This window comes from Rutidosis leptorrhynchoides, chromosome 4 (assembly GCF_046630445.1).
Source record: "Rutidosis leptorrhynchoides isolate AG116_Rl617_1_P2 chromosome 4, CSIRO_AGI_Rlap_v1, whole genome shotgun sequence".
Classification (NCBI taxonomy): Eukaryota; Viridiplantae; Streptophyta; class Magnoliopsida; order Asterales; family Asteraceae; genus Rutidosis; species Rutidosis leptorrhynchoides.
Genome location: NC_092336.1, coordinates 77145063 through 77289241, shown reverse-complemented (window position 1 = coordinate 77289241; position 144179 = coordinate 77145063). Strand labels below are relative to the sequence as shown.

At 34.1% G+C, this 144179-nt stretch overlaps 3 protein-coding genes across 3 annotated transcripts; 1 reads left to right on the top strand and 2 right to left on the bottom strand.

Annotated features, from left to right (window-relative positions):
- Positions 1 to 18328: 18328 nt before the first annotated feature.
- LOC139839797 (kirola-like) lies at positions 18329 to 20581 on the top strand. Its single transcript, XM_071829956.1, has 2 exons — positions 18329 to 18582; positions 20020 to 20581. Exons 1-2 carry the CDS (start codon positions 18393 to 18395, stop codon positions 20283 to 20285), a joined length of 456 nt encoding a protein of 151 aa, XP_071686057.1. The 5' UTR covers positions 18329 to 18392; the 3' UTR covers positions 20286 to 20581.
- An 18680-nt stretch (positions 20582 to 39261) lies between these two features.
- LOC139843646 (uncharacterized) lies at positions 39262 to 43218 on the bottom strand. Its single transcript, XM_071833757.1, has 6 exons — positions 42982 to 43218; positions 41372 to 41515; positions 41090 to 41157; positions 40945 to 40995; positions 40667 to 40726; positions 39262 to 39675 (listed from the first exon to the last, which is right to left on the bottom strand). Exons 1-6 carry the CDS (start codon positions 43109 to 43111, stop codon positions 39367 to 39369), a joined length of 762 nt encoding a protein of 253 aa, XP_071689858.1. The 5' UTR covers positions 43112 to 43218; the 3' UTR covers positions 39262 to 39366.
- An 18515-nt stretch (positions 43219 to 61733) lies between these two features.
- LOC139840742 (uncharacterized) lies at positions 61734 to 93875 on the bottom strand. The gene is made up of 2 exons (XM_071830991.1): positions 92855 to 93875; positions 61734 to 62389 (listed from the first exon to the last, which is right to left on the bottom strand). The coding sequence occupies exons 1-2, from the start codon at positions 93873 to 93875 to the stop codon at positions 61734 to 61736; spliced, it is 1677 nt and encodes a 558-aa protein (XP_071687092.1).
- Between the last annotated feature and the right edge of the window lie 50304 nt (positions 93876 to 144179).

Genomic DNA, 144179 nt, shown 5'->3' with positions numbered 1-144179 from the left:
CTATTTATAATAGATTTTTGAATTATTAAAGTGAATTATTAAAGTATGAATTATTAAAGTGAATTATTAAAGTATGCATTATTAAAGTGAATTATTAAAGTATGAATTATTAAAGTGAATTATTAAAGTTAAAGTAAAGTAAAAGTAAAGTAAAAGTAAAAGTAAAGTAAAGGTAAAGTTAAAGTATAGTAAAAGTATAAAACTATGTACGTATAATACGCGTATAAATATATTTAATATTAATTTAAATCGTTATATCATAAAATATTTTAGAAAAGTAGAATTATATATATTCATAATAGGTTTCAAGTTTTTAACTTACAGTCTGTTGGTGAAGCATGGGATAAAGTCCAAAGGTTTAATAAACGTATGAAATCATCTTAATGAAAAATGTCGAGCTACTTAACTTGTCGATATCCAACATCTAAGTTATTTACACTCCACGTTCTTACTTATAGATCACTTTACCATTTTCTGAATATTGTCAAAAGAATAGATTTCTTAAATCACAGTGGACCTCATAACATTGGCTCGTAATCATATCATAATGTATCTGATAATTCAATCATTTGATATTATCTCTTAATTCTGTCGATAAATATATCGAAAAAAATACGTTCATGTAAAGTATCATATATCTAATACTTTGTTAATGTTTTCAGTTAATATTATATATTATATATACATATCTATATACACATAATTGTTCGTGAATCGTCGAACACGGTCAAAGGGTAATTGATTACATGAATGTAGTTCCAAACTTTTTGAGATTCAAGATTACAAATTCTGCTTATCGTGTCGGAAACATATAAAGGTTAGGTTTAAATTTGGTCGGAAATTTCCGGGTCGTCACAGTACCTAACCGTTAAAGAAATTTCGTCCCGAAATTTGATCGAGGTCGTCATGGCTAACCATAAAAATGTTTTCATGTCGGATATGTGTTGATAGATAGGATTTTATTACCATAGAGTAATATGGATAAAATGATCCGATTACTCGAAGCGTATGAGTGAAGCTATCACAAAATAGTGGAATGAGGAAAATAAGTTTCGTCATAATTTTTAACGTAGTCATGGTTGAATTCCGGAATTCAAGGGATTCAAAAAAAAAAAATCTTGAAAATCTATAAGATCTGTTTCTTCGAGATTTAAGAAAATTAGGATCACTTTAATTAATTGCGATGATCTGTCCCGATTACTACGTCTGATATTTCCCTTATATATTTACCTTTTCCATTCCATTAGTTTTTACCACTTCTATACTCAATTCCAATTTCAAAAGATTGCGAAAATGCTTAATCCAGTTCTAATCCTTGTCCTTATCCTTACTATCGTAACAATCATTCTCCTTTTCCAACTTCCACCGGAGGAATCTGTTTTCTTCGACTTCGCCCTTGGGGTTATAGTGTTTTTAATTCTCCCGTGTCTTTATGTTCTGATAAACATTGATATACACGGTTTGTAATTTATGTGTTGTTATTGGACTTTATATTCTCCCTTACATTTCGGAGTTTCATACTTTTGTTGTCTCTTCCCGGCTTTAAGTCAAGCGAATAATGGTCCAGAATTAGTAGGTATGGAGTTTTGGATGAACATAGTTAATGTTCTAAGAAGAAAATCGTAATGGTACGATCTTGATTTGGCAAATTACCAGAATATCCGGAAAGATAGAACTATCAAGAAGATATGTTCTTAATATGTTTGGAGATTTAGTAGAATGTAAGAGTCGTGTAAATGGCACATGATGACGGTATGTTCTGTGAATCATCACGTTCCATTAGAAACTCAGCATGAATTACTGTAATATAATCACGTTGATCAAGTGTCATTATATTATACTAACTCATGCTTCAGTTCCCAACACTACTTCAAAACATTCATATTTGAATTTTTTCAAAATTTAGAAACCAACACAGTTTCTTTTATGTTGCAGATATTATGGAGAGATAAATGATCTCAGATAAGAATAGTTGTGAAAATATCTCCAGAAATATGGAGAATATGTATAATGAGAGATACGAAGATATCTTATAATATTTAAGATAAGATGATGATGAAGAATAAGGTCCGCAAAGGTTTAGAGTCAGGAGCAAGGTATTCGTTAATGACTTCGTCAGAAACAGAATCATCAAGATTCTTTAAATACAGACTTTGGTCCTTGTATTTGTCCTTGGTCTCCTTTACGGTCTGCTCAATCCATTGTTCAGTACCAACTTTTCTCTTTTTCTGGGCTTTACCAACACATTATTCTTTGTCATCAAACTTTTGACTGTTAAAGTCGTTTACAGTTTCTGCTGCTTCATTAGCATTTCGACAACTAATTCACAGTTTGAGATGTTTTTCAGAAACTTCACATTCGAAGTGTGTAAGTTTAGGAGATAGACGTTATATGTAGTGACCCGAACTTTTGCATGTTTATATATATTAATTGAGAGTGATATTTACATGATTAAATGTTTCCAACATGTTAAGCAATCAAACTTGTTACGACTTAATTAATTGAAATATGTTTCATATAGACAATTGACCACCCAAGTTGACCGGTGATTCACGAACGTTAAAACTTGTAAAAACTATACGATGACATATATATGGTTATATATATAGTAAACATGTTTTTATTATAAGTATGTATCTCATTAGGTATTTTAACAATGAGTTATATACATAAAAATGAGACTATTAATTTAAGAAACTCGAAAACGATATATATAACGATTATCGTTATAACAACGTCTTACTAGGTACATATGAATCATATTAAGATATTAATACACTTGGTTAATTATGTTAAATGATAAGTAAATATATTATTAAGTGTATTAACAATGAAATACATATGTAAAAATAAGACTACTAACTTAATGATTTCGAAACGAGACATATATGTAACGATTATCGTTGTAATGACATTTAACTGTATATACATCATACTGAGATATATTATATATCATAATATCATGATAATATAACAATTTAACATCTCAATTGTTATAATAAACAATGGGTTAACAACATTCAACAAGATCATTAACCTAAAGGTTTCAAAACAACATTTACATGTAACGACTAACGATGACTTAACGACTCAGTTAAAATGTATATACATGTAGTGTTTTAATATGTATTCATACACTTTTGAAAGACTTTAAGACACTTATCAAAATACTTCTACTTAACAAAAATGCTTACAATTACATCCTCGTTCAGTTTCATCAACAATTCTACTCGTATGCACCCGTATTCGTACTCGTACAATACACAACTTTTAGATGTATGTACTATTGGTATATACACTCCAATGATCAGCTCTTAGCAGCCCATGTGAGTCACCTAACACATGTGGGAACCATCATTTGGAAACTAGCATGAAATATCTCATAAAATTACAAAAATATGAGTAATCATTCATGACTTATTTACATGAAAACAAAATTACATATCCTTTATATCTAATCCATACACCAACGACCAAAAACACCTACAAACACTTTCATTCTTCAATTTTCTTCATCTAATTGATCTCTCTCAAGTTCTATCTTCAAGTTCTAAGTGTTCTTCATATATTTTACAAGTTCTAGTTACATAAAATCAAGAATACTTTCAAGTTTGCTAGCTCACTTCCAATCTTGTAAGGTGATCATCCAACCTCAAGAAATCTTTGTTTCTTACAGTAGGTTATCATTCTAATACAAGGTAATAATCATATTCAAACTTTGGTTCAATTTCTATAACTATAACAATCTTATTTCAAGTGATGATCTTACTTGAACTTGTTTTCGTGTCATGATTCTGCTTCAAGAACTTCGAGCCATCCAAGGATCCGTTGAAGCTAGATCCATTTTTCACTTTTCCAGTAGGTTTATCCAAGGAACTTAAGGTAGTAATGATGTTCATAACATCATTCGATTCATACATATAAAGCTATCTTATTCGAAGGTTTAAACTCGTAATCACTAGAACATAGTTTAGTTAATTCTAAACTTGTTCGCAAACAAAAGTTAATCCTTCTAACTTGACTTTTAAAATTAACTACACACATGTTCTATATCTATATGATATGCTAACTTAATGATTTAAAACCTGGAAACACGAAAAATACCGTAAAATCGGATTTACGCCGTCATAGTAACACCGCGGGCTGTTTTGGGTTAGTTAATTAAAAACTATGATAAACTTTGATTTTAAAGTTGTTATTCTGAGAAAATGATTTTTATTATTAACATGAAACTATATCCAAAAATTATGGTTAAACTCAAAGTGGAAGTATGTTTTCTAAAATGGTCATCTAGACGTCGTTCTTTCGACTGAAATGACTACCTTTACAAAAACGACTTGTAACTTATTTTTCCGACTATAAACCTATACTTTTCTGTTTATATTCATAAAATAGAGTTCAATATGAAACCATAGCAATTTGATTCACTCAAAACGGATTTAAAATGAAGAAGTTATGGGTAAAACAAGATTGGATAATTTTTCTCATTTTAGCTACGTGAAAATTGGTAACAAATCTATTCCAACCATAACTTAATCAACTTGTATTGTATATTATGTAATCTTGAGATACCATAGACACGTATACAATGTTTCGACCTATCATGTCGACACATCTATATATATTTCGGAACAACCATAGACACTCTATATGTGAATGTTGGAGTTAGCTATACAGGGTTGAGGTTGATTCCAAAATATATATAGTTTGAGTTGTGATCAATACTGAGATACGTATACACTGGGTCGTGGATTGATTCAAGATAATATTTATCTATTTATTTCTGTACATCTAACTGTGGACAACTAGTTGTAGGTTACTAACGAGGACAGCTGACTTAATAAACTTAAAACATCAAAATATATTAAAAGTGTTGTAAATATATTTTGAACATACTTTGATATATATGTATATATTGTTATAGGTTCGTGAATCAACCAGTGGCCAAGTCTTACTTCCCGACGAAGTAAAAATCTGTGAAAGTGAGTTATAGTCCCACTTTTAAAATCTAATATTTTTGGGATGAGAATACATGCAGGTTTTATAAATGATTTACAAAATAGACACAAGTATGTGAAACTACATTCTATGGTTGAATTATCAAAATCGAATATGCCCCTTTTTATTAAGTCTGGTAATCTAAGAATTAGGGAACAGACACCCTAATTGACGCGAATCCTAAAGATAGATCTATTGGGCCTAACAAACCCCATCCAAAGAACCGGATGCTTTAGTACTTCAAAATTTATATCATATCCGAAGGGTGTCCCGGAATGATGGGGATATTCTTATATATGCATCTTGTTAATGTCGGTTACCAGGTGTTCACCATATGAATGATTTTTATCTCTATGTATGGGATGTGTATTGAAATATGAAATCTTGTGGTCTATTATTATGATTTGATATATATAGGTTAAACCTATAACTCACCAACATTTTTGTTGACGTTTTAAGCATGTTTATTCTCAGGTGATTATTAAGAGCTTCCGCTGTCGCATACTTAAATAAGGACGAGATTTGGAGTCCATGCTTGTATGATATTGTGTAAAAACTGCATTCAAGAAACTTATTTTGTTGTAACGTATTTGTATTGTAAACCATTATGTAATGGTCGTGTATAAACAGGATATTTTAGATTATCATTATTTGATAATCTACGTAAAGCTTTTTAAAACCTTTATCTATGAAATAAAGGTTATGGTTTGTTTTAAAAATGAATGCAGTCTTTGAAAAACGTCTCATATAGAGGTCAAAGCCTCGCAACGAAATCAATTAATATGGAACATTTTTTAATCAATAAGAACGGGACATTTCAGTTGGTATCCGAGCGTTGGTCTTAGAGAACCAGAAAATTTGCATTAGTGTGTCTTATCGAGTTTGTTAGGATGCATTAGTGAGTCTGGACTTCGACCGTGTTTTCTTTAAAAATGATTGCTTAACATTTTTGTTGGAAACTATATATTTTTAACATATGAATATTATGTGATATATTAATCTCTTAACGTGTTTGATATTATGTGATAGATGTCTACCTCTAGAACAAGTCCCATTGACTCACCTAATAATAATGAAGAGTCAAATGTAAATTGGAATGATTCGTGGACTGATTCACAAGTTCCCGAAGAGGAACCGGAAGAAGAGTCGGAACCGGAAGAAGAATCGGAACCGGAAGAAGAATCGGAACCGGAAGAAGAATCGGAACCGGTGGGGGAAATAATAAAACGGTTAAGTAAAAGAGAATCCTCAACCAACCGACCAAGGTTAATTATGGTCAATGGTGTTTCCGCCAAGGAAGCAAAATATTGGGAGAATTACCAATTCTCCGATGAATCGGATTCCGACGAGAATTCCAATGATGTTATAGAAATTACCCCAACTGAATTTAAAAAGGCAAAAGAAAATAATAAGGGAAAGGGCATAAAAATAGAGAAATCTAATTCCAACCCCGATGAACTTTATATGTATCGTCAACCCCCGAAGTCCTTAACTTGTAACAATGACCCGGGAACCTCTAAACCACCAGGTTTTTCTAAACCAATGTGGACAACGACGGCTCGTATTAGGGGAACATCATATATCCCTAGAAACTTGGCAAAACGAACCAAAACCGAAGAAGAAGAAACGAGCGAGTCGGAATAAGATAGTTGTATTCGTGTGGTGTAATATATGTAATATAGTGTTCTTATGCTTTATGTTATATGTAAAAGTTGCTTGTATTAATAAGTATTTTTTTATGAATCTAACTCTTGTCTATTTTACAGTTTAAAAACACAAAATGGATAGACAACCCAAAATTTTAAGAGACCTACCCGGAGACATGATTGATGAAATCTTGTCTAGAGTCGGCCTGAATTCCTCAGCACAACTATTTAAGGCGAGATCAGTTTGTAAGACATTCAAAGAACGTTCCAAGAATGTCTTGGTTTATAAGAGACTTTCGTTTGAAAGATGGGGGATATCACATTGGGAAACCCATAAGTTACGATGTGTTTACTTTGACGCATATATTGCGGGGAACCCAAATGCTATTTTACGCAACGGGTTAAGAAATTATTTTGATTCAATATATCCGAATATTGGACTTCGTGATTTAGAAAAAGCGGCTAACATGCAACATAAAGAAGCATGTTATGCTTACGGATTAGTAATGTTCGCTTCTCACCAAAGTGAGAACAAGAACATCGGGCTACAACTATTAAACAAAACGTTTCCACAAGTGACGGAGTCGGTAATTGGGGTAAGAAATGAGGTTTTTAGATTATTACGGGACTGTTGGACATTACGTAACCCTCGTCCCTTTGACGACGTTACAACACGCTGTCTTATCAATGGCCATAACGGTTATGTTCCACAAGACCAAGGATGGAAAGTAGTCCTAATAAAACCAGAATGCATGACTTGTTTCTGGACGTATGAATTACGTGTCTTTATTGCCTTTGCTGAACGACTTGTGTACTAGCTAGAATTATCTTCACAACTATCTTGTATCAAAGTTATTGTGTGCTATATTTCATGCTTTATGTAAAATAAGCGGTATTGTAAGTTTGTAAAATATTGTATAAAAGTTTGAACGCGAAATATTATTATAATCAGTTTTTCATATAGAATTGTAGTAGTTGAATTGTATATTAGCTACTAAGTATGAACTTAACGGGTAGGTACTACCCGAATTTAAACTTATAAAACGCTAATATGAAGAAAAAGCTTTTATAAATGAGTTCATATTATGCTACGAAATACTATTAACTACTCTTAATATTCTGTATGATTAACTTGTTCCATTTGACTATTTTGAAGGAAATGGCACCGACTACTCGACACACCGTGAATATGAATGAAGAGAAATTCCGTACTTTTCTAGCTTCAAACATAGCCGCAGTACAGGCTGCGCTACATACCAACAATAACCTTGGATCTATCAGTACAGGAAATCGTGTAGGATGCACCTACAAAGAATTCACTGCCTGCAAACCTTTGGAATTTGATGGAACCGAAGGACCGATCGGATTGAAACGGTGGACCGAGAAGGTCGAATCGGTGTTTGCCATAAGTAAGTGTACTGAAGAGGACAAAGTGAAGTATGCTACGCATACCTTCATAGGTTCTGCGTTAAGATGGTGGAATACCTATCTAGAGCAAGTGGGACAAGACGATGCGTACGCACTACCGTGGTCAGCATTCAAGCACTTGATGAACGAGAAGTACCGTCCCAGAACCGAGGTCAATAAGCTCAAGACAGAACTTAGAGGGTTACGAACCCAAGGATTTGATATTACCACGTACGAAAGACGATTCACAGAATTGTGCCTATTGTGTCCGGGAGCATTCGAAGATAAGGAAGAGAAGATCGACGCATTTGTGAAAGGATTACCGGAAAGAATCCAAGAAGATATAAGTTCACACGAGCCCACCTCTATACAACAGGCATGTAGAATGGCTCACAAACTAGTGAACCAGATTGAAGAAAGAATTAAAGAACAGACTGTTGAAGAGGCCAATGTGAAGCAAGTCAAAAGAAAGTGGGAGGAAAATGGTGATAAGAATCACCAATACAACAACAACAGCAATTACAACAATAATCGCAACAATTATCCCAACAATCGCAACATCAATCGCAACTACAACAAACGGCCCAACTACAACAACAACAACAACAACAGCAACAGCAACTACAACAATCATCCCAACAACAATAATAACCGCAACAACAACAACAATCAGAAGCAGCTATGCCAAAGGTGTGAAAAGTATCACTCGGGGTTCTGCACCAAATTTTGCAACAAGTGTAAAAGAAATGGTCATAGCGTGGCGAAGTGTGAGGTCTACGGACCAGGGGTTAATAGAACGAAAGGAACAAATGGAGTCGGAACGAGTAATGGCGGAGCAAGTAGTGTACGAGCAAGTTATGCCAATGTAGTTTGTTATAAATGTGGAAAACCGGGCCACATTATTAGAAATTGCCCGAACCAGGAGAACACGAATGGACAAGGCCGCGGAAGAGTTTTCAATATTAATGCGGCAGAGGCACAGGAAGACCCGGAGCTTGTTACGGGTACGTTTATTATTGACAATAAATCTGCTTACGTTTTATTTGATTCGGGTGCGGATAGAAGCTATATGAGTAGAGATTTTTGTGCTAAATTAAGTTGTCCATTGACGCCTTTGGATAGTAAATTTTTACTCGAATTAGCAAATGGTAAATTAATTTCAGCAGATAATATATGTCGGAATCGAGAAATTAAACTGGTTAGCGAAACATTTAAGATTGATTTGATACCAGTAGAGTTAGGGAGTTTTGATGTGATAATCGGTATGGACTGGTTGAAAGAAGTGAAAGCAGAGATCGTCTATTACAAAAATGCAATTCGCATTATACGAGAAAAAGGAAAACCCTTAATGGTGTACGGAGAAAAGGGCAACACGAAGCTACATCTTATTAGTAATTTGAAGGCACAAAAACTAATAAGAAAAGGTTGCTATGCTGTTCTAGCACACGTCGAGAAAGTACAAACTGAAGAAAAGAACATCAATGATGTTCCCATTGCAAAAGAATTTCCCGATGTATTTCTGAAAGAATTACCGGGATTACCCCCACATCGATCCGTTGAATTTCAAATAGATCTTGTACCAGGAGCTGCACCAATAGCTCGTGCTCCTTACAGACTCGCACCCAGCGAGATGAAAGAACTGCAAAGCCAATTACAAGAACTTTTAGAGCGTCGTTTCATTCGACCAAGCACATCACCGTGGGAAGCTCCTGTTTTGTTTGTCAAGAAGAAAGATGGTACATTCAGGTTGTGTATCGACTACCGAGAGTTGAACAAACTTACCATCAAGAACCGCTACCCACTACCGAGAATCGACGACTTATTTGATCAACTACAAGGCTCGTCTGTTTATTCAAAGATTGACTTACGTTCCGGGTATCATCAAATGCGGGTGAAAGAAGATGATATTCCAAAGACTGCTTTCAGAACACGTTACGGTCATTACGAGTTTATGGTCATGCCGTTTGGTTTAACTAATGCACCAGCTGTGTTCATGGAACTTATGAACCGAGTGTGTGGACCATACCTTGACAAGTTTGTCATTGTTTTCATTGATGACATACTTATTTACTCAAAGAATGACCAAGAACACGGTGAACATTTGAGAAAAGTGTTAGAAGTATTGAGGAAGGAAGAATTGTACGCTAAGTTTTCAAAGTGTGCATTTTGGTTGGAAGAAGTTCAATTCCTCGGTCACATAGTGAACAAAGAAGGTATTAAGGTGGATCCGGCAAAGATAGAAACTGTTGAAAAGTGGGAAACCCCGAAAACTCCGAAACACATACGCCAGTTTTTAGGACTAGCTGGTTACTACAGAAGGTTCATCCAAGACTTTTCCAGAATAGCAAAACCCTTGACTGCATTAACGCATAAAGGGAAGAAATTTGAATGGAATGATGAACAAGAGAAAGCGTTTCAGTTATTGAAGAAAAAGCTAACTACGGCACCTATATTGTCATTGCCTGAAGGGAATGATGATTTTGTGATTTATTGTGACGCATCAAAGCAAGGTCTCGGTTGTGTATTAATGCAACGAACGAAGGTGATTGCTTATGCGTCTAGACAATTGAAGATTCACGAACAAAATTATACGACGCATGATTTGGAATTAGGCGCGGTTGTTTTTGCATTAAATACTTGGAGGTACTACTTATATGGGGTCAAAAGTATTATATATACCGACCACAAAAGTCTTCAACACATATTTAATCAGAAACAACTGAATATGAGGCAGCGTAGGTGGATTGAATTGTTGAATGATTACGACTTTGAGATTCGTTACCACCCGGGGAAGGCAAATGTGGTAGCCGATGCCTTGAGCAGGAAGGACAGAGAACCCATTCGAGTAAAATCTATGAATATAATGATTCATAATAACCTTACTACTCAAATAAAGGAGGCGCAACAAGGAGTTTTAAAAGAGGGAAATTTAAAGGATGAAATACCCAAAGGATCGGAGAAGCATCTTAATATTCGGGAAGACGGAACCCGGTATAGGGCTGAAAGGATTTGGGTACCAAAATTTGGAGATATGAGAGAAATGGCACTTAGAGAAGCTCATAAAACCAGATACTCAATACATCCTGGAACGGGGAAGATGTACAAGGATCTCAGGAAATATTTTTGGTGGCCGGGTATGAAAGCCGATGTTGCTAAATACGTAGGAGAATGTTTGACGTGTTCTAAGGTCAAAGCTGAGCATCAGAAACCATCAGGTCTACTTCAACAACCCGAAATCCCAGAATGGAAATGGGAAAACATTACCATGGATTTCATCACTAAATTGCCAAGGGCTGCAAGTGGTTTTGATACTATTTGGGTAATAGTTGATCGTCTCACCAAATCAGCACACTTCCTGCCAATAAGAGAAGATGACAAGATGGAGAAGTTAGCACGACTGTATTTGAAGGAAGTCGTATCCAGACATGGAATACCAATCTCTATTATCTCTGATAGGGATGGCAGATTTATTTCAAGATTCTGGCAGACATTACAGCAAGCATTAGGAACTCGTCTAGACATGAGTACTGCCTATCATCCACAAACTGATGGGCAGAGCGAAAGGACGATACAAATGCTTGAAGACATGCTACGATCATGTGTTATTGATTTTGGAAACAGTTGGGATCGACATCTACCGTTAGCAGAATTTTCCTACAACAACAGCTACCATTCAAGCATTGAGATGGCGCCGTTTGAAGCACTTTATGGTAGAAAGTGCAGGTCTCCGATTTGTTGGAGTGAAGTGGGGGATAGACAGATTACGGGTCCGGAGATTATACAAGAAACTACCGAGAAGATTATCCAAATTCAACAACGGTTGAAAACCGCCCAAAGTCGACAAAAGAGCTACGCTGACATTAAAAGAAAAGATATAGAATTTGAAATTGGAGAGATAGTCATGCTTAAAGTTGCACCTTGGAAAGGCGTTGTTCGATTTGGTAAACGAGGGAAATTAAATCCAAGGTATATTGGACCATTCAAGATTATTGATCGTGTCGGACCAATAGCTTACCGACTTGAGTTACCTCAACAACTCACGGCTGTACATAACACTTTCCACGTCTCGAATTTGAAGAAATGTTTTGCTAAAGAAGATCTCACTATTCCGTTAGATGAAATCCAAATCAACGAAAAACTTCAATTCATCGAAGAACCCGTCGAAATAATGGATCGTGAGGTTAAAAGACTTAAGCAAAACAAGATACCAATTGTTAAGGTTCGATGGAATGCTCGTAGAGGACCCGAGTTCACCTGGGAGCGTGAAGATCAAATGAAGAAGAAATACCCGCATCTATTTCCAGAAGATTCGTCAACACCTTCAACAGCTTAAAATTTCGGGACTAAATTTATTTAACGGGTAGGTACTGTAGTGACCCGAACTTTTCCATGTTTATATATATTAATTGAGAGTGATATTTACATGATTAAATGTTTCCAACATGTTAAGCAATCAAACTTGTTACGACTTGATTAATTGAAATATGTTTCATATAGACAATTGACCACCCAAGTTGACCGGTGATTCACGAACGTTAAAACTTGTAAAAACTATACGATGACATATATATATGGTTATATATATAGTAAACATGTTTTTATTATAAGTATGTATCTTATTAGGTATTTTAACAATGAGTTATATACATAAAAATGAGACTATTAATTTAAGAAACTCGAAAACGATATATATAACGATTATCGTTATAACAACGTCTTACTAGGTACATATGAATCATATTAAGATATTAATACACTTGGTTAATTATGTTAAATGATAAGTAAATATATTATTAAGTGTATTAACAATGAAATACATATGTAAAAATAAGACTACTAACTTAATGATTTCAAAACGAGACATATATGTAACGATTATCGTTGTAATGACATTTAACTGTATATACATCATACTGAGATATATTATATATCATAATATCATGATAATATAACAATTTAACATCTCAATTGTTATAATAAACAATGGGTTAACAACATTCAACAAGATCATTAACCTAAAGGTTTCAAAACAACATTTACATGTAACGACTAACGATGACTTAACGACTCAGTTAAAATGTATATACATGTAGTGTTTTAATATGTATTTATACACTTTTGAAAGACTTTAAGACACTTATCAAAATACTTCTACTTAACAAAAATGCTTACAATTACATCCTCGTTCAGTTTCATCAACAATTCTACTCGTATGCACCCGTATTCGTACTCGTACAATACACAGCTTTTAGATGTATGTACTATTGGTATATACACTCCAATGATCAGCTCTTAGCAGCCCATGTGAGTCACCTAACACATGTGGGAACCATCATTTGGCAACTAGCATGAAATATCTCATAAAATTACAAAAATATGAGTAATCATTCATGACTTATTTACATGAAAACAAAATTACATATCCTTTATATCTAATCCATACACCAACAACCAAAAACACCTATAAATACTTTCATTCTTCAATTTTCTTCATCTAATTGATCTCTCTCAAGTTCTATCTTCAAGTTCTAAGTGTTCTTCATATATTTTACAAGTTCTAGTTACATAAAATCAAGAATACTTTCAAGTTTGCTAGCTCACTTCCAATCTTGTAAGGTGATCATCCAACCTCAAGAAATCTTTGTTTCTTACAGTAGGTTATCATTCTAATACAAGGTAATAATCATATTCAAACTTTGGTTCAATTTCTATAACTATAACAATCTTATTTCAAGTGATGATCTTACTTGAACTTGTTTTCGTGTCATGATTCTGCTTCAAGAACTTCGAGCCATCCAAGGATCCGTTGAAGCTAGATCCATTTTTCACTTTTCCAGTAGGTTTATCCAAGGAACTTAAGGTAGTAATGATGTTCATAACATCATTCGATTCATACATATAAAGCTATCTTATTCGAAGGTTTAAACTCGTAATCACTAGAACATAGTTTAGTTAATTCTAAACTTGTTCGCAAACAAAAGTTAATCCTTCTAACTTGACTTTTAAAATTAACTACACACATGTTCTATATCTATATGATATGCTAACTTAATGATTTAAAACCTGGAAACACGAAAAATACCGTAAAACCGGATTTACGCCGTCGTAGTAACACCGCGGGCTGTTTTGGGTTAGTTAATTAAAAACTATGATAAACTTTGATTTTAAAGTTGTTATTCTGAGAAAATGATTTTTATTATTAACATGAAACTATATCCAAAAATTATGGTTAAACTCAAAGTGGAAGTATGTTTTCTAAAATGGTCATCTAGACGTCGTTCTTTCGACTGAAATGACTACCTTTACAAAAACGACTTGTAACTTATTTTTCCGACTATAAACCTATACTTTTCTGTTTATATTCATAAAATAGAGTTCAATATGAAACCATAGCAATTTGATTCACTCAAAACGGATTTAAAATGAAGAAGTTATGGGTAAAACAAGATTGGATAATTTTTCTCATTTTAGCTACGTGAAAATTGGTAACAAATCTATTCCAACCATAACTTAATCAACTTGTATTGTATATTATGTAATCTTGAGATACCATAGACACGTATACAATGTTTCGACCTATCATGTCGACACATCTATATATATTTCGGAACAACCATATACACTCTATATGTGAATGTTGGAGTTAGCTATACAGGGTTGAGGTTGATTCCAAAATATATATAGTTTGAGTTGTGATCAATACTGAGATACGTATACACTGGGTCGTGGATTGATTCAAGATAATATTTATCGATTTATTTCTGTACATCTAACTGTGGACAACTAGTTGTAGGTTACTAACGAGGACAGCTGACTTAATAAACTTAAAACATCAAAATATATTAAAAGTGTTGTAAATATATTTTGAACATACTTTGATATATATGTATATATTGTTATAGGTTCGTGAATCAACCAGTGGCCAAGTCTTACTTCCCGACGAAGTAAAAATCTGTGAAAGTGAGTTATAGTCCCACTTTTAAAATCTAATATTTTTGGGATGAGAATACATGCAGGTTTTATAAATGATTTACAAAATAGACACAAGTATGTGAAACTACATTCTATGGTTGAATTATCAAAATCGAATATGCCCCTTTTTATTAAGTCTGGTAATCTAAGAATTAGGAAACAGACACCCTAATTGACGCGAATCCTAAAGATAGATCTATTGGGCCTAACAAACCCCATCCAAAGAACCGGATGCTTTAGTACTTCGAAATTTATATCATATCCGAAGGGTGTCCCGGAATGATGGGGATATTCTTATATATGCATCTTGTTAATGTCGGTTACCAGGTGTTCACCATATGAATGATTTTTATCTCTATGTATGGGATGTGTATTGAAATATGAAATCTTGTGGTCTATTATTATGATTTGATATATATAGGTTAAACCTATAACTCACCAACATTTTTGTTGACGTTTTAAGCATGTTTATTCTCAGGTGATTATTAAGAGCTTCCGCTGTCGCATACTTAAATAAGGACGAGATTTGGAGTCCATGCTTGTATGATATTGTGTAAAAACTACATTCAAGAAACTTATTTTGTTGTAACGTATTTGTATTGTAAACCATTATGTAATGGTCGTGTGTAAACAGGATATTTTAGATTATCATTATTTGATAATCTACTTAAAGCTTTTTAAAACCTTTATCTATGAAATAAAGGTTATGGTTTGTTTTAAAAATGAATGCAGTCTTTGAAAAACGTCTCATATAGAGGTCAAAGCCTCGCAACGAAATCAATTAATATGGAACGTTTTTTAATCAATAAGAACGGGACATTTCATTATATGTATAAATAACTATTGAAGTAGAAACGCTGCGAGATTTCAAAATACTGATGGCTGATTTTCAGTAATTGGTATGGCAACCGTATGATGATAATTAGGGTGATGAAAACCGTATGATGATTAGAAAGATGATAATCTTAAGGTTAACGATTTTAAGGTGGATATTGATAATGATTTCATGATGGGATAAAGAAGATGAATACGAAAATAAGATAAAAGATATTTGAATTCGTACATTAATAGAAAAATAGAAACGGAGTAACGGTTTAGGGGTGTAGCTTCTAAGCGAGAGGTCTTGGGTTCGAGCCCGGTTCAGGACTATTCTTTTTAGAAAAGCTTTTCAAAAGGGTATACCTTTTCTTTCATTTTTATTATTATTATTATTATTATTATTATTATTATTATTATTATTATTATTATTATTATTATTATTGATATCATTAATTATTGTTATTTTTAATATTAGAAAAAGAATTATTATTAATGTTAATACAACTAGTATTACTATTATTATTATTACTATTATTATTATTATTATTACTACTAATATAGGTGTATTTATAAAAGTTATCATTTATTAACATTATCAAGTATTATTAATATTATCATTATTATTAGTATGATTATAGTTATGATTAGGACTATTGTTATTGTTATTGTTATTATTATAATTATTATTATTATTATTATTATTATTATTATTAGCGACTAATATATGTATTACCATTATTTATTATGTAAACGTAAGTACTATGACTAATATTATTATCATTTTGTTATTAAGTAACACCATTAAGTATTAATAACGTTATTATTAGTATTAAAATCATTTTTAAACATTAGTATTATTAATCTATTTATAACTAATATTGTTAATATTACTAAACTTTGTATTTAAAAACTGTTATTATCATTACTATAAGATTTATTAATAAAACTATCATTAATATTATTACTATGAGAATCATTAATATTATTGTCATTATTAATACTAGTATTTTCATTATTATTATCACTAATAATGTTATTCTAGTATTGTTACAATCACTATTTTATCAAACAAATGAGATATGTATATATAAAATATTTAATACATATGACATAACAAAACTTATTTTTTTAAAAAAATATATATATAGATAAAATTAATATATATTAATAATGAAATATAAAAGTTACTAATATAAGAATTATATCACTAATAAATATATATATATATATATATATATATATTTGTTCGATTACGATTATACGTTTTAACATATACACAAATGATATAGGTTCGTGAATCCGAGGTCAACCCTGCATTGTTCAGTTGTTCAATGTCGTCATAAGTATTTTTACTACAAAATACAATATTGTAAGTTTCATTACTCCCTTTTTAAATGCTTTTGTAATATATATTTTTTGGGACTGAGAATACATGCGCTTTTATAACTGTTTTACAAAATAGACACAAGTAAATGAAACTACATTCTATGGTTGAATTATTAAACCGAATATGCCCCTTTTTAGTCTGGTAATCTAAGAATTAGGAAACAGACACCCTAATTGACGCGAATCCTAAAAATAGATCTATTGGGCCCAACAAGCCCCATCCAAAGTACCGGATGCTTTAGTACTTCGAATTTATCATGTTCGAAGGGAGTCCCGGAATGATGGGGATATTCTATATGCATCTTGTTAAGGTCGGTTACCAGGTGTTCACCATATGAATGATTTTTTTGTCTCTATGCATGGGACGTATATTTATGAGAAATGAAAAATGAAAATCTTGTGGTCTATTAAAATGATGGAAATGAATGATTATGATAAACTAATGAACTCACCAACCTTTTGCTTGACACTTTAAGGCATGTTTATTCTCAGGTATGAAAGAAATCTTCCGCTGTGCATTTGTTCGTTTTAGAGATATTACTTGGAGTCATTCATGAGTCATTGAGTTCATCAAGAATATTATTAAGTCATTTATAGAGGATATATTATGAAATGGTATGCATGCCGTCAACTTTCGATGTAATGATAGATCTATTGGGAATTAAAAACGAATGCAATGTTTGTAAAATGTATCATATAGAGGTCAAGTACCTCGCGATGTAACCAAATGTAATGTATTCGTCCAGATGGATTAGGACGGGTCATTATATCACCACTGGATATAAGCCACCTAGTAAAAAAAATTTGAACTTGTAACAGTGACACTAGTGACTAATATTCCTAGATCCGCCACTGACTCGTATAAGACTATTTATGTTGGTAGCTGTTTGTTGTTAGGTATTCGGTGTGAAGATTATTTTCTTAAAATACTACTCCGTATTATTTTCTCAAAATACTATTATTTTCTGATAAAATTAAATGTACGCATACGCACACTAGGGTGGTGAGGTGTACAATGAACATTATCTAATTAATATTTAGATATATGGAAATAATTGAGCATGCAGAACAAACTATTATATAAAGCCACAGAGCTCATACCATCTCCAAATATACTTGCAGTCTTTCAGTTAGTTCATAAAACAAAGAGATCATATTAATTTGATGGCTCAAACTGGAACCCTAACTAAGCAAATAACCATCAAGTCAGATGGAGATGTGTTTCATGAAATATTTCGATATCGGCCACATCACATCGCAGATATGAGCCCTGAGTACATAAAAGGTGTTGATCTGCACGATGGTCATGAATGGGGTACTGTTGGATCAATCATCACCTGGAACTTTTTTCATGGTATCTAAGAGTTTTTTTTTTTCATTTTATTTTGTTATTTTATTTTGTCATTTCATTTTCTTGATTAAATCTCTATAAAAGGTTATAATCGAGAGGGAAGCACTTTTTTGGGGGAAAAGGGGAAGCAAATTTTTTTTTTTCGTTTTTTGAAAAAACTTTGTTCACGAACATTATATATTAGATGAAAATATGAACATTTAAAAAAGACACTTTGTGATGAATGTCATTATTTTGACCGGAAAACGCTCGAAGAAAAAAATAAAAACATTTAATGCATTGAACGTTTTGCTACTGAGTTTATTTGCATCGTTTTATTTTCATATTGTGTGAAGTTTTTTTTTCGAATTTAGCCCGATTTAGAGTTTAGGGTTTTGAGTTTAGGATTTTCACCCTAAACCCTAAACTTTAAACTGTTCGTGTTAAAATATTCAATCTAAACCCTAATTTCTAAACCCAAAACCCTAATTTTTAAACCCTAATTTCTAACCCCTTAAAAAAAACTCAGAATCAAATATTCAATGCATTGAATGTTTTTATTTTTTTGTTCGAGCGTTTTACCGCCAAGATAATAACATTCATCACAAAGTGTCTTTTTTAAATGTTCATATTTTCATGTGATCTTGATGCCTGAAAAAAAAATTCGAAAAAAATGAAAAAAAATATACTTCCCTCCAAAAATATGCTTCTCTCTCTCTCACTCTTTATATATATATATATATATATATATATATATATATATATATATATAAGCCCTGAGGACATAAAAGGGCCATCTTTAAGGGTTGGTGAGGTGAACCTCTCGTAACTTAATTAAGGTGCGTTTGATAAATCTCACGGTTAATCGTTGAATGGTTCAAAACATGAATACTTTAAAAGACCTACTTAAACGGGTAAACTTGGTTTAGATAATGAGTTGTTTGATAATCATTTTGAATGAATACTTCTATATCGTATAAAATTATCGTATTAATTTTAAATGCTCTTGATATATAGAGTATAATTTAAGAAGTATATTAAGAGAAAATTGAAAGTGTTTAACGGTTAAGAGATAATTTTAACTCAGAAAGGCTAAACGTACATATTTTTGTTTCATTCGACATCGTCACTTGTCATTTAGAGTTTACATGCAAATAAACGCGCTCGCGCTGAATGTTAAACGATTCAACAAATCACTCCGTTATGAGGCAATACACAACAGTTAGAGACGAAATTGCCTAACCGTACATGTTATAGTTTAACCAAATATGATATTCTCACACATGAGGACGATTCAAACCTTACAAAAAAAACATATATCGGAATGGCCAGGGAAAGGGTTAATACGGTTAGAGGATAAATTAGTTAAAAAAAAATCTTACTAAAAATAATCCATTTACCAAATAGTCTAAGTAGAAAAACTTTATTCATCTTCCGGTTTATATTCCTATGATACGGTAGATGGGAAGGCAAAAGTGGCAAAAGAAAAAATCGAGGCAATCGATGAGGCGAAAAAGTCGGTGTGCTTCAAGGTAATTGGGGGCGACATATTGGAGGATTACAAGAATTTTCTGATAACTGTTCATGTTGACACACATGGAGAAGAGAACGTCGTTACGTGGACTTTTCATTACGAGAAGCTCAATGAGAGTGTTCCAAATCCAGACAGTTTGATGGATTTCGTTCTTAGTGTCACTAAAGATATCGAGGCCCATCACCTCAAATAATAGTTCGACTTAAATCGGTCTCGTATGCCAAGAATAAGAATCTATGGTTTGTTGGTGTTTGTTTGCAATCTAATTAGTTGTTTACATATGATGTACGTTGTTGTCCTAGTGTTATACTACAGAATAAGCTTTACATCTTGGATGTAAATTGTATTTCATAAGATAATAAATGTGTTTGTTGTTATGTAATAGTGAGTTAGTGGTATTATATGCTATCTGTGATATAATGGAGTGATCGACTGATCGTGAGAGATGCAAAAGTATTAAGTTACAATGAGACAATGTATTTGTAACTTTAACCTAAAAAAAATAGGGGGAGTAGCGTGATGATAATTATCATTTATCATGGTGCTTCCTTTTTATAATATAAGAGAGTTGTATTTAACTTTTGAAAATTAATTAATTTCCAGTGTAAAATTCTTTTAAAAACTCATTTTAGTTAAACTCTATCAAAACTAAAAACTAAATATTTATTAATTAATGAAAACGAAGTATTGGATCATTGTTCATTCCTGATAAAAAAACTGATCGAGTCAACCCTCCTTGAGCGAACATATCTTTTAAATGAGACTTGTCTTACGCTATATATCTACGTACCATTAGATAAAATATTCTTTTATGTGACCCAGATTTTAATAATTGAGTTCCTCTTAACTATCTATGCATTTTGTATGCAAAAATAATTTCTTACTATTTCATTCTATGATACTCCTAATATGATAAGATAATAACAAGTGCCATTCACAAATCTCCTCTCAACATTATAATTCATGATTTTATTAGTACATTGAGTAATCAGTAGATGAATCGTACTAAAAAGTTAGAATGAGAAATTTTCACTGCATTTTTTTCTTCAAAAATTAGAAGTAACTATAATATAATAACATAATAGTAGCGCATATTCTAGAATCCCAGTTATTATACAAATAATGCATGAATAATGTGTTGGATATTATAAAGGTTAGGGTCACTTTCTTGACCCCAATAAGTTAACTAGTAGCATTAGTATTTTTTTTCTTAGGGGGCCACATAATAATATGTACGCGTAAGGCCTGATTGTTGTGGTGATAGAGTTTTAAGGGGTTTTGCCTGATTGTTGTGGTGATAGAGTTTTAAGGGGTTTTTGGTGGGTAGGGTAGTTGTCGATGACGTGACAAATATATGTGGCAATTTTTTTTTTTTTTTTAAGGCAAGTAAGATTTTATAAATATAAAAAAAGAAGTACACGAAAAACACTAGCAAGAAGCTAGAAATTCACCGACCGCCTAAACGCACACGAGACCACACACAAACCTACAATAAACTCGCTCGAAACCCTAAAAGGCATTAGCACGAAGACACTAAAAAACACCCGACGACACTAAGGAGACTCTGTATCCGAATCCGAGGGCGCGCAAGAGGAGCAACATGAGCAACAACCAACATCATCATCGTCCTCGTCCGAAACATGCATCACATTCTCGATAAAATATCTTTCGTGACAACGAAAATTTTCTCGACGTCGTCTACGCTTCATATTACTCCTTCCCCAAACGTGTTTAATGAAACGACTTTTAATCAATGGGAGGATTTTTCTCTCCTTAACACGAAAACGAGCAACTGTAGTCACGTCCTGCAATTCAACACATTCGCGTTTGTTTAAACAAGGGTCACCCACATCTCGTTCATCGAAAACCAGGTCCGTCCCATTTGCTGCATAATTGTCCAGCTCAGAATTACTAGATAGGGCTGGCCCACATGGTGTATTAATCTCAAGCCCACTTTGAGTTTTCGATGGAACTTTAGGATCAGAAAAAACACGCGTGCAATCCATACCCATTCCCAAATCACGCGTGCATTCAATTCCCTCGAGACCTGTAGAGCAGACATTGGAATTCGCCACATCGACGTTCGGTCCTTGAACTTCACACAACGACGGTCCCTCGTCTGAGATTAATTCCGGTGAGGAATAGACCGACAATTTATCAGATGTAACCTGAAAATCCTCATATTCAACCTGAAAATCCTCAGACACATAGGACTCGGACTTGTTTTCGAAGCAGTCGACGGCCGGGATGAACTCTCCTTCTTCAATATCATCCGTTCCATCTGCAGATTCAGGTTTAATTGATCCATCTCAAGGTTTATCCTTGTTTCCTTCATCACAGGTTCCAAAATTCACTTCCTCACTTGATAAAATATTTTCTCCCACGCTAGTAACTTTGTTTGATTCTGAATTGGACTGATTTTTACTGGATTTGTCATAATTTTTACAGCAACTCTAGTATCCGCATCAAAAACGTTTTGATTCACTTCGACCAATGACCAAACTAGTCGATCTTTGTTAAAACTAAAGATGAGATTGTGATTGTTCACCGACTCGGGGAGATTAATTTCGATATATCTGCCTCCGATTTTTAACTCGATACTATTATTCACAGGAATCTGAGACACCTTGGTTACATTGATAGAACTTGTAAGTGAATCAGCAAAGCTTTTCCTTTCCCATTTAGATGGATTAGACAGCCCACAGCTCCAAGGAGCTGGTGGAAAGTCATCAAATCCTTCAAAATTCAGTTTTTTCTCATGATCCGTACACGATGAACGATGAACAATATTTCTTTCCAAGGCCTTGTAAGCACGAATCCACTTCCCGTTAACTTGTATGGTGTTCAGGGTTTTTGTGAAAGAATCGACATCAGTAATGTCGTCAAAACGAACATACCCGAAACGTTGACCGCTCTACAATCTCTTTCGTGGAAAGAACACGTCTTTAAGAGTACCGTACTTTTCGAAAACATTCCGGCAATCTACTCGAGACCATGACTCCGGGAAATTGAAGATCAAAAAAGATGTTACGATTATCACAGGACTTTGAACACGAGTAGCCATTTGGCTTCGACATGCCGATCAAAACATCTTCAGCCAGTAGACTGGCCGGCGAAAATGTTGTTGTCGGATGTGGGAGTAATGTGATTGAAAGTTGCCGGAGAAATTGGTTGCCGGAATAGTGTAAAAAAATTTAGAGAGAAAAAACAGGAATCTGAGACACCTTATTTTGATCTGCAACTAATGGTTGACCCTGGGGGTTAGTTTGGCAGAAATATAGATGGCAAATTAATATTCGATTCGATGAATATTCATCTGATCTGATCTGCTGAAAGCGGATATGGATGATTTAAGTAAATAAATATTGGATATTGATATGAAAATAAATGTTTATTTGATCAGATATGAATAAATGAATGACAATTTGTAATCTTTAGATGAATCCGATTTCACCTCAAATGCTTAGATATATAAACATATAATAGATAAATATATTATCATAATTCTTCCCAGTATCCTTTCACATTTTTATTACATTAAATGTTTAATATTAATGGCGGTATATTTTCCTAAGTATTTAATTAATATTTCAATCAACGCACCCCTAGAGATGATCATATTCTAATAGGTATGGTGTATAGGGATGACAATAATGGATACCCAATCCAGTGGATATACACCCGATCCACCCGATTATTCGTGGATATGGACGATATAAATGGATATGGATATAGATGAACCGAAATGAATATGTATATGGATATGGATGAAAACTTTCATCCATGAATGAACCCGCTTCCACCCGAAATAACTAAATATATAAATTTATTACTCAAATTAATATGATTTATCTAGTGATATTTCATTAATTATATTCATCTTTCTTTATATTTTCTCTAAAAATATAACTTTTTTCTTATATTTTATTTTATTTAAATCATTAAATGTATTTATCGTACTTTGGTGGTTTAAATGTGATTTCATGTACCTAAAAAGTAAGCAATTTACAGATAACCGATATCCTTACACGTTTAATAGGCTATTTGTTATATAGATTAGTAACGTGATTTGTGTAGACGTTTCGTGTTCTCAACTTATAATAATATAAAAACAATGATCAAATAACCTAACTAATTAACACAAACGTTCGGGCAACAATAACCCGATCATTATAGCAACAAGCAAGTATTCAAGCAAGGTTCGTTCCACATGGAGCAGTTTATATGAATCTCGAAACTCTAATAATTATCCTAAGTTGATTGGGGAGTTTTAAGAAAGATTTGATGTTGATTAAACTAAATAATAACTAAAAATGAAATAAAAGATAATAAACTCATAAGAGACAAATGTACTCACTTAGGATTTCTCGCCCTAGCATGGATTGCATTTTAAGAACCGTAGAGGAAGATACCATTGAAAAAGGGCAAGGGGGCGCACTAGTCTCGAGTGGATTTTTTTCTTCGCTCAATAGTTTTCATATTTTGTTCAAAAGACTCCATATTTTGTCATGGATTGCATTTTAAGAAAAGTTTAACTATCGTTTGGCAAATGAGTTGTAATCAACTCACGTATATCACAGTTTCTTAACTAGTATATTACTTAGGTTATGTCACTAACCTAAATACCAATTAATTCACAACAAGTTATATAAAAATGTACTCATCCCAGTTTTACTCACATAAAACCTAACCGCAACGATCACTCGAATACGATTACACGATTATGAAATTATAATACCATTTAATCACCAACTACACGCATAACCTAATCACTTAGAATTACTTATGTAGTTGTCTAGATCACAATAGTGTTGAAGCATAGATTATATTTTACTAATTAACTCACATTAATTGTTCAACAATCTATTTGATTAAATTAAAGTATCAAATAAACATAACAATGGATCTTTGATCAAGCACAAAATTAGTAACTCAACGATAATCAAAACCTTATGATTTGCAATCCAAAACTATGGTTCAATCACCCAAGTAAATACAAAAGGATTTAGCTAATCATGATCAAATAATTTAAGCAAAAATAACAAATTACTTGCACAAACAAATTTCACTGTACTATATCGTTATACATGAACATCTTAAATCAAAACATATAAACGAATTAACATTGACATAGACATAATTAATAAATGGTAGGCAAAGTATAAATGAAAGTCTAGCAAGATATCACCCAAGAAATTAAACAAGTACAAAATTGATTAATTGATGATGTTTAGATCTCACCAATTGGTGTCGGCTTCCAGGAGGTTCAAAGAAACGAAAATAAAATCTATAATATAATCTAATAATAAATCGGTACAGAGTGTAAAAAAAATGACGGCTATTGACAGCCGCTATCCACCACCACCACACTCTAAAAATATTCAAAGTAATAGACCTAATTTAAAGAATCGTGAAAAGCTCCCGTACAGAGTGTGTGATCTCAACAATTCTAATATGAGTCTCCCTCTTGGTCTCTCCATGTAGCTAGAACAGAGAGAATGGGATTATCACCAAAATGTCCTTTTTTTTTTTAAGCATTTGACTGACAGTCCTAAAAAAAAAAAAGTTTGACAATTTGTCCTCGCAAGGCGCAAGACTCATTGCGACCTTGCGTCCTTGCGACCTTGCGTTACTGACAAACGCAACAAACAGACTTGCGTCCTTGCGTATTGCGTCTTGCGACTTGCGCCTTTGCGTCTTGCGTCTTATCCCGATAAGATTTTCATGATTTCGTGGATAAGATTTTGTACGATTTTTGTACTATTACGGATAACTTTTTATTTCTTTCTTTGTTATTATACCTGAAACTACATATTAGCAGCTCCATTTTCACTTCATTTCCTTCATTTCCACATAAATCATATAATTTCAAGCGTCATTAAGGTAACTTTCCACCATTTTTCTCTAGTTGTTTTAAATAATGAGTTTTAGTGATAATGAAACCTTTGTTATTCATATATGTTGTGGTGGTTCTTTTCAATTTATTAATAACTTACCTATGTATTTGCATCTAGATTGTTTTAGAACACGATTAAAACTCCCAGTTGCTCCCCAAAAACCAATTACTCGAAGAATATTGTTAAAAAATGTTCTTAGAAAAATTAATTTGCCACCTAATGCTCTTGTTTCAATGAGATATGTTGTCGATAATCATGTTTTTGATATTACTGATGATTATGAAGACTTTCGTGATTTTCTACAACATGCAATATCAAATGCTCCGATTAATATTTACATTGTCGACAAAGTTACAATGCATCAACTCCCAGAAAACTTACAGTCAGTGCAAATCCTACCAATACACAATGTCCATCAAAACCTATCAACACACGATGTCCAACAAAACCTACCAACAAACGAGGCCCAAACAAACCTTCAGACACAAAATTTGGAAGAAGCACGACCTGAAGTACCACCTCCAAACACAGAAGAGTTTGATTTCTTCAACTATGGAGTTGAGAACGTATGTAAAATTAAAAAAACGGATCACCCTTTTGAATCAGTTGTCGCGTCTAGTGCTTCGAAGGAAGAAAATGACAGAGAAGATAAAGATGAAGATGAAGAAGAGGAAGAAAAAAAGGATGTATTCTGGAATATGCCACTTTTATTGAGTGAGCATGACCAATAGACTGAATCTACGAGCCAAATAACAACCGGTTATAGAGTATCCGATTTGATTAAAGTTCGACAAACTTTTTTAAACAAGGATGATTTTGTAAACCATCTATACACAAAATGTCTTGAAGAAAACTTTCAAATTAAGCCTGTAAAGTCGGACAAATCTCGATTCACCGCTAAATGCATGTTGCCAAATTGTGAGTGGAAATGTAGTGCATACAAAATACGCCACACTGACAACTTCATCGTAAAGAAATTGCATGACGTACACACATGCTCACGTACCCAAATTATGAGAAATAATAAACATGCAACCAAAAAGGTGCTAGGAAGTATTCTGATGGAATCGTTCAAAGCTGCAAATCGAGACTATAAACCAAAAGATATACGTGATGATGTTGGCAACCGTTTTCGGGTGAGCATTTCTTACAATCAAGCATGGAGAGCCAAGTGTCATGCAATAGAGATGCTCCGTGGCAGTATGGATGACTCGTTCCGAATGCTTCCCATTTATCTTCATAACATTAAGATTCATAACCCAGGAAGCATGACAAATGTGGTGACTGACAATGAAAATAGATTCGTGATGTGTTACATGTCTTTTGGCGCAGTTGTAAGTATCACTCATCCTAAAATTGTTTTATCTTAAACTAATAGCAATCTCATTTGATTTGTTTGCGTGCAGATTCGATCATTTGTCCAAAATGTTCGCCCTATTATCATCGTTGATGGTACACATTTGAAAACTGGATACTTGGGTACAAATTTAGTCGCTGTTGCAATGGATGCCAATAACGGAATTTTGCCATTGACTTATGGAATTGGTGAAGGCGAGACAAACGAGGTTTGGTCATGGTTTTTTGGCAATCTAAGAGATCATTTAGAGAGTTGTGGTATGAGTAATCGTATGTCAGAGATTACCTTTATTTCTGATCGTGCTCCTTCAATAGCACATGGTATTTCAAATGTGTTTCCTGAAGCCTTTCACTCTTTTTGCGCACGTCATCTATTCATGAACATAAAAACGATGTCCAACAAATTCAAATATTTTGAATGGCACTATTGGAAAATGGTTAAGGCTTATCGTTTGTCAGATTTTCAAGATCATGTTAGTGTATTTCAACGAAGATTAAAAGCGTCTCACAAGTATCTAAATGACGTTGGTTTTAACAAATGGTCCAGAAGTCATGCTGATCATGTTAGGTATGCATACCTTACTAGCAACAGTGTAGAGTCTATTAACGCTCTATCCAAACATGCTCGCAAACTACCAGTTTGCATGTTATTGGAATTTTTTCGCGCTTCTATACAGGATTGGTTTTTCAAACATCACAACAAAGCAGTTAGTCTTACTTCAACGGTTACTCCATATGTTGAACGTAAATTAGGTAAGAGGACGAACAAATCAAGAAGATGGCAAGCATTTCCATCGACAAACAATCTAATAGAGGTGCGTGATGGAAGGAAAAACGGCCTCGTTAATCTAGAAGATAGAACATGTACATGTGGGCAATGGCAATTATCAGGAATACCTTGCGGACATGTATTGGCAGCAGCACGACTCTTCGGAGTGGAAGATGTTACATGTTATGTATGTATCACATTGGTTCTTGTCTCAAACTTATATAAATACTGTCATAACTCGACCTTAACCATAAGGACGAATACAATAACATATGATTTCATCGCGAGGTATTGACCTCTATATGCGACATTTTTCAAAAACTGCATTCGTTTTTACAATACAAACCATAGCTTTTATTACAAATACAAGGTTTAAACAACTTAATAATGATTATCATTTAGCGATAATCTTAGACTTACAAACTTTACATGTGATAATAACAATACGACCTCCAACATATTTTACATTACAAATCCTCCGATATGCAGTTTTATTTCTGACACAAATATGCATACTCAAGATCTTGCTTAAATTCAACATGTTGCAGCGGAAGCTTTTAGTTATCACCTGAGAATAAACATGCTTAAAACGTCAACATAAAGTTGGTGAGATATAGGTTTAATGCCGGCAGCGTTATGAATATAGACCACAAGATTTCATATATAAACGTTTTAATAAAAATATTCTAAGTTGTTGAGCACTTGATAACCATACTTAACATTTAATCAACGTCGCATATTCCCTTTATTATGAAATCTTACTACACCGTACCAAGTGTAGTCACCGAAACGAAGTACTGTGCAACCGTTGAATACTGGTCGTCCAGTCCGGTTGGGGTTGTCAGGCCCGATAGATCTATCAACAGGATTCGCGTTTACAATACATCATGTAAATAGTAGTTACCAAGTTACAGGGAAGTATGTCAGTGGTACAACTCAACGTAGAATATATATTTTTAATCACTTGTGTCCATAACGTAAATCATAAAATGCATGTATTCTCATCCCGAAATATTTAGAGTTTAAAAGTGGGACTATATACTCACTTTTGTCTTGAAGGTATTTAACTCGACTTGGTCTCCGATAGATATCACGAACCTAACCATATATATAATATATCAACATATTTTCTTTTCAAGTAATCGTTACATATATATATATATATATATATATATATATATATATATATATATATATATATATATATATATATATATATATATATATATATATATATATATATATATATATATATATATATATACTTTTAATACTTTTAATATTTTCTTAGTCCGTAGTTAGCAGTCCGATGTTAGTGGTCCACGATTAGTTGCTTAAATAAAATAAATAAAGACCCCATCGTATTCGTATTGATCGGAATTAATCTTGACCCATGGTACCATGTTGTCAAATGACGTGTTGCGTACATAAAGTACCGTGTTGTCAAATGACGTGTTGCATACAATCATGAGGTCTTATGATTAATCTTCTCGTGTTGTTTACGGGTGGTCCTGAAATATATAAAATCAAATCATAAGTAAATATATATTAAATATTATGTTAATTAGCCAAGATATGATTAATCCGATTTTGTCATAATATGATATATTACAGGTCTTGAAGTGTTTTTAAAAATCAAATTAGAAGGATCTATTTAGTTTGCGAACAAGTTTGAAATCACTCAAACTATGTTCTTGTTGTTAAAATTTTATAACACAAAATAAGATAGCTATATAAATATGAATCGAATAAGGTTATGAATAAGGTTACTACCTCTGGTTACTTGGACAAAGCTACTGGAAAAGGTAAGAAAAATCTTGGAATCAAAAGAGTGGTGGAGTGGGATTGAAAGATTGGAAGTAATCTCCTTGAAATCGGATGACTATATTGATACGTTCTTGAGTAGGTAAATGAAGAGAGATTAGGGAGTGAATTAACTTGAAAGAAAATTGGAAATGAAATTGTATGTGTGTATGTGCAAAATAGCATGATTATGGGATGGATATATAGGAGATTTAGTTTGTTTTCTTGCACAAAAGTCACACATGAGGTTAAATGGCTGGTTCCCACATGTAACATCATGTCTAGTGGCTGATCATTGAAGTTTATTGTTGGTATATACCAATAGTAAATACGTATAGAATCTGGGTATGATACGGTTACATATACCCTAGATATACTTGTAGAAATTTTGAGGAATCGGAACGAGAATTCAAATATGGACGGGTTTATAACTGTAAAAGAGGCTCAAAACTGGGCTTTTATTTTTGGGTCAAACCGGGCCAAAATAAAATTTTAAGACATTTTTAATAAAGCAATGTTAGCCCAAAAAAAAATTTCCAAGCTGACCTGGCAGCTCGACCCCAGCCAGGGGCTCTGCCCCTTGGACCCCGCCAGGGGTTGCCACCCCTTGGACCCCGCTTATCGGGGGCGCTGTCCCCGAACCCCCGTCATAATCAAGATAAGTTCAAACAAGTGTGCACTCCACACTTCCCCAAACTTGTTCGATATTTATCAAGATTATTTTGGTTACAAATTAATCCCATTACACTTAAATCATATTGGTGACATAGATCACCAACACATTATATATTGTAAGTATATATGTCAAAGAATGTTACATATAGTTATCGTTTTGAAAACTTAAGTTAGTGGTCCCAAAGTATACTTATAACTCATTGTTGTTAGTTCACAATGAAATGTTAAACCATCCTTAAATCATGTTAAATATGTATAGATATGTACATATACATAATCGTATAATTATCGTGTGTTATATAGTTCGTGATATCATCGGTCAAATTGGACGGTCAAACGTTGTGTGAAACTCTTTTCAAAAACATAAGTCTCAACAGTTTGGATTGCTTATCATGTTGGTAAGGTTTATTTTATGTAAATATTAATCTCACAAGTATAAAACGATCGGAAAAATCCGGGTCGTTACAAATACATATTCAGAACACATCCTTCCTTTGCCCCATCGATCTGAATGGTCCGATCCAGGGCCCAAGATCTTGAAAATCGTAAACCCCCCAATTCAAAAGAAAAGAGCACCTGGACGCCCAAAAAGTACCGATCGGATTCCATCTCAAGGTGAAGAAACTGAAAAGAGAGTAAGAACATGTACTCGTTGCAAGCAAGCAGGTCATAACCGAACAACATGTAGCGCTTCTTATGACCTAACCGGTGAATCTACTTCTCAGAGGGTTAAAAAAACAGCCTCAAAATCAAAGTCAAAAAGAGAAAGTCGAACCTTCGCAAGCTTATCAGTCTCAATTTTATCAAACGTACGATTTAGACCAGAATTAGTTAGTTCATGTTTTAGTTTGTTGTTTATCAGTCTCAGTTTGTTGTTTATCAGTCTCAGTTTGTTGTTTATGTTTATCAGCCTCAGTTTGTTGTTTAAATTTGTGTTATGGATAGTTTTTGTTCAACATAAGGCGCAAGGACGCAAATCCACAACTTGCGTCGGACTACTTAAACAAACGCAAGACGCAAAGGTAGACATGTATACAGACGCAAGGAAGCAAGAAATACCTTGCGTATATCATCATACATACGCAAGCACGCAAATAATACCTTGCGTATGTCATTTAATGAGACGCAAGGACGCAAACAAGACCTTGCGTATGTCATCAACCATACGCAAGCACGCAAACAATACCTTGCATATGTCATTTAATGAGACGCAAGGACGCAAACAATACCTTGCGTCTGACAAATAACCAGAAGCAAGGACGCAAAAAAAGCCTTGCGTCTGTCCCAGAGTATTTACATTCAAAAATTACATATTTTACCTAAAAACTGTATAATAATTACATCTACAAGTTAACTACTTAACAACCTTTTGGTCCTTTGGGTCCTCTGGTGGTGGTGGTTCCTGTGTATCAAAGCGTGCACGGAAGAATGTTCTTGTCATTCGAATTCTATAGTCCTTAGCAGCCTTTTTAGGGTCTCCAATGTTGTCAATCTGATCCCAACCAAAAACTATCCTCTCCATATGAAGGCAGACCCAAACACCACAATCACCATGGCCACCACTCTGCATTGGCACATACGGTGCATCCTCGATCATCAACTCTACATCTTCTCCGTTCTCATAATAGTCAACAATTTGTGAGTCCTGCTTCTTGTTAAAGTAATCAATAGCCTTCAAATATATCGGCAAGTTGTCTGACAGGTTTTTGAAGACAGCCTCAAGTTGACCTTTTTTCAAACAACCCTTTAAACTATCATAGACAAATACTCTCTGTTCATCTAAGTTCAAAGTGAGTAGTATAAAATGTTCAGGATCTGAAAAATGTACTGGAATCAAAATCTGCAACAAAAGAAACATAAAAGATCAATAAGCAAGGATGCAAGGTTGACCTTGCGAGTCACGCAAGGACGCAAGGTTGAACTTGCGACGGGCGCAAGGACGCAAGGTGTACCTTGTGAGTGGACGCATGGATGCAAGTTTGACTTTGCGTCCATTGTGAAGACGCAAGGTTAATCTTGCGTCGGGCGCAAGGACGCAAGACAGTGTTTGCAAACCGACGCAAGGGCGCAAGAAATGTCTTGCGCCTATTACAGTTTACTCAAAATGGATAGTTGATATAAAAAAAAAGCACTAAACTTATCACATTCAGCCCAGGATGGATAAAGGTCATCACTACCATCCCCAAGACCAATCAAATACATATAATCTGGGGGATTGGATTTAATGATCCCCTCTGCTTCAGGATTAGATGTATCCTCCTTCTCCTCCTCCTGAGTGTCATCATCATAAAAGGTCTTGAATTTCTCTAGTTGATTGAGGAAACCCAATGGCATAATCGTCCATCGAGAACTACATGTATAATCTGCAATCGAAAACTGAAGACTCGAGGACATCTGGCTAGCTCGGGGCAGAAACCTCTGCCGAAATCTCAACAGGAAGGTAGCCCATCCATCAATATGCTATAATCAGATCAAGTTGATTATGAATGTTATAAAGTAAAAACAAAACATGCCATAAGTTTATAATTATTAACAAACTTACTATGTTTTCCAAATAACCAGAAAATGCAATTCCCAGTAAATGTTTCCAAAACTCAGCATCAAGGAAGAGGAAAGTTTCATTTTGGAAAATGAACATGCAACGCGTATCTTGCTTATTGAGGATCAGTGATTTCAAATCTTTTGCTGGCCCCACATGCTTCCTTTGATCTCTCCATGCATTTGGTGGTGGTGGTTGCAAAGTTCCTTGATCGTTTATAAATTTATCAACCATGGACCAAATTTCCTCCTCACTAACCCAATCCTTTTCCTTCCTTTTTCTCTTCCTTTCTTTTTCTGAAAAAAAAAATTAGTAATAAAGACGCAAGAACTGTCTTGCGTCCGTGTAATGCAGACTCAAATACGCAAGGTAGGTCTTGCGTCCAACAGTGAAGTATAGGCAACTACGCAAGGAAACTGTGTAATGCAGACGCAAATACGCAAGGTAGGTCTTGCGTCCATCAGTGTAGTATACGCATAGACGCAAGGAGATCCTTGCATCATACACTAACCTCAATCTGGTCTGGTTGTTATCTGCTTCACTAACCAATGGCAAATCACCAGTTTCCTCAATTTCCTCAGACACCAGAGCCACATTCTCATCTTGTTTATCAACAGCTTTTTCAGTAGGCTTTTCAGTATCCATTGGCAACACATTCTCAGCTTCTTTAGTCCCTTGATGAGAAACTTTCAGCCTTTTTACTCTCGATGCTACTTCGTCAGACAACTGTATAATACCTATAAGTCAGCAAACATACGCAAGGACGCAAGAATAGTCTTGCGTCTGTGTAATGCAGACGCAAACACGCAAGATATATCTCGCGTAACACAAAACGCAAAACGCAAGGTCATTTAAACATGACACGCAAGGACGTAAATAAAACCTTGCGCCTGGTGAATGTTAAAGACATACCTTCTCCAATGGTTTTCTATAGCTCGGTGTTGTGAAAGGGGAGTTTAAAACATGAGTGGGCCTTCTTTCTCTTTTCCCACGTCTAACAACCCTCGGAGATGTATCATTGTCAGAGAAAGATCGAGGATCCACACATGCATCCTAGTTATCAACATACTATAATTAACAAAATGCAAAAAATAAGTCGAGAAGCAAGACGCAAGGTCGCAAAAAGTTCATTGCGTCTGAGATAGCGTTAGGCGCAAGGACGCAAGGAAAACCTTGCGCCTATATTACAAGCAAGACGCAAGGTCGCAAAACAACCTTGCGCCTATTTACCTGATGGTGTTCCTGGTGTTCCTGTTCCATTAAACGTTTTTCATGATCATCAAGCTTCTTTTTACAATCAGCCAACTCCTTTTCTTGATCATCCACCCGCTTAGTCAACACATTAACCATACGCAATAATTCCTGCAAATTGTTGGCTTTTTGTGTTGGATGAGGGTCCGAGGTCTGCTCTGACTCCTCCTGCAATAATTCCTTCAAACTTCCACCCAACTCCTCATCAACTAGATTATCATCTTGCATATTTTCCTCGTCTTCAACAACCTCTCCTTAAAAGTAAGAGGAACTCTGGATCCACCATTGACAAGCTCTCTCTATCTCAGATGGCTGCAGAGATCGAAAAGGTCTTTTTTCTTCGGACAATCATCCTGAAATGAACTTATATTAGTAAATATAAAAGGACGCAAGCACGCAGAAATCATTTTCCGTTTAGACGCAAGCACGCAAAGTTTATTTTGCGTCCGGACGCAAGAACGCAAATGTAAACTTGTGACACACGCAAGGACGCAAGAATGATTCTTGCACCTAAAACAAGTATAACCTAGGTACCACACGCAAGGATGCAAGCACATTCTTGCGTCAGATGCAAGGACGCAAGGTGTATCTTGCGTCCTCTTGCGATACACAAAACTGATCAGATCAAACATAAACTGCTGTATATACACTATATAAAAAGCTCTTGGTTTCATTAACTAACCATTATATGTAAAAGCTTTAGGTAGTCAGATATTGTAAAGGTTTCAGCAGATGAACGCTTCCAAAATAAAGCTCTTGGTACTCCATCCTTGTCAGTTTTGGTTGCAAAACTCTTAATGGTACGACGGTATGCCTCGAGGATCCAAATCTTAAATGCCCACATAAAACCAGCCAAAGTGTACGCCTTTCCACCCCCATTCTCTAATTGGCTATCTCGAACCTCAAAACCTTCGCTAACCGCTGAGTAAGTAGCATCCCAAATACGAGACCCCCATGGGTACGTGTTCACCTTATTGAAATCTTCAACCAACCATAGAAACTATTTACTAACAACATGTTGCCCCTGCTTCCCCATAAACGCTCTCTCTACGATCAAAATTATAGCTAGTCGAACGATATCATCGTCACTAACCTTGGGAACCTTTACATCACCTTGTTTTTTGATAAGGATGTTTTGTATATCACTAAGTAAAATGTTGCTGGCATCGGCACGCTCTGGAAAACAACGCCGTCTAATGGGTGCGGTCTTAGATTCATAATTTCGAGGGATGTAATGTGCCATGTCCGTCCGGCTACCAAATAAAAATCCGATGACTAAACAAAATTCACGCCGACCAAATCTAATCATAAAATTAAGAGAAAAATGAAACCATATATCTTATTGCTCTTTCGGGTACTTACTAGCATCCAATTTTGATGAACGCTCACATTTCCGTTGGAGCATGGCATGTACTAGTCCAGGATCATTACCCGTGTATGAAAGATCTAACCAGGGACCAAAGCATGTACTTCTAAATAGTTTTTCTTGTTGTACAGTCAACATTTTCTTGACCTGAGGAATCACGGTCAACATATTCTTCATGGTAAATTTACCTTCCACATAGCCCTATAAAAGTCAGAAGAACATCAGAAGAAAATCACACAGACGCAAGGACGCAAGGATTAACTTGCGTATGGTTTTTTTGAGACGCAAGGACCCAAGGTTTACCTTGCGTAACCTATACACGAGTCGCAAGGACGCAAGGTTTACCTTGCGTGCATATGCAAAGTTAAACTTATTCCATACGCAAAGACGCAAATATCACCTTGCGTACACTGTGAGGCATACGCAAAGACGCAAGGATTGTCTTGCGTTTATATATCAACAGAGTTACACAACTTAAATCTAGCAAAAATACCTGGGTATCGTAAGCAATATCAATAATATACAAACAAAAACACAAAATACAAACACATTTCGTTGACACATTTTATCGAACAGTTGGCGTGCTAAAACTTTGTTTTAGAACATAAATCTAAGAATTCTAAAGTAGATCGAATAATATAACACAGATCTAAGAAATCTAACCTGTTCTTGAGACATAGTGAGCGATGATGGTGATTCGATGATGTTGGTGGCGTAGAAGCTCGCTTGTACTCGGGAAGATCGAAGATGGAAGGATGAAGATGATCTAGTAAGGATGAAGATGTGAGGAGGATGACGTCAGGATGATGATTTTGCGAGTGATTTGCGAGTGTTTGGGAGAATGTAAGCAAGCTTGATGACGATCTTGCGAGTGACGAGCGAAAGGGCACCAGAGAGCAGTTTGCGTATGATTGTGGTTGTAAGGGAACAGTGAACGCAAACGGATCATTTAACTAGTTCTTTTAAGTAAACACGCAAGGTCGCAAGGTCGCAAGGACGCAAGGAGTCTTGCGCCTTGCGAGGGCAAATTGTCAACTTTTTTTTTAAGGGCTGTCAGTCAACATGCTTAAAAAAGGGCATTTTGATGATAATCCCTAGAATAGATGTATACAAATTTCAATAGCCCAAAAAGAATTCAGTCCAACTTCACATAAAATAATTGTCTCACCACTTTGTGCATAAAGTAAATATCCGGCCCATTAAGCAAACTTGGCCCAACTGCAGCTGAAACACTTCCTCACGCACTGGAAATACAAAAGAACAGCAGCAGCTCGACTTTGATTTTCTTTCTCAACTTGAAATCGTCACTCTAATTGTTGTTTTGAGCTTAATTCTTGCCCAAGTCTTCATAAAACTCCCTATAACCATTCCTCGAACATAAAACACCACTTTAATCACAAATGAACTCAAAGTCTTCAAAAATAATCCAAAATAATAATAATGAGAACCGATAACGCTAATAAAAATATATATAAATGAGACGTTATCATAACGCATAAACTATTAAGGAATATTACTTTTGATCGTATATGTTAAAAATAAAATAAATTTAAATAGATATGAATGATTATCCACTAACCCGCTTCATCCGACGTATATGGATGGATGGATGAAATTTTTATAAATGGATATGGATATGGATTAAAAAAATAAATGGATATGGATTAGGATACGGTCTCACCCGATCCATATCCGATCCATTGACATCCCTGGTCTATTCCTAATCCGGTCTCACCCGATCAATATCCGATGATCCATTGACATCCCTGGTCTATTTGTTGTCATCAGATTGTATATTTGCATATATAAACAAAGTTACGATAGACTAGTTAAATTTTAGAACTTTCTTGTGCTCAAAGCTTACAAAATCCATATGTAGTCAAAAAAAGCTGAAAACTTAAAAAACTCGGGTCTAATTCATAGCTTAAAAAAAAAAAAAATCTACTGGTAATAAACAAATTCATAATTAGTAATATCTAATGTCCGATTTACAAAACACAATGTTTGTATTACAAATTATATATATCATAGTCCAACGGTTCCCCCCATGTCGTTTGAGCCATGGGATAGGGGGAGGTCATGGGTTCGATCCTTAAGGATGACACGATTTTTTTTAAACCAATTGAACAGCAATAATGGTGGTATAGATTGACCCTATAGAGACGTTTTACCGGATTCGTTCACGGACCTCTACCCGGAACACCGCCCGAATGGATGTGTTCCCGGTTACCGTCGATTGGGTTCGGGTTTCCGCCCGAACGTGTGTGTTACGTGCAAATGATGAGGGTAGTTGAAATAAATGATCTACTGATGTTAAAAAATCGTCCTTCAATTAAGATTAGAAAAAACCTTAACCAGGATTTCTTAGCTTAGGATTGGTTGAATCTGGGTTGGACATACTGATCATAACCATACCACTTTTTAACCTTTTTTAGTTCATGTCTAATTCAGAACTTACAAATTCGGATCAACAATTAACTGATTCACAAATCATTGAAAACTTCAATTCTTCATTCCTCCCGTCGATTCATTCACCCCGTTTGTAGTGGCTTACCGGCATAGCAACAAATAAGATACTTCACATTTGAATGAAATATCTTTCAAAGACCATTCGTAATGGTGACGGTAACGTATTAATGTTATGAAAAGTTTATAGATGGTATACTATGACATGGCAAAGTTGTGAGAAAAAGAGGTACAATGGTGAATGCCTTGATTTGTGTTCGTTCAAACTTGTTTAACACCAGGAAAAAAACCAGAACGTCCGTTTGTGGAGAGTTAAGGTGCTGTAGTTTGTGATCAGAGAAATTAATAGCATCCTTAGCATCACCATGAGTATTTGAATCTTATGAAACCTAAAGAGGTCATTTGGTTAAAGATTATCCAAACACTCATAACAGTGCCATATCTCCTTCCAAAGTTCATCAAGAAAGAATTGGACTAGCAGGGGCAGGTGCATCAAATAACAATGGGTGGACCAGCCCCTATCCTACTGGGCTTGACTGTTAGACATCTAGAATCTGGAGTATTCAGACTCGTTTTGGTTAAAATTAATTGTTATGATGCTCGTAATTTGTTAAGTCGTTTTGGCTAGAATCAAATGTCAGGGCGTTTGATGGAAATTAAAGGTTTGGGTTGTAGTTTATTACTCCGTAATATTGTTATAGTTCATACCCCCTTACTGGTTATTATTTTTTATCCGACAAAAAAACGATAAACTTATATAACCAATAGGAAGATTCATCAAATGAATGAAACCCCTACAAACATACTATCTCAAAGCAATACAAACATACTATCTCAAAGCAAAACTAACTACCTCGACTAACAACAATCGAACAAAGCTCACAATAATATGCTATATATCATTGCTTAAAAAAATTATATGCCAAATGTAGACGAGAATACAAGTTTATTAGAAGAAAAAAATGACTACTTCACCTAAACAATATGTTACACGTTATTATCATTCTTGTAGAAGGATATGAGACGTAGACAATCATTCATCTATCGTTAAATAAAAGGAATTCATTGCTCCACTGATAATATTGTGCTTAGCCTAAAATGTTACAGTATATCACACAAAACAGATATCTCACCAACGTTGTCCATTCTTATCTAATCTTTAAACACCTTTTCCTTACTGTTGCTTCTTGTTGTTCTTGATCCTTGGCCTTGGAACCCCGATGTAGGTGGGCCATTCGTCTTCTTTGAGAACTGTGTTGCAGCGGCTCTTGCACCGTCTATGGCTGCTTTAAGGGTTGGCGATGAACCCTCATCTGCCTTGGATTTATTTGAGCCCTTGTTTAGCCCATGAGTGAGTGACCCTGGCTTCAAGGATAAGGGGTTTTGTGGGTCTGGTAGAGGAAACTTAGTCGGTAGTGGTGCTTCAACTGGACAAAGACCTCCAAGTGCTCCCTCAAGAAGCTGTTCAAACATAATAAAAGATCAGATCATGAGTAAAAAAAATAAAAATAAAACAGTGATAGTGATAATGATTAAATCACACAGTTTGTGAAGATAGCGTAAAGAGTTTGGGTCGTGTTGGATAGAGTTAACTAGAAGCCGTTTTCCATTTTAATGTTAACTAGTTTTTGAACCCTCGCTTCGCGCCGGGGGTTCGGTTTTCAATGTATTTTATTGCGTTTAGTTTGTAAAATTATTTCGTGGCTAACGATGATGTCGTTGAAGCGCAACTCGAGTCGAACTAAAAGGTATAACCCGTGAAAATTAAATGTTATTTTAAATTAACAATATATGTGCATCTCTGCGTTTCGCTATGGAATTGTCGACTTTTAAAAATTTAACGCAAAATCAACGTGTATGAAAAGTACCCCAAATATTTAGCGTTTTTTAAAAAGCGTCCGTTTTGCGTATAGTTAGTGACATTGTGTTCCTAAAATTATTTTGAGTTTAACGATGGTGTCGGAAAAATTTAACTCGTTGCGAGCGAGAAGATATGACCCGTTGAATATCTGGGTGGAGTTTATTTAAGACTTTTTATGAAAATGGTTATTTGACACTTTACCCCCCTGTTTGGGGGGTCGATTTGAATTTTTGAAAAAAGTCTGAGGGGCTTTGTTAGTGAAATGAAATTTAGTAAAAAAAAGGTGAAAAGTCGAAAATGCCCCTATACTATTCATCATTTTTGTCGATTAGATATATGTATATATAACTATTCATCATTTTTGTCTATTAGATATATATGTATATATAATAAAGCGTTATGGGTTAACTTCTGGTCCTTTTGAACCTTTTCCTTTAAAGCTAACAATTTTTATTTTACCCACTTGATCCTTCATAAGTAAATGGGTCAAAACTGCTACCTCTATCTTAAAGGGATACTTTGAAGATTGGTCACAACTCAAAACATTCAAGTTGCAACAAGGGTTTATTAGAGAGAGAATTTCATGCTTACCCTTTTTTCCAAGTTATAAACTCCTTGATATCCACGCATTTCAAATGGTACAACCAATTTCTGCAAAAGATTCTTAATGAAGTTACTTACTATATAAACAATGCTGCTAAAGGAAAGGTTATTAAAGAGCTAACACATGTTTTAGTTGCAATGAAAACTAAACAAACAGAATAAACAACATGACCCCCAACCACTACGCTATCTTGGGTAGCTTAAAATAATAAATAAGTAATGCCGTTCAAAAAAAAATTAATAAATAAACAAGTAATTAAGAAAACCTGTGGTTTCTCACATAGCCAACAAAAAGGTGTTAGCCCTTCCAGTCTCACCTATAATGCAAACCCAAAAGAAATATCAAACGTTTTTCAACAAAATAAATAATCATTCGACACTCCAAGTATTGACATTGTTTGGTATGCATACCCCTTGAGAAACATCCTCCCATGATGCAAGCTCTTCACTTTTAACGCATCCCACAATCTCAACACAACCTGTCACGAAGACTGTGTTTTGAAAAATCTCACTAAAATAACTAACACATAGAAAATACATATGTAATCCGTTACACTAGCCACGTGGCAGTTAAAAAGTTAGATATTGTTTGTCGAAGTTCTAGATGAAGTTTAATTTACAAGGGCTAAAACAGTTTTAAAGCGAACATATATAGAAGTTAAAATGGGTAATAAAACAGAATTAAATAATAACCTAATAGTCTTGAAACAGGGTAATGTTCTGGGAACTTGAGATCGGTAACTCCATCTAATTCATATAGTTGTCGGTAAAAATCCTCCATTGCTTTGATTGTTTCTGGATCGGGGACCTTACCCGCAGCATGAATCCAAAGTCGACCTTCAGAAATTCACACCGATAAAATCAAGACCATAATGCCGATTAGTACTAATCAACTTCACTATGCATGCAAAAAATAAATTGAGTATTCAAGAATAACTAATCAACAATTGTAGGTGTATCTTGCAGAAGCAGTGATTTTTTTTGTTTCTAATTAGATCAACGATTTCACAGAACTACTAGTCAGAAACTTTATCCCCAAGTATTTGCTCCATTCTTATATTTTTTTAGAATTATTCTAAGATGTGTAGATATTTAAGATCTAGAGCCATGACAATCTTTTACTTGAACGTTGCCAAGAGAAAATTAAACATAAGCTATAAAGGACCACAAGGCGAAGCCGAATATTAAGGCGTACAAGGCGTGCGGTCGCATAGGGCCCAATATATATAGGTGCCCTGTGCTTGAAAAATTAGCCTAATATTAGATACCTATGTTGGTGCATAAAACGCCCAAGTTCGAATCAACCAATATAAGGCCCAAATTAGTATATAAGGGTGACTTAGTATTCATTTGGAGGTTGATCATCTCCTAATCACATACAACCCTAAGAACGCTTTTCTCTCTAACAACAGATTCAAAACCCACTCAAGTCGAATAACGACTCTAGGCATCGATCTAATCCGATCTACACGATCCGGTTCGACTAAATCGATCCCGAAAGTCAACGATTCGCTAGAACATCTATCCGAAGATCCGAATCGTCCCAACAACCTAGGTTCATTTGTTAATTAAGAGTTTAAAAATTAGAAAATAAGAACCTAATCAACGTCCCTTAATTAAGATTTACTTATGACTTTATTAGTATTATTAATTTATAGAACTTATTATTATATATGAATAATTTCCGTGTGTAAAGAGCCCGTTTTTATTTATTAAACAAACCCATAAAATTAACAGGACGGCCGTGCCACAAGGGGTATATAAAATTTTCTTGCTACAGAAAACTATTACAAAAATCCAATTCTGCACAAAAAGAAGGATTAACAACTGAAAATTCAAAATTAAGAAGGCAGCCAATAAAAATTTGGACTGCCACATCAGCATACGTGATGCTGATGATTGTGTGGACTCACTGCCACATAAGCACTAACCTGCTGACTGGACACACATGACATATCTTGAAATTTTGGTCAATGATCGGCTTTTGTGCAATTTGGGGAAAGCCTTAGGGTTTACCCTTTTAATGCTACGCTTAATTTGCATACCACTTATAGTAAAATTTGTATTTTCTGTTACTTTTTTCATTGATTTAAGGTTTCAGTTGAGTGCAGCTTTTCATACAGTATTTGTATTTGTGTTTCAGCTTTACACATGTTACATTCCACCAAAGCAACAAATAAACAAAATTAAAATACCGCTACACAAAGAATATATGTAAACATAATAACTCTGTTTCCACTGAATACTACGGTAATTTGATCAATATAATGTTATATAAAATAAATTAATCAAAAAAAAAATACCAGTAATTGGGGAAGGCCAAGATCTGCCTTCAATACGTTTAATCCCATAAACAAGTAAAGAAGCCCACGGCTGATGCATTGTTAAACATGGATTTCTGTAATTTGTGGCACCTCTGCTTCTACTTCCCATATTCAATCGATTTTATTTCCAATTCGCCTGTTAATTTGCACAAATCGTGAATACTGTAATAAATTTTTGTGTATGATTTCAAGTAATTGCAGAATTAGGGCTTATTCGCAATCTCGTACGGATGGAACCCCACCTATTTTCCTGTTTTTTTTTATATCCTACAGAAAATTATACGGTTCTCCTTACAGTTTGTTAAGTTTACATTAATAGTCCTTCATCATATTTAATTATGCATATCATCCTTGCTTTTGAATTATACTTTACAAAAAGTCTTTTAATATGAACGTTAAACTTTTCAATTAGGTAGTCACATGAGTTCAAGAAGATGATGATGCTTTTTGTTACAATTTTTTTTGAAAGGCGAATTTACATCATCGGATTATTTATTTCAACGACCCTCATCATTTGTACCCACACACGTTAAAAAGAAACTTCAACCCGGGTTGCTTGGCAACTAATCGCGGGATTCGGGTTGCTTGGCAACTAATCGCAGGAAATTGGAGAGAAAACCTTCCGCCCCCAGGAATTGAACCGGGGTTGCTTGACAACTAATCGCGAGCCCTACCACACTGAGGCATGCTACTATTGAAGCAAACGTTAATTATGCTTTCATTATGAATGAACATTTTTATGTATATACCTTACAGTCATTTATAATTTATTATTTTATATTTTACTGTATTTATTATGAAGATAGTAGTCAATAGTCAATAGTCAATAAGAAAAGTCACGGGAGGTTCGAAGGGGAACAAAGTGATTGATCGTTCATGGCCCATAATTTTCAGATGCTCAATTTTATTATATATACAGATATAACCGGAGATTTGAGACGTAAAGGAACTAAAGAAACACAACTGAAACACCGAAAACAAAGCACAATATATCCAAAAACAATTAAAGACCCCATATAACAAAATGAAATCAAACTCCACTAGCTTTCTAGGAATGCCGAAAGGGCTTTTTTTAAAATAATTTATATTATTCGTTAAGGCATAAAGGCATTTTTTTTCACCTCGTTCTAGACCCTTAAATTCTCAAGACCAGCACTGAGAAAGCACCATGCTTGGATATATTTAGATTGTCATAATGTTGTAGGATGAAAGGGAAGAAAGTGGAATCTTTTCGATTTGGAATGAAAGTTGAAAGGAAAATTAAACTAAAATAAGCAGTTTTCTTCGTTTTATTTTTTTCCATGTCAGAACTCAAGAACCATGCCTGATCCAAAGGTAGTACAACTTGAACATTTGATCAGAGCCGAGCTGTGCAGGGGGTCCAGATAAGTCTAAATGTGTATTTACATTTACATTATATATTATATACCTATATCTAAAAGGCAAATGTCAAATGAATAGTATTATTCCTTTTTCCACTTTTCGCAAACTTAACCCCCAACTTTTATTAAAATACAAATCGCACCCTCACTTTATACTCTTATTAAAATACAAATCGCACCCCCACTTTGTATGTATATTTTTCTCCAAATTTCACAAACTTAACCCCCTAACTTTTATTAAAATACAAATCAAGCCCCCACTTTACTAACTTTTTTTTTTACTAATATTCAATTTTCACAAACTTAACCCCCTAACTTTTATTAAAATAGAAATCGCACCCCCACTATATCTAAAAGGCAAAGGCCAAATGAATAGTATTATTCCTTTTTTCACTTTTCGCAAACTTAACCCCCAACTTTTATTAAAATACAAATCGCACCCCCACTTTATACTCTTATTAAAATACAAATCGCACCCCCACTTTGTACGTATATCTTTCTCCAAATTTCACAGACTTAACCCCCTAACTTTTATTAAAATACAAATCGAGCCCCCACTTTACTAACTTTTTTTTTTACTAATATTCAATTTTCACAAACTTAACCCCCTAACTTTTATTAAAATAGAAATCGAACTCCCACTTTATACGTATATTTTTTTCAAATTTCACAAACTTAACCCCCTAACTTTTATTAAAATACAAATCGAACCCCCACTTTACTAACTTTTTTTTTTTTAAATAAAACCCGAACGCTAAAAGAAGCAACTTTCACAAAAGGAACAACCCTTCAATGTTAGATGTCGAAAAAAATTCTTTTTTACAAAATAGATCAAGACTTTTTTTTAACTCGCATTCAAAACGGAGTACCCGGCGCGAAGCGAGGGCCCCACAACTAGTTAGATCTAAATAAAAAACATTGTCAACTACATCCACTTTTTAAATCTATGACGAAGTTTTCTTAATTTTTATCTTTTTGTACCTTTGGATTATAATTGAAACTTATAAAGTGAACGGTAATCTAAAAATAGTTGATGAGTTCTTTTTAATAAAGAACATAATATATGTAACTTATATAACTATATACCATAAATTTAATAAGAAATACATACTTCTCCAATATCAAATAGGCATAAATATATTAAAGCCTAAAGCCTAATCGAGATTCAAACTCTTAAATATAAGGTATTATTTTAAGTTTACGTTCAAAGGGGGGATAATTCTAATATTTCCCGCACCAAGCATCAAATATCTCGGGAACGACCCTGTCAAGAACATATAAAAAAATTGTTTCGTTTCGTTTCCTCTTCTTCAAAATAAAACTCATACTATTAATCTTCTGACCGCCCAGTGAGAGTCTGACAAATGGTCGGTATTACTCATAGTAGAGTAATGTGTAAGTTCGGCAAAGATAAAGTTTTATGTATGTTTCAGGCTCAATTACTTCTCCGGCTTTTGATATCCCTATAAGGCTCAATTACTTCTTGAGTAGGTTATTCAAAATGATTATTAAATATCTTATTTTCATTCAGAAACAAGTTTATTCAAAGACTCTGAATCATTCGAATTATGAATCATTTAATGCTAAATCATTTAGTTTTATCGCCTCGTGTCCTTTATGTGTCCTTTATCATACACAATATAATTTCATTGTTTTTTCTCATTTGTACATAACGGAAAACAGATTATCAACATAATTGAATATTAACCAACACCAAAGGCCAAATACATATCATCAATCCAACGCCTTAATGCAAGTACCGTTTTTCATCTTCATGAACTTGAGAATTGAAATCACGATTTAGAAACTTTCAGGTGTTGATTTTTGAATCAAAGATGTTTCTAAGCATTATACGAATGCTCTACAATTGATTATAACATCCGTGACTCCTTAAATCGTTGAACAAATGAGAATGAACATTGACATTCAGATTCAAAAATTTGAGATGTTTTTCAAATCAATATGGTGCTTTATGAAGCTTGAATGAGTGCTTATGAACCAGAAACTATCCCTGAATCATCATGATCTTCGCTAAATCATTCCAGAGACCTCAATGTTTAAATTTTGGCGATGAATGATGAACACGATTGCAAAATCAGTCAATCTGATGATGTTGTTTGAATCTGCCGTTTGAATCAGTCAACATGATGTTGTTTGTATCATGATGATGTTGTAGTGGTCACAATTTGTGTTTTTGATTCTTTTTGTTAAAAATAAAAAATAAAAAAAGAAAATGACATGTAAATTTTTTTTTTTTTTTAAATGTAATTCTTTTTACCAGTTGTACCGATAGCCGATAACGATTTGTGGACATGAGTACACTTTTTGAAACTTTATGTATTACAATAGTATTATTTGAGGTATATAACCTACAATGGAACAAAATGAAAAGTATATAACTTATATGTAGTTTAAACCCAATTTGTTAGTGATGTTGTACGTTAAATTCATCTTGTGATGCATATTGGAAAAAATTGTCACGAACTCAAAATCTGGTGGCAAATATCTATATCTATGAAGCTTCAGCTTATTATAAAGCATGTTTTAAGCCTACTATACTAGACAACAAATAATATCATCAAAAGTTTTTAGTTTACAAAGACAAGAAATATAATATAATAGCTTTCAAAATAAGGAAATAGCATCATTTTTTAGTCGTATATGCACCCTGTTGACTACATTATTTTATAGCTAATATTTCCCCAAAACGATTACTATATAGTCGTATATATATGCAGCCTGTTGACTACGTACATTGTTTTGTTGCTAATATTTCACCAAAACGATTACTATATTTTTTTTGCTTGCATCATCCTTATTGTTGAGTGTTTCTCCTCACGAAGGATTGGAAGATTTTTGAGAGTGGGACGGGTAGTGGCCCTCTTAAAACTTTAAACTAATACTTACTAATACAATATGTAATTTGTATGCTATACGAAATAACACAAAAGCAAAGTGAAGTCTAGAGACTCAGCTGTAAATAATGAAACAATAAAGCTTGGGGGTTTAAATGTAATTAGTATAGTTCAGGGTCGGATAGAGTAATTAAGTTGTTATAAGTTTGTTAATGACACTTGTATGGGTCGTTTTGTATACAATTTCCGGGAGGTGATCCGTACACTAACTTCATTTCTACCATACTCCATCGATTTAAGTTTTGGGACATTTTTGCTTTTAGATTGAAAAGTGATGGTGTGCTATGGCAATTAAAATGAGAGGGCAAAAGTATCTAAATAATTAATTTTGTAGTGTTTGACAAAAGAAATGTAAATGTGAATTTCTCTCTCAAAATTGTGTAACTACTCCGCTGATAATAACTTTATCAATGATGATTAATTGTATAATTATTCGAAATGGCTTCCGTTTGGTAGCTTGTTAGTCATATATTTAAACTAGATTTATCGAGCCCGTGCGTTGCACGGGGACTCTTTCGAACACTTTATATAGTACATAGCCAACGTATATTAAATATCAATATTGTAGGATAATTGTCATATATTGGTCTGTGTTGAAGTATTATGGTAAAAACCATACACATGGTTAAAATTTATAAAATATACTCTATGTTAAAAAGTTTATTCATATCAAAAGTTCAATTTATTAATTGTCTACATCACGAAAAAGATAAAAACAACGCTCTGTGTAGCAGTAATTGAATAAATATTTGGTGTCAGACTTTGGAGAATTTTGTTTTCGAAAACGTGTAAATCCATAAGAGATTTCAAAATCATTGATTTTAAACATTAACCAACATCAAACATTTTAAGGTATTTGAAATGTAGTGGCGAAATAAATTAAGTTTAACATGACGATTCTCGAGCATTTGCGTTAGTATTGAACCGTTAGTATGTTTAGAGCTCAAGATACTAACGCTTTATATGCTATCAATAGCATTTTACGGAACAACTTATTTTTACAGGATAATTCATCTAATCGATCTCGATCCCATCAGCAAGTAGTGGAGCTTCACTTGTGGTGACTTTGAATGTGGAAGCGAAAATTTCTCCTAACCTTTTAATAAACAATTCGTGTGTTGAACATCTTTTCAAAATTACATCATCTCATTAACTGTAATTATTAAATAATGTTATGCTCTTAACCTCTTAGACCCAATTTGACATGTTTCATTTTAATCCATGTAAAATATGCCTGGCAAACGGGTCGGGTTGGGTCGAGACCCAAATGGGTTTGGGTCGAAACGGGTCATGGGTCGAAACGGGTCAGAATTTAAATGGGTCAAACGGGTTGGGTCGGGACCCGGGTCGGGTTGGGGTCTGAGTGGGTCGAGACCCAACGGGTCGGGTCGGGTCGGGAACCATTTTATTCAATACTTTTAATTTTAAATATTTTTTTATCATTTTTTTATTTATTATTTTTATTATTATATTACTTTTTATTTTATTTTGAAAAATTACATCGTGCAACTAAAATTCAAAATTTTACAGCTCGACCCGTTGGACCCATATACAAGACCCATTGGACCCGTCTCTATTTGTTGGACTTGATGTATTTGAACCCGATCGACCCATTTCTTATTTTTTTGTCTAAGACACAATATTTTTTTAAAAAACTCATTGACCAAATTTTAGGGATATGAATCTCAAAAACTGAAAACTTTACAATTCGACCCGTTTGACCCATATGCAAGACCCATTAGACCCAAATTGAGTACTTTGGGTTTGGTTTGCCAGGTATGAGTAATCTTTTACTTTTTTTTTATTATTTTTTTATTTTTATTTTTTATTTTATGTCTTGACCTTGTAAGAAATAAACCTAGCCTGAATCCACAAATATTTTAACTGATCTTGTCAAAGTTCCTACCTTTTATTGTGGGGTATCAAACAATTTTCTAATTTAAGTGTTGCAAAGACAAATTATTACATATTTTACACTTCAACTTAGTTATTTTAATGTTTTAAACTTTAAATTTGCATAATAATATGTAACTGCAGATAGCTTATCCTTCAGAGTTTGAGGAATTTGCACCGCAAAAATTCAAGATAACATCCAATATGTGCTTCGATAATTTCGCATTGATTAGCCCTTCACTCAATGGAAGCGAAAAAATGTGGCTTAGGTTCTGCAAATGTCCATTGTATAGGAACAAAATAGACAACCATACACAGATAAATTGTTACTGTAACATATAACTTGAGGTGTCAATTTCAACCAATGTACATATAAATGGGTCAATTTGGGTGGATCTTAAAACTCAGATGAGAACAGCTTATTTTAAGTAGCCAATTTACTTCTGAATTATCTATGGTGCAGTAATTATTTATAGCCATTGATAACTATATATGCGGAAGAAGTGTTTCATGTCAACCCCAGCCCAACCCATGTTGTACCTGTAAGGAGTCTACAACTGTTGAAGCAGAAAAAAATCTGCAACAAAATAACAAATAAATTTCTGGGTTGAGTCGCAGACTAGGTCGCTTTCTTTAAGACGTTTGTGGTACTGCCCAGAATTGTGCTAGCAGACTATCAACCCCAACGCCCCAGGATAAAACAGCCCAGTATAATTCACTGTGTTAAATCTCCACTGCACAATGGAGACTCCTAAATTCACACCCTCTTTTATTGCTTGGAAATTCAAAAGAAATTATATTGAAGTAAGTAATAAGAAACGAAGGCTTTTTTCGTATATACTTACTTCACTTCAACTTGATTTATATAGCAAAAGTACTAACGGATAGTTTTTATTATTTTAAGAAAAGTGGGTCTAGTACTAGTATTATGGGGAGCAAAATGAGGTGGGTAACATGACCGTTTATCATGGCAACAAAACTGAGTGGGAATCTATGACCATGTCCAAAAAGAAAAAGTTTAACAATCAACACCTCCACTCGATAATTTAATATTATTTTTAATAATTCATATAAAATTAATCCCCCACTTGAATTTTTAAAAATATTTCCAAAAGCAATATCTAAAGAAATATAAGATTGAGCATAAACAAGGTATCTTTCGACTTAAACCTGTGTACGCTGTATTCTTGAGTTTTTTTTTATAATGGAAAGGAAAGGAGAGTAAGGGATAGTACACTAACTAACCATTTTTGAGTTTTTTTTTAGAAAAGAAAGGAATGGAGAGGAGAGGAGTTGGAGTGATAGTAGATGAGTTTTTTGTTAAGAGAGTTATCCCCCCAAAATTGAGAAGATTGGAGTGGAAAACATTTCTTCTTGTCCTTTTAAACCCTATTTCTACGTACAGTATTCAATTTCATTTTTCTTTAACAAGTCTCAGTAGCTAGGTGGATCGAACTTCCCCAATATTTTGATCGTTATCAACATTGGCATGTACTTGATTTATATTTAATATATTTAATATTTAATTTAATATATACTATAGTAAAGTAATACGGAGTATATAACACTCCGTAATATTTTTTGTAGAGTACATGATCGACCATCAGATCGTTTATGAATATATGTTGTGTTATAATTATAATTATATTAATTAATAAATAAATATAAATAATAAATATATATCGAGTAATATATTTGTACTTTTAAAAATAAATAATTACTATCATTTTTTCTTTTACTTTCCTTTCAACTCGAGAATTCCCATTAAATGTTTTCTATTACAATCATTTCCATCCTTATTCTCCCTTCTCTTTTCCATCTCAATCCTTTCCACTTAAAAAAACTCGAGAACACAGTAGTGAAAACAATTTAGAATGAACTAGAGTGACTCGTAGTCTTGAACTCTATCTCTAACAATGTATCACGCTCTACCTTTTCAGGGTGTAAGTTTAAAGCCCGTGCTTTAAAGCCATGCACGTCTATCCCAGTATAGTGAACGCTCTAGAAATCTGCCTCAATTTCATAGGAAGCGGCCTCACTTCCACATTCACATAGGTGAGTTTATCAAGAGCACTCATGTAGCTAGGTACTCCACTCCAACTAGAGTATAAATCTCATTAAAAGTTTCTATTAACTCATCCTAATATCGCTTCATGAATTCATGCGTTAAATTTATAGTAGCATGATCATTCTCATATCACAACACTGTAGCGACCCCGACAAATCGTCAAGTGACGGCGTCGACTACGTAGGTCCCATTACCTGGTCATAAGTCTTTAAAACAGACGTTGACCCAAAATATGTCGCATCCATTCAAGTGTAAAGATTGTTTCAAAGTTTACAAAGATAATTGACCACAAGTTAAATTACAACGTTATAAGTACAAATGAAAACTATGCGACACAGTTTAAATAAGTTCAAAAGATGCTCCAAAATGCATGTATACTCGACGTCCAAGCAAGTATCAAAAGAGTGCGGAAGCATGTATCACTAAGCATTCAAAACCTGAGAAAACATAGAAGAATCTGTCAACGAAAAACGTTGGTGAAATCATAGGTTTAGTAAGTATTAAACGTTGTTTTTGAACCACAAGATTTTGTATGTCCATAACGTAGATTATCCAAATCATTTGCATTCCAAAAGTGTTGTTATACGCGAGCACTCAATTATCAAAACTTAACCAACGTTACCCCATCACACAGTGCTAGAACCCGCACTAAAACACAAAAATATATTTCATCCGCATAACGGTAGCGAACCGTCCGAATGAGGGTTTGTTAAACCCGTATGGCCACACAATATAAGTTCTCGCTTACACCCTGCAAGTGTAACTAATGATAATCGAATTGAGGCATTTTTGTTCTAACTCGCACGTGGAATGTTTGTTTTCACACTTGTGTTCAAAACATAAAAGTAAGTAGTACGAGATGTAACCAAGTATATGTTTTCTCAGCCCACGATTTAAAAGTATAAAAGTTGTTGAAAAGGTGGGACTATGATCTCACCTCGAGTGCACGAGTATAAAGGTACTTCAACAAGTAAACGTGTGCATGAAAGTTGCTTAGCCTTGACCTAAACAAGTAAGTTATATCAATTAACCGGTTACGACACAAGGTCGGGTGAAATGTGTTCAATTAGTCCTATGGCTCAATACGACTCGATTAAATATAGCATGTGAATCACGTTGTCAAGTTTCATACAAGAAACAAGTATAAAAGCATGTTAGAATGATTGTATAAAAGTTTGGTTAAGTTTGACTAAAAGTCAAACTTGGTCAAAGTCAACGAAAAAGTCAACGCGTTCGGGTCGGGTCCCGAACTATTTTTCTATGTTAAATATTCATATACAAGTATATTAGAACAAGTTTCATGTGAATCGGAGGTCCGTAGGTCATCAAACATTTCACGTGAAATGGGACGAGGAGGTCAGAATCTGACCAGGCACATCTGCGCGCCGCGCGGGAATGGGGCGCGCCGCGCCACCATTTGTGCAGGTCTGTTTCTGTTTTTCACAAGTATGCACGAGCTAAAAACCAAATAACCACATTTTATGATCCGTAAACAATTAGAACATGTATCTTATATCATCGGAAAGGTAATTTGACGAGGAAAACACCTAGACACATTTCATCAAGCAATTCAACACTTACAACAACCCAAAACCGCATTAAACGTTCATAATCAAAGTTTCAAGTTCTAAAAACGCATTTCATGATTCGGGCAACCAATTTACATGTATGATATGCCGTTTCGAAGGTAATCAAACACACATTGCAACTAAACACTTATCAACAACAATTCATAGCATTTGATGCACCAAAAGTTCATATAAAGCTTATCAACCCTAATCCAAAATCACCAAAATCACTAATCAAGTTTATGAAGTTTTACAAATCAACCTACGCATCAAAACGAAGCTAGTGATACTAGTAACACAATTAAAACATGCACTTTAACAATCTAACAACATTTGATCATCCAAAATCAAGGATTAAGCATACACTTTTCATTTTCAAGCTAGTTACACCAAAACATCAAGATCGAGAATACAAATCATATATTCATGTTATACACGAGCCATAGACACTAACCAACACAATTTCAAGTCAAAAACACGAATTTATAGAAATCTAGAGTTTTTAGAAAGTTACCCAAACTTGATGAAATTGGTATCAAAATGTAGAGGATGAAGAGAGGATCACGAATATGTAATTTGTTTTGAAGTTTGCTTCCCGATCCGAATTTAGATGATGAATGTTTGAATTGGGTGTTTGTGTGTGTGTTCTTGCTAGAGAGAAAGAGAGAGAGATGGAGGTGATTGAATGGTGAGGAAGGTGGGGAGGTGGTGGCTAGTTGCCCCAATTTGGCCAAGTGACGAGATTGGTCCCTCAAGTTTCAAAGCGGGTGCGGTAATTAACCAAACGAATATTTTAAAACGCTCGAGTAACGGGTGATGTCAAAATTAAATAGCGGGAATATAATGAACGTTACTCACGGAAACTATTAATTTAAATACGAAAGATTATGTTTTAAAAAAAAAAGACGGTGTTAAAATTAAATTTAACGGAAAAACGCGGGATGTTACATTATCCACACCTCAAAAGAAATTTCGTCCCGAAATTTAGTTGGAAGTAGTAGTCGATATCTCTTACTCGAGACTTTACGTTGTTCATAATATGAATAAGTGTAGGTACGTCCTTGAGTGTTCTCATGAATTTGGATAGTCAGGGTTTTACGTTGTATTAAAGTTTGGTTTTACGATCCCCGATTTCAACTGGTTTTCCTATGAAGAGAAGTTTGTCATCGATAGTTGATGTACCTAGCAGGATTGCACGTTCCTGTTCCACAGGACACGTTTCTAAGTTTGTTACACGAAATGTAGGGTAAACGGAAACTTAATTGAGTCTGAAGTTCTAAACGATAGGAAGTGGTTCCAATACGCCCCAAGGTTTCAAAAGGTTCGATATTGCGGATATAGCCTTTCTCGATTTCCCAAATTGGATTACACCTTTCCAAGGTGCGGTTTCTCAATATTACGCGGTTACACACTGGGAATTGTGAGGTTTTCATCTAAGTTTGGTATGACTCTTTTGGGCGACTACGGGTCGTCTCGAGCCCTTCTCGGACTTGGATTATCTCAATTGTTGTTTCTTGGATGAGTTAAGATTCGGTGTTTTGTTTGCCACATGCTTTGGTCCAACGAATAGGGGTATGACATTAGCGGTCATATAGGGTTTCGGAAAGTGCGTGTGAACACACGAGTGGTAACTACTGTTGTAAGAGGGATCTACTAAAAGCGACCATGCAAGTTTGAAACATGTCTTTTGAAGACGTAAATCGTTCGTTTGTTCGGTTCGTCTGTTTGTGGGTGGTACGCGGTACTCATGTCTAAGCGGGTCTTCAAGGTTTCTTGTAAAACTAGAGGCGAAACGAGTATTTCGATACGGGATATTTGACAAAGATACTCCGTGTTGGAATAGAATCTCTTAAGATATGTTTGAACAAGTCAGTTAGGGTTCAAAAAATGTTCGTTAGGACTATTCACCCTCGTGGCGAATACTAATATAATATGAGGAATTTCTCTATCCATGGAGAAATGTCACAAGGAGTTTCCTTAAACGGAAATGCGAGCGATAAAGATAGGAATGAAATGAGGACTGAGAATAGGATGAGCTTACATCTCGAGGTTGCCATAACGGGCCTCTAGTTGTCAAAAATTGAAGTCTGGAAGAGAAACAAGATAGTACACGTAGTTGTATAGTTCGGGGTTGAAAAATAGTTGGCCGATTATCAGAAACACAAGGACGTTAAGTCAAAGAAGAGTGAAGTATCGTTGGATTGTGTGTTATCTTAAAACAGTAATATCAGACAGTAACGGTGAAATAACAGAGGTATGTGTGTGGTACGTGATGACGAGAAAGTTGATCGGATCTACAGTTTAATATTCGAATTCTTCGTGCAAAATAACGAATTTTAGTTACGTTAATTTTGAGTCGAGAGAGTATGCCTTTCGGCGTTCATGTAGAAATATTTCCATGTTTGAGTTCCATCTAGTGCTATACGAATTTAGCTAGGAAGGTTGGTGTGAAGAATCACGCTCAAGGTTCGAACACGGAGAGGTTTAAAGTTTTCCCTTAGTGAGTTAACGAGTGTAAAAGTCGGGTAACACGAGAAAAGTCAGAAATGAATCTTCGGTGGTAACAGGCGAGATCTAAGATTTTACGAATACAAGTCTGAGTTGGGAGAGTTTCCTGATTACATGTGGCTTGATTTCGAGATTGATTGTAATGCCTTGACCATTAACATCATGGTCTAGAAAATTGGACTTCGTTCAACAGAAATTCTCACTCGGAGAATTTGGTATAAAGTTGCTCTTTTCTCAAAAGTTCGAGCGTAAGATGGTGATGTTGTTCGTTTTCCTTCTTTACTTAAATAAGTTAAGATGTCATCTATAAATACAATAACAGATTAGTCTATATGAATTTGTATACGCGGTTCAAGAGGTTTATGGATACGGGCGAGCCCTAAATAAATCAAACGGTACTAAGAGAGTTTTACAACTAACGTTGCGAGTTCGGAAAGTGGCTTAGGAGACATCGTCTCACTTAACCCCCAATTGATGATAACCGGAACGGAGGTCGATTTGGAACATACGGGATTCGTGCAAATAATCATGAGGTCATGGATGCGAGGGAGAGGGTATCGGTTTCCAACCGAAAATTACTCAGTTCACAATAATCTATTCAAGATGATGGGGAAACATTATTTTTTTTTTTTTTTTTTTTTTTTTTTTAACGAATAGGTTCCGAGCTCCCTAGTTCTATGGGTGTCAAGTCAAAAGTCTTAACGTATATCCTCCAATAAAATTTATAGGCACACAATATTTTCCGGCGGTCACTTAAATCGTCTAAGTAGTATCTGGGGGAAAGAGGTGGAATATAAAGAGCACGAGTCAACTCTTTGGTTATAAAACGTCTAACGGTACTCGAATCGAATAAGTATGAAATATACGGTTTGTTGTGAAGAAACATACCCGTGACTAGTCCATCATCGTCTCGGGCATCCTAGGTGTCGATGTTGTAAGTTCAACGGCGCGCGTTGGTTTTTACTTTATTCTTTGGGCATTCATTCCTAAAATGACCCGATTGGCCGCATTTGTAGCAAATACTCGGCTTTGGTGCGTCGGGCCCCTTTTGAGTGACGGGGGCGGTACTTCCACAATACTTGGCAATATGACCACTACCTTGGCACCGATGGCAAATTAGCTTGCCACATTCACCAAAATGATGCTTGTGGCATTTGTTGCAAAAAGGTCGTGTCCCGGCATAACTTTTCTTGCCGACGGGGGTGAGAGGTTCCTTGGAAAAGTTGTTGTTGTAGTTACTCGATTGGGGGGCTTCCCATTTTCTTTTGTTGTCACCCGAATCGTCCTCGGCTTTAGGTGCCGGCACTTCAATCTCGTCTACCGTTTCGATCAATTGACGGGCCATATTCAGGGCCTCTTGGTGATTACTGGGTTTGGATGACATTACTCCTTGTTTGATGCTCTTGGGAAGACCATCCATGTAAAGTTCAACCCTTAGAGGTTCGGGGGTCACGAGGTTTGGGCACATCAAGGATAGCTCAGAAAATCGTTGATTATATGCTTTTAGGTCATTCCCGACCGCTTTTAAAGTTCTTAGTTCGTGTTCGAGCTTACGGGTCTCTTCGCGCGGGAAGTATTCGGTGATCATCTTTTTCTTTAAGTCGGCCCATGAGAGTGTGTGGGCTTCATCGATACCCACCGATAGCACATACGTATTCCACCATGTGAGGGCGATACCGGCAAAAGTGTGGGTGGAATATTTGACTTTGTCTTGGTCCCGACAACCGCTTATGCTAAAAACGGCTTCTGTTTGTTCAAACCATCGGGTGAGCACAACCGGTCCTCCGGTCCCATCGAAGGTGTGAGGTTTGCACCCCATGAAAGTTTTGTAGGAGCAACCCTCGTTTGAATTACCGGCTCCATGGTTGTTGTGGTTGTGGTTGTTATTGATGTCGGAGGAGATACTAGCCATAGCCGCACCTATGGCGGTGGCTATCATGCGTTGAAAAGCTTGTTCGGAAGTTTCATTACGTGGCCCGCGACGGGGAGGCATTGTTCCTTCAAGACACAAGAATATCGTTGATTAGTATTCTCAATAATACTAATCATGATATGGAATGATGATGTAGAGAAAATTTTCCTTGACTCGCCTTAAATTCTTTATGTCATAATGTCGGAATGTCCATATGAATCACCGTAATATAATCCCGGAAATTATATTACCCTGATTCTCATGTGCATTTAACATTACTTCATAAAGTCAAGGTGGCGCGTCAACAAAATTTATCAACGTAAGATCAAGATCGAATACGAGTTAGATATGATAGAAGAGTTCGAGTATAAATGCACAAATAGTCAAGTAATTCCTACTTCTGTCTATATGCCGGTTGTAGTCTAGATTCACCTATGTACCCTATGACTCGGGGTGGACACAAATGAACTCTAAATCCCTACAACCAAGGCTCTGATACCACTTGTAGCGACCCCGACAAATCGTCAAGTGACGGCGTCGACTACGTAGGTCCCATTACCTGGTCATAAGTCTTTAAAACAGACGTTGACCCAAAATATGTCGCATCCATTCAAGTGTAAAGATTGTTTCAAAGTTTACAAAGATAATTGACCACAAGTTAAATTACAACGTTATAAGTACAAATGAAAACTATGCGACACAGTTTAAATAAGTTCAAAAGATGCTCCAAAATGCATGTATACTCGACGTCCAAGCAAGTATCAAAAGAGTGCGGAAGCATGTATCACTAAGCATTCAAAACCTGAGAAAACATAGAAGAATCTGTCAACGAAAAACGTTGGTGAAATCATAGGTTTAGTAAGTATTAAACGTTGTTTTTGAACCACAAGATTTTGTATGTCCATAACGTAGATTATCCAAATCATTTGCATTCCAAAAGTGTTGTTATACGCGAGCACTCAATTATCAAAACTTAACCAACGTTACCCCATCACACAGTGCTAGAACCCGCACTAAAACACAAAAATATATTTCATCCGCATAACGGTAGCGAACCGTCCGAATGAGGGTTTGTTAAACCCGTATGGCCACACAATATAAGTTCTCGCTTACACCCTGCAAGTGTAACTAATGATAATCGAATTGAGGCATTTTTGTTCTAACTCGCACGTGGAATGTTTGTTTTCACACTTGTGTTCAAAACATAAAAGTAAGTAGTACGAGATGTAACCAAGTATATGTTTTCTCAGCCCACGATTTAAAAGTATAAAAGTTGTTGAAAAGGTGGGACTATGATCTCACCTCGAGTGCACGAGTATAAAGGTACTTCAACAAGTAAACGTGTGCATGAAAGTTGCTTAGCCTTGACCTAAACAAGTAAGTTATATCAATTAACCGGTTACGACACAAGGTCGGGTGAAATGTGTTCAATTAGTCCTATGGCTCAATACGACTCGATTAAATATAGCATGTGAATCACGTTGTCAAGTTTCATACAAGAAACAAGTATAAAAGCATGTTAGAATGATTGTATAAAAGTTTGGTTAAGTTTGACTAAAAGTCAAACTTGGTCAAAGTCAACGAAAAAGTCAACGCGTTCGGGTCGGGTCCCGAACTATTTTTCTATGCTAAATATTCATATACAAGTATATTAGAACAAGTTTCATGTGAATCGGAGGTCCGTAGGTCATCAAACATTTCACGTGAAATGGGACGAGGAGGTCAGAATCTGACCAGGCACATCTGCGCGCCACGCGGGGATGGGGCGCGCCGCGCCACCATCTGTGCAGGTCTGTTTCTGTTTTTCACAAGTATGCACGAGCTAAAAACCAAATAACCACATTTTATGATCCGTAAACAATTAGAACATGTATCTTATATCATCGGAAAGGTAATTTGACGAGGAAAACACCTAGACACATTTCATCAAGCAATTCAACACTTACAACAACCCAAAACCGCATTAAACGTTCATAATCAAAGTTTCAAGTTCTAAAAACGCATTTCATGATTCGGGCAACCAATTTACATGTATGATATGCCGTTTCGAAGGTAATCAAACACACATTGCAACTAAACACTTATCAACAACAATTCATAGCATTTGATGCACCAAAAGTTCATATAAAGCTTATCAACCCTAATCCAAAATCACCAAAATCACTAATCAAGTTTATGAAGTTTTACAAATCAACCTACGCATCAAAACGAAGCTAGTGATACTAGTAACACAATTAAAACATGCACTTTAACAATCTAACAACATTTGATCATCCAAAATCAAGGATTAAGCATACACTTTTCATTTTCAAGCTAGTTACACCAAAACATCAAGATCGAGAATACAAATCATATATTCATGTTATACACGAGCCATAGACACTAACCAACACAATTTCAAGTCAAAAACACGAATTTATAGAAATCTAGAGTTTTTAGAAAGTTACCCAAACTTGATGAAATTGGTATCAAAATGTAGAGGATGAAGAGAGGATCACGAATATGTAATTTGTTTTGAAGTTTGCTTCCCGATCCGAATTTAGATGATGAATGTTTGAATTGGGTGTTTGTGTGTGTGTTCTTGCTAGAGAGAAAGAGAGAGAGATGGAGGTGATTGAATGGTGAGGAAGGTGGGGAGGTGGTGGCTAGTTGCCCCAATTTGGCCAAGTGACGAGATTGGTCCCTCAAGTTTCAAAGCGGGTGCGGTAATTAACCAAACGAATATTTTAAAACGCTCGAGTAACGGGTGATGTCAAAATTAAATAGCGGGAATATAATGAACGTTACTCACGAAAACTATTAATTTAAATACGAAAGATTATGTTTTAAAAAAAAAGACGGTGTTAAAATTAAATTTAACGAAAAAACGCGGGATGTTACAAACACAATTTGTTATTACCCATTGAACCTATTTCATGGGATCTCCAGTCAATAGGTCGGGTTACTGTCATGTGTGACTCATCATTCTATTGGCATAAGTCCCATTCCTTTAGATGTTTTAAAGACTTTCTCTCTAGCTAGTCCTTTTGTCAATGGATCGGCTAGGTTCTCATCCTTGTGTACATGATCCACTCTAACTGCTCCTATAGAAAGGAACTCTCTAACTGTACAGTGTTTTCGACGTATTTGTCGTCTTTTACCATTGTAATAACGATTCTGAACTTTAGCAATAGCCGCGGTACTATTGCAATGGATCAACACTCCAGGTACTGGTTTTTCCCAAAGAGGGATCTCAGCTAACAGACTTCTCAACCAACTTGCTTCTTCACTAGCTGTGGCTAATGCTATCAATTCTGATTCCATTGTTGATTGAGCTAGTATAGTCTGTTTCTTTGATTTCCAAGAAATGGCTCCACCAGCTATATTAAAAATATAACCACTGGTAGCTTTAGAATCATCAGATAATGTATTCCAATCAGCATCACTATATCCTTCGAGGACAGCGGGAAACTTGTTATAATGTAATCCAAGGTTCATGGTTCGTTTAAGATACCTCATGACCCGTTCTATAGCATGCCAGTGCTCAATACCAGGTCTACTTGTAAATCTGCATAATAATCCCACGACATAGGCAATGTCGGGTCTGGTGCAATCAGTGGCATATCTAAGGCTGCCAATGATGCTCGCATAATCAGATTGTCTTACACTGTCACCAGTGTTTTTGAACAATTTGACACTTGGATCAAAAGGTGTACAAGCAGGTTTACAATTAAAGTAATTATATTTCTTCAAGATCTTCTCAATGTAATGAGATTGATCCAAAGAAATTCCCTTTTCAGAACTGGTAATATTTATACCAAGTATCACGTTTGCTTCTCCCAGATCTTTCATATCAAAGTTCTTACAAAGCATTGATTTTACATTATTTACGACATGAATATTAGATCCAAAGATTAGTAAATCATCTACGTACAAGCAAATTATAGTACAAATTCCATTATCAGACTTATAGTATATGCACTTGTCACTTTCATTTACACTAAACCCATTTGTGATCACAAGATTATCAAATTTTTCATGCCACTGTTTCAGAGCCTGTTTTAAGCCATATAAGGACTTATCCAATTTGCATACTTTATGTTCTTGACTATAAATTACAAACCCTTCAGGTTGATCCATATAAATCTCTTCATCTAACTTACCATTTAAAAATGCAGTTCTAACATCCATTTGATGCACAACAAGATCATGTAATGATGCAAGCACAATAAGAACACGAATAGACGTAATTTGAGTGACTGGTGACTAAGTGTCAAAAAAGTCAACATTTTCTTTTTGTCTAAATCCTTTTGCTACTAAACGTGCCTTAAATTTATCAATCGAGCCATTGGGTTTTAACTTCTTTTTAAATATCCATTTACATCCTATTGTTTTACAACCTGGTGGTAAATCAACTAAATGCCACGTTTTGTTAGACTCAAGAGATTCCATTTCATCATTAATAGCTTCTTGCCACATATCAGCATCTATCGATGTTAAAGCTTCTTAGATACTAGATGGATCTTCTTCTAATGTATAAGCACAAAATTCAGAGCCAAAGCTTTTAGTGATCTTAACTCTTTTACTTTTTCTAAGATCAGGTTCATTATCTAAATCTTCATCAACTACATTGTCTCTAATTTTGAGTGTGTTACTAGTTAAAGCACCCCCACTATTTCCTGATTTAAATGGAAATTTATGTTCATAGAAATCAGCATCATTAGACTCTATTATTACTCGTGCATTCAAGTCAAAGAATTTGTACGCCTTGCTATTAATAGTGTAACCAACAAATACACATTCATATGCTCTACTAGCTAGTTTAACACATTTTGGGTCAGGTATTCTTACATATGCTAAACAGCCCCAAGTTCTAAAGTATGACAGATTAGGATTTCTATTTTTTAAGATCTCATATGGAGAAGTTTTACTTTTATACTTAGGAACTCTATTAAGAACATAACATACAGTTAAAAGTACTTCTCCCCACCAATGAGAAGCAGCTCCAGAATTTAATAAGATAGCAATAACTGATTCTATTAATGTTCTAATTTTTCGCTCAGCTTTACCATTCATTTCAGGCGAGTAAGGTGCTGTTTTCTCATGTATAATCCCATGTGTTTTATAAAAATCAATAAATATACTTAAATCATATTCGGTGCCTGTGATGCCCAGTACAAAACCATCGTGTATGAATCATCAACAACAGGATCATTACAAGGTCAAATACTATATGCGGTTTCAAAATAAGTTTGCATTCATGAATATAGGTGACGTCTTAACCAACGTCAAATGTTTAACAACCAAAAGTATGCTTCTATGAATAGCAAGCAATAATAGTACGTGACCCATGGGTCGTTACAAATACATCGTTTCAAAAGTAATATTGTTTGAATGCAAAATAAATATTTCATGCGGTGACATCTCTAATAAGCGCAGCGGGTGTCTACAAAGCATGACTAGTACAGCGGAAGCAAGCAAACCTTAAGCACCTGAGAGAAACATGCTTAAAAACGTCAACACAAAGGTTGGTGAGCTATAGTTTAAGTATAACAGTAATGTAAGGTAGGCCACGAGATTTTAGTGCTTCAACAGCGTTTCAAAACAGTATGAAAAGTATATGTATAACCGTGGGCACTTGGTAACTAACTTAACGTTTATAACCCCCTGATAGTACACTTGGCGAGTGCGTATGTTTACGAAGTATTAAACACCCGTTAAATGCTAGCGCTACTAGCCCGAGTGGGGATGTCAAACCCTATGGATCCATATCTAAGATTCGCGTTCACCGGTTCAAAGACCAATGACTAAACGTTACCAAGCTAAGGGGAAAGTTTATGCCGTTGTATAACAAACACGTATATAAAGTTTAAGTACTCATGCCTAGTATGTAAAATGTAAAATGCGCATGTATTCTCAGTTCCCAAAATAGTTAAAGTAAAAAGGGATGCTATAACTCACAGTGGAAAGTAGTAAAAGTCGATACGCGAAAAGGTAAGCAAAGTGGTTGGTCCGAAAAGTCCTCAACCTAAGTCAAAAGTTACTAAGTCAGTAAATCGTTCCCAAAGGTTTAAATGTATGTAAATTAGGTCTTAAGTACCATCATCATTCATTATTAAACAAAAAATATAAAGTAAGTTTCGTTCAAGAAAAGAGTTTAAAACAAAGGCTGACTTCGTTCAGCCGCTACGACCTCTATACAAATTGAAATAAGGTGAGGCCAGTGGCCATGGCTCCGTATATGAGTCCCATAGAGGCTGAAAAATTTACAGAACCAAAATCGTCTTCATTTGACCGTGGTGACGGTTTAAGTGCGAGTAGGTCGGAAATTTCAGCACAACGTTAATAGGGTGTAGTGACTTTCGGGAGGCCATAGATCCTAAACCGTAACTCAGATTAAGACAAGGTCTAAACGGAAAATCATCTACTCGAACCGAACTAACTGAAAATCAACTTTACAGTAGCCCAGGTAGTCTGTTAAGTTCCAGAAAAAGTAAGAAATGTGTTTCGGTGGGTTCTTGGTGCTTGATGCTCATCACGGTTCTCATCCTTGATGCGTATAGCTTCAAGTGTATAACTCGTTGATGGGTTTGCATCATCTTAACCAAGGTTTGACCATCATAACACTAGTGTAAGTCTAAGATAAGTTGCACAACTCACTTAAGAGTTGTATGTAGTTTGATGAACCAAAGTTACATTAAGATCTTAGATCCGACACATACATGAGTTACAAAAGTAATATTAAGCTACAAACTTGAAAGTAAACTAAATAATCAAGATCTTAAGTTGTAGAACATAGTTCTTAGTTAGATCTTGAAGATCCTAGACCCAAAAGTCTAGATCCAAAGTTCTTAAGTTAGATCCTAAGTTATAACACTTGAATCTTTACTTTAATGAAACCATAAGTTATGAAACTTAGATTTTCATCTTGTAAAGTGTATATAAGCTTACAAGCTTTTGTTTACAACATAATAAGTAGACCATAAGCTATAGAAACTTAGATATTTCATAAGTATGTGAAGTTATAACTAGAAAGTTATACTTCCATGTTCTTGAACTTACAAGTTAACTTTTGTTCAAGAAAAATGAGATCAAGATTAACTAGTAATTCTTGACCAACAAAGCTAATAATCACGAATTGAAAACATGAACAAAAGGAAGAAATAATGAAATCTACAAGTAATAAGTTCATGGTTGTTCATACTTTTAAAGATTCAAGCCAAGGCTTTGATCTTTAAGAAAGTAAACCTTAAGTTCACAACATGAACTCAAGTATGATTATAAACTCATGAACTTTAAATCCTTTTAAAACATTAAGAGTAGAACCATAACCAGGAAGTTTAGTTTCTTGTATGTTCTTGTATGAACAAGATGATATGAAGAATAAACTAGATAGTTTGATTCTTACAACTAGTAAGTAAACAACAACAACTACAAGTAATTACACAACAATAAAGAACAAGTTATGATGATGAATGATGTGACGATCGCTCCAAATCCATATGGACAATATGTCATTCATTGATTTCATTGCGAGGTATTTGACCTCTATATGATACGTTTTGTAAACATTGCATTCTTTTGAAAAGGCACACCATAAATGAATATTTAAATCAAAGATTTTCAACATCTGATGATTTCTACATATAGACAATCACTGTAAATAATAGTTTACAATAGTACTTCCGTTGACAGTGCAGTCAAAATAAGATACATGGTGATGATTTGGTGAATGCAACGTTTCCTTGAAAAATATGCCATGTATGACTCCATGCACATAGCTTGTCTAACATATAAGCAAACAGCGGAAGACTTCTAGGAAACCTGAGAATAAACATGCTTCAAGTGTCAACACAAAGGTTGGTGAGTTCATAGTTTTAATATTACACATAATCCGTATATCAATGTGGATTACAAAAGTTCAGTTGTTTTATTCAAAACGTTTATCAATAGGTTTTACATAAAAGGGGAATCACAAGATTTCAGTTGTTTCATCCGAAACGTTTATCAATCAGTTCTACAAAGTTGAGCACCCTGGTAACTAAACTTTAACGTATATATAATTTGTACCCTTTGTATAATCATCTTAATAATACACGCAAACCAACGTGTACGTTTCTCAAATAGCATACGTCCGTTAAAAGGCTAGTGCTCTAGCTCGGACGGGGATATCAAGCCCTATGGATCCATATACAACTACTCGCGCCCACCAGTTCTTATAACTGGCAGTTACTAGTTACCAAAGCTAAGGGATTTTTGGTTCAAACTCGGTGTAGAATTTAGTATGTACTTGTATCCATTGCGTTTAAAATAAAGTGCATGTATTCTCAGCCCAAAAATATAGATTGCAAAAGCAATTGAAAAGGGAGCAAATGAAACTCACGCATATAAATCTAGTATTTTCAGTATTTATAAACAGTCGCATGTATTCTTAGCCCAAAAATATATTGAGTAAAAGGGATCATATGAAACTCACGCATATAAATATTGTATATCGGTTAATAAAGCATTTGCATGTATTCTCAGCCCAAAAATATAGAGAGTAAAAGAGATCTTATGAAACTCACAGTTTAATATTGATATACAATATTGCAGGAAAGCACGTAGACGCATTGGAGATAATAAGCACGAGGTTTGATTCACAAAAATACCCCCGAATATTACCCATAACCTCCTTGGCAATAACCCATATTTTCCTTAGCTCTAGCTTTCTCGGAAACTCGTTTTGAAAAATTACTTGGACAGCACTCCGTCGTAATATTTTATGTACATTATTATTTTTGTATCGCAAAAATAATAACACTAATAATAAAAATAATAAGATTAATAATAATCTTATTATTAATAATAATAATAATAATAATAATAATAATAATAATAATAATAATAATAAAATAAATAAATACGGAGTAAAAATAATATATATGTGTGTGTGATTTATCTGGCCAAAACTCGAGAATTTATAGCACTTGGCCTGAAATTTTGCCTCATGCGATCGCATGGATTTTGGGCATGATGGCCATGCGATCGCATGGCCTCAATTTCCAGCTCAGAATCATTTGTCCATTTGTTTGTCGACATGATAAAATATTAATATAATATATATAATTTAAATAATTAATTATATATTATATTAAATTCACGTGCATAGTTGACTTGTAATTTTTGTTCCGATAAGTCGTACGTCATCACTCGACTTATGTTCCGGTTCCAGTTTTTCGAATGTCCTTTCGTACCTTTAGAAAACTTGCATTTTACGTTTCGTGTCACGTACCTTTGTCAAAATATAGTCTTAAATTATCCATAAACTATACCACTCATAGTATATCTTAAACTTTCAAATGTTTTGGTCATTTACTTCTATAAATCATCGTCTCGCTATTTGTTAATATATATATAATATATACATTTTCATTTTGAAATAGTGTTACTGTAGCAAAGTCATTTTTTTACTGTAGCAATTCACTGTAGCAAATAGTGATTTTTGAAAACACTGTAGCATTTTGGGTACTGTAGCAATTTGAAAATACTGTAGCAAATTAGTATTTTACTTGTTCATCTTAAACGTTTTAGTTAACTTATCTAAATATCAATCGAATCAATAATCGAATGTTACTATCGTTTACTAAATAACTTGAAATCATATATATTCAAATAGATATATAAACTAATAAGTTTAATGTACGGTATCATGCAATTAAAACTTTGTTACGTTTTCAAGTTATAGTATATATATGTATCTGTTTACATATAATGGTTCGCGAATCGTTGAGAACAACTGAAGGGTAATTGAATAGTTCAAAATTTTGAGATTCAACTTCATAGGCTTTGCTTATCGTGTCGAAGTCATTAATCATTTAAGATTAAGTTTAAATTTAGTCGAAATTTTCGGGTCATCACAAATGAATTCGGTTTTGCTAAGGAAAAAGAAGAAGAAAAGTAGTTCATGTTACTTACAAGTTGAGAAAAAAAGAGAGAAAATGTAAGTAAGTTGTGTGTGTGAAGAGTGAAGTGAATACAAGTAACTAAGTAATACAAAAAAAAAAAAAATTTGAACTCCTCTTTACCCATATGGTGGCCGACGGTTTTCCAAGGCCAAATGGGGAAATGTCAAACTTCAACTTTCTAACATGGGAAGATGGGGTGAGCTTGAAATGGTATTAAAGCAAATTGGTGTGGGGAAGTGGTGTAAATGTGCAAGTAACTAGATTCCTTATGCACTAATTAATCTAGTTAAGTCTTTAACAAGTCATTAACATAATGTTGGGCTAATTAGTCCAATAAGATAAGTAGGGTGGGCTTCTAAGTCCATTAACACAAGCCCAAGTCCAATTAAGCAATAAACTAAATAAAAGCCCAAGTAATTAACTAGTAACCTTAGTTAATTAAAAATGATTAATAAAAATTAATCATGAATGTAAATAATATTCGAAAATATTATTCGTGAAAAGTTCGTGTGTCACAAAGACGAATCGGAGCATGCAAAGTCAAGTACGGTAACAAGCAAATGTATAAAAATACATTCATTAATGCGCAAGTATTAATAATAAATATTATTAATAAAAGTTGGAAAAACCAGGGTCGTTACATTACCCACCTGTTAAAGAAAATTTCATCCCGAAATTTTAAGCTGAGGTAGATGGAGGAGTCGGGAAAAGGTGAGGATACTTTTTCATCATTTGATCCTCTCGCTCCCAGGTAAACTCAGGTCCTCGTTTGGCATTCCATCGTACTCGGACGATCAGAATCTTATTGTGTTTCAAAGTTTTGACCTCACGGTCCATAATTTCGACTGGCTCTTCCACAAAGTGGAGTTTGTCATCAATTGTATGTTCCTCCAATGGTATGACATGTTCTATTTCAGCAAGACACTTCTTCAAATTCGATACATGAAAGGTAGGATGAACTGAGCTCAATTGAGTTGGAAGATCCAAACGGTAAGCAACGGGTCCAACACGCTCCAAGATTTCAAAAGGACCAATGTATCGCGGGTTTAACTTTCCGCGTTTTCCAAAACGAATCACACCTTTCCAAGGCGCGACCTTCAACATTACACGGTCACCCACGTTGAATTCGAAGTCCTTACGTTTAAGGTCGGCATAACTCTTTTGACGATCACGGGCCGTCTTAAGTCTCGCTTGAATTTGGACAATCTTCTCAGTTGTTTCATGGACTATCTCGGGTCCGGTGATTTGCGTTTCGCCTACTTCGGCCCAACAAATAGGAGATCGGCACTTTCGGCCATACAATGCTTCAAAAGGTGCGGCATTAATACTCGAATGATAACTGTTGTTGTAAGAGAATTCGGCTAGCGGTAAATGCCTTTCCCAAGCCTTTTCAAAATCAATGACACATGCACGCAACATGTCTTCTAAAGTCTGAATCGTGCGTTCGCTTTGCCCGTCGGTCTGTGGGTGATACGCAGTACTCATGTCGAGACGGGTTCCCAAGGCTTCTTGTAAAGAACGCCAAAATCTGGAAGCAAAACGGGGATCACGATCTGAGATGATCGATAAAGATACACCATGACGAGATACAACCTCTTTGATGTATAGTTGAGCGAGTCTCTCCATCGTATCCGTTTCCTTCATAGCTAAGAAGTGTGCAGATTTGGTAAGACGGTCAATTATAACCCAAATGGTATCGTATCCGCCCACCGTTTTTGGTAGCTTCGTAATGAAATCCATCGTTATCCTTTCCCACTTCCATTGCGGGATTTTCGGTTACTGATGAAATGTCCCGTTCTTATTGATTAAAAACGTTCCATATTAATTGATTTCGTTGCGAGGTTTTGACCTCTATATGAGACGTTTTTCAAAGACTGCATTCATTTTAAAACAAACCATAACCTTTATTTCATCAATAAAGGTTTAAAAAGCTTTACGTAGATTATCAAATAATGATAATCTAAAATATCCTGTTTACACACGACCATTACATAATGGTTTACAATACAAATATGTTACAACAAAATAAGTTTCTTGAATGCAGTTTTTACACAATATCATACAAGCATGGACTCCAAATCTCGTCCTTATTTAAGTATGCGACAGCGGAAGCTCTTAATAATCACCTGAGAATAAACATGCTTAAAACGTCAACAAAAATGTTGGTGAGTTATAGGTTTAACCTATATATATCAAATCATAATAATAGACCACAAGATTTCATATTTCAATACACATCCCATACATAGAGATAAAAATCATTCATATGGTGAACACCTGGTAACCGACATTAACAAGATGCATATATAAGAATATCCCCATCATTCCGGGACACCCTTCGGATATGATATAAATTTCGAAGTACTAAAGCATCCGGTACTTTGGATGGGGCTTGTTGGGCCCGATAGATCTATCTTTAGGATTCGCGTCAATTAGGGTGTCTGTTCCCTAATTCTTAGATTACCAGACTTAATAAAAAGGGGCATATTCGATTTCGATAATTCAACCATAGAATGTAGTTTCACGTACTTGTGTCTATTTTGTAAATCATTTATAAAACCTGCATGTATTCTCATCCCAAAAATATTAGATTTTAAAAGTGGGACTATAACTCACTTTCACAGATTTTTACTTCGTCGGGAAGTAAGACTTGGCCACTGGTTGATTCACGAACCTATAACAATATATACATATATATCAAAGTATGTTCAAAATATATTTACAACACTTTTAATATATTTTGATGTTTTAAGTTTATTAAGTCAGCTGTCCTCGTTAGTAACCTACAACTAGTTGTCCACAGTTAGATGTACAGAAATAAATTAATAAATATTATCTTGAATCAATCCACGACCCAGTGTATACGTATCTCAGTATTGATCACAACTCAAACTATATATATTTTGGAATCAACCTCAAACCTGTATAGCTAACTCCAACATTCACATATAGAGTGTCTATGGTTGTTCCGAAATATATATAGATGTGTCGACATGATAGGTCGAAACATTGTATACGTGTCTATGGTATCTCAAGATTACATAATATACAATACAAGTTGATTAAGTTATGGTTGGAATAGATTTGTTACCAATTTTCACGTAGCTAAAATGAGAAAAATTATCCAATCTTGTTTTACCCATAACTTCTTCATTTTAAATCCGTTTTGAGTGAATCAAATTGCTATGGTTTCATATTGAACTCTATTTTATGAATCTAAACAGAAAAAGTATAGGTTTATAGTCGGAAAAATAAGTTACAAGTCGTTTTTGTAAAGGTAGTCATTTCAGTCGAAAGAACGACGTCTAGATGACCATTTTAGAAAACATACTTCCACTTTGAGTTTAACCATAATTTTTGGATATAGTTTCATGTTCATAATAAAAATCATTTTCTCAGAATAACAACTTTTAAATCAAAGTTTATCATAGTTTTTAATTAACTAACCCAAAACAGCCCGCGGTGTTACTACGACGGCGTAAATCTGGTTTTACGGTGTTTTTCGTGTTTCCAGGTTTTAAATCATTAAGTTAGCATATCATATAGATATAGAACATGTGTTTAGTTGATTTTAAAAGTCAAGTTAGAAGGATTAACTTTTGTTTGCGAACAAGTTTAGGATTAACTAAACTATGTTCTAGTGATTACAAGTTTAAACCTTCGAATAAGATAGCTTTATATGTATGAATCGAATGATGTTATGAACATCATTACTACCTTAAGTTCCTTGGATAAAACTACTGGAAAATAGAAAAATGGATCTAGCTTCAACGGATCCTTGGATGGCTCGAAGTTCTTGAAGCAGAATCATGACACGAAAACAAGTTCAAGTAAGATCATCACTTGAAATAAGATTGTTATAGTTATAGAAATTGAACCAAAGTTTGAATATGATTATTACCTTGTATTAGAATGATAACCTACTGTAAGAAACAAAGATTTCTTGAGGTTGGATGATCACCTTACAAGATTGGAAGTGAGCTAGCAAACTTGAAAGTATTCTTGATTTTATGTAACTAGAACTTGTAAAATATATGAAGAATACTTAGAACTTGAAGATAGAACTTGAGAGAGATCAATTAGATGAAGAAAATTGAAGAATGAAAGTGTTTGTAGGTGTTTTTGGTCGTTGGTGTATGGATTAGATATAAAGGATATGTAATTTTGTTTTCATATAAATAAGTCATGAATGATTACTCATATTTTTGTAATTTTATGAGATATTTCATGCTAGTTGCCAAATGATGGTTCCCACATGTGTTAGGTGACTCACATGGGCTGCTAAGAGCTGATCATTGGAGTGTATATACCAATAGTACATACATCTAAAAGCTGTGTATTGTACGAGTACGAATACGGGTGCATACGAGTAGAATTGTTGATGAAACTGAACGAGGATGTAATTGTAAGCATTTTTGTTAAGTAGAAGTATTTTGATAAGTGTATTGAAGTCTTTCAAAAGTGTATAAATACATATTAAAACACTACATGTATATACATTTTAACTGAGTCGTTAAGTCATCGTTAGTCGTTACATGTAAGTGTTGTTTTGAAACCTTTAGGTTAACGATCTTGTTAAATGTTGTTAACCCAATGTTTATAATATCAAATGAGATTTTAAATTATTATATTATCATGATATTATCATGTATGAATATCTCTTAATATGATATATATACATTAAATGTCTTTACAACGATAATCGTTACATATATGTCTCGTTTAAAAATCATTAAGTTAGTAGTCTTGTTTTTACATATGTAGTTCATTGTTAATATAATTAATGATATGTTTACTTATCATAGTATCATGTTAACTATATATATATCCATATATATGTCATCATATAGTTTTTACAAGTTTTAACGTTCGTGAATCACCGGTCAACTTGGGTGGTCAATTGTCTATATGAAACATATTTCAATTAATCAAGTCTTAACAAGTTTGATTGCTTAACATGTTGGAAACATTTAATCATGTAAATATCAATCTCAATTAATATATATAAACATGGAAAAGTTCGGGTCACTACAGTACCTACCCGTTAAATAAATTTCGTCCCGAAATTTTAAGCTGTTGAAGGTGTTGACGAATCTTCTGGAAATAGATGCGGGTATTTCTTCTTCATCTGATCTTCACGCTCCCAGGTGAACTCGGGTCCTCTACGAGCATTCCATCGAACCTTAACAATTAGTATCTTGTTTTGCTTAAGTCTTTTAACCTCACGATCCATTATTTCGACGGGTTCTTCGATGAATTGAAGTTTTTCGTTGATTTGGATTTCATCTAACGGAATAGTGAGATCTTCTTTAGCAAAACATTTCTTCAAATTCGAGACGTGGAAAGTGTTATGTACAGCCGCGAGTTGTTGAGGTAACTCAAGTCGGTAAGCTACTGGTCCGACACGATCAATAATCTTGAATGGTCCAATATACCTTGGATTTAATTTCCCTCGTTTACCAAATCGAACAACGCCTTTCCAAGGTGCAACTTTAAGCATGACCATCTCTCCAATTTCAAATTCTATATCTTTTCTTTTAATGTCAGCGTAGCTCTTTTGTCGACTTTGGGCGGTTTTCAACCGTTGTTGAATTTGGATGATCTTCTCGGTAGTTTCTTGTATAATCTCCGGACCCGTAATCTGTCTATCCCCCACTTCACTCCAACAAATCGGAGACCTGCACTTTCTACCATAAAGTGCTTCAAACGGCGCCATCTCAATGCTTGAATGGTAGCTGTTGTTGTAGGAAAATTCTACTAACGGTAGATGTCGATCCCAACTGTTTCCGAAATAAATAACACATGCTCGTAGCATGTCTTCAAGCGTTTGTATCGTCCTTTCGCTCTGCCCATCAGTTTGTGGATGATAGGCAGTACTCATGTCTAGACGAGTTCCTAATGCTTGCTGTAATGTCTGCCAGAATCTTGAAATAAATCTACCATCCCTATCAGAGATAATAGAGATTGGTATTCCATGTCTGGAGACGACTTCCTTCAAATACAGTCGTGCTAACTTCTCCATCTTGTCATCTTCTCTTATTGGCAGGAAGTGTGCTGATTTGGTGAGACGATAAACTATTACCCAAATAGTATCAAACCCACTTGCAGTCCTTGGCAATTTAGTGATGAAATCCATGGTAATGTTTTCCCATTTCTATTCCGGGATTTCGGGTTGTTGAAGTAGACCTGATGGTTTCTGATGCTCAGCTTTGACCTTAGAACACGTCAAACATTCTCCTACATATTTAGCAACATCAGCTTTCATACCCGGCCACCAAAAATGTTTCTTGAGATCCTTGTACATCTTCCCCGTTCCAGGATGTATTGAGTATCTGGTTTTATGAGCTTCTCTAAGTACCATTTCTCTCATATCTCCAAATTTTGGTACCCAAATCCTTTCAGCCCTATACCGGGTTCCGTCTTCCCGAATATTAAGATGCTTCTCCGATCCTTTGGGTATTTCATCCTTTAAATTTCCCTCTTTTAAAACTCCTTGTTGCGCCTCCTTTATTTGAGTAGTAAGGTTATTATGAATCATTATATTCATAGATTTTACTCGAATGGGTTCTCTGTCCTTCCTGCTCAAGGCATCGGCTACCACATTTGCCTTCCCCGGGTGGTAACGAATCTCAAAGTCGTAATCATTCAATAATTCAATCCACCTACGCTGCCTCATATTCAGTTGTTTCTGGTTAAATATGTGTTGAAGACTTTTGTGGTCGGTATATATAATACTTTTGACCCCATATAAGTAGTGCCTCCAAGTCTTTAATGCAAAAACAACCGCTCCTAATTCCAAATCATGCGTCGTATAATTTTGTTCGTGAATCTTCAATTGTCTAGACGCATAAGCAATCACCTTCGTTCGTTGCATTAATACACAGCCGAGACCTTGCTTTGATGCGTCACAATAAATCACAAAATCATCATTCCCTTCAGGCAATGACAATATAGGTGCCGTAGTTAGCTTTTTCTTCAATAACTGAAACGCTTTCTCTTGTTCATCATTCCATTCAAATTTCTTCCCTTTATGCGTTAATGCAGTCAAGGGTTTTGCTATTCTGGAAAAGTCTTGGATGAACTCCCACTTTTCAACAGTTTCTATCTTTGCCGGATCCACCTTAATACCTTCTTTGTTCACTATGTGACCGAGGAATTGAACTTCTTCCAACCAAAATGCACACTTTGAAAACTTAGCGTACAATTCTTCCTTCCTCAATACTTCTAACACCTTTCTCAAATGTTCACCGTGTTCTTGGTCATTCTTTGAGTAAATAAGTATGTCATCAATGAAAACAATGACAAACTTGTCAAGGTATGGTCCACACACTCGGTTCATAAGGTCCATGAACACAGCTGGTGCATTAGTTAAACCAAACGGCATGACCATAAACTCGTAATGACCGTAACGTGTTCTGAAAGCAGTCTTTGGAATATCATCTTCTTTCACCCGCATTTGATGATACCCGGAACGTAAGTCAATCTTTGAATAAACAGACGAGCCTTGTAGTTGATCAAATAAGTCATCGATTCTCGGTAGTGGGTAACGGTTCTTGATGGTAAGTTTGTTCAACTCTCGATAGTCGATACACAACTTGAATGTACCATCTTTCTTCTTGACAAACAAAACAGGAGCTCCCCACGGTGATGTGCTTGGTCGAATGAAACCACGCTCTAAAAGTTCTTGTAATTGGCTTTGCAGTTCTTTCATCTCGCTGGGTGCGAGTCTGTAAGGAGCACGAGCTATTGGTGCAGCTCCTGGTACAAGATCTATTTGAAATTCAACAGATCGATGTGGGGGTAATCCCGGTAATTCTTTAGGAAATACATCGGGAAATTCTTTTGCAATGGGAACATCATTGATGCTCTTTTCTTCAGTTTGTACTTTCTCGACGTGTGCTAGAACAGCATAGCAACCTTTTCTTATTAGTTTTTGTGCCTTCAAATTACTAATAAGATGTAGCTTCGTGTTGCCCTTTTCTCCGTACACCATTAAGGGTTTTCCTTTTTCTCGTATAATGCGAATTGCATTTTTGTAACAAACGATCTCTGCTTTCACTTCTTTCAACCAGTCCATACCGATTATCACATCAAAACTCCCTAACTCTACTGGTATCAAGTCAATCTTAAATGTTTCGCTAACCAGTTTAATTTCTCGATTCCGACATATATTATCTGCTGAAATTAATTTACCATTTGCTAATTCGAGTAAAAATTTACTATCCAAAGGCGTCAATGGACAACTTAATTTAGCACAAAAATCTCTACTCATATAGCTTCTATCCGCACCCGAATCAAATAAAACGTAAGCAGATTTATTGTCAATAAGAAACGTACCCGTAACAAGCTCCGGGTCTTCTTGTGCCTCTGCCGCATTAATATTGAAAACTCTTCCGCGGCCTTGTCCATTCGTGTTCTCCTGGTTCGGGCAATTTCTAATAATGTGGCCCGGTTTTCCACATTTATAACAAACTACATTGGCATAACTTGCTCCGACACTACTTGCTCCGCCATTACTCGTTCCGACACCATTTGTTCCTTTCATTCTATTAACCCCTGGTCCGTAGACCTCACACTTCACCGCGCTATGACCATTTCTTTTACACTTGTTGCAAAATTTGGTGCAGAACCCCGAGTGATACTTTTCACACCTTTGGCATAGCTGCTTCTGATTGTTGTTGTTGTTGCGGTTATTATTGTTGTTGGGATGATTGTTATAGTTGCTGTTGTTGTTGTTGTTGTTGTTGTTGTTGTTGTTGGGCCATTTGTTGTAGTTGCGATTGATGTTGCGATTGTTGGGATAATTGTTGCGATTATTGTTGTAATTGCTGTTGTTGTTGTTTTGGTGATTCTTATCACCGTTTTCCTCCCACTTTCTTTTGACTTGCTTCACATTGGCCTCTTCAGCAGTCTGTTCTTTAATTCTTTCTTCAATCTGGTTCACTAGTTTGTGAGCCATTCTACATGCCTGTTGTATGGAGGCGGGCTCGTGTGAACTTATATCTTCTTGGATTCTTTCCGGTAATCCTTTCACAAACGCGTCGATCTTCTCTTCCTCATCTTCGAATGCTCCCGGACACAATAGGCACAATTCTGTGAATCGTCTTTCGTACGTGGTAATATCAAATCCTTGGGTTCGTAACCCTCTAAGTTCTGTCTTGAGCTTATTGACCTCGGTTCTGGGACGGTACTTCTCGTTCATCAAGTGCTTGAATGCTGACCACGGTAGAGCGTACGCATCATCTTGTCCCACTTGCTCTAGATAGGTATTCCACCATGTTAACGCAGAACCTGTGAAGGTATGCGTAGCGTACTTCACTTTGTCCTCTTCAGTACACTTACTTATGGCAAACACCGATTCGACCTTCTCGGTCCACCGTTTCAATCCGATTGGTCCTTCGGTTCCATCAAATTCCAAAGGTTTGCAGGCAGTGAATTCTTTGTAGGTGCATCCTACACGATTTCCTGTACTGCCAGATCCAAGGTTATTGTTGGTATGTAGCGCAGCCTGTACCGCGGCTATGTTTGAAGCTAGAAAAGTACGGAATTCCTCTTCATTCATATTCACGGTGTGTCGAGTAGTCGGTGCCATTTCCTTCAAAATAGTCAAATGGAACAAGTTAATCATACAGAATATTAAGAGTAGTTAATAGTATTTCGTAGCATAATATGAACTCATTTATAAAAGCTTTTTCTTCATATTAGCGTTTTATAAGTTTAAATTCTGGTAGTACCTACCCGTTAAGTTCATACTTAGTAGCTAATATACAATTCAACTACTACAATTCTATATGAAAAACTGATTATAATAATATTTCGCGTTCAAACTTTTATACAATATTTTACAAACTTACAATACCGCTTATTTTACATAAAGCATGAAATATAGCACACAATAACTTTGATATAAGATAGTTGTGAAGATAATTCTAGCTAGTACACAAGTCGTTCAGCAAAGGCAATAAAGACACGTAATTCATACGTCCAGAAACAAGTCATGCATTCTGGTTTTACTAGGACTACTTCCCATCCTTGGTCTTGTGAAACATAACCGTTATGGCCGTTGATAAGACAGCGTGTTGTAACGTCGTCAAAGGGACGAGGGTTACGTAATGTCCAACAGTCCCGTAACAATCTAAAAACCTCATTTCTTACCCCAATTACCGAATCCGTCACTTGTGGAAACGTTTTGTTTAATAGTTGTAGCCCGATGTTCTTGTTCTCACTTTGGTGAGAAGCGAACATTACTAATCCGTAAGCATAACATGCTTCTTTATGTTGCATGTTAGCCGCTTTTTCTAAATCACGAAGTCCAATATTCGGATATATTGAGTCAAAATAATTTCTTAACCCGTTGCATAAAATAGCATTTGGGTTCCCCGCAATATATGCGTCAAAGTAAACACATCGTAACTTATGGGTTTCCCAATGTGATATCCCCCATCTTTCAAACGAAAGTCTCTTATAAACCAAGACATTCTTGGAACGTTCTTCGAATGTATTACAAACTGATCTCGCCTTAAATAGTTGTGCCGAGGAATTCTGACCGACTCTAGACAAGATTTCATCAATCATGTCTCCTGGTAGGTCTCTTAAAATATTGGGTTGTCTATCCATTTTGTGTTTTTATACTGTAAAATAGACAAGAGTTAGATTCATAAAAAAAATACTTATTAATACAAGCAATTTTTACATATATCATAAAGCATAACCACACTATATTACATATATTACACCACACGAATACAACTATCTTATTCCGACTCGCTCGTTTCTTCTTGTTCGGTTTTAGTTCGTTTTGCCAAGTTTCTAGGGATATATGATGTTCCCCTAATACAAGCCGTCGTTGTCCACATTGGTTTAGAAAAACCTGGTGGTTTAGAGGTTCCCGGGTCATTGTTACAACTTAAGGACTTCGGGGGTTGATGATACATATAAAGTTTATCGGGGTTGGAATTAGATTTCTCTATTTTTATGCCCTTTCCCTTATTATTTTCTTTTTCCTTTTTAAATTCAGTTGGGGTAATTTCTATAACATCATCGGAATTCTCGTCGGAATCCGATTCATCGGAGAATTGGTAATCCTCCCAATATTTTGCTTCCTTGGTGGAAACACCATTGACCATAATTAACCTTGGTCGGTTGGTTGAGGATTCTCTTTTACTTAACCGTTTTATTATTTCCCCCACCGGTTCTATTTCTTCTTCCGGTTCCGATTCTTCTTCCGGTTCTGATTCTTCTTCCGGTTCCGACTCTTCTTCCGGTTCCTCTTCGGGAACTTGTGAATCAGTCCACGAATCATTCCAATTTACATTTGACTCTTCATTATTATTAGGTGAGTCAATGGGACTTGTTCTAGAGGTAGACATCTATCACATAATATCAAACACGTTAAGAGATTAATATATCACATAATATTCATATGTTAAAAATATATAGTTTCTAACAAAAATGTTAAGCAATCATTTTTAAAGAAAACACGGTCGAAGTCCAGACTCACTAATGCATCCTAACAAACTCGATAAGACACACTAATGCAAATTTTCTGGTTCTCTAACACCAATGCTCGGATACCAACTGAAATGTCCCGTTCTTATTGATTAAAAACGTTCCATATTAATTGATTTCGTTGCGAGGTTTTGACCTCTATATGAGACGTTTTTCAAAGACTGCATTCATTTTAAAACAAACCATAACCTTTATTTCATCAATAAAGGTTTAAAAAGCTTTACGTAGATTATCAAATAATGATAATCTAAAATATCCTGTTTACACACGACCATTACATAATGGTTTACAATACAAATATGTTACAACAAAATAAGTTTCTTGAATGCAGTTTTTACACAATATCATACAAGCATGGACTCCAAATCTCGTCCTTATTTAAGTATGCGACAGCGGAAGCTCTTAATAATCACCTGAGAATAAACATGCTTAAAACGTCAACAAAAATGTTGGTGAGTTATAGGTTTAACCTATATATATCAAATCATAATAATAGACCACAAGATTTCATATTTCAATACACATCCCATACATAGAGATAAAAATCATTCATATGGTGAACACCTGGTAACCGACATTAACAAGATGCATATATAAGAATATCCCCATCATTCCGGGACACCCTTCGGATATGATATAAATTTCGAAGTACTAAAGCATCCGGTACTTTGGATGGGGCTTGTTGGGCCCGATAGATCTATCTTTAGGATTCGCGTCAATTAGGGTGTCTGTTCCCTAATTCTTAGATTACCAGACTTAATAAAAAGGGGCATATTCGATTTCGATAATTCAACCATAGAATGTAGTTTCACGTACTTGTGTCTATTTTGTAAATCATTTATAAAACCTGCATGTATTCTCATCCCAAAAATATTAGATTTTAAAAGTGGGACTATAACTCACTTTCACAGATTTTTACTTCGTCGGGAAGTAAGACTTGGCCACTGGTTGATTCACGAACCTATAACAATATATACATATATATCAAAGTATGTTCAAAATATATTTACAACACTTTTAATATATTTTGATGTTTTAAGTTTATTAAGTCAGCTGTCCTCGTTAGTAACCTACAACTAGTTGTCCACAGTTAGATGTATAGAAATAAATCAATAAATATTATCTTGAATCAATCCACGACCCAGTGTATACGTATCTCAGTATTGATCACAACTCAAACTATATATATTTTGGAATCAACCTCAACCCTGTATAGCTAACTCCAACATTCACATATAGAGTGTCTATGGTTGTTCCGAAATATATATAGATGTGTCGACATGATAGGTCGAAACATTGTATACGTGTCTATGGTATCTCAAGATTACATAATATACAATACAAGTTTATTAAGTTATGGTTGGAATAGATTTGTTACCAATTTTCACGTAGCTAAAATGAGAAAAATTATCCAATCTTGTTTTACCCATAACTTCTTCATTTTAAATCCGTTTTGAGTGAATCAAATTGCTATGGTTTCATATTGAACTCTATTTTATGAATCTAAACAGAAAAAGTATAGGTTTATAGTCGGAAAAATAAGTTACAAGTCGTTTTTGTAAAGGTAGTCATTTCAGTCGAAAGAACGACGTCTAGATGACCATTTTAGAAAACATACTTCCACTTTGAGTTTAACCATAATTTTTGGATATAGTTTCATGTTCATAATAAAAATCATTTTCTCAGAATAACAACTTTTAAATCAAAGTTTATCATAGTTTTTAATTAACTAACCCAAAACAGCCCGTGGTGTTACTACGACGGCGTAAATCTGGTTTTACGGTGTTTTTCGTGTTTCCAGGTTTTAAATCATTAAGTTAGCATATCATATAGATATAGAACATGCGTTTAGTTGATTTTATAAGTCAAGTTAGAAGGATTGCGAACAAGTTTAGGATTAACTAAACTATGTTCTAGTGATTACAAGTTTAAACCTTCGAATAAGATAGCTTTATATGTATGAATCGAATGATGTTATGAACATCATTACTACCTTAAGTTCCTTGGATAAAACTACTGGAAAAGAGAAAAATGGATCTAGCTTCAACGGATCCTTGGATGGCTAGAAGTTCTTGAAGCAGAATCATGACACGAAAACAAGTTCAAGTAAGATCATCACTTGAAATAAGATTGTTATAGTTATAGAAATTGAACCAAAGTTTGAATATGATTATTACCTTGTATTAGAATGATAACCTACTGTAAGAAACAAAGATTTCTTGAGGTTGGATGATCACCTTACAAGATTGGAAGTGAGCTAGCAAACTTGAAAGTATTCTTGATTTTATGTAACTAGAACTTGTAAAATATATGAAGAACACTTAGAACTTGAAGATAGAACTTGAGAGAGATCAATTAGATGAAGAAAATTGAAGAATGAAAGTGTTTGTAGGTGTTTTTGGTCGTTGGTGTATGGATTAGATATAAAGGATATGTAATTTTGTTTTCATGTAAATAAGTCATGAATGATTACTCATATTTTTGTAATTTTATGAGATATTTCATGCTAGTTGCCAAATGATGGTTCCCACATGTGTTAGGTGACTCACATGGGCTGCTAAGAGCTGATCATTGGAGTGTATATACCAATAGTACATACATCTAAAAGCTGTGTATTGTACGAGTACGAATACGGGTGCATACGAGTAGAATTGTTGATGAAACTGAACGAGGATGTAATTGTAAGCATTTTTGTTAAGTAGAAGTATTTTGATAAGTGTATTGAAGTCTTTCAAAAGTGTATAAATACATATTAAAACACTACATGTATATACATTTTAACTGAGTCGTTAAGTCATCGTTAGTCGTTAGTCGTTAGTCGTTACATCGTTAGTCGTTACATGTATTAAAACCTACGGTTGTAACCATCGAGATCGTTTCCCATAACCTTCAACTGCATAAACTCAATCTCCATTTTCTATATCTCTGTCCTAGGGCAATATTCCTCAATCATGGGCCCCTTAAACTCTTCCCATGGAGTGGCATACGCCTCATCAATACCCTTTGCTTGAGCCAGAGTGTTCCACCAAGTTAGTGCGTAGTCTGACAGCGTACATGAAGCATACTTGGTTTTGTTCGCCTCTGAGCAGTTACTAACTCGAAACACAGATTCTAATTTCTCAAATCACCTAGTGAGACCAACTGGCCCCTCAGTTCCACTAAATTTGTGGGGCTTGCAGCTTTGAAACTCTTTGTATGTGCACCCATTACGAATGGGCTGGATAACCGGTGGCGGTGGAGCTTGGGGGTTCATTTCCGCTAAAGCTGCGGCGACTCGTTCATTGATCATTTCCTTGATTTGGGTTGCGGTGGGTGTTGATCTTCCGTTGGCCATTGATGTTCTAAACAAAAATTTTGACTCAAGTCAAAATCCAGCATTCAATAAATAATAATACAGTATATGGTAACCAACATGGAATCAACACATCACATGTTTATTAAGTAATGCAACTAGGTACAAATACCACAGAATCATCATACAGTAATGTAAATAGAACACCGTGTAAAAATTAAACAACACAAAGTTCCATTCATTATTAATAAGTTGCACACATCCGCATAGGTTCGTACAATACATAAGTGAAACATAAAACTACAAATGAGATTACATGATGAAATCTACTACAAAAGCCCTAAGGTGATGGTGGGTGAAGGATGTCCATTATGTGGGACATCTGGTCCTCAAGCTCAGTTACCCAAGCACGGAGGATCTCCACCTCCCTCGTCAGTTCCTCGACGGAGGGAGATGGTGGGGTAGGCGGTGCTGGTGGTGCAGGTGGTGCAGACGGTCCGGCTCTAGAAGTAGAGGCTGCAAAGCGGTAAGGCTTACGCACAAAAGGATCAGCAGGGTAAGACACAACCTGCTTATGGGCGGTGACCCTAGACCTCAGTCCATGTACGTTAACGAATGGTCGACCTCCATTAATCCCTGGAATAACGGTACCATCGAAACGGTACCGCTTCTTCAGCGGGGTGGAGGGTTGCTGCACAGGCGCCTCATCCGGGTCCTCATCGGAATCCTCGTCACTAGTGTCGTCAGAGGATGAGTCGTCGGATGAAGGGTCGTCTAAATCGGCTGGGGGTGGCTGCACGGGTGGCTCTCCTTGGGCGGCCATCATCAGTCGGTATCTGAAGGGCGGGATCGGCACGAGACGTCCATCAGGAAGGCGTCGGCACCAATGGTTATGCTCATTACGGACCGGACCTTCCCCAAGTTCCGCGGGAATCACAGCACCACCGGGATGGTGCTGTGGCTCCGGAGGTCCTGGGGCAAGTGGAGCTAGAATCTCCGGTGGGTCCTCGGCTTCGCCTGAGGTAATCACTGGGCCGGGTGCATGGCTACTAGCTCTGGAGGACGAAGCGCCTGAGTCACTGGAGGGTGTAGATGACGGGATCGAGTTAGCAACAACGGTAGGTGAGGTGGCCAATGAGTCCGAGTCGCTCTCCAAGTGAATGATAGTGGGCGGGGCATCCGACATCTGAACAAGGAAAAATAACTTTTTCCATATCAGTAAGTCATAAAGCAAGCACGTATTAGGCAAAGTAACTACGACAGTCTAGATCATCTATAGCAGTAAGTAGCATGGCAATAACGACAAGTATCATGCAATCGAAAGCAGATAATAGCATGCAGTAGTGAAATCATGTAGTAACATACGGCATATAGCAGTAAAAGTAAGCAGCAGCATGCAGCAAGTTCCGCAGAAACAAGTAAACTAGCAAGTTGTAGATTAGTCCTATTAGTGAATCCTACTCGGGTCGGTCCAGACTCACTAATGCAACCTAATTCCCTACAACCAATGCTCTGATACCAAATGTGATGCCCCGTACAAAACCATCGTGTATGAATCATCAATAACAGGATCATTACAAGGTCAAATACTATATGCGGTTTCAAAATAAGTTTGCATTCATGAATATAGGTGACGTCTTAACCAACGTCAAATGTTTAACAACCAAAAGTATGCTTCTATGAATAGCAAGCAATAATAGTACGTGACCCATGGGTCGTTACAAATACATCGTTTCAAAAGTAATATTGTTTGAATGCAAAATAAACATTTCATGCGGTGACATCTCTAATAAGCGCAGCGGGTGTCTACAAAGCATGACTAGTACAACGGAAGCAAGCAAACCTTAAGCACTTGAGAAAAACATGCTTAAAAACGTCAACACAAAGGTTGGTGAGCTATAGTTTAAGTATAACAGTAATGTAAGGTAGGCCACGAGATTTCAGTGCTTCAACAGAGTTTCAAAACAGTATGAAAAGTATATGTATAACCGTGGGCACTTGGTAACTAACTTAACGTTTATAACCCCCTGATAGTACACTTGGCGAGTGCGTATGTTTACGAAGTATTAAACACCCGTTAAATGCTAGCGCTACTAGTCCGAGTGGGGATGTCAAACCCTATGGATCCATATCTAAGATTCGCGTTCACCGGTTCAAAGACCAATGACTAAACGTTACCGAGCTAAGGGGAAAGTTTATGCCGTTGTATAACCCACACATATATAAAGTTTAAGTACTCGTGCCTAGTATGTAAAATATAAAATGCGCATGTATTCTCAGTTCCCAAAATAGTTAAAGTAAAAAGGGATGCTATAACTCACAGTGAAAAGTAGTAAAAGTCGATACGCGAAAAGGTAAGCAAAGTGGTTGGTCCGAAAATTCCTCAACCTAAGTCAAAAGTTACTAAGTCGGTAAATTGTTCCCAAAGGTTTAAATGTATGTAAATTAGGTCTTAAGTACCATCATCATTCATCATTAAACAAAAAGTGTAAAGTAAGTTTCGTTCAAGAAAAGAGTTTAAAACAAAGGCTGACTTCGTTCAGCCGCTACAACCTCTATACAAACTGAAATAAGGTGAGGCCAGAGGCCATGGCTCCGTATATGAGTCCCCTAGAGGCTGACCAATTTACAGAACCAAAATCGTCTTCATTTGACCGTGGTGACGGTTTAAGTGCGAGTAGGTCGGAAATTTCCTAAACCGTAACTCGGATTAAGACAAGGTCTAAACGGAAAATCATCTACTCGAACCGAACTAACTAAAAATCAACTTTACAATAGCCCATGTTGTCTTTTAAGTTCCAGAAAATAGTAAGAAAGGTGTTCTGGTGGGTTCTTGGTGTTTAATGCTCATAACGGTTCTCATCCTTGATGCGTATAGCTTCAAGTGTACAACTCGTTGATGGGTTTGCATCATCTTAACCAAGGTTTGACCATCATAACACTAGTGTAAGTCTAAGATAAGTTGCACAACTCACTTAAGAGTTGTATGTAGTTTGATGAACCAAAGTTACATCAAGATCTTAGATCCGACACATACATGAGTTACAAAAGTAATATTAAGCTACAAACTTGAAAGTAAACTAAATAATCAAGATCTTAAGTTGTAGAACATAGTTCTTAGTTAGATCTTGAAGATCCTAGACCTAAAAGTCTAGATCCAAAGTTCTTAAGTTAGATCCTAAGTTATAACACTTGAATCTTTACTTTAATGAAACCATAAGTTATAAAACTTAGATTTTCATCTTGTAAAGTGTATATAAGCTTACAAGCTTTTGTTTACAACATAATAAGTAGACCATAAGCTATAGAAACTTTGATCTTTCATAAGTATGTGAAGTTATAACTAGAAAGTTATACTTCCATGTTCTTGAACTTACAAGTTAACTTTTGTTCAAGAAAAATGAGATCAAGATTAACTAGTAATTCTTGACCAACAAAGCTAATAATCACGAATTGAAAACATGAACAAAAGGAAGAAATAATGAAATCTACAAGTAATAAGTTCATGGTTGTTCATACTTTTAAAGATTCAAGCCAAGGCTTTGATCTTTTGAATCTTTAAGAAAGTAAACCTTAAGTTTACAACATGAACTCAAGTATGATTATAAACTCATGAACTTTAAATCTTTTTAAAACATTAAGTGTAGAACCATAACTAGGAAGTTTAGGTTCTTGTATGTTCTTGTATGAACAAGATGATATGAAGAATAAATTAGATAGTTTGATTCTTACAACTAGTAAGTAAACAACAACTACTACAAGTAATTAAACAACAACAAAGAACAAGTTATGATGATGAATGAATTCGGTTTTGCTAAGGAAAAAGAAGAAGAAAAGTAGTTCATGTTACTTACAAGTTGAGAGAAAAAGAGAGAAAATGTTGAGAGAAAATGTAAGTAAGTTGTGTGTGTGAAGAGTGAAGTGAATACAAGTAACTAAGTAATACAAAAAAAAATTTGAACTCCTCTTTACCTATATGGTGGCCGACGGTTTTCCAAGGCCAAATGGGGCAATGTCAAACTTCAACTTTCTAACATGGGAAGATGGGGTGAGCTTGAAATGGTATTAAAGCAAATTGGTGTGGGGAAGTGGTGTAAATGTGCAAGTAACTAGATTCCTTATGCACTAATTAATCTAGTTAAGTCTTTAACAAGTCATTAACATAATGTTGGGCTAATTAGTCGAATAAGATAAGTAGGGTGGGCTTCTAAGTCCATTAACACAAGCCCAAGTCCAATTAAGCAATAAACTAAATAAAAGCCCAAGTAATTAACTAGTAACCTTAGTTAATTAAAAATGATTAATAAAAATTAATCATGAATGTAAGTAATATTCGAAAATATTATTCGTGAAAAGTTCGTGTGTCACAAAGACGAATCGGGGCATGCAAAGTCAAGTACGGTAACAAGTAAATGTATAAAAATACATTCATTAATGCGCAAGTATTAATAATAAATATTAGTAATAAAAGTTGGAAAAACCAGGGTCGTTACAGTGCCTCTATCACTTCGAAATCTTTTTATTTTTCTATTAAATTGATTCTCAATCTCAGTAATAAAAACTTTAAATAGATCAAGTGCATCACTTTTGTTTTTTATTAAATACACCCAAGTATAGTCTGAACAATCATCAATGAAAATGATAAAATAACGTTTACCATTTCTTGTTAAAGTTCCATCCATCTCACAAATATCAGAGTGTATTAATTCTAAGGGCTCTGTTATTTTATTAGTCACCAACCTATGAGGAGTTTTTGTAATTTTAGCCTGACTGCAATATTCACACTTTTCAAATTCATTCATAGATACTTTAGGAATCAAGCCTAAGCTACTCATGTTTTTAACTAGTCGCTTGTTAACATGACAAAGTCTAGCATGCCAAATATTAAAAGTACACAACATGTAAGCAGAAACATTCATTTTATTAACTTCAATATTTTTTTTTAAACATGCCCTCAGTAGCATAACCTTTCCCTACAAACATTCCATTTTTAGTTAAAGTAAATATATCAGTCCCTGTAATCTGAGTGAACCCAGCCTTGTTGAGAAGATAACTCGAGACTAGATTCTTTCTTATCTCTGGAGTGTGCAAAACATCTTTAAGGATTAAAGTTTTTCCAGAGGTAAACTTCAGTTCAATGTTCCCCATACCAGCAACATTAGTGGTGTGAGTATCTGTTGGAAGCTTCGACGAGCCCAACACACCCACTATAGAGGACCTAGATTATACTTGACTCACTACACCAACACTTTGACGTTGGTTAGCCTTTAATTTTATAAATCCTTAGTGCACAATGTACTTAGGCGATAGTGTCGACCATATATCTTTAGGCGGTATAACCGACCATGTATTACTTAGGCGGCAGAGCCGACCATATAATAAGAACAACAAAAGTGCACTAAGAACTTAAACACAAACTAAGGCTTGATCGGGAAACTTAACAAAAACACTTATATTAAATTTAAATTACAATTACAATATTACTTACAAGCTTTCTCTTCTCTACTTTCGCTAACTCACACTCTTCTTCTCTTCTTCACAACTCACTTCTTATTTCACTCTCACAACTTTCACACAACACAAATGAAATCTCCTCCCATATTTATACTACTCCATGGAACATTCTAGAACCTAGATATTTCTATGGATATATAAATATCTAGATATTTCTACAACCTACAAATATCTAGATTTTTCTTTTACATTTCAATTTCTAGATTTTTCTCTCATATTCTAATATCTAGATATTTTCTTATACATATTAATATCTAGATATTTTACCCATATACATTTACTAATTCCATATTATTCTAAATTTGCATTGTATTTTAACACTCCCACTCAATGCAAATTTTCTTCCAACGATGTCTTGCAGACCATTCCAAGTGCTTCTCTGAATTTTGTAAACTTCGGTTTACTTAGGCTCTTGGTGAATATATCTGCAACCTGTTCATCTGTCTTTGTTGGCACCATCTTGATCTCCCCTTCAAGGACCTTCTCGCGAACATAGTGATAGTGTACTTCTATATGTTTTGTTCTTGCGTGAAAGACTGGATTCTCTGCTAGACGTATAGCTGATAAGTTATCGCAGAAAAGCTTTACTTGATAATCTGTTGATTGATGAAGATCTTCCATTAGCTGCTTCAACCAAGTAATTTCTTGTGTTGCTGATGCTGCCGATCGATATTCTGCTTCGGTGCTTGATAAGGATACAGTTGGTTGTCTCTTGTTGCACCATGATATTACTCCCGATCCAAGACTAAACATGTATCCAGATGTTGACCGTCGTGTATCATAGTCTCCAGCGTAATCGGCGTCACAATATCCAGTCACGTGACATTCTTTTGTTTTCTTGTACAAAATGCCAAAGTTAATAGTGCCTTTAACATACCTTAAGATGCGTCGTACAACATCAAGGTGAGGCTTCTTCGGATTGCTCATGTATCGACTAACCACTCCAACTGCATAAGATATGTCTGGCCGGCTTAGTGTGAGATAAATAAGACTTCCGACCATCTTTCGATACATGGTAACATCTTGAAGACTTTTTCCTTCATCTGCTCGTAGTTTTGTATTCGGATCCATCGGAGTTGAGATAGGTTTGCAATTAAGCATTCCGTACTTTTGTAAAAGATCTCGCGCATATTTCTGTTGTCCCAGAAATAATCCTTCTCTTTTCTGCTCTATTTCGAGTCCAAGAAAATGTTTGAGTTCTCCAAGCTCCTTCATATGAAATCTGATAGACAGATTCTCTCTTGTTCTTTGGATCTCCTCATAGTGATCTCCCGTGATGATTAAGTCATCCACATATACTAGCACTATGGCTAGTTTTCCTTGATCTTGTTTCACAAATAAACTAGAATCTGAAGGAGCAACTGTGAAACCACTTTGTACTAAAAACTCGCCAATCTTCCTGTACCAAGCTCTTGGAGCCTGCTTCAAGCCGTATAGTGCTTTCTTTAATTTGCAGACATGGTCAGGATGGGACTTATTCTCAAAGCCTCTTGGTTGCTCCATATAAATTTCTTTGTCAAGTTCTCCATGTAAGAAAGCGTTCTTGACATCCATCTGCCACGGCTTCCAAGATTTGCTAGCGGCTAAAGCTAGTAGAGCTCGAATTGTTGTGATCTTCGCCACTGGACTAAACGTTTCTTCATAATCCAGCCCATATTGTTGAGAAAAACCTCTAGCAACAAGTCGAGCTTTATACCTTTCAATGGAGCCATCTGATCGAGTCTTCACCTTGTAAACCCATTTACAAGATATTGGTTTTACATCTTTTGGCTTTGGAACTAAACTCCATGTCTGGTTTTCTTTTAATGCATTAATTTCTTCTTCCATTGCTTTCTGCCATTCTTGACTTTGTGCTGCTTCTTCATAAGTGGAAGGCTCAATAGGTATTGATTCATCCACATGAGCAGCATTGGCATACCTCGGATTAGGTTGCCTCGGCCTTGTTGATCTCCGTAATTCTTGCACATGCTCCTCGGCATCCATTTGGCTTGGACGAACCTCTTCGGATATAGATTGATGTACCCCAGTTTTCCATGGACTCGTTTCCTTAGAGTACGATCCATCTCCTTCTTTAATTGGATCCGATATGTGCTCTTTATGTTTTTCTTTCTCTTCTGGAACTTCTTCTAATCCATGAGATTCTGGAAGCTCTATCTTTTGAGATGACCACCATGAAGAAGCTTCATCAAATACCACATTTCTTGAAGTATGACACTTTCCGGTATTTGGATCACAACATCTCCATCCTTTTCTTGATTCATCATAACCGACAAAAATGCACCGAATTGCCTTCTTCTCAAATTTACTTCGTAGATGATCTGGCACGAAGACGTAGCATACACATCCAAAAACTTTGAGATGGTTGACGGTTGGTTTGATCTTCCATAATCTTTCATATGGTGAAATATATCCCAACTTTGTTTGTGGGAGTCTGTTAATCACGTACGATGCCGTCCTCATACATTCGGCCCAAAATCTGCCTGGTACATTCTTACCATGAAGCATACTTCGACAAGTTTCGGCAAGGTGACGATTCTTGCGTTCCGCCACTCCATTCTGTTGTGGAGTATTGGGGCAAGTTAATTGCCTTCTGATCTTGTGCTTCTCAAGATACATATTGAACTCAGTCGATAAATATTCTCTTCCATTATCTGTGCGTAAGCACCGGATCTTAGTATTGAGCTCACTTTCTACCTTGTTCTTGAACTCTTTAAACTTCAGAAAAGTCTCCGACTTCTCCTTCATGAAGTAAACCCAAACATATCTTGAGAAGTCATCAATGAATGTCACCATATATTTCATACCTCCAAGTGATGTTTGTTTCACTGGGCCGAAGACATCTGAGTGTATGAGCTCTAGTGGTGTCTTGGACTGATGCTCTGACTCCTTGAATGGCAATTGATGAGCTTTGCCAAATTGACATCCAGCACATATTGTATCTGTTCGGATATCAATTTGAGGAAGCCCATTTACTACGCGTTTCACCATCATGTCCTTTAACTTATTGTATCCCACATGCCCAAGACGTTCATGCCACAGATCAGCCTTCCCATTCTTTCGAGTCTTATCCACATATGCTGTTTCAGCAGATAGTACATAGACCGACTCTATTCTTTTTCCTTGCATAATTGGATTGCCAACCACCTTCACTCTCTTGAATACAGACACATCTTCTGGTCCAAAGAGCACATAAATCCTTTCTGCTGTCAATTGTGGTACTGACAGTAAATTCTTCTTTAGGCCAGGGACAAGATACACCTTCTCGAGATGGAGCTTATGAGAGTCACCTTCACTTGGAATTATTGTCTTTCCAATGTGAGAAATAGACAACCTTGAATTGTTGGCTGTCAACACGACTCTTTTTCCTTTGTAATCCTCCATTTCTTGCAGCTTCGTCTCATCATTGGTCATATGATTTGAGCACCCAGAATCGATGATCCAATCATCTTTGTAGTTTATTTTTGACTTTAAAGTTGTTGTAAGAGCTTGATCATCTATGTCAGCTTCAACAGAGAGTTCAGCTTCTGCATCCCATGTTTCCTCATTAATGGTTGCTTCGAATGTGACCTCTTTCTTCTCATCTCTTGTGGCGGCCACATTTCCTTCGAAAGTTCGCCTTTTGGGGAATCTACAATCTCGAGCAAAATGACCCTTCTTGCCACAATTGAAGCATTCACCATTCTTTCTCTTATCATTTTCCCCGTATTGTTGGCGATGATCTCTTCTTCCTTGTTGAGCTCCCCCTGAAGCGTTGCCTTTTGATTTTGGGTGACCCTTCCACCCATATGTCTTGCTTTCTTTCATCGCCTCTTGTCTTCGAGATGTTGCTTTCTTTTTATTGGTGAAGAGTGCATCTTCTCCGTCTTTTACGGTTACTTCATTCATCTGCTTGGCTAATGCCTCTTGGTTAGCCAATAGATTCTCTAGCTCTATTAATGATGGTTGAGTAGGCCATCCTCTCACAGCGGCTATAAATCCATTATACTCGGATCTTAAGCCGTGGATGATAATTCTCTTCATCCTTGCATCACTCACTTTCTCTTCAGGAGCAAGTTGAGATATCTCACGGCAAATTGATTTCACCTTGGTGAAATACTGAGAAATAGACAGACTTCCTTGTGAGATACCCGCGAGCTCATTTTCCAAGAGCTGGAGGCGTGCTTCATTCTTCTTTGAAAATAATTTTTCAAAAGTTTCCCAAGCTGCCTTTGGTGTTTTGTCGTCACGGATGTGCTCCAATAGATCCTCCTCGATTGTAGTCTTCAATATAAATAAAGCCTTCCCGGCCTTGATGTTCCATTTTCTCAAGGCTTCGGCATTTTCTTTCGGTGGAGGCGTTGTGTCACTGCCAGCAACTATTTCCCATAAATCCTGTCCTTGTAGGTATGATTCTATGCAAGTCCGCCAATAACCATAGTTGTGGTTATTGAGACTCTTGATTCCACTGCTCGTACTTGCAAGATCTGCCATCATGATGTCCAACGTCCAATAAGCTTGGTCCCAGACCGATGAGCTTTCACAGTTCCTAACTGTGCTCCGACAAAATCTCCCTTAGAGCCTTGGTGAAAACAAGTCAATGTAAACGTCCAACGTTTACCGATGAGTACCTCCACTAGCAATGGTCCCAAACGACCCGCTCTGATACCAATTGTTGGAAGCTTCGACGAGCCCAACACACCCACTATAGAGGACCTAGATTATACTTGACTCACTACACCAACACTTTGACGTTGGTTAGCCTTTAATTTTATAAATCCTTAGTGCACAATGTACTTAGGCGACAGTGTCGACCATATATCTTTAGGCGGTATAACCGACCATGTATTACTTAGGCGGCAGAGCCGACCATATAATAAGAACAACAAAAGTGCACTAAGAACTTAAACACAAACTAAGGCTTGATCGGGAAACTTAACAAAAACACTTATATTAAATTTAAATTACAATTACAATATTACTTACAAGCTTTCTCTTCTCTACTTTCGCTAACTCACACTCTTCTTCTCTTCTTCACAACTCACTTCTTATTTCACTCTCACAACTTTCACACAACACAAATGAAATCTCCTCCCATATTTATACTACTCCATGGAACATTCTAGAACCTAGATATTTCTATGGATATATAAATATCTAGATGTTTCTACAACCTACAAATATCTAGATTTTTCTTTTACATTTCAATTTCTAGATTTTTCTCTCATATTTTAATATCTAGATATTTTCTTATACATATTAATATCTAGATATTTTACCCATATACATTTACTAATTCCATATTATTCTAAATTTGCATTGTATTTTAACAGTATCATCCAACAACACTTTCATATCCTCGCTTGCAACAGTGTATGTTTTGAACATACTTCGATCATTGCAAACATGACGCGAAGCACCCGAGTCTACCCACCACCCATCTGATTGACCTACAAGGTTAATCTCAGTAATCATAGCTATCATTGGAAACTCTTCAGTCAGGTTGACACCAGGAGTGTTGGACCTGTTCCTACACTTGCGTGTCATATGACCCGATTTGCCACAATTGAAGCAAAGAAAAGGTTCCAAGTCATTCTTAATAGGTCGTTGGTTCTTGTTTTGGTTCTTCTGTGGATACCAATTCTGGTGGTTCCCCCAAGGATGAATGTTGCGGGTTTGGTTCGACTTACGATTCTGATTCTTGAAGTTTTTACCTGTTGGTTTCAGAAAAGCAGCTGATTTTTTGCTAGTGTTGTTGTTTGTAGAAACAAACAACACTTCCTCTTTCTGGTCTTGTTTACGGGCTTCCTCCTTAATGCGAAGGCGGGTGATCAGACTTTCAAGTGAAAATTCTTTGGTTTTGTGCCTGAGAGTATTTTTAAAATCTTTCCACGAAGGAGGTAATTTATCAATAATAACAGCAATTTGAAAATTTTTATCTAGAGACATACCTTCAGAGATGATTTCATGGGCTATTTTCTGAAGTTCATGGGATTGAGTCTCCACTGACTTGTCGTCAGTCATGGAGAATTTGAGATAGCGACTTACAGCATATTTCTTTGCTCCTGCTTCTTCAGTGTCATACTTTTTCTGCAATGCCTCCCATAGTTTTTTAGCATCGAAGTCATCAGAGTTGTAGTAGTCATAGAGATCATTTGACAACCCATTGAGAATGTAGTTTTTGCAAAGATAATTATTATCCTCCCATGTTTTCAAAGCCTTAGCTTGCTCTTCGTCTACCTGGTCAGCAGCTTCATTAACATTAGATTTCTCTGTTGTAAGAACAGAGTTAACCTTCTTCATGGTAAGAAAAAACATCTTTTGTTTCCATCGCTTGAAGTGAATACCCTCAAATTGAAACGGCTTGTTGAGATTAAGAGTAGCAACACCAGAATTTTCATTAGTAGTCATGGTTAAAAAACAAAACGTCTTAAAATTGTTGTACCTGTAAGGAATCTACAACTGTTGAAGCAGAAAAAATCTGCAACAAAATAACAAATAAATTTCTGGGTTGAGTCGCGGACTAGGTCGCTTTCTTTAAGACGTTTGTGGTACTGCCCAGAATTGTGCTAGCAGACTATCAACCCTAACGCCCCCAGGATAAAACAGCCCAGTATAATTCGCTGTGTTAAATCTTCACTGCACAATGGAGACTCCTAAATTCACACCCTCTTTTATTGCTTGGAAATTCAAAAGAAATTATATTGAAGTAAGTAATAAGAAACGAAGGCTTTTTTCGTATATACTTACTTCACTTCAACTTGATTTATATAGCAAAAGTACTAACGGATAGTTTTTATTATTTTAAGAAAAGTGGGTCTAGTACTAGTATTATGGGGAGCAAAATGAGGTGGGTAACATGACCGTTTATCATGGCAACAAAACTGAGTGGGAATCTATGACCATGTCCAAAAAGAAAAAGTTCAACAATCAACACCTCCACTCGATAATTTAATATTATTTTTAATAATTCATATAAAATTCCATCAACCCATTTCAACCCAAACTACCATTATTTTCCCATTACCTGACCCGCCTACTTTGACACCTCGAATGTAAGCTATTAACACATACGCATAATCAATTGCTGAAAGATAAATAGGACTGCGAATCTAAACCTGGAAATCATTCAATTCTGCATCACTTAGAGCGCCATCTCTATCATGATCACTGAGAATAAAGATTCTCTTTAAAGCCCTGACACATAGAAGTTTCAAAGTTTGTGCTTCTCAGTCAAACAGTGGGGCCGTCGGATGATTTCTCATAATCCAGACCTGCAAATACAAACATAAATGAGGATGTTGCAGAAAAAATGGTGATTAGATTTCAAAGAAATTATACACAGTCTACCAAGTCAAGGAGCAATTTCAAACCAATTATGTGAACATGGATTCATGTGTTGGAACTTATTGATGACCAGTCGAATGGAAGGAACAAAAAGTGTACCTTAGGAAAGAACATGCATGACATATACTTTAAAACTTTCTCATAGTATAGTCTAAAAGTGTATCATAGTAAGTGTTCACATAATTTAATATCTTTATAACTATCAACGTAATTAGAATTAATCAATACGTATTACTCATTATAATGAGACAAAAGAAAAACATAAGTGTTGGATGGCTCTATTCAGACTTCTGACCCATCCTAAAACAACCTTTTTGGGTATAAGTAACCCAACCTGGCCATTTTGTATGCAACTGATTTAGATTTTGTACACATACCATAAAATCCATACAATTCATTTTGAGCTTAAGTAATCAGTTTGAAATACTCTCATGTGCAATATGGCCAGGTTGCCCCCATCTTTCCTAACTGATGTTTCCCACGCTTGAGCTGAACCTTTGATGTCACCCTTCATAAAAAGTATTAAAAATTATGCACACGCTAATCCAAATCCATCTAAGAGTAACAGAGGTGGCTAATTCAACCTAATTATTAATCAACTTAGGTCATATTACATCTTCAACCGGTCAAACGCGCTGTAAAGTTCAGCTTAGCTGAAACGATTGATGTGGGCTGAAAGTCACCCAAAGAGTAGTCAATTGCTTAGACATCAATATCATATTTTTTATACGTACACATAAAAAAGAGAACAATCTTGAGTGTACCATTTTGTAACATAGCATCTATTACAATAAAAAAAAAAAAAATCAATTTTTAATGTCGGGATGTACCCGAAATCCCGAACCCATTTAAGCGTGGATAAAATGACCCAAATTTGACATCTCTGTTTATCGGTAGTTGATCTAATGGGAAAGATTTAATTTTTGAACAACATATTAGCTATTTATTGCTTTATGCTACCCCGTCGTTCCCACATGCCCATGTCTATAAATACTATAAGCAAATTGGTTAGAACCTTTGTATTTAAACCATAAATATGAAATAAACTCACCAAATTTTCTTTACGTAAATGGTTAACCAAATTAACCGTATTAACCAAAGCGTTATTAATGAAACCGAATGGTACCTTCGAACTTATAGTATGTACCTGGACTGTATACCTTCCAACTTATCATCTTAAGTAGCCTCACCCATATACCAAGAAACAGCAGGAAGGATAACTTTGTCTCGTATGGATGAACTGCAAAAAAAATATACAATCTGTTGAAAAAGTAAGGCATAAAATATGAATTTCAATTGCAAACATTACTCATTTTTGTAATGGACAATATAAGATTATATATATAATTGTACTCTTCCATTTAGTAACAATCCTTGCATGCTAGCAGTTACTCAACAGTAGAAATTGATTACATGCAATCATATACTCATCACACATTAGTTTTTTGAAAAAAGTTAGAAAGTATTTGAAAGTGTTTTGATTAATTACCTAACTTGTAAGACCCACCCATATTGTCACCGTTAGTGTTAGTTTAAAGTGTCCGCATCCTTGAATAATCCAGCTTCACCCAAGCATTTGACAGATGTAGTGTCAGGTAGATAACTGCTGACATCATTGCAATGCAAGTAGGATGCTAAACCCCCTCCCGAACATCCAGAAAGCGAAGCCTGAAATTTCAATTCGTAATGAACACAAATAAAACCTGTATAATAAGCTCATGAACATCATGTTGAAATTATATTTTTTTCGGGTTCAAAAGTTTAAACTCAAATCTAATATACCTTGTTAGCTGAGCTCAACCCTTTTGGCAAAAGGTCTTGAATGATTGCTTGCAAGCTACGTTGTCCTCGGAATAAAAGTACTAGCATCTGTTATACACATTACATGATACAAATTAATTAAAGACCTCTGATAGTTGACATTGCAAAATGATGTGTCAAAATAATCCAGATCTTTATACAAATCATGTACGGTTAACCTTCAATTGAAAATATTTAGGGTGTTTTTTAATCAAACCGCTCAACCTTCAATTGTATTAGCTTAAAAATTAATTAAAGACCTCCACCTATATCATTGCAAAATGATGTGTCAAAATAATCAGCATTAGAATGAGCAACTATAATTTACAAAAAAATTCGAAATGCAAGAATTCTTCTCAGTTGACAACAATTGTAGACCAATTTCATATGCTTACCAGATCGATTACGATTACTCTGGCAGTATAAGGATTGGAAATCATGTACGGTTAAACACCATGATCTTTTCACCGATGCAAAATAATATCCATGACAAAAAAACAAATATTAATTAAGCAAATTAACAATTGAATGACATTGCTTTTGATGGACCCAAATCTTTTATATTCCTTCTCTAGGTGAGGAGTATAACTATTGCATTCATAGGTAAATTCCTACATGTATATGGTGATCTACTGATCTTGAACTAAATCCCGGTAGATTAAATGCAAGTAAAAATATCCAAACACTCATAAGCTTTTATTTATATGATTCAATATCAGTTTACAAAAGAATAAAAGTGTGATAATTTCAAATCTTTTAGTTATAACAATGAGAGTATTTATGTGGAGTCTGAGAGAAAAATAGCTTACCATTGATTTTGAATTTGACCAAATTTTCCATCCCAGAGTAAGCTAAAATAAAAACGAAATGAACATAAGTTGACTCAATTATTTTGTCGCCAACAGAGTGTAATCAGCAGTCAAGAGGGCTGCACTCAAGCACATGTATGAGCTGTGATCAGCAAGCAACATGGCTGCAATCAGGCACGCAGTAGGGTAGCAATCAGGCACTCCTTTATGCCGCAGTCAGGCATGCTTATATTCTGCAATCACGCACACAATAGGGTTGCGATTAGGCTAACATAAGTGCTGCAATCAAAGACGCATATAAGCTGTAGAGAACTGCAAAATCCAAGTTATTTAAATCTTTGCTACTTAATAGAAAAAGATACATGGACATACTAAAAGTGTGTAACCTCTCAGCAGAAGAATTTCCTTTCTAAATACATGGATGTAGGTCATATATCAATATATAGAATAGAATCTACAATAAAAACATCTCACTATTTAAACTCGAGTGTCCTTTTGAAGTTTTTATTTGATCATGTGACATATCATACCGAAAAGAATAAACACAAAAAGAATGAACATAATTATATTATATTAATACAAAAAACCACAATTAAAACAATATTTATACAATTCAGTAAGTAACTAACTATTCAGCACAGTGTTAGCTCAGCTAAAAAAATAGATTTACAAATTAGATTTTTAAATTACTCTTAAAAAAGTAGTGAAATCTTACATTTTGCCAAAATGGATCATCTTCACCAAGCTCACTAATGTTAATCAGAAATTCCACTTTATAAGTGTGTTCATCGTCTTCTCTATCTACATCAAAAACAACATTTGAATTCAAATTCCGAAATTGAAACAAAATGAAGTAATAATAACAACCCAGCATCAGTTATCACCCAAATTTCATAGATAGTTAAAAATTGACCCAACTCATATAAGCAGCGGACAGCAGTAGTACAATCTTGACCCACCTCATATATACAGGATCTAGACTCTATGTTAAAAAGTTATACTATGAATTAACAAAATCATCAACCCAGTACTATGGAATGCACAAACGTATTTGAAATCAAACATTAAAGTTTTGTAATGCTTCATCTATGTAAGGTAGGTTGTGAACAATATCAACTTATCTAATAAACTTTTATAAAAAAAATGTTTAAAAGATAAATATATACAAATATGAACATATAAACATAAATTAATAATGACATAATAACCATTGTGATTTACCTATTTTTTATAAACTATTAAAAATTCAGATGACAGAATTTAATAACACCACTTTGATGTACACGCATGATTTATACAAAAGCAAATGCACAAACAGAGATTTTTGTACAAATGTATATGAAATTTAACTGAAAGTAATCAATTTATGTGGCACGACATAGGGCATCGCCTGGGAATCCTAAACTGTTAGTTTCCATCTTTTCTCATTCTCTGTTTATTTGTGAACATGGATGTTGAGAAGTATTTTTTCTCCGATGGGTCTCACTACTTTCAGACTGTATTAAAAGATGTCCATTTCATCTTAACTCGTACATAAACCATCTATAAAATGAACAACGAAGTCAAAGGCATGTTAACATGTAATAATAATGATGTGCACATTTGACCACTTGAGATAAAACATTACCCAAATGAAGAATAACACATTAATGGGTCAATATGGTAACCTTAACACGACGCTATCCAAAGCCCAAAGGTAAGGGTACTTACAACTTGGAGTGGTGAGCTTTATCGTCCTGAAACAGTTGTCATAAAAAGCCTCATTGTCAAAAACACATACATTCATCAGCGATTCAACCGTGGACCGATGGTGTTGCATTATAAGGCTCAACAACCGTGAACCTAGAGCATCACATCGACCATATTACTTGATCTATGTATCCATTAATAGTAAAAAAAAAAGTTCATAACAATGTAAAATGTTGAGAAAAGCGACACCGAATTATAGCAAACCGCTAGTAATAATTGAAATAATGACAATAAAGGAACACCAAGATTTAACGTGGAAAACCCCAGTAGGGTAAAAACCACGGACAAGGAAAGAAACGTTTCACTAATAAGAATAATAGGAATTACAACTTCTCTCTAATTACAAGGATAATTACTAATGCTTATATCTCTTGTAATTAGGAGACTAAACTCAAACTCTCTATTACACTCTTAGAATATAAGAAGAAGAATGTGTTTTGAGATGATTTGAGTGCTTGCTTATGGCTCTATTTAAAGTAGTAAGGATTGAGATTTGGTGAGAGTTAGGCAAGTTAGGTAATGAAAAGTCTTACCTACAACTCATCAACAACCATCCACTTATTTTACCAACTACATCCACCAACAACATCTACCAACAACCATTTATATTTTTATTTCAACAATCTCCCACTTGAAGATTCGATTGAAGCTCAATCAATCTTCACACGATAATCCTTCCTTGCCAATGATGTTGCTTACGTTTCCGCTAGGCCGCATGAGGAACGGCACCAAATAAACTTGTCACGGTTGATTGACTTTGTTAGAAAATCGGCCACATTGTCGTCAGTATGAATTTTCTGCACATCCACGGTTCCTTCTTCCACTTTCTCACGAACGAAGTGATACTGAACTCGTATATGCTTTGTCTTTGAATGAAATGCTGGATTCCTTGCAAGATGCAAGGCACTCTGATTGTCACAAAATAGAGTGATATTCTCTTGTTTGTGCCCGAGTTCCTCCAACAACATCTTCAACCATACTGCCTCTTTAGTAGCGTGAGTAGCTGCAACATATTCTGCTTCTATTGTTGATGTGGCCACAACTGACTGCAGTTTTGAAACCCAACTTACTGTTCCACCACAAAGTGTAAAAACATATGCAGTGGTAGATTTACTTTTATGCATATCACCTGCATAATCTGAATCAACATACCATTTAACAATAAATTCCGGTTCCCCATAACATAATGCAACATCCAAAGTACCATTAATATATTTTAGGATCCTCTTTACCGCATCCCAATGCTCTTTACCAGGATTCGCCATGTACCGACTAACTACTCCCACTGCATGTGCAATGTCTGGCCTTGTACACGTCATTGCGAACATTAAACTTCCCACTGCTGATGCATACGGTACGCGAGACATCTCCTTCCTCTCGTATTCACTGCTAGGACACATAACGTAGGATAACTTGAGATTAGTAGGAAGTGGGGTTGAGATTGGCTTACTATCTTGCATATTGAAACGTTCCAAGATTTTCCTCAAATAATTCTTTTGAGAAAGCCAAATCTTCCTACTATCTCTGTCTCGGTGAATTTGCAACCCTAGAATCTTGTTTACGGCACCCAAGTCTTTCATTTCAAACTCTCTAGCCAATTGAGCCTTCAGCTTATTAATACGATCTTTGTTGGGGCCTGCAACTAACATGTCGTCTACATATAACAGCAAAATGACAAAATCATTGTCCCCAAACCTCTTGAAATATGCACAAGGGTCTGCATAAAGTCTGTTATATTCAAGGCTCATTATGAAAGAATCAAATCTCTTGTACCAACATCTCGGCGCCTATTTGAGACCATACAGAGATTTCTTAAACCTGCAAACCAAGTTCTTTTTTCCTTGTAGTTCAAAACCTTCTGGTTGAAGCATATAAATTTCTTCTTCAAGATTTTCATGAAGAAATGCAGTTTTCACATCTAGCTGCTCTAGATGCAAATCAAATGTAGCACACATCGCTAGAACTACTCGAATTGTTGTAAGTCGAACCACAGAAGAAAATATTTCATTAAAGTCCGTACCTTCTTTCTGAGCATATCCTTTAACCACCAGTCTTGCACGATACCGCTCCACTTGATCATCGCCATTTCGCTTGATCTTATACACCCATTTATTTCCAATAGGTTTTCTACCTTTCGGCAATGGCACAAGTTTCCATGTTTTATTTTTATGAAGAGCTTCAATTTCTTCCTGCATAGCTGTCATCCACTGAGATGCATCTGAATGATTCAGTGCCTCGCGAAGAGTTGTTGGCTCTCCTTCCTCTGTTAGAAGACAATATGCAACACTGCTTTCCATAATATAATCCGAGTGCCACCCTGGACGTTTCCGTTCCTGATTATAAGTACGAGTCCAAGGAGCTTCATAAACGACTTCTTGATTTTCCTCGTGCTCTGGTATTGTTTCAGATAAATCTCTATAAAATTCATTTCCAACATGTATCGGTGTAGATTCTTTTGAAGTGCTAAAATTTTTAAGATCTTTGTCTTCCATAAAGACAACATCTCTGCTGATGACTACTTTGTGGGCAGTGGGGTCCCACAAGCGATACCCCTTAACTCCATCAGCATACCCCAAGAATAAACACTTTCTAGACTTTGGATCTAACTTTGTCATTTCTTGAGAATTGTACATTGTGTACACAGGACTTCCAAATATATGAAGGTCTGAATAATCAACTGGTTTTCCAGTCCACATCTGTGACAACCCGAAAATTTCCGACCAAATTTAAACTTAATCTTTATATAATTCCGACTTGATAAGCAATGAATTTTAATAAATCTTGAACCTCCGAAAAGAGTTTTACACAAGCTTTTGGTCACCCTTTTATTCTGACGATTCACGAACGTCATAACTTGATTTAATTGTTTAATTGTTTAATTATTGTGTATATATATGGATTTATATATAGATTTAACTTGAAAATATTATAATCAAATATCTCATTAAGTATATTAACAAAGTATTATATATATATTTTCATACTACTAATTTAAAGAGTTTTTGAACAATATATATGTTACTATTTAAACGACGTAATTAACTTATGTTAAAATGTATTTACATATAATGTATTACGAGTATAAATACATCCTTACAAGTATTAAATACACTTTATAATATACCAATACATATAAAGGATAGCTATACTCGTATTTTCATTCAATTTCTTCAAGAATTCTACTCGCATTCATATGGCATTTTTACACGTATTATACACAGCTTCTAGAGGTATTTACTATTGGTATATACCAATAGAAATCTGCAATTATTTGTGTAATATATCATCCATTACCTAATCAATTTAATATGTCATCCATGACATAATACATTTTAACTTATCTTAGATATTTTCACTAAAAACCAAATTTTCAAGCCTATAAATAAGCACTATTTCTAACTCATTTTTACACATTCATTTTCTAAATTTTACTTCCAATTTTCACACACACTTGCAAGAACTCTCTCAAGTTTTTTTCTACTACTTCTTTTCAGCAACTTTACATTGTAAACTTGAGGTAAAAACTCTACTTCAATTCTTGTTCAATTCATATGTTTATAACTATCTATATAAGAGTTTATAAACTAGAACATAGTTTAGTTGATTCTACACTTGTTTGAAGAACTAATCTAATCTTTCTAACTTAACTCTAATAACACTTATTTATATGTATTATGATGTTATATTAAGTTAATATAAGAACTTATAACTTGTACATATGAAGAACACCTTGAAACTTAACATATATCGTTTAATCTCCATTCGGTAAAAGTGGGCTGTTTTGGGTTGGGAATTAAAAACCTATCTTAGACTTTGAGTTCAAGGCTAAGACTTTGGAAATATGTTAATATATGTAAATAAGACTTCCAGTATTTTTTTCATGATTTTAGAGAAAGTAGAAGTATTTTATGAAAAAACATATATTGGGTGGGTGCCGGGATTCTTCCAAATCTGTCCACCGGCACAAAAAGAGGGTAAAACTCTGAATATTAATACATGGGCCTAACTTTTCGTATTGGTTTTGAAAAATTAACTTCTTAAGGAATCCATAGCAATTTGATTCACTTTAAACGGAGTTGTAATGAATATTTGGCGAGCAAAACAAAATCTGCTAAAATTAACGTTGTATTGACAAAATTTATATTGTAAAAACTATATTAACCATATCCTTGCTAACTTTTCCTATATCCTATATATATTTGGACATGTTATCATTAGTATAACAAAATATTATAATCTTAGTTAATTCCGAGATTGTATATATATATAATAATCTTGGTACATTCCATGACAATAAGTATACAATACGTTTTGATAAATCCTAAGACAATAAGTATACAATACGTTTTGATAAATTCAAAGACAATACGTATACAATACGTCTTTGGGTTGAGGCAAAGACAAGACATATACAATACGTCGTGGGGTAATTCTAAGATTATATATATACCGATTATTGAACTGTTGGACATTTCAGACTATTTTGGACTACTAACAAAGGACTACTAACATACAAATGTTAAAAATTAATATATAAGTATTCTATGAACTTGTTTTATTTTATTCACATGTTGTATTATTATCTGAATCATTATTATTATTATAGGTTCGTGAATCCAAGGACGACGGCCATATTTTTAATAAGCTGAAAACTTATTATTAATATACTTTTACTACTGTGAGTATATAGTCCCATTTTTAAATTCTAAAAATATTTTAGGATGAGAATACATGCATTTTATGTTTTACGCCATGGACACAAGTACTTAAAATATATTCTACGTTGAGTTGTACCACCTTGCATATCTTCCCTAATAGCTTGGTAACTAATATTTACATGTTGTAAGAACATGTAAGCGCGAATCCTATTGATAGATCTATCGGGTTTGACAACCCCAACCGGGCTAGTCGCTCTAGTATCGTAAACGGTTGCATAGTACTTCGTTTTTACTACACTTGGTACAGTGTAGGGAGATTTCATAATAAAGGGAATATGCTACATTAATTGTTAAGTATGGTTATCGAAGCGCTCAACAACTTATAGAATACTTTTATACACTTGCGAGTGTACATATATTTATAACTATGAAATCTTGTGGTCTCTATTTATATCGATGCTAAACCTATATATCTCACCAACCTTTGTGTTGACTGTTTAAGCATGTTTATTCTCAGGTCCTTAAGAAAGTCTTCCGCTGTTGCATTATCTGAGCAAGCTGTGCATGGAGTCTCATGCTTTTGTTTAAATGAAGTGTTGCATTCAATAAAACCTTTGTCATGAATTATATTCGACTGTTATGTCATGTGTATAGTATTTGGTAACTGATGTATCATGAGGATTATTTCTTAAATAATCGCCCATTTGTTTAAAACATGCATTATGTATAATAATGGTGTGCTTTTTATGAAACGAATGCAATATTTTTCTAAAATGTATCATATAGAGGTCAAATACCACGCTATGGGACCAATGAATAACGTACTGCGTTTATAGTAATATGGACGAGTCGTTTCAGTTGGTTTCACAGCTGGTTTAATGCCGTTTATTAGCGGGTTAATCGTAGAGGGGGTTCTCACAGTGTTACCTGTGACGAAGCATTGGATCTTACTCCTCGTGGTCCCTGTTAGGGTTGGCTATACATTGCCAAGAGGTGGGCCGTAAAATCAGTGTCTGAGGTACGCTCAGTGGTCACCAGGCGGTTAGCTGGGAAGGCACTGAGTGGGATGCGTCCCCACTGTAGTTTCAGTTGGTATCAGAGCGGTGGTCTTAGCGAACCAGGTCTTGCATTAGTGTGTCTAACTGATAGTTGTTAGGATGCATTAGTGAGTCTGGACTTCAGCCATGTCTACATGTCAAAAGTTTTGCTTATCATTTCTTGTCCGAAATTACCTGTTTATCATCTTAAGTCTTGACGTGTCATTATGCAATTATTGCATAGATAGTGTATAGACAAAATTCATATCTTAGTATATCTGCTAAATCATATCTTAGCGTATCTGTTACTGTAAACTTTGCCTGACATATTCTGTAAATTCCTCCGTAATCTATGAAATCTTTGGTTCTATATATATATATATATATATATATATATATATATATATATATATATATATATATATATATATATATATAGATATTCTAAATATATACAGATATTCTATGTAATTAGAATACCATCCGATAGCCGGAAATCATTTCATATCGAAAAGTCCTTTATTCAATCGTACGAAATGGAACTCGCCACTAGTTCAAGTCCCTCGGATTCCGATATGAAGTTTCACTCGAGCTCCGAAACCAGTGTGACTGGAATGGATCAACCAATTAGCCATCATCTATTCTGGATGAATTGGGGATGGGTTCGCAGTCTACTTAATCGTTGGAGACAAGAAGAAGGTGATCCCTTCCATCCACCACATTTCCCTCTTGGCGAAGAACCTGAAGCACTTACCGGCGAACCTCTCTGAAACACCATTTTCTCTCTCATTTCCAGAGTATCTCGTCACGATTATATACTATCTCACATTCTAGATCTTATTCATCCGATCGTCTGAACCAAAAATCATCCCGGTGTAATAGAAGAAGTCAACGAGCTTCGCACTCGGGTAGTGGCTTTGGAGAATATGGTGCAAAGGTTACAAGCACCAGCAGCATCACCAGCATCAACAGTACCACCATCAGCAACATCAACAGTACCATTACCACCATCAACAACAACATCCGCATCCCACACCTCAACGTCACAATCTGTACCTCGAACATCAACGTCATACGCACCATAGATACCAAGAAGTACTAATAAAAATCAACGATGAAGTATTGATTCATAACTTCATTGGATAAAAATTCTGCGGCGATTAAGTAATCTCTAAAGTCTTAGAGATTATCTATTCCAACCTTAACCATAAATCAGATGAGTGGACCGAAATGATAAAAGGAAGAGTAGAAACCCTGACAAGAATGGTGCGTGGTTTACAAGCTAGACTTATTATACAAGCACCACCGGTAGTACCACCAGCATCACCATCAGTATCACCAACACCGGCAAAACCTGTAGCACTACGAGCTCCGCCAATTCCATAATCATCAACATCATCACAAATCAACAACGCGTATATTGTATCAACGAGTTATGAAGTATTAACTCATTCCCCCTGAAGAAACTATATGTATATTTTATATATATATATATATATATATATATATATATATATATATATATATATATATATATATATATATATATATATATATAAATATGAATTTTGAGATCAAAATATATCTTTCCGTACTAAGCTATTATGTATGAATTAAATAAGGGTAGATACTACTCGGTTAAATTAATATTACTAATATGCTATGATGTACATCCTTCCTTAACAACTTAACCATCGTTAACTACGACCTCTGTTTCAACTCCATGAATTCCGTTTCATAATAAACTAAGTGTATTAATCAATTACATGTTTGATTTTACACTTAGATATACTTGAAGCTTTCTAGAAAATATCAATCATATCTTACGAAGTTCGCAAGAATTCACAAGCATCAACATCCGTCACCAAGGAATGTCAATAAGAATAAATAATAAAGTATTGATTACATTAGTGAAATACTCCGCGAAGATTGTTTTAGAGATTATTCATTTCTAATTCCAGCCGAAAATCAAATGAGCTTAATTTAATATTAACTCATCAAATATGTATTACATCTGAAGAAAATATACATATATTTTTATAAAGACTGTAATAAAAATTCACCTGTACCAAAATATTACTTGTGTAACTTTTAACGGGTAGGTAATACCCGAGAGATATATAAATTCACAATTAATATATTACATTCTTCGAATCTGATTCAACAATCATCAACTATACTCACTACTTTCACAACGATATACATTCTTTCATAGAAATCAAAACAACCGTTCTCATCCAAATTCAATTTCATATTCTAATTTTGACAGATCAGAATCCAAGTCAAGACTCAACGGTAGACATCACTCTTAAATCTCTACATCTTTCAAAGCTATACTTTGACTTCAAAACTGTGTTAAAACATCACTTCTATTCATTAAACCCATAAAACAATTTTTTTGTTATTCAAAAATTCATTGCAATCTACATTCAAACCCTTCATGATTCTTGAAAACACCTCAATTAAGAAACAATCAAGATGATGATCTAACCACATGTTATCCACAATCATGCATCTGAAAAACTCTCGTAACCTAAGTAGAATTTTAACACAAATCTGTGAGCCACCTTGCAATTCCTTTTCAAAGTAGCCAGTTTTGTCACGGCTCCAGCAAGTTAACTTTGTCTTTTCAGTCAGATTAGCCGTATTATAACCTCAATATATACGTTGCCCTTTCGCCATCGTTACCGGAGCACCTTTTATATTCCACTATATTATCAGCAGATGTACCAGCAACTTCAGCTTTAGTCTCTCTGAAAAATATTTATATTATTCATGAAACCCCATCATGTACTCACCTACATCCTGTAACAATAATTGCCATACCAATTACCAAAAATCATCAATCATCAATCTCGAATCTCGCAGCATTTTCACTTCAAATATATGTATACATATAATGTGTAACTCCTGGAAATTTTGATCTTCAATTCTGAATTTCTGAAAAGCACCCAGTCTACGAATCAATACCCTGAATTTTGAAAAAGATGAATGAAGCAGCAGAAGCTATAGACAACTGTAACATGTCAAAAGTTTGATGATAAAGAATAGTGTGTTGGCAAAGCTCAGAAAAAGAGAAGGTTTGGAATTGGAAAACGGATTGAGCAAACCATGAAGGAGGCTATGGACAAATCACAAAGACTAAATCTTCCTTCAAAGAATCCAAATGATTCAGTGTCTGCTGAAGTATTTAGCGAATACCTTGCTCCTTACTCTCAACTCTTGCGGACAATATTCTTTATCATCCTCTGATCTTAGATATTCTAAGATATCATCATATCTTTCATTATAAATATCTTAGATGTTTCTGAAGATATCTTCATAACTATTGTTATCCGAAATCATTTACCTCTTCGCACTATCTGTGTTACATCATAAAAGAAACTATTTTAGTTTCTAAATTCTGAAACCTTCGAGTTTAAAATATGAATATTTTTGAAGTAGTGTTGGGAACTGAAGCATGAGTTAGTATAATATAATGACACTTGATCAACGTGATTATATTACAATAAGTCATGCTGAGTTTCTAAATGGAATGTGATGATTCACATATCATAACGTCATCATGTGCCTTGTTATATGACTCTTACATTCAATCTAATCTCTAAACATATCAAGAACATATTCTCTTGATAGTTCTATCTTTTCCTTTGAATTCTGGTAATTTCACAAGTCAAATTGTGCTATTACAATTTCTCTCTTAGAGCATTAGCTATGTTCATTTCGAATTTCATATCTATGAATTCTAGACCATTATTCGCTTGACTTGAAGTCGGGAAAAGAAGACGGAAGCATGAAACTCCAAAATATAAGGAAAAATATAAGCACGGCGACAACGCAAAATTTACAAACCGTGTATATCGAGGCGTATAGCAATATAAAGACACGGGAAAACTAACAACACTATAAACCCAAGAGCATAGTAGAAATTAACGGATTCATCCGGTGGAAGATGAAAAAGAAGAATGACAGATGTGATAGTCAAGAATATATCAAGAATTAAAACTGGATGGAGCATATTGACGAATGTTTTGGAATTACGAAGAAAGGAAGAGAGTATAAAAGATGGGAGATGTGGAAATAAGGAAACATAGGAGGTTGATTTATAGTAAAATATCCGACAGAGAAATCGAGACAGATTATTGCATTAAATCGAAGAGGATCATAATTTCCTTAATCGCCAAAAAAATCAAATCTTATATAGATTACAAAGATTTTATTTAATCCGGAGATCAACCGTGATGACGTCAAAAGATAAGACGAATCCCTATTTTCTCATTTCACTCTTTTACGATAGCTTCACTCATACGTTTCGAGTAATCGAATTATTTTATCCATATTTCTCAATCATAATAAAACCCTATGAATCAACTTATATTCGCCATAATAACATTCTTATTGTTAGCCATGACGACCTCGATCAAATTTCGGGACGAAATTTCTTTAACGGGTAGGTACTGTGACAGCCCGAAAATTTCTGACCAAATTTAAACTTAATCTTTATATAATTCCGACTTGATAAGCAATGAATTTTAATAAGTGTTGAACCTCCGAAAAGAGGTTTACACAAGCTTTTGGTCACCCTTTTATTCCGACGATTCACGAACGTCATAACTTGATTTAATTGTTTAATTGTTTAATTATTGTGTATATATATATGGATTTATATATAGATTTAACCTGAAAATATTATAATCAAATATCTCATTAAGTATATTAACAAAGTATTATATATATATTTTCATACTACTAATTTAAAGAGTTTTTGAACAATATATATGTTACTATTTAAACGACATAATTAACTTATGTTAAAATGTATTTACATATAATGTATTACGAGTATAAATACATCCTTACAAGTATTAAATACACTTTATAATATACCAATACATATAAAGGATAGCTATACTCGTATTTTCGTTAAATTTCCTCAAGAATTCTACTCGCATTCATATGGCATTTTTATCCGTATTATACACAGCTTCTAGAGGTATTTACTATTGGTATATACCAATAGAAATCTGCAATTATTTGTGTAATATGTCATCCATTACCTAATCAATTTAATATGTCATCCATGACTTAATACATTTTAACTTATCTTAGATATTTTCACTAAAAACCAAATTTTCAAGCCTATAAATAAGCACCATTTCTAACTCATTTTTACACATTCATTTTCCAAATTTTACTTCCAATTTTCACACACACTTGCAAGAACTCTCTCAAGTTTTTTTCTACTACTTCTTTCCAGCAACTTTACATTGTAAACTTGAGGTAAAAACTGTAGTGACCCGAACTTTTCCATGTTTATATATATTAAATGAAATTGATATTTACATGATTAAGTGTTTCCAACATGTTAAGCAATCAAACTTATTAAGACTTGATTAATTGGAATAGGTTTCATATAGACAAATGACCACCCAAGTTGACCGGTGATTCACGAACGTTAAAACTTGTAAAAACTATACGATGACATATATATGGTTATATATATAGTTAACATGATTTTATTATAAGTATGTATCTCATTAGGTATTTTAACAATGAGTTATATACATAAAAATGAGACTATTAAATTAAGAAACTCGAAAACGATATATATAACGATTATCGTTATAACGTCTTACTAGGTATATATGAATCATATTAAGATATTGATACACTTGGTTAATTATGTTAAATGATAAGTAAATAAATCATTAAGTGTATTAACAATGAACTACATATGTAAAAATAAGACTACTAACTTAATGATTTTGAAACGAGACATATATGTAACGATTATCGTTGTAACGACATTTAATATATATAGATCATATTAAGAGATATTCGTACATCATAATATCATGATAATATAATAATTTAAAATCTCATTTGATATTATAAACATTGGGTTAACAACATTTAGCAAGATCGTTAACCTAAAGGTTTCAAAACAACATTTACATGTAACGACTAACGATGACTTAACGACTCAGTTAAAATATATATACATGTAGTGTTTTAATATGTATTCATACACTTTTGAAAGACTTCAAGACACTTATCAAAATACTTCTACTTAACAAAAATGCTTACAATTACATCCTCGTTCAGTTTCATCAACAAATCTACTCGTATGCACCCTTATTCGTACTCGTACAATACACAACTTTTAGATGTATGTACTATTGGTATATACACTCCAATGATCAGCTCTTAGCAGCCCATGTGAGTCACCTACCACATGTGAGAACCATCATTTGGAAACTAGCATGAAATATCTCATAAAATTACAAAAATATGAGTAATCATTCATGACTTATTTACATGAAAACAAAATTACATATCCTTTATATCTAATCCATACACCAACGACCAAAAACACCTACAAACACTTTAATTCTTCAATTTTCTTCATATAATTGATCTCTCTCAAGTTCTATCTTCAAGTTCTAAGTGTTTATCATAAATTCCAAAAGTTCTAGTTTCATAAAATCAAGAATACTTCCAAGATTGCAAGTTTACTTCCAAGTTTTCTAAATCCATTCCAAGTAATCATCCAAGATCATGAAACCTTTGTTACTTACAGTAGGTTATCTTTCTAATACAAGGTAATAATCATATTCAAACTTTAATTCAATTTCTATAACTATAACAATCTTATTTCGAGTGGAAATCTTACTTGAAATTGTTTTCGTGTCATGATTCTGCTTCAAGAACTTTCAAGCCATCCAAGGATCCTTTGAAGCTAGATCCATTATTCTCATTTCCAGTAGGTTTATCCAGGGAATTTGAGGTAGTAATGATGTTCATAACATCATTTGATTCATACATAAAAAGCTGTCTTATTCAACGTTATAAACTTGTAATCACTAGAACATAGTTTAGTTAATTCTAAACTTGTTCGCAAATAAAGTTAATCCTTCTAACTAGACTTTTAAAATCAACTAAACACATGTTATATATCTATATGATATTCTAACTTAATGATTTAAAACCCGGAAACACGATAAACACCATAAAACTGGATATACGCCGTCGTAGTAAAACCGGGGGCTGTTTTGGTTGGGATAATTAAAAGCTAAGAAGAACTTTGATTTAAAAGCTATACTTCTGGAAAAATGATTTTTCTTATGAACATGAAACTATATCCAATAATCATGGTTAAACTCAAAGTGAAAGTATGTTTTTCAAAATGGTCATCAAGATGTCGTTCTTTCGACGAAAATGACTACCTCTTTCAAAAACGACTTGTAACTTATATTTCTGACTATAAACTTATACTTTTTCTATTTAGATTCATAAATTTAAGTTCAATACAAAACCGTGGCCACTGGAATCACTCAAAACGGATTAGAAACGAAGAAATGGCGAGTAAAACAAGATTGATAAAAACTACTCATTTTACCTACGTGAAAGTTAGTAATAAATCTATTCCAACCATAACCTAATCAACTTATATTGTATATTATGTAATCTTGAGATACCATAGACACGTATACAATGTTTCGACCTATCATGTCGACCCATCTATATATATATATATATTGCGGAACAACCATAGACACTCTATATGTGAATGTTGGAGTTAGCTATACAGGGTTGAGGTTGATTCCAAAATATATATATAGTTTGAGTTGTGATCAATACTGAGATATGTATACACTGGGTTGTGGATTGATTCAAGATAATATTTATCGATTTATTTCTGTACATCTAACTGTGGACAACTAGTTGTAGGTTACTAACGAGGACAGCTGACTTAATAAACTTAAAACATCAAAATGTATTTAAAGTATTGTAAATATATTTTGAACATACTTTGATATATATGTATATATTGTTATAGGTTCGTGAATCAACCAGTGGCCAAGTCTTACTTCCCGACAAAGTAAAAATCTGTGAAAGTGAGTTATAGTCCCACTTTTAAAATCTAATATTTTTGGGATGAGAATACATGCAGGTTTTATAAATGATTTACAAAATAGACACAAGTACGTGAAACTACATTCTATGGTTGAATTATCGAAATCGAATATGCCCCTTTTTATTAAGTCTGGTAATCTAAGAATTAGGGAACAGACACCCCAATTGACGCGAATCCTAAAGAAAGATCTATTGGGCCTAACAAACCCCATCCAAAGTACCGGATGCTTTAGTACTTCGAAATTTATATCATATCCGAAGGGTGTCCCGGAATGATGGGGATATTCTTATATATGCATCTTATTAATGTCGGTTATCAGGTGTTCACCATATGAATGATTTTTATCTCTATGTATGGGATGTGTATTGAAATATGAAATCTTGTGGTCTATTGTTACGATTTGATATATATAGGTTAAACCTATAACTCACCAACATTTTTGTTGACGTTTAAAGCATGTTTATTCTCAGGTGAATACTAAGAGCTTCCGCTGTTGCATACTAAAATAAGGACAAGATTTGGAGTCCATGTTTGTATGATATTGTGTAAAAACTGCATTCAAGAAACTGATTTCGATGTAACATATTTGTATTGTAAACCATTATGTAATGGTCGTGTGTAAGCAGGATATTTTAGATTATCATTATTTGATAATCTACGTAAAGCTTTTTAAACCTTTATTTATGAAATAAAGGTTATGGTTTATTTTAAAAATGAATGCAGTCTTTGAAAAAAACGTCTCATATAGAGGTTAAAACCTTGCAACGAAATCAATTAATATGGAACGTTTTTAATTAATAAGAATGGGACATTTCAGTTGGTATCCGATCGTTGGTCTTAGGGAACCAGAATTTTGCATTAGTGTATCTTATCGAGTTTGTTAGGATGCATTAGTGAGTCTGGACTTCGACCGTGTTTACTTGAAAAATGATTGCTTAACACATTTTGTTGGAAACTATATATTTTTAACATGTGAATATTATGTGATATATTAATCTCTTAATGTGTTTGATATTATGTGATAGATGTCTACCTCTAATACAAGTCCCATTGACTCACCTAATAATAATGAAGAGTCAAATGTAATTTGGAATGATTCGTGGACTGATTCACAAGTTCCCGAAGAGGAACCGGAAGAAGAATCGGAACCGGAAGAAGAATCGGAACCGGAGGAGGAGGAACCGGAAGAAGAAATAGAACCGGTGGGGGAAATAATAAAATGGTTAAGTAAAAGAAAATCCTTAACCAACCGACCAAGGTTAATTATGGTTAACGGTGTTTCCGCCAAGGAAGCAAAATATTGGGAGGATTACCAATTCTCCAATGAATCGGATCCCGACGAGGATTCCTATGATGTTATAGAAATTACCCCAACTGAATTTAAAAAGGCAAAAGAGAACAATAAGGGAAAGGGCATAAAAATAGAGAAATCTGATTCCAACCCCGATGAACTTTATATGTATCGTCAACACCCGTATTTCTTAAGTTGTAACAATAACCCGGGAACCTCTAAACCACCAGGTTTTTCTAGACCAATGTGGAAAACGACTGCTCGTATTAGGGGAACATCATATATCCCTAAAAACTTAGCAAAAAGAACCAAGTTCGAAAAAGAAGAAACGAGTGAGTCGGAATAAGATAGTTGTATTTGTGCGGTGTAATATATGTAATATAGTGTGCTTATGCTTTACGATATATGTAAAAATTGCTTGTATTAATAAGTATCTTTTATGAATCTAACTCTTGTCTATTTTACTGTATAAAAACACAAAATGGATAGACAACCCAATATTTTAGAAGACTTACCCGGAGACATGATTGATGAAATCTTGTCAAGAGTTGGTCAGAATTCCTCGGCACAACTATTTATGGCAAAATCAGTTTGTAAGACATTCGAAGAACGTTCCAAGAATGCCTTGGTTTATAAAAGGCTTTCGTTTAAAAGATGGGGGATATCACATTGGGAAACCCATAAGTTACGATGTGTTTACTTTGACGCATATATTGCGGGGAACCCAAATGCTATTTTACGCAACGGGTTAAGAAATTATTTTGACTTAATGTATCCGAATATAGGACTTCATGATTTAGAAAAAGCGGCTAACATGCAACATAAAGAAGCATGTTATGCTTACGGGTTAGTAATGTTCGCTTCTCACCAAAGTGAGAAAAAGAACATCGGGCTACAACTATTAAACAAAACGTTGACACAAGTGACGGAGTTGGTAATTGGGGTAAGAAATGAGGTTTTTAGATTATTACGAGACTGTTGGTCATTACGTAACCTTCGTCCTTTTGACGACGTTACAACACGTTGTCATACTATCGGTCACAACGGTTACGTTCCACAAGACCAAGGATGGGAAGTGGTATTAGTAAAACCAGAATGCATGACTTGTTTCTGGACGTATGAATTACGTGTCTTTGTTGCCTTTGCTAAACGCCTTATTTATTAACTAGAATTATCTTCGCAACTACTTTGTATCAAAGTTTTATGTGCTATATTTAATGCTATATGTAAAATAGCGGTATTGTAAGTTTGCAAGTTATTGTATAAAGGTTTGAATATGATATATATTTTTTTGTGATAAGTTTTTCATATAGAATTGTAGTAGTTGAAATGGTATGTTAGCTACTAAGTATGAACTTAACGGGTAGGTACTACCCGAATTAAAGAGTATAAAACGCTAATATGAAGAAAGAGGTTTTATAAATAAGTTCATATTACGCTACGAAATACTATTGACTACTCTTGATATTCTATATGATTAACTAGTTTCATTTGACTATTTTGAAGGAAATGGCACCGACTACTCGACACACCTTGAATATGAGTGAAGAGGAATTTCGTGCCTTTCTTGCTTCAAACATAGCCGCAGTACAGGCCGCGCTACATACCAACAATAACCTTGGATCTAGCAGTACAAGAAATCGTGTAGGATGCACCTACAAAGAATTCACTGCCTGCAAACCTTTGGAATTTAATGGAACCGAAGGACCGATCGGATTGAAACGGTGGACCGAGAAGGTCGAATCGGTGTTTGCCATAAGTAAGTGTACTGAAGAGGACAAAGTGAAGTACGCTACGCATACCTTCACAGGTTCTGCGTTAACATGGTGGAATACCTATCTAGAGCAAGTGGGACAAGATGATGCTTACACACTACCGTGGTCAGCATTCAAGCACTTGATGAACGAGAAGTACCGTCCCAGAACCGAGGTCAATAAGCTCAAGACAGAACTTAGAGGGTTACGAACCCAAGGATTTGATATTACCACGTACAAAAGATGATTCACAGAATTATGCCTATTGTGTCCGGGAGCGCTCGAAGATGAGGAAGAGAAGATCGACGCGTTTATGAAAGGATTACCGGAAAGAATCCAAGAAGATATAAGTTCACACGATCCCGCCTCCATACAACAGGCATGTAGAATGGATCACAAACTAGTGAACCAGATTGAAGAAAGAATTAAAGAACAGACTGCTGAAGAGGCCAATGTGAAGCAAGTCAAAAGAAAGTGGGAGAAAAACGGTGATAAGAATCACCAATACAACAACAACAGCAATTACAACAATAATCGCAACAACTATCCTAACAATCGCAACATCAATCGCAACTACAACAAATGGCCCAACAACAACAACAATAACAACAACAACAACAACAATCATCTTAACAACAATAATAACCGCAACAACAACAACAATCAGAAGCAGCTATGCCAAAGGTGTGAAAAGTATCACTCGGGGTTCTGCACCAAATTTTGCAACAAGTGTAAAAGAAATGGTCATAGCGCAGCGAAGTGTGAGGTCTACGGACCATGGGTTAATAGAATGAAAGGAACAAATGGTGTCGGAACGAGTAATGGCGGAGCAAGTAGTGTCAGAGCAAGTTATGGCAATGTAGTTTGTTATAAATGTGGAAAACCGGGCCACATTATTAGAAATTGCCCGAACCAGGAGAACATGAATGGATAAGGCCGAGGAAGAGTTTTCAATATTAATGCGGCAGAGGCACAGGAAGACTCGGAGCTTGTTACGGGTATGTTTCTTATTGACAATAAATCTGCTTACGTTTTATTTGATTCGGGTGCGGATAGAAGCTATATGAGTAGAGATTTTTGTGCTAAATTAAGTTGTCCATTGACGCCATTGGATAGTAAATTTTTACTCGAATTAGCAAATGGTAAATTAATTTCAGCAGATAATATATGTCGGAATCGAGAAATTAAACTGGTTAGCGAAACATTTAAGATTGACTTGATACCAGTAGAGTTAGGGAGTTTTGATGTGATAATCGGTATGGACTGGTTGAAAGAAGTGAAAGCAGAGATCGTTTGTTACAAAAATGCAATTCGCATTATACGAGAAAAAGGAAAACCCTTAATGGTGTACGGAGAAAAGGGCAACACGAAGCTACATCTTATTAGTAATTTGAAGGCACAAAAACTAATAAGAAAAGGTTGCTATGTTGTTCTAGCACACGTCGAGAAAGTACAAACTGAAGAAAAGAGCATCAATGATGTTCCCGTCGTAAAAGAATTTCCCGATGTATTTCCGAAAGAATTACCGGGATTACCCCCACATCGATCCGTTGAATTTCAAATAGATCTTGTACCAGGAGCTGTACCAATAGCTCGTGCTCCTTACAGACTCGCACCCAGTGAGATGAAAGAACTGCAAAGCCAATTACAAGAACTTTTAGAGCGTGGTTTCATTCGACCAAGCACATCACCGTGGGGAGCTCCTGTTTTGTTTGTCAAGAAGAAAGATGTCACATTCAGGTTGTGTATCGATTACCGAGAGTTAAACAAACTTACCATCAAGAACTGCTACCCACTACCGAGAATTGACGACTTATTTAATCAACTACAAGGCTCGTCTGTTTATTCAATGATTGACTTACGTTCCGGGTATCATCAAATGCGGGTGAAAGAAGATGATATTCCAAAGACTGCTTTCAGAACACGTTACGGTCATTAAGAGTTTATGGTCATGCTGTTTGGTTTAACTAATGCACCAGCTGTGTTCATGGACCTTATGAACCGAGTGTGTGGACTATACCTTGACAAGTTTGTCATTGTTTTCATTGATGACATACTTATTTACTCAAAGAATGACCAAGAACAAGGTGAACATTTGAGAAAGGTGTTAGAAGTATTGAGGAAGGAAGAATTGTACGCTAAATTTTCAAAGTGTGCATTTTGGTTGGAAGAAGTTCAATTCCTCGGTCACATAGTGAACAAAGAAGGTATTAAGGTGGATCCGGGAAAGATAGAAACTGTTGAAAAGTGGGAAACCCCGAAAACTCCGAAACACATACGCCAGTTTTTAGGACTAGCTGGTTACTACAGAAGGTTCATCCAAGACTTTTCCAGAATAGCAAAACCCTTGACTGCATTAACGCATAAAGGGAAGAAATTTGAATGGAAGGATGAACAAGAGAAAGCATTTCGGTTATTGAAGAAAAAGCTAACTACGGCACCTATATTGTCATTGCCTGAAGGGAATGATGATTTTGTGATTTATTGTGACACATCAAAGCAAGGTCTTGGTTGTGTATTAATGCAACGAACGAAGGTGATTGCTTATGCGTTTAGACAATTGAAGATTCACGAACAAAATTATACGACGCATGATTTGGAATTAGGCGCGGTTGTTTTTGCATTAAAGACTTGGAGGCACTACTTATATGGGGTTAAAAGTATTATATATACCGACCACAAAAGTCTTCAACACATATTTAATCAGAAACAACTGAATATGAGGCAGCGTAGGTGGATTGAATTGTTGAATGATTACGACTTTGAGATTCGTTACCACCCGGGGAAGGCAAATGTGGTAGCCGACGCCTTGAGCAGGAAAGACAGAGAACCCATTCGAGTAAAATCTATGAATATAATGATTCACAATAACCTTACTACTCAAATAAAGGAGGCGCAACAAGGAGTTTTAAAAGAGGGAAATTTAAAGGATGAAATACCCAAAGGATCGGAGAAGCATCTTAATATTCGAGAAGACGGAACCCGGTATAGGGCTGAAAGGATTCGGGTACCAAAATTTGGAGATATGAGAGAAATGGTACTTAGAGAAGCTCATAAAACCAGATACTCAATACATCCTGGAACGAGGAAGATGTACAAGGATCTCAAGAAACATTTTTGGTGGCCGGGTATGAAAGCCGATGTTGCTAAATACGTAGGAGAATGTTTGACGTGTTCTAAGGTCAAAGCTGAGCATCAGAAACCATCAGGTCTACTTCAACAACCCGAAATCCCGGAATGGAAATGGGAAAACATTACCATGGATTTCATCACTAAATTGCCAAGGACTGCAAGTGGTTTTGATACTATTTGGGTAATAGTTGATCGTCTCACCAAATCAGCACACTTCCTGCCAATAAGAGAAGATGACAAGATGGATAAGTTAGCACGACTGTATTTGAAGGAAGTCATCTCCAGACATGGAATACCAATCTCTATTATCTCTGATAGGGATGGCAGATTTATTTCAAGATTCTGGCAGATATTACAGCAAGCATTAGGAACTCGTCTAGACATGAGTACTGCCTATCATCCACAAACTAATGGGCAGAGCGAAAGGACGATACAAACGCTTGAAGACATGCTACGAGCATGTGTTATTGATTTCGGAAACAGTTGGGATCGACACCTACCGTTAGCAGAATTTTCCTACAACAACAGTTATCATTCTAGTATTGAGATGGCGCCGTTTGAGGTACTTTATGGTAGAAAGTGCAGGTCTCCGATTTGTTGGAATGAAGTGGGGGATAGACAGATTACGGGTCCGGAGATAATACAATAAACTACCGAGAAAATCATCCAAATTCAACAAAGATTGAAAACTGCCCAGAGTCGACAAAAGAGCTACGCGGACAGTAAAAGAAAAGATATAGAGTTTGAAATTGGAGAAATGGTCATGCTTAAGGTTTCACCTTGGAAAGGCGTTGTTCGATTTGGTAAACTGGGGAAACTAAATCCAAGGTACATTGGACCATTCAAGATTATAGATCGTGTCGGACCAGTAGCTTACCAACTGGAGCTACCTCAACAACTCGCAGCTGTACATAACACTTTCCACATCTCAAATTTGAAGAAATGTTTTGCTAAAGAAGATCTCACTATTCCGTTGGATCAAATCCAAATCAATGAAAAACTTCAATTCATTGAAGAACCCGTCGAAATAATGGATCGTGAGGTTAAGAGACTTAAACAAAACAAGATACCGATTGTTAAGGTTCAATGGAATGCTCGTAGAGGACTCGAGTTCACCTGGGAGTGTGAAGATCAGATGAAGAAGAAATACCCGCATCTATTTCTAGAAGATTCGTCAACACTTTCAACAACTTAAAATTTCGGTACGAAATTTATTTAACGGGTAGGTACTGTAGTGACCCGAACTTTTCCATGTTTATATATATTAAATGAAATTGATATTTACATGATTAAGTGTTTCCAACATGTTAAGCAATCAAACTTATTAAGACTTGATTAATTGGAATAGGTTTCATATAGACAAATGACCACCCAAGTTGATCGGTGATTCACGAACGTTAAAACTTGTAAAAACTATACGATGACATATATATGGTTATATATATAGTTAACATGATTTTATTATAAGTATGTATCTCATTAGGTATTTTAACAATGAATTATTGTCACACCCCCAAAATGGACCAGGGGTAATTGTGACCAATCATATCATAACACAGTTGTATAAGTGAGAACGACTCTAAATGAGACGTTTTATTTATTAAATAAACAGCGGAAGCATTATTCAAAGTTTTACATCATAAGAGTACAGTAAATGGAAAATGTCTTAAACAAAATGATAAATATGAATGATGGACTCCATGCAAGCAGCAAAGCATACATCAATCATCTAGTAGCAAGTAGCAGCTAGCTCAATCATCACCTGAGACAAAATACGCTTAAAGTGTCAACTAAAAAGGTTGAGTGAAATTCATAGGTTTATAAATAATATCCAAAGTTTTAGACCACAAGATTTAGTTTAAAGTTGATTGATATAGAAATATCAATCTGAAAGTGTTGCTGCAGTTTGTAATATCGCTACTAAACAATTTACCCTATGACACCTTGTACTGTCAGTGTCGTGGAATCATTATTATGTAACCAAAGACCAACGGTCGAATGGTTAGAGACGTTACTCTCAATATGCCTACTCACAATAATTAAGTTTGCATTTAAACGTAGCAATTGACGATATTACGGTAGGGATTTAGCATGAATCAAAGCATGACAACATAGTTAACAATTTAGTACTTGTGTCTAAGCGTAAAACAGTTATAAAGCAAGCATGTGTCTCACCCCAAAAGTTATAAACAGTTATGAAACAGTAAAAAGTGGGGCTATGAAGTTCACCTTAGTAGCATACGAAAGAATTGAACAGAAGGACGTGACCGAGATCTCAACCTAGAGATAGAACGTATGATCAGACATTGCCTAACAGACAATAGTATATAGTACTATATTGATAATAATGGTTCACTAAAAAATTTCCATTTTCAGAAGGTTACTATTTATGGAAAGTTTCCACTTATAGTAATTTTCCAATTTTAGAAAGTTCGGGTTAATCTTTAGCAAGACGTTGTATAACTTTACTCAAACTTCGTTGTTATCAAATAAGTCAGGAATGACCAGATGTAACCGGGGGCCCAGGATTCTTGACCAGAATCTAAGTCATGGCATTCGAGATCCACAAGCTTACCCATAAATGGCAACCTAGACATCATTCACTTACGACCGTGAGTAGCGATGAAGTTCACATGAATTATACATTATCTTTGATTAACCTTCACTTTAGGTGTATACACACAACGAATTATTAATGTACTTAATAATTATATATGTGATAATATAACCTAAGTTTTAATTAATATTTAGTTATTATACCTTAGTATGTCTAATATATATTAAATATAATTACCTTTAAATAAATAACTAAATTACTTCAAAAATAATAGTGTTTTATTAATCGAACATTATTCAAAAATGTCTAAATAATAAATTAAATATCTAAAAATTACATACATAATTTTTATAGTCTTAGTTAATCATATAGATTAGTAGAAAAATTTAAGAAAACGTTTTTATTATATTTTTGTATTTATTTTTGTTTTTACCCTTAATGTATTCACAAAACAATTTTAATTCTACATAATTATTAATAAACACAAATAATTATTTTTATAATTTTTATAAGTTTCTATCAGTCCAATAACCTGTAGAAAAATATTTAAAAAAATATTTTTTTATTATTTTATATTTATTCTTAATTTACCTTCGAATTACATAATAATAGAGTTTAATTATATAATAAATACCAATTCGACCCAAGTAATTATTTTTATAATTTTTTCAGATCTATATAAGTTTTAAAAACTCAGAAAAAATTATATATATTTTATTTTTGGTTAAAAGTATTTATTACGAATTTTACATTATTTTTAAGTTTAAACACTACATAATTCGTATTTAATTATAAATAATATTCCATAAATTATCAAAATTATTTTTATGCATCATAACACTTATAATACTAATTATAACATATAAACATAATTAATTTCGAATTTTACAAAGAATATACAATAAATATAAATATAAATGACAATATTGAAAAAAAATAATAAAAATAGAAAGTACCTCAAATTTTTTCTTCAAGGTTTTGAGAGAATAACTTAAGTTTTTGTGTTTGGCAAGAAAAAATGAATGAGGATCCATGTATTTATAGGTAAAAAATGGTTGGTGAAAAGAAAAAAAAATAATAAAATAAAGGTGCCAATTTTGACAAAATAATAAAAACATGTTAAAAATGTTTTTAATAAGTTTTTGTTTTTGAAAATATTTAGTCAAAATTCATGGGCTCATTATTTAATTTATTAAAAAAAACTTATTTCTTTTTATTTTTATTTTTTTTATAAGCTAAAAATATATATAATAATTAAAATAACTTATCATTTAATTAATAATTATGTTACATATAGTTTTAAATATAATACGCATTAATATTAACTAAAGTTATTTTATATAATTAGTGTAAACTTTAGTTAACAGAACGTGTCAACTAAAAATAAATATTTGATCAACGTCGAATTTAATTATATATTACGTATGGATAACAACCCTATAGTCAAATTAGTCAATTCATGTATGGAAATATGAGGGTTGTTATAGTACCTACCCGTTAAAAGAAATTTCGTCCCGAAATTTAGTTGTTGCCATTAATCGGTGTTGTTCGTACATAGACGAGGATATTTACATTTTATTTGGTTTTCACGTTCCCAGGTATGCTCGGGGCCTTGCGTGAATTCCAACGGATAGAATATTGTTTTGTTTCAAGAATTAAAATCATACATACCATAATTTCTACAAGTTCTTCTACGAAGTGCATTTTATTATTAATGCGGAGATCATTCAAAATGATGATGTTATACAAGTCATTTCAGTAAATTGGATATATAAAATGTGTTATGAATAATATCGAGCTCATTTAAACCTTGAGCGTTTATGCCACAATGTTAGGGTAGACAAAACAGAGAGTAGTTTATGAAAATTATAGTCATGAAGTTTGATAGAGATCATCATTGTTTACAACAAGAATATTGTAATGATGAATATAAGTTGAAGAATAAAGTTTTATCACTATTGAATAATATGGATAGAACGATTCGATTATAGAAAGAGTATAAACGAAGCTATCGTAAAAGAGTGAATGAGTAAATTAAATGTTCGCCTTAACTTTTGACGTAGTCACGATTGATTTCCGGAATTCAAGGGATTAAAGAAAATCTTCGTAATCTAAAAGATTTGATTATCCGGTATTTACGGAATTTTGGGATTTCTTTGATTAAATGCGATGAATTGCCTCGATTGCTGTGTTTGGAAATTTTGCTATAAATTAGCTTCTTCCGTTTCATTATCTTCACCACTTCTATACTTTCTTCCTAGATTCATACTTCCAAAAGATTTGTTAATATGCTCAATCCCGTATTGATATTTGTTATTATATTGACCATATATGCAGTCATGCTTCTTTTTCTTTTACCACCCGAGGAATCTGTTTACTTCTACTATGCTCTTGGGGTTATAGTGTTTTTAATTCTCCCGTGTCTTTATGTTGCTATACGCATTGATATACATGATTTGTAATTTCCGTGTTGTTATCGGGCTTTGTATTTTCCCTTATATGTCGGAGCTCTTTACCTTTTTATTCTGCTCTCGACTCTAATTTAAGCGAGTAATGGTCCAGAATTTGTAGGTATGAAGTTTCGAATGAACCTAATGTTCTAAGCGTAATATCACGATTTGATTTGGTAAATTACCAGAATTACTGAGGATAGAACTCTCAAGAATATATGTTCTTGATATGTTCAGAGATTAAGTAGAATGTAAGAGTCGTGTAACATGGCAAATAATGATTATAAAGTCTATGAATCATCATCTTCCATTAAAAATTTAGCATGACTTACTGTAATATAATCACGTTGGCCTGACGTCATTATATTATACTAACTCATGCTTCAATTTCCAACATTTCTTCAAAACATTTATAATTTAAACTTGAATTTTACTGAATATAGAAACTAAAATAGTTTCCTTTATAAAGATATCGCAAAGAGATACTTAATTGTGGACAAGAATCGTTATGAAAATATCTTCAGAAATATAGAGGATATTTATAACGACATTTTGGAATTTCTAAGTTCGAAGGTTGATGAAGAAAAATTTTTCGCAAGCTTTTAACATAACTTCGGAGCAAGATATTCTCTAAAGATTTCATCGGATCCAGAATTACCTGGATTCTTTGAATATAGGGTTTGGTCCTTGTATTTGTCCTTGGTCTCCTCCATGGTTAGCTCAATCCGTTTTTCAGTTCCAAATTTTCTTTTGAGCTTTTCCAACGTACCATTCTTTATTATCAAACTTTTGGCCATTGAGACCATCTACAATTTTGCTGTTTCCTCTGCATTTAATGCAGCCATATTTGATTCATCGGTTATCAATCCGAGATGGTTTCAAGAAATTTCATTTTTAGATGATTAAACGCTGATTGTAATCGTCAACGGTTCTAATGGTTGATGAATAGGCGTTGTTGATTTCAAAAGTAATGAACGATAATTTCGGTGGTTTGATGTGATAATTCATCATAGAATACGAATGAATATAATTCATGAATGTAGTGATCTTTAGGAAGATTACACTTACTAAAGCTTTACTTGGATTCCGATATGTCCAAATCAGAATAGGTAATTAAATTTGTATGAAAATGGTTGTTCTTTAGTGAACGGATACATATGTGGATGTAAGTAGTATAGTTACTAATTATTGAATCAGAATTTGAAGAATGTACAATGTAAGATATTGATGTGAGATATAAATATTTCTCGGGTTTTACCTACCCGTTAAAATATTTTCACAATTAACAGTTTGTACAAAAGGATTTTTAATTACAATCTTTATGAAGATATACGTTCATATATGTATTCTTCACGTATAATATAGATTTAATGAGTTAATATACTATTAAAATTATTTGATTTGCGGTTGAAGCGAGAATAAATAATCTTCAAAACTTGAGAGATTACATAATCATCGCAGAATCTTTCTTTAATGAAGTTATGAATCAATACTCCATCGTTCATTGTTATTGATATACCTCGGTATATGATGTTGATGCTCGTGGAATTCTTGTGATATTCACAAGGCACGAATGATGTTTTCTAAAGAGTTTTGAGTACATCGAAAATGAAAGTGTAAAACCAAACATGTATTTGAATAATACACTTAGTTTATTATGAAATGGAGTTTATTGTGATGAAGTAGTGATTAACGAGGAATGTATATCATAGCATATTAGTGATATGAATTAACCAAGTAGTACATACTATTTAAAATTCACACGTAATAGCTTAATACGAAAAGATTTATTATTGTTCCAAACCATATATATATATATATATATATATAAAGTATACATATATAATTTTCAGGAAGAATGAGTCAATACATCTTAACTCATTATTACTAATATTCCTTGGTATCTATGGGGCGTATGATGTTGATATCCGAGGTACAGATTATGGTGTTTGTTATTGGTGAAGCTGATGTTGTTGGTGGTGATGCTGTTGGTACTGTTGGTGATGCTGGTTATGCTGCTGGTGCTCGTAGGTTTCGCACCATATTCTCCAGAGCCACCACTCGAGCGCGAAGCTCATTGACTTCTTCTATTATTCCGGGGTGATTGGCGGTTCGGACAAGTGGATGAATAAGATCTAGAATTTTAGATATTATATATTCGTGACTGGATATCCTGGAAATGAGGGTGAAAATAGTGTTTCGAACGAGTTCGCCGGTAAGTGCTTCAGGTTCTTCGCCAATAGGGCAATGTGGTGGGTGAAAAGGATCACCTTCTTCACTTCTCCATTGATTAAGTAGACTACGAACCCACCCCCAATTCATCCAGAAAAGGTAATGACTAATTGGTTGGTTCATTCCGGTTACGCTGCCATTAGAGCTTGAGGAGTTCAAGGAATCAAGTGAGAAATCCATATTATCTGATCGGAATAAGGGTTTTTGTTATAAGATGAGTGTTGAATATTGAATGATATATTTGTCTTCTTGATATACGTATATATAGCAAAAAGATTTCCGTAATTTACGAAGGAAATTTAGAAAAAGTGTTAGACAAAGTCTATTAAGATAGATATGATAAGATATAATAAGATATGATGTGTCTATACTCCAATAATAGTAGTATGACGTGTCGAGATAATAAAATGATAAGTATGTAATCTGATAATCTTTCGATTAAAGACTTTCAATTCGTAATGGCCTATTCAGGTCTACGGCTTGAGCTATAGGATCCTTTAAATCGGTAATCCAAACCCTTCCATTCTAGAGTTTCGTAGACGCCATCCGCCAAGAAAATTCAATAACGAGAAATAAAAGGTATGAAAGTAATGAATATGAGTAGTGATGACATTATAATGTCTTTGAGATTCTCGATAACTCAATGACATTTTTCGGTTCGCAAACTGATGCATAAAGGCATAAAGCATATAGGTACGTGATATAACAGGGAGTTATATACGTTTGAGTATGAATAGTAACAAATATAGGAGTTTCAAAAATTCATGGATAATATTTCATGTAATACATATGTAATACACAAAACCATGATAAATGACATAGGAATGTCGAGAACGGTGTTGCATTTAAATGTGGTGACGGAATTGAATAGTACTTAGGAAAGTGAGCAGAGTTCTTAGGTTGGCTCGGCATTCTAAGATAAGTAAAGTTTCTAAAGTATAGTGTAGCATTTAACAGTTTAAGGCAACAATTAAAGGCACTATAGTCAAAGGAAGTTGTAGTCCTACATTGCTAAGGTACCTAATTGTATAAGGCACACATAAAATGCAATCCTGGTTCTCTACAACAACCTGCTCTGATACCAATCTGTCACACTCCCATAATGGACCAGGGGTAATTGTGACCAATCATATCATAACACAGTTGTATAAGCGAGAACGACTCTAAATGAGACGTTTTATTTATTAAATAAAAAGCGGAAGCATTATTCAAAGTTTTACATCATAAGAGTACAGTAAATGAAAAATGTCTTAAACAAAATGATAAATATGAATGATGGACTCCATGCAAGCAGCAAAGCATACATCAATCATCTAGTAGCAAGTAGCAGCTAGCTCAATCATCACCTGAGACAAAACAAACTTAAAGTGTCAACCAAAAAGGTTGAGTGAAATTCATAGGTTTATAAATAATATCCAAAGTTTTAGACCACAAGATTTAATTTAAAGTTGATTGATATAGAAATATCAATCTAAAAGTGTTGCTGCATTTTGTAATATCGCTACTAAACAAGTTTACCCTATGACTCCTTGTACTGTCAGTGTCGTGGAATCATTATTATGTAACCAAAGACCAACGGTCGAATGGTTAGAGACGTTACTCTCAATAGGCCTACTCACAATAATTAAGTTTGCATTTAAACGTAGCAATTAACGATATTACGGTAGGGATTTAGCATGAATCAAAGCATGACAGCATAGTTGACAATTTAGTACTTATGTCTAAGTGTAAAACAGTTATAAAGCAAGCATGTATCTCACCCCAAAAGTTGTAAAATAGTTATGAAACAGTAAAAAGTAGGGTTATGAAGTTCACCTTAGTAGCACACGAAAGAATTGAACGGAAGGACGTGACCGAGATCTCAACCTAGAGATAGAACGTATGATCAGACATTGCCTAACAGACAATAGTATATAGTACTATATTGATAGTAATGGTTTACTAAAGAATTTTCATTTTCGGAAGGTTACTATTTATGGAAAGTTTCCACTTATAGTAATTTTCCAATTTTAGAAAGTTCGGGTTAATCTTTAGCAAGATGTTGTACAACTCTACTCAAACTTCGTTGCTATCAAATAAATCAGGAATGACCAGATGTAACCGGGGGCCCAGAATTCTTGACCAGAATCTAAGTCATGGCATTCGAGATCCACAAGCTTACCCATAAATGGCAACCTAGACATCATTCACTTACGACCGTGAGTAGCGATGAAGTTCACATGAATTATACATTATCTTTGATTAACCTTCACTTTAGGTGTATACACACAACGAATTATTAATGTACTTAATAATTATATATGTGATAATATAACCTTTTAATATTTAGTTATTATACCTTAGTATGTCTTATATATTAAATATAATTACCTTTAAATAAATACCTAAATTACTTCAAAAATAATAGTGTTTTATTAATCGAACATTATTCAAAAATGTCTAAATAATAAATTAAATATCTAAAAATTACATACATAATTTTTATAGTCTTAGTTAATCATATAGATTAGTAGAAAAATTTAAGAAAATGTTTTTATTATATTTTTGTATTTATTTTTGTTTTTACCCTTAATGTATTCACAAAACAATTTTAATTCTACATAATTAATAAATAAACCTAAATAATTATTTTTATAATTTTTATAAGTTTCTATCAGTATAATAACCTGTAGAAAAATATATAAAAAAATATTTTTTATTATTTTATATTTATTCTTAATTTACCTTCGAATTACATAATAATAGAGTTTAATTATATAATAAATACCAATTCGACCCAAGTAATTATTTTTATAATTGTTTCAGATTTATATAAGTTTTAAAAACTCATAAAAAAATTATATATATTTTATTTTTGGTTAAAAGTATTTATTACGAATTTTACATTATTTTTAAGTTTAAACACTACATAATTCGTATTTAATTATAAATAATATTCCATAAATTATTAAAATTATTTTTATGCATCATAACACTTATAATACTAATTATAACATATAAACATAATTAATTTCGAATTTTACAAAGAATATACAATAAATATAAATATAAATGACAATATTGAAAAAAAATAATAAAAATAGAAAGTACCTCAAATTTTTTCTTCAAGGTTTTGAGAGAATAACTTAAGTTTTTGTGTTTGGCAAGAAAAAATGAATGAGGAGCCATGTATTTATAGGTAAAAAATGGTTGGTGAAAAGAAAAAAAAATAATAAAATAAAGGTGCCAATTTTGACAAAATAATAAAAACATGTTAAAAATGTTTTTAATAAGTTTTTGTTTTTGAAAATATTTAGTCAAAATTCATGGGCTCATTATTTAATTTATTAAAAAAAATCTTATTTCTTTTTATTTTTATTTTTTTTATAAGCTAAAAATATATATAATGATTAAAATAACTTATCATTTAATTAATAATTATGTTACATATAGTTTTAAATATAATACGCATTAATATTAACTAAAGTTATTTTATATAATTAGTGTAAACTTTAGTTAACAGAACGTGTCAACTAAAAATAAATATTTGATCAACGTCGAATTTAATTATATATTACGTATGGATAACAACCCTATAGTAAAATTAGTCAATTCAGGCATGGAAATATGAGGGTTGTTATAGTACCTACCCGTTAAAAGAAATTTCGTCCCGAAATTTAGTTGTTGCCATTAATCGGTGTTGTTCGTACATAGACGAGGATATTTACGTTTTATTTGGTTTTCACGTTCCCAGGTATGCTCGGGGCCTTGCGTGAATTCCAACGGATAGAATATTGTTCTGTTTCAAGAATTAAAATCATACAAACTATAATTTCTACAAGTTCTTCTACGAAGTGCATTTTATTATTAATGCGGAGATCATTCAAAATGATGATGTTATACAAGTCATTTCAGTAAATTGGATATATAAAATGTGTTATGAATAATATCGAGCTCATTTAAACCTTGAGCGTTTATGCCACCACGCTAGGGTAGACAAAATAGAAAGGAGTTCATGAAAATCATAGTCGTGAAATTTGATAGAGATTGTCATTCTTTACAACAAGAATGATGAATATGAGTTGAAAATATTGTTTTATCAACATTGGGTAATATGGATAAAACGGTTCGATTATAGGAAGAGTATAAATGAAGTTATCTTAAAAGTTTGAAATAAGGAAATATCAGTTTGCCTTAACTTTTGACATAATTAAAGATGATTTTCGGAATTCAAGGGATTTAAAGGAAATCTTTATAATCTGTATAAGATTTGATTCTCCGGTAATTAAGGAAATTAAAATTGCCTTGATTGTTGTGTCTAGAATTTTGCTATAAATTAGCTTCTTTTGTTTCATTATCTTCACCACTTCTATACTTTCTTTCTAGATTCATACTTCCAAAGATTGTGAAAATGCTCCATCCAGTTCTTATCCTGGATATTTTTCTGACTATCGTTTCTGTCATTCTTCTTTTTCATTTACCCCCAGAGGAATCTGTTTACTTCTACAATTACCTTGGGGTTATAGTGTTTTTAATTCTCCCGTGTCTTTATGTTGCTATACGCATTGATATACACGGTTTGTAATTTCCGTGTTGTTATCGGGCTTTATATTTTCCCTTATATGTCGGAGCTCTATGCTCTTGTTTTTCCTTCCCGACTTCAAGTCAAGCGATAATGGTCTAGAATTCGTAGATATGGAGTTTTAAATGAACATAATATACAAAGCAGAAGGAAAGGTAATAGCACGATTTGATTTGTCAAATTACTAGAATTACTAAGGATAGAACTATCAAGAATATATGTTCTTGATATGTTCAGAGGTTAAGTAGAATGTAAAAGTCATGTAACATGGCAAATGATGATTATAAAGTCTATGAATCATCATCTTCCATTAAAAATTTAGCATGACTTACTGTAATATAATCACGTTGGCCTGACATCATTATATTATACTAACTCATGCTTCAATTCCCAACACTACCTCAAATCATTCAAAATTTAAACTTGTATGTTATAGAAATATAGAAACTAAAACAGTTTCCTTTATTATGTAACACAAAAAGTGCGAAGTGATAAATAATTTCGGACAAGAGTAGTTATGAATGTATCTTCAGAAATATGGAGGATATTTATAACGAAAGATACGATGATAACTTAGAATTTTCTAAGATCAAATGATAACGAGAAAAATTCTTCTGTAAGGATTTAGAATGGGTAAGGAGATCTTTTGTGATTTTCATCAGAAATCGAATCATCTAGATTCTTTGATTACAGGTTTAATCCTTGTGATTTGTCCACGGTCTCCTTCATGGTTTGCTCAATCCGTTTTTCAGCACCAAATTTTCTATCGAGCGTTCCCAATACCCCATTCTTTATCATCAAACTCCTGGCCATTTAGGCCATCTACAATTTTTCTGTTTCCTCTGCATTTAATGCAGCCATATTTGTATCGTCGGTTATCAATCTGAGATGGTTTCAAGAAATTTCGTTTTTAGATGATTGAACGCTGATTGTGATCGTCAAGATTCAAAGGATGTTTTCAAAAATTTTGAATTTGAAGTGTTTAAGCGTAAGATGCATCCATCAATGGATCTAACAGTTGACGAAGAAATGTTTGTGATTTTCAAAAGTAAGGAATGGTAAGTTCGGTGGTTTGATGTGATAATTCATCATAGAATACGAATGAATATAATTCATGAATGTAGTGATCTTTAAGAAGATAACACTTGCTAAAGTTTTACTTAAATTCCGATATGTCAAAATCAAAATATGTATTTGAATTTGTATGAAAATGGTTGTTCTTTAGTGAACGGATACATATATGGATGTAAGTAGTATAGTTAATGACTGTTGAATCAGAATTGAAGAATGTACGGTGTAACATATTAATGTGAGATATAAATATTTCTCGGGTATTACCTACCCGTTAAAATATTTTCACCGTCAACAGTTTGTACAACAGAATATTTAATTACAATCTTTATGAAAATATACGTACATATATATTTTCTTTCAGATGTAATCATGGATTTAATGAGTTGATATAATATTAAACTCATTTGATTTACGGTTGAAATGAGAATTAATAATATCCAAAACCTTAGAGATTTAATAATTGTCGCGAAATATTTCGCTAATGAAATTATGAATCAATACTTCATCGTTCATTGTTATTGATATATCTCGGTATATGATGTTGGTGCTCGTGGATTTCTTGTGAAATTCACAAGGCACGAATAATGTTTTCTAGAAAGTTTTGAGTACATCAAAAATGGAAGTGTAAAATCAAACATGTATTTGAATAATACAATTGATTTATTATGAAAATGGAGTTTAGTGTGCTGAAGCAGTGATTAACGATTGTTAAGTCATTAACGAAGGATGTACATCATAGCATATTAGTAATGTAGGACTACAACTTTCCTTGACTATAGTGCCTTTAATTGTTGCCTTAAACTGTTAAATGCTACACTATACTTTAGAAACTTTACTTATCTTAGAATGCCGAGCCAACCTAAGAACTCTGCTCACTTTCCTAAGTACTATTCAATTCCGCCACCACATTTAAATGCGACACCGTTCTCGACATTCCTATGTCATCTATCATAGTTTTGTGTATTACATATGTATTACATGAAATGTTATCCATGATTTTTGAAACTCCTATATTTGTTACTATTCATACTCAAACGTATATAACCTCCTTGTTATATCACGTACCTATATGCTTTATGCCTTTATGCATCAGTTTGTGAACCGGAAAATGTCATTGAGTTATCTCAAAGACATTATAATGTCATCACTACTCATATTCATTACTTTTAAATCTTTGATTTCACGTTATTTTTTTATCATTGAATTTTCTTGACGGATGGCGTCTACGAAACTCTAGAATAGAAGGGTTTGGATTATCGATTTAAAGGATCCTATAGCTCAAGCCGTAGACCTGAATAGGCCATTACGAATTGAAAGTATTTAATCGAAAGATTATCAGATTACATACTTATCATTTTATTATCTCGATACGTCATACTGCTATTATTGGAGTATAGACACATCATATCTTATTATATCTTATCATATCTATCTTAATAGACTTTGTCTAACACTTTTTCTAAATTTCCTCCGTAAATTACAGAAATCTTTTTGCTATATATACGTATATCAAGAAGACAAATATATCATTCAATATTCAACACTCATCTTATAACAAAAACCCTTATTCCGATCAGATAATATGGATTTCTCACTTGATTCCTTGAACTCCTCAAGCTCTAATGGCAGCGTAACCGGAATGAACCAACCAATTAGTCATCACCTTTTCTGGATGAATTGGGGGTGGGTTCATAGTCTACTTAATCAATGGAGAAGTGAAGAAGGTGATCCTTTTCACCCACCACATTGCCCTATTGGCGAAGAACCTGAAGCACTTACCGGCGAACCCGTTCGAAACACTATTTTCACCCTCATTTCCAGGATATCCCGTCACGAATATATAATATCTAGAATTTTAGATCTTATTCATCCCCTTGTCCGAACCGCCAATCATCTCGGAATAATAGAAGAAGTCAATGAGCTTCGCGCTTGAGTAGTGGCTTTGGAAAATATAGTGCAAAACCTACGAGCACCAGCAGCAGCACCAGCAGCATAACCAGCACCACCAGTACCATCAACATCACCGCCAACAGCATCAGCTTCACCAACAACAACATCTGCATTCCACGCCTCAACATCACACTCAGTACCTCAAACATTAACATCATACGCCCCATAGATACCAAGGAATATTAGTAATAATGAGTTAAGATGTATTGACTCATTCTTTCTGAAGAATTATATATGTATACTTTATATATATATGGTTTGGAACAATAATAAATATTTTCGTACTAAGCTATTACGTGTGAATCTTAACTAGTAAATACTACTCGAATAATTCATATCACTAATATGCTATGATGTACATCCTTCGTTAATGACTTAACAATCGTTAATCACTGCTTCAGCACACTAAACTCCATTTTCATAATAAATCAAGTGTATTATTCAAATACATGTTTGATTTTACACTTCCATTTTCGATGTACTCAAAAATTTCTAGAAAACATTATTCGTGCCTTGTGAATTTCACAAGAAATCCACGAGCACCAACATCATATACCGAGATATATCAATAACAATGAACGATGAAGTATTGATTCATAATTTCATTAGCGAAATATTTCGCGACAATTATTAAATCTCTAAGGTTTTGGAGATTATTAATTCTCATTTCAACCGTAAATCAAATGAGTTTAATATTATATTAACTCATTAAATCCATGATTACATCTGAAAGAAAATATATATGTACGTATATTTTCATAAAGATTGTAATTAAATATTCTGTTGTACAAACTGTTGACGGTAAAAATATTTTAACGGGTAGGTAATACCCGAGAAATATTTATATCTCACATTAATATGTTACACCGTACATTCTTCAATTCTGATTCAACAGTCATTAACTATACTACTTACATCCACATATGTATCCGTTCAATAAAGAACAACCATTTTCATACAAATTCAAATACATATTCTGATTTTGACATATCGGAATTTAAGTAAAACTTTAGCAAGTGTTATCTTCTTAAAGATCACTACATTCATGAATTATATTCATTCGTATTCTATGATGAATTATCACATCAAACCACCGAACTTACCATTCCTTACTTTTGAAAATCATAAACATTTCTTCGTCAACTGTTAGATCCATTGATGGATGCATCTTACGCTTAAACACTTCAAATTCAAAATTTTTGAAAACATCCTTTGAATCTTGACGATCACAATCAGCGTTCAATCATCTAAAAATGAAATTTCTTGAAACCATCTCAGATTGATAACCGACGATTCAAATATGGCTGCATTAAATGCAGAGGAAACATCAAAATTGTAGATGGCCTAAATGGCCAGGAGTTTGATGATAAAGAATGGGGCATTGGGAACGCTCGATAGAAAATATGAAGGAGACCGTGGACAAATCACAAGGATTAAACCTGTAATCAAAGAATCTAGATGATTCGATTTCTGATGAAAATCACAAAAGATCTCCTTACGCATTCTAAATCCTTACAGAAGAATTTTTCTCGTTATCATTTGATCTTAGAAAATTCTAAGTTATCATCGTATCTTTCGTTATAAATATCCTCCATATTTCTGAAGATACATTCATAACTACTCTTGTCCAAAATTATTTATCACTTCGCACTTTCTGTGTTACATAATAAAGGAAACTGTTTTAGTTTCTATATTTCTATAACATACAAGTTTAAATTTTGAATGATTTGAGGTAGTGTTGGGAATTGAAGCATGAGTTAGTATAATATAATGATGTCAGGCCAACGTGATTATATTACAGTAAGTCATGCTAAATTTTTAATGGAAGATGATGATTCATAGACTTTATAATCATCATTTGCCATGTTACATGACTTTTACATTCTACTTAACCTCTGAACATATCAAGAACATATATTCTTGATAGTTCTATCCTTAGTAATTCTAGTAATTTGACAAATCAAATCGTGCTATTACCTTTCCTTCTGCTTTGTATATTATGATCATTTGAAACTCCATATCTACGAATTCTAGACCATTATTCGCTTGACTTGAAGTCGGGAAGGAAAAACAAGAGCATAGAGCTCCGACATATAAGGGAAAATATAAAGCCCGATAACAACACGGAAATTACAAACCGTGTATATCAATGCGTATAGCAACATAAAGACACGGGAGAATTAAAAACACTATAACCCCAAGGTAATTGTAGAAGTAAACAGATTCCTCTAGGGGTAAATGAAAAAGAAGAATGACAGAAACGATAGTCAGAAAATATCCAGGATAAGAACTGGATGGAGCATTTTCACAATCTTTGGAAGTATGAATCGAGAAAGAAAGTATAGAAGTGGTGAAGATAATGAAACAAAAGAAGCTAATTTATAGCAAAATTCTAGACACAACAATCAAGGCAATTTTAATTTCCTTAATTACCGGAGAATCAAATCTTATATAGATTATAAAGATTTCCTTTAAATCCCTTGAATTCCGGAAATCACCTTTAATTATATCAAAAGTTAAGGCAAACTGATATTTCCTTATTTCAAACTTTTAAGATAACTTCATTTATACTCTTCCTATAATCGAACCGTTTTATCCATATTACCCAATGTTGATAAAACAATATTTTCAACTCATATTCATCATTCTTGTTGTAAAGAATGACAATCTCTATCAAATTTCACGACTATGATTTTCATGAACTCCTTTCTATTTTGTCTACCCTAGCGTGGTGGCATAAACGCTCAAGGTTTAAATGAGCTCGATATTATTCATAACACATTTTATATATCCAATTTACTGAAATGACTTGTATAACATCATCATTTTGAATGATCTCCGCATTAATAATAAAATGCACTTCGTAGAAGAACTTGTAGAAATTATGGTTTGTATGATTTTAATTCTTGAAACAGAACAATATTCTATCCGTTGGAATTCACGCAAGGCCCCGAGCATACCTGGGAACGTGAAAACCAAATAAAACGTAAATATCCTCGTCTATGTACGAACAACACCGATTAATGGCAACAACTAAATTTCGGGATGAAATTTCTTTTAACGGGTAGGTACTATAACAACCCTCATATTTCCATGCCTGAATTGACTAATTTGACTATAGGGTTGTTATCCATACGTAATATATAATTAAATTTGACATTGATAAAATATTTATTTTTAGTCGACACTTTTTGTTAACTAAAGTTTACACTAATTATATAAAATAACTTTAGTTAATATTAATGCGTATTATATTTAAAACTATATGTAACATACTTATTAATTAAATGATAAGTTATTTTAATCATTATATATATTTTTAGCTTATAAAAAAATAAAAATAAAAAGAAATAAGATTTTTTTTATAAATTAAATAATGAGCCCATGAATTTTGACTAAATATTTTCAAAAACAAAAACTTATTAAAAACATTTTTAACATATTTTTTATTATTTTATCAAAATTGGCACCTTTATTTTATTATTTTTTTTTTTATTTTCACCAACCATTTTTTACCTATAAATACATGGCTCCTCATTAATTTTTTCTTGACAAACACAAAAACTTAAGTTATTCTCTCAAAACCTTGAAGAAAATTTGAGGTACTTTCTATTTTTATTAATTTTTTTTCAATATTGTCATTTATATTTATATTTATTGTATATTCTTTGTAAAATTTGAAATTAATTATGTTTATATGTTATAATTAGTATTATAAGTGTTATGATGCATAAAAATAAATTTGATAATTTATGGAATATTATTTATAATTAAATACGAATTATGTAGTGTTTAAACGTAAAAACAATGTAAAATTCGTAATAAATACTTTTAACAAAAAATAAAATATATATAATTTTTTTCTGAGTTTTTAAAACTTATATAGATCTGAAAAAATTATAAAAATAATTACTTGGGTCGAATTGGTATTTATTATATAATTAAACTCTATTATTATGTAATTTGAAGGTAAATTAAGAATAAATATAAAATAATAAAAAATATTTTTTTATATATTTTTCTACAGGTTATTAGACTGATAGAAACTTATAAAAATTATAAAAATAATTATTTGGGTTTATTTAGTAATTATGTAGAAATAATTTTTTTTTGTGAATACATTAAGGGTAAAAACAAAAATAAATACAAAAATATAATAAAAACATTTTCTTAAATTTTTCTACTAATCTATATGATTAACTAAGACTATAAAAATTATGTATGTAATTTTTAGATATTTAATTTATTATTTAGACATTTTTGAATAATGTTCGATTAATAAAACACTATTATTTTTGAAGTAATTTAGGTATTTATTTAAAGGTAATTATATTTAATATATATAAGATATACTAAGGTATAATAACTAAATATTAAATAAAACTTAGGTTATATTATCACATATATAATTATTAAGTACATTAATAATTCGTTGTGTGTATACACCTAAAGTGAAGGTTAATCAAAGATAATGTATAATTCATGTGAACTTCATCGCTACTCACGGTCGTAAGTGAATGATGTCTAGGTTGCCATTTATGGGTAAGCTTGTGGATCTCGAATGCATTGACTTAGATTCTGGTCAAGAATCCTGGGCCCCCGGTTACATCTGGTCATTCATGACTTATTTGATAGCAACGAAGTTTGAGTAGAGTTGTACAACATCTTGCTAAAGATTAACCCGAACTTTCTAAAATTGGAAAATTACTATAAGTGGAAACTTTCCATAAATAGTAACCTTTCGAAAATGGAAATTCTTTAGTGAACCATAACTATCAATATAGTACTATATACTATTGTCTGTTAGGCAATGTCTGATCATACGTTCTATCTCTAGGTTGAGATCTCGGTCACGTCCTTCCGTTCAATTCTTTCGTGTGCTACTAAGGTGAACTTCATAGCCCCACTTTTTACTATTTCATAAATGTTTTACAACTTTTGGGGTGAGACACATGCTTGCTTTATAACTGTTTTACACTTAGACACAAGTACTAAATTGTCAACTATGCTGTCATGCTTTGATTCATGCTAAATCCCTACCGTAATATCGTCAATTGCTACGTTTAAATGCAAACTTAATTATTGTGAGTAGGCCTATTGAGAGTAACGTCTCTAACCATTCGACCGTTGGTCTTTGGTTACATAATAATGATTCCACGACACTGACAGTACAAGGTGTCATAGGGTAAACTTGTTTAGTAGCGATATTACAAAATGCAGCAACACTTTTAGATTGATATTTCTATATCAATCAACTTTAAACTAAATCTTGTGGTCTAAAACTTTGGATATTATTTATAAACCTGTGAATTTCACTCAACCTTTTGGTTGACACTTTAAGCATGTTTTGTCTCAGGTGATGATTGAGCTAGCTGTTTGCAACTTTGTGATGATAGATTTGATGCTTGCATAGAGTCCACATCGCATATTATATTTTAGTTCATAAACATTTATTTTACGTTTTAATAATAATGTAAACATGTATTACTGCTTTCGCTGTTTTATTAACAAAGGTTTTATTTAAAAAGTCTCATATAGAGTCGTTCTCGTTTATACAACAGTGTTATGATATGATAGGTCACAATTACCCCTGGTCCATTTTGGGGGGTGTGACAGATACTATAACAACCCTCATATTTCCATGCCTGAATTGACTAATTTGACTATAGGGTTGTTATCCATACGTAATATATAATTAAATTTGACATTGATCAAATATTTATTTTTAGTCGACACTTTTTGTTAACTAAAGTTTACACTAATTATATAAAATAACTTTAGTTAATATTAATGCGTATTATATTTAAAACTATATGTAACATACTTATTAATTAAATGATAAGTTATTTTAATCATTATATATATTTTTAGCTTATAAAAAAATAAAAATAAAAAGAAATAAGATTTTTTATAAATTAAATAATGAGCCCATGAATTTTGACTAAATATTTTCAAAAATAAAAACTTACTAAAAACATTTTTAACATGTTTTTTATTATTTTGTCAAAATTAGCACCTTTATTTTATTATTATTTTTTCTTTTCACCACCCATTTTTTACCTATAAATATATGGCTCCTCATTCATTTTTTCTTGCCAAACACAAAAACTTAAGTTATTCTCTCAAAACCTTGAAGAAAATTTGAGGTACTTTCTATTTTTATTAATTTTTTTTTAATATTGTCATTTATATTTATATTTATTGTATATTCTTTGTAAAATTCGAAATTAATTATGTTTATATGTTATAATTAGTATTATAAGTGTTATGATGCATAAAAATAATTTTGATAATTTATGAAATATTATTTATAATTAAATACGAATTATGTAGTGTTTAAACGTAAAAACAATGTAAAATTCGTAATAAATATTTTAACCAAAAATAAAATATATATAATTTTTTTTTCTGAGTTTTTAAAACTTATATAGATATGAAAAAATTATAAAAATAATTACTTGGGTCGAATTGGTATTTATTATATAATTAAACTCTATTATTATGTAATTCGAAGGTAAATTAAGAATAAATATAAAATAATAAAAAATATTTTTTATATATTTTTCTACAGGTTATTAGACTGATAGAAACTTATAAAAATTATAAAAATAATTATTTGGGTTTATTTAGTAATTATGTAGAATTAAAATTGTTTTGTGAATACATTAAGGGTAAAAACAAAAATAAATACAAAAATATAATAAAAACATTTTCTTAAATTTTTCTACTAATCTATATGATTAACTAAGACTATAAAAATTATGTATGTAATTTTTAGATATTTAATTTATTATTTAGACATTTTTGAATAATGTTCGATTAATAAAACACTATTATTTTTGAAGTAATTTAGGTATTTATTTAAAGGTAATTATATTTAATATATATAAGACATACTAAGGTATATAACTAAATATTAAATAAAACTTAGGTTATATTATCACATATATAATTATTAAGTACATTAATAATTCATTGTGTGTATACACCTAAAGTGAAGGTTAATCAAAGATAATGTATAATTCATTTGAACTTCATCGCTACTCACGATCGTAAGTGAATGATGTCTAGGTTGTCATTTATGGGTAAGCTTGTGGATCTCGAATGCCATGACTTAGATTCTGGTCAAGAATCCTGGGCCCCCGGTTACATCTGGTCATTCCTGACTTATTTGATAGCAACGAAGTTTGAGTAGACTTGTACAACATCTTGCTAAAGATTAACCCGAACTTTCTAAAATTGAAAAATTACTATAAGTGGAAACTTTCCATAAATAGTAATCTTCCGAAAATGGAAATTCTTTAGTGAACCATTACTATCAATATAGTACTATATACTATTGTCTGTTAGGCAATGTCTGATCATACGTTCTATCTCTAGGTTGAGATCTCGGTCACGTCCTTCCGTTCAATTCTTTCGTGTGCTACTAAGGTGAACTTCATAGCCCCACTTTTTACTATTTCATAACTGTTTTATAACTTTTGTGGTGAGACACATGCTTGCTTTATAACTGCTTTACGCTTAGACACAAGTACTAAATTGTTAACTATGCTGTCATGCTTTGATTCATGCTTAATCCCTACCGTAATATCGTCAATTGCTACGTTTAAATGCAAACTTAATTATTGTGAGTAGGCCTATTGAGAGTAACGTCTCTAACCATTCGACCGTTGGTCTTTGGTTACATAATAATGATTCCACGACACTGACAGTACAAGGTGTCATAGGGTAAACTTGTTTAGTAGCGATATTACAAATTGCAGCAACACTTTTAGATTGATATTTCTATATCAATCAACTTTAAACTAAATCTTGTGGTCTAAAACTTTGGATATTATTTATGAACCTGTGAATTTCACTCAACCGTTTGGTTGACACTTTAAGCATGTTTTGTCTCAGGTGATGATTGAGCTAGCTGTTTGCAACTTTGTGATGATAGATTTGATGCTTGCATGGAGTCCACATCGCATATTATATTTTAGTTCATAAACATTTATTTTACATTTTAATAATAATGTAAACATGTATTACTGCTTCTGCTGTTTTATTAACAAAGGTTTTATTTAAAAAGTCTCATATAGAGTCGTTCTCGTTTATACAACTGTGTTATGATATGATTGGTCACAATTACCCCTGGTCCATTTTGGGGGGTGTGACAGATTGGTATCAGAGCAGGCTGATGTAGAGAACTAGGATTGCATTTTATGTGTGCCTTATACAATTAGGTACCTTAGCAATGTAGGACTACAACTTTCCTTGACTATAGTGCCTTTAATTGTTGCCTTAAACTGTTAAATGCTACACTATACTTTAGAAACTTTACTTATCTTAGAATGCCGAGTCAACCTAAGAACTCTGCTCACTTTCCTAAGTACTATACAATTCCGCCACCACATTTAAATGCGACACCGTTCTCGACATTCCTATGTCATCTATCATAGTTTTGTGTATTACATATGTATTATGTTATCCATGATTTTTGAAACTCCTATATTTGTTACTATTCATACTCAAACATATATAACCTCCTTGTTATATCACGTACCTATATGCTTTATGCCTTTATGCATCGGTTTGTGAACCGGAAAATGTCATTGAGTTATCTCAAAGACATTATAACGTCATCACTACTCATATTCATTACTTTTAAATCTTTAATTTCTCGTTATTTTTTTATCATTGAATTTTCTTGACGGATGGAGTCTACGAAACTCTAGAATAGAAGGGTTTGGATTATCGATTTAAAGGATCCTATAGCTCAAGCCGTAGACCTGAATAGGCCATTACGAATTGAAAGTCTTTAATCGAAAGATTATCAGATTACATACTTATCATTTTATTATCTCGACACGTCATACTGCTATTATTGGAGTATAGACACATCATATCTTATTATATCTTATCATATCTATCTTAATAGACTTTGTCTAACACTTTTTCTAAATTTTCTCCGTAAATTACGGAAATCTTTTTGCTACATATACGTATATCAAGATGACAAATATATCATTCAATATTCAACACTCATCTTATAACAAAAACCCTTATTCTGATCAGATAATATGGATTTCTCACTTGATTCCTTGAACTCCTCAAGCTCTAATGGCAGCGTAACCAGAATGAACCAACCAATTAGTCATCACCTTTTCTGGATGAATTGGGGGTGGGTTCGTAGTCTACTTAATCAATGGAGAAGTGAAGAAGGTGATCCTTTTCACCCACCACATTACCCTATTGGCGAAGAACCTGAAGCACTTACCGGCGAACTCGTTTGGAACACTATTTTCACCCTCATTTCCAGGATATCCCATCACGAATATATAATATCTAGAATTTCAGATCTTATTCATCCCCTTGTCTGAACCGCCAATCATCCTGGAATAATAGAAGAAGTTAACGAGCTTCGCGATTGAGTAGTGGCTTTGGAAAATATGGTGCAAAACCTACGAGCACCAGCAGCAGCACCAGTAACATAACCAGCACCACCAGTACCATCAGCATCACCGCCAACAGCATCAGCTTCACCAACAACAACATCTGCATTCCACGCCTCAACATCACACTCAGTACCTCAAACATTAACATCATACGCCCCATAGATACCAAGGAATATTAGTAATAATGAGTTAAGATGTATTGACTCATTCTTTCTGAAGAATTATATATGTATACTTTATATATATATGGTTTGGAACAATAATAAATATTTTCGTACTAAGCTATTACGTGTGAATCTTAACTAGTAAATACTACTAGGATAATTCATATCACTAATATGCTATGATGTACATCCTTCATTAATGACTTAACAATCGTTAATCACTGCTTCAGCACACTAAACTCCATTTTCATAATAAATCAAGTGTATTATTCAAATACATGTTTGATTCTACACTTCCATTTTCGATGTACTCAAAACTTTCTTGAAAACATTATTCGTGCCTTGTGAATTTCACAATAAATCCACGAGCACCAACATCATATACCGAGATATATCAATAACAATGAATGATGAAGTATTGATTCATAATTTCATTAGCGAAATATTTCGCGACAATTATTAAATCTCTAAGGTTTTGGAGATTATTAATTCTCATTTCAACCGTAAATCAAATGAGTTTAATATTATATTAACTCATTAAATCCATGATTACATCTGAAAGAAAATATATATGTACGTATATTTTCATAAAGATTGTAATTAAATATTCTGTTGTACAAACTGTTGACGGTGAAAATATTTTAACGGGTAGGTAATACTCGAGAAATATTTATATCTCACATTAATATGTTACACCGTACATTCTTCAATTTTGATTCAACAGTCATTAACTATACTACTTACATCCACATATGTATCCGTTCACTAAAGAACAACCATTTTTATACAAATTCA

Bases quoted from the DNA above. Each gene is read 5' to 3' on its own strand.
- LOC139840742 (XM_071830991.1), bottom strand. From the start codon at position 93,875: ATGACTACTAATGAAAATTCTGGTGTTGCTACTCTTAATCTCAACAAG. The intron at 62,390-92,854 runs GTATGTTCAAAA...TGGGCATCACAG, and splicing joins TCATGTTTGCAATGATCGAA to GCACCGAATATGATTTAAGT.
- LOC139843646 (XM_071833757.1), bottom strand. From the start codon at position 43,111: ATGGGAAGTAGAAGCAGAGGTGCCACAAATTACAGAAATCCATGTTTA. The intron at 41,158-41,371 runs GTTATTATTTAA...TCTTCGTGACAG, and splicing joins CCCTGTTTCAAGACTATTAG to GTTGTGTTGAGATTGTGGGA. The intron at 40,996-41,089 runs GTATGCATACCA...TTTGCATTATAG, and splicing joins GGGAGGATGTTTCTCAAGGG to GTGAGACTGGAAGGGCTAAC.
- LOC139839797 (XM_071829956.1), top strand. From the start codon at position 18,393: ATGGCTCAAACTGGAACCCTAACTAAGCAAATAACCATCAAGTCAGAT. The intron at 18,583-20,019 runs GTATCTAAGAGT...ATGATACGGTAG, and splicing joins CACCTGGAACTTTTTTCATG to ATGGGAAGGCAAAAGTGGCA.